General features: G+C 47.4%; 1 protein-coding gene across 1 annotated transcript; it reads right to left on the bottom strand.

Moving 5' to 3' along the window:
- Nucleotides 1-31,975: 31,975 nt before the first annotated feature.
- Nucleotides 31,976-122,079, bottom strand: LOC137381029 (probable G-protein coupled receptor 139). Its single transcript, XM_068053422.1, has 2 exons — nt 121,941-122,079; nt 31,976-32,967 (listed from the first exon to the last, which is right to left on the bottom strand). The coding sequence occupies exons 1-2, from the start codon at nt 122,077-122,079 to the stop codon at nt 31,976-31,978; spliced, it is 1,131 nt and encodes a 376-aa protein (XP_067909523.1).
- Nucleotides 122,080-141,797: the final 19,718 nt, after the last annotated feature.

Raw genomic sequence — 141,797 nt, 5'->3', positions numbered from 1 at the left:
TATTAATTGAATCCCCCACTCTGGGAAAAAGCTTCTTGCTATCCATCCTGTCTGAACCTCTCATGTTTTTGTACACCTCAATCACGTCCCCCCTCAACCTCCGTCTTTCTAATGAAAATAATCCTAATCTACTCAACCTCTCTTCATAGCCAGCGCCCTCCATACCAGGCAACATCCTGGTGAACCTCCTCTGCACCCTCTCCAAATCTTTGCATCCTTTGGTAATGTGGCGGCAAGAACTGCACGCAATATTCCAAATGTGGCCGAACCGAAGTCCTATACAACTGTAACATGACCTGCCATCTCTTGTACTCAATACCCCGTCCGATGAAGGAAAGCATGCCGCATGCCTTCTTGACCACTCTATTGACCTGCGTTGCCACCTTCAGGGAACAATGGAACTGAACACCCAAGTTCATTCTGTGCATCAATTTTCCCCAGGACTTTTCCATTTACTGGATAATTCACTCTTGAATGGGATCTTCCAAAATGCATCACCTCGCATTTGCCCTGATTGAACTACATCTGCCATTTCTCTGCCCACCTCTCCAGTCTATCTATATTCTGCTGTATTCTCTGACAGTCCCCTTCACTATCTGCTACTCCACCAATCTTAGTGTCGTCTGCAAACTTGCTAATCAGACCACCTATACTTTCCTCCAAAACATTTATGTATATCACAAACAACAGTGGTCCCAGCACGGATCCCTGAGGAACACCACTGGTCACACGTCTCCATTTTGAGAAACTCCCTTCCACTGCTACTCTCTGTCTCCTGTTCCCCAGCCAGTTCTTTATCCATCTGGCTAGTACACTTTGGATCCCATGCGCCTAGACTTTCTCATCAGCCCACCATGGGGAACCTTATCAAACGCCTTACTGAAGTCCATGTATATGACATCTACAGCCCTTCCCTCATCAATCAACTTTGCCACTTCCTCAAAGAATTCTATTCAGACATGACCTTCCCTGCATAAAACCGTGTTGCCTTTCACTGACAAGCCCATTTTCTTCCAAATGGGAACAGATCCTATCCCTCAGTATCTTTAGGTTCAGTAGATTTGTTGGGAATTTAGAATAGTGGGAATGGAGGTTAAGGCAGTTGTATGTTCCTCCTTCAGAATGTGGGAGGTAAGGGTCGCAAAGAGTGTCCCTGCTAACTGCATCTGCGGGAAATGCACCCAACTCCAGCTCCACGAGAACCGCGTTAGGTAACTGGAGCTGGAGCTGGATGAACTTCGGATCATTCGGGAGGCGGTTATTGAGAGGAGCTATGGGGAGTAAGTCACACCTCAGGTAAAAGAAGTAGATAGATGGGTTACCGTCAGGAGAAGGAGAGGGAATCAGCAGGCAGTGCAGCGATCCCCTGTGGCCGTTTCCCTCAACAACAGTTATACTGTTATGGAAACTGTTGCGGGGGACGACTTACAGGGGTAAACAATGGGGTACAGGTCTCTGGCACATAGTCTGTCCCTGTTGCTCAGAAGGGAAGGGGGACGAGGAGCAGAGCATTTGTCATAGGGGACTACATAGTTAGGGGAACAGATAGGAGGTTCTGTGGGAGCGAGAGAGGCTCACGGTTGGTGTGTTGCCTCCCAGGTGCCAGGGTTTGTGATGTCTCGGATAATGTTTTTGGGATCCTTAAGGGGGAGTGGGGGCAGCCCCAAGTCGTCGTCCACATAGGCACCAACGACATAGGTAGGAAGAGAGATGGGGATTTAAGGCAGAAATTCAGGGAGCTCGGGTGGAAGCTTCGAGCGAGAACAAACAGAGTTGTTATCTCTGGGTTGTTGCCCGTGCCAGGTGCTAGCGAAGCGAGGAATAGGGAGAGAGAGGAGTTGAGCACGTGGCTGCAGGGATGGTGGAGGAGGGAAGGTTTTGGTTTCCTGGATAATTGGGGCTCTTTCTGCGGTAGGAGGGACCTCTGCAAACAGGATGGTCTTCACCTGAACCAGAGGGGTACCAATATCCCGGGGGGGGGGGGAGATTTGCTAGTGCTCTTCGGGGGGTGGGGGTGGGGGTTAAACTAATTCAGCAGGGGAATGGGAACCTAAATTGTAGTTCCACTGTCCAGGATGTTGAGAGTAGTGAGGTCAGGGATAAGGTTACAAGGACGCAAGAGGGCATTGGCAAGCAAGAACTTGGTTTAACGTATGTCTACTTCAACGCCAGGAGCATCCGGAATAAGGTGGGTGAGCTTGCAGCATGGGTTGGTACCTGGGATCTCGATGTAGTGGCCATTTCGCAGACATGGGTAGAGCAGGGGCAGGAATGAATATTGCAGGTCCCGGGATTTAGATGTTTCAGTGAGAACAGAGAAGATGGTAAAAGAGCGGGGGGGGGGGGGGGGCGGGTGGCATTGTTAATCAAGGAGAGTATTACAGCGGCAGAAAGGACGTTTGAGGACTCGTCTGCTGAGGTAGTTTGGGCCGAGGTTAGAAATAGGAGAGGAGAGGTCACCCTGTTGGGAGTCTTCTGTAGACCTCCAAATAGTTCCTGAGATGTAGAGGAAAGGATAGCGAAGATGACTCTCGACATGGGCGAGAGTAACAGGGTAGTTGTTATGGGGGACTTCAACTTTCCAAATACTGACTGGAAATACTATAGTTCGAGTACTTTAGATGGGTCAGTTGTTGTCCAGTGTGTGCAGGAGGGTTTTCTGACACAGTAAGTGGACAGGCCAACCAGGGGCGATGCCACATTGGATTTGGTACTGGGTAATGAACCCGGCCAGGTGTTAGATTTAGATGTAGGTGAGCACTTTGGTGATCGTGATCACAATTCGGTTAGGTTTACCTGAGCGATGGACAGGGACGGGTATTTTCCGCAGGGAAAGAATTATAGCTGGGGGAAAGGAAATTATGATGCGATTAGGCGAGAGTTAGGATGCGGAGGATGGGAAAGGAAACTGCAGGGGATGGGCACAATAGAAATGTGGAGCTTATTCAATGAGCAGCTACTGCGTGACCTTGATAAGTCTGTACCTGTCAGGCAGGGAGGAAGTTGTCGAGCGAGGGAGCCGTGGTTTATGAAAGAAGTTGAAGCGCTTGTCAAGAGGAAGAAGAAGGCTAATGTTCGGCTGAGACGTGAAGGCTCAGTTAGGGCGCTTGAGAGTTACAAGCGAGCCAGGAAGGATCTAAAGGGAGAGCTAAGAAGAGCAAGAAGAGGACACGAGAAGTCATTGGCGGATAGGATCAAGGAAAACCCGAAGGCTTTCTCTAGGTATATCAGGAATAAAAGAATGACTAGAGTCAGATTCGGGTCAATCAAGATTAGTAGTGGGAAGTTGTGTGTGGAATCAGAGGAGATAGGGGAAGCGTTAAATGAATATTTTTCGTCAGTATTTACAGTAGAGAAAGAAAATGTTGTCGAGGAGAATACTGAGATTCAGACTGCTAGGGATTGATGTTCACAAGGAGGAGGTGTCAGCAAATTTGGAAAGTGTGAAAATAGATTAAGTCCCCTGGGCCAGATGGGATTTATCCTAGGATTCTCTGGGAATCCAGGGAGGAGATTGCAGAGCCTTTGTCCTTGATCTTTATGTCGTCATTGTCGACAGGAATTGTGCTGGAAGACTGGAGGATAGCAAATGTTGTCCCCTTGTTCAAGAAGGGGAGTAGAGACAGCCCTGCTAATTATAGACTTATGAGCCTTACTTCGGTTGTGGGTAAAATGTTGGAAAAGGTTAAACGAAACAGGATTTATAATCATCTTGAAAAGAATAAGTTCATTAGCGATAGTAAGCACGGTTTTGTGAAGGGTAGGTCATGCCTCACAAACCTTGTTGAGCTTTTCGAGAAGGTGACCAAACAGGTGGATGAGGGTAAAGCAGTGGATATGGTATATATGGATTTCAGTAAGGCGTTTGATAATGTTCCCCACGGTAGGCTATTGCAGAAAATACGGAAGTATGGGGTTGAAGGTGATTTAGAGCTTTGGATCAGATATTGGCTAGCTGAAAGAAGACAGAGGGTGGTGGTTGATGGCAAATGTTCATCCTGGAGTTTAGTTACTAGTGGTTTACCGCAAGGATCTGTTTTGGGGCCACTGCTGTTTGACATTTTTATAAATGACCTGGAAGAGGGTGCAGAAGGGTGGGTTGGTAAATTTGCGGATGACACTCAGGTCGGTGGAGTTGTGGATAGTGCCGAAGGATGTTGTAGGGTACAGAGGGACATAGATAGGCTGCAGAGCTGGGCTGAGAGATGGCAAATGGAGTTTAATGCGGAAAAGTGCGAGGTGATTCACTTTGGAAGGAGTTACAGGAATGCAGAGTACTGGGCTCATGGGAAGATTCTTGGTAGTGTAGATGAACAGAGAGATCTTGGTGTCCAGGTGCATAAATCACTGTAAGTTGCTACCCAGGTTAATAGGGCTGTTAAGAAGGCATATGGTTTGTTAGCTTTTATTAGTTGGGGGATCGAGTTTCGGAGTCACGAGGTCATGCTGCAGCTGTACAAAACTCTGGTGAGACCGCACCTGGAGTATTGCGTGCAGTTCTGGTCACCGCATTATAGGAAGGATGTGGAAGCTTTGGAAAGGGTGTAGAGGAGATTCACACGGATGTTGCCTGGTATGGAGGGAAGGTCTTACGAGGAAAGGCTGAGGGACTTGAGGTTGTTTTCGTTGGAGAGAAGGAGGAGGAGAGGTGACTTAACAGAGACATATAATATAATCAGAGGGTTAGAAACGGTAGATAGTGAGAGTATTTTTCCTTGGATGGTGATGGCAAACACGAGGGGACATCGCTTTAAGTTGAGGGGTGACAGATATTGGACAGATGTTAGAGGTAGTTTCTTAACTCAGATAGTAGTAGGGGCGTGGAACCCCCTGCCTGCAACAGTAGCAGACTCGCCAACTTTAAGGACATTGAAGTGGTCATTGGATAGACATTTGGATGAAAATGGATTAGTGCAGGTCAGATGGTTTCACAGGTCGGCGCAACATCGAGGGCCGAAGGGCCTGTACTGCGCTGTAATGTTCTAATCTGATCTAATCTAATCTTCTCCAGCAGCTTCCCTTCCACTGACGTCAGGCTCACCGGTCTATAATTACCTGGATTATCCCTGCTACCCTTCTTAAACAAGGGGCAACATTAGCAATTCGCCAGTCCTCCGGGACCTCACCCGTGTTTAAGGATGCAGCAAATATATCTGTTCAGGCCCCAGCTATTTCCTCTCTCGCTTCCCTCAGAAACCTGGGATAGATCCCATCCGGACATGGGGACTTGTCCACCTTAATGCCTTTTAGAATGCCCAACACTTCCTCCCTCCTTATGCCGACTTGACCTAGAGTAATCAAACATCTGTTCCTAACCTCAACATCCGACATGTCCCTCTCTTCGGTGAATCCCGATGCAAAGTACTCGTTTAGAATCTCACCCATTTTCTCTGACTCCACGCATAACTTTCCTCCTTAGTCCTTGAGTGGGCCAATCCTTTCTCTAGTTACCCTCTTGCTCCTTATATATGAATAAAAGGCTTTGGGATTTTCCATAACCCTGTTTGCTAAAGATATTTCATGACCCCTTTTAGCCCTCTTAATTCCTCGTTTCAGATTGATCCTACATTCCCGATATTCTTTCAAAGCTTCGTCTTTCTTCAGCCGCCTGGACCTTATGTATGCTTCCTTTTTCCTCTTAGCTGGTCTCACAATTGCACTTGTCATCCATGGTACCCTAATCTTGCCATTTCTATCCCTCATTTTCACAGGAACATGTCTCGCCTGCACGCTAATCAACCTCTCTTTAAAAGCCTCCCACATATCGCATGTGGATTTACCTTCAAACAGCTGCTCCCAATCTACATTCCCCAGCTCCTGCCGAATTTTGGTGTAGTTGGCCTTCCCCCAATTTAGCACTCTTCCTTTCGGACCACTCTCGTCATTGTCCATGAGTATTCTAAAACTTACGGAATTGTGATCAGTATTCCCAAAGTAGTCCCCTACTGAAACTTCAACCACCTGGCCGGGCTCATTCCCCAACACAAGCTCCAGTATGGCCCCTTCCCGAGTTGTACTCTTTACATACTGCTCCAGAAAGCCTCCTGGATGCTCCTTACAAATTCTGCTCCATCTCGACCTCGAACACTGAGTGAATCCCAGTCATTGTTGGGAAAATTAAAATCTCCTATCACCACCACCTATTTGCTCCTGCATCTTTCCATAATCTGTTTACATATTTGTACCTCTATCTCACGCTCACTGTCGGGAGGCCTGCAGTGCAGCCCCAACATTGTTACCCCACCCTTCCTATTTCTGAGTTCTGCCCATATTGCCTCACTGCTCGAGTCGTCCATAGTGCCCTCCTTCAGCACAACTGTGATATCCTCTTTGACCAGTAATGCAACTCCTCCACCCCTTTTACCTCCCGCTCTATCCCGCCTGAAGCATCGATATCCTGAGATATTTAGTTGCCAATCATGCCCTTCCCTCAACCAAGTCTCAGTAATAGCAATAACATCATACTCCCAGGTACGAATCCAAGCCCTAACTTCATCTGCCTTACCTAATACTCTTCTTGCATTAAAACAAATGCACCTCAGACCACCAGTCCCTTTGCGTTCATCATCTACTCCCTGTCTACTCTTCCCCTTAGTCATGCTGACTTCATTATCTAGTTCCTTCCAGGCTTTAGTTACGACCTCCTTACTGTCCATTGACCTCCTCATTTGGTTCCCATCCCCCTGCCACATTAGCTTAAACCCTCCCCAACAGCGTTCGCAAAAGCACGCCCAAGGACATTGGTTCCAGTCCGGCCCAGCTGTAGACCATCCAATTTGTAATAGTCCCACCTCCCCCAGAACCGGTCCCAATGTCCAAAAAATCTGAACCCCTCGTTCCTGCACCATCTCTCAAGCCACGCATTCATCCTGACTATTCTTTCATTTCTACCCTGACCAGCACGTGGCTTTGGTAGCAATCCTGAGATGACTACCTCGGAGGTCCTACTTTTTAACTTGGTTCCTCCCTACCTAAATTCTGCTTGTAGGACCTCATCCCGTTTTTTACCTAAATCATTGGTGCCTATGTGCACAACGACAACTGGATGTTCACCCTAATCCTTCAGAATGTTCTGCAGCCGATCTGAGACATCGCTGACCCGTGCACCTGGGAGGCAACATACCATCCGGGAGTCTCGTTTGCAACCACAGAACCGCCTATCTACTCCCTTTACAATCGAATCCCCGATAACTATAGCCCTTACACTCTTCTTCCCGCCCTTCCGAACAGCAGAGCCAACCACTGTGCCATGAACCTGGCTACTGCTGCCTTCCCCTGGTGAGCCTTCACCCTCATCAGTATCCAAAACGGTATACTTGTTTTGGCGGGAGATGACCACAGGGGAATCCTGCACTGCCTTTCTGCTCTTTCTCTGCCTTTTGGTCACCCATTCCCTTTCTCCCTCAGCAATCCTAATCTGCGGTGTGACCAATTCACTAAACGTGCTATCCACGACCTCCTCAGTATCGCGGATGCTCCAAAGTGAGTCCACCCGCAGCTCCAGAGCCGTCATGCGGTCTAAAAAGAGCTGCAGCTGGACACACTTCCTGCACGTGAAGGAGTCAGGGACATCAGCTGTGTCCCTGAGCTCCCACATTGAGCAAGAGGATCATAACACGGGTCTGAGATATCCTACCATTTTTAATCTTAAGCTTAACTTAGGTAAATGAACCAGGAACGAAATGTTTTTACCAATCACACGATAAAAAAAAGAGAAATAGAAATCGCCAAACCTTATCGACAAACCACCGAGCCCTTTTATTGATTAGAGGAAGAGGGCGGGTGGGAGACACTACAGGTGTCGTGACTCGGGTTCAGAAACGGCCCAAATATATAGGGTTTTACTTACCCAGCAGCCCCCTGCTCTCCGCCAAAAACAAAAGGAAGTTAAGTTTAAGCTGAAACTGACTTTCCCAGCTGATCACTCGCTCGGGTTTTACTTACCCAGCAGCCCCCTGGTCCGCCGAAAACAAAAGGCAATTAAGTTTACTTTGCAACTGCCCTTCCCAGCTGATCACTCGCTCGCACTCTCTGCTCCCGAATAAGTTGCTGCAATGAAAGGTAAGTTATTTTAAACGGCCCAAATATAGATGGTTTTACTTATCCAGCAGCCCCCTGGTCTCCATCGAAAACAAAAGGCAATTAAGTTTAAGCTGAAACTGACCAACCCAGCTGATCACTCGCTCGCACTCTCTGCTCCCGAATAAGCTGCTGCAATGAAAGGTAAGTTATTTTAAACAGCCCAAATATATAGGGTTTTACTTACCCAGCAGCTCCCTGGTCCGCCGAAACCAAAAGGCAATTAAGTTTAAGCTGAAACTGACCTTCCCAGCTGATCACTCGCTCGCACTCTCTGCTCCCGAATAAGCTGCTGCAATAAAAAAAAACATGGGATAGATCCCATCCGGACCTGGGGACTTGTCCACCTTAATGCCTTTTAGAATACCCAACACTTCCTCCCTCCTTATGCCGACTTGACCGAGAGTAATCAAACATCTGTCCCCAACCTCAACATCCATCATGTCCCTCTCCTCGGTGAATACCGATGCAAAATGCTCGTTTAGAATCTCACCCATTCTCTCCGACTCCACGCATAACTTTCCTCCTTTGTTCTTGAGTGGGCCAATCCTTTCTCTAGTTACCCTCTTGCTCCTTATATATGAATAAAAGGCTTTGTGATTTTCCTTAACCCTGTTTGATAAAGATATTTCATGACCCCTTTTAGCCCTCTTCATTCCTCGTTTCAGATTGGTCCTACATTCCAGATATTCTTTCAAAGCTTCGTCTTTCTTCAGCCGCCTGGACCTTATGTATGCTTCCTTTTTCCTCTTAGCTAGTCTCACAATTTCACCTGTCATCCATGGTTCCCTAATCTTGCCATTTCTATTCCTCATTTTCACAGGAACATGTCTCTCCAGCACGCTAATCAACCTCTCCTTAAATGTCTCCCACATCTCACATGTGGATGTACGTTCAAACAGCTGCTCCCAATCTACATTCCCCAGCTCCTGCCGAATTTTAGTCTAGTTGGTCTCCCCCCAATTTAGCACTCTTCCTTTCGGACCACTCTTTTGTTTGTCCATGAGTATTTTAAAATTACGGAATCATGATCACTATTCCCAAAGTAGATCCTACTGAAACTTCAACCAACTGGCCGGGCTCATTCCACAACACCAGGTCCAGTTTGGCCCTTCCCGAGTTGGACTATTTACATACTGCTCTAGAAAACCCTCCTGGATGCTCCTTGCAAATTCTGCTCCATCTGTTCCTCTAACACTGAGTGAATCCCAGTCAATGTTGGGAACATTAAAATCCCCTAACACCACCAAGTTGTTGCTCCTACATCTTTCCATAATCTGTTTACTTATTTGTGCCTCTATCTCACGCTCGATGTTGGGAGGCCTGTAGTACAGCCCCAACATTGTTACCGCACCCTTCCTATTTCTGAGTTCTGTCCTGTTTCTTTCCTGCTGTGTGATTGCGACTCAGTGCCATTCCAGCTGGTATTAATGGAGGTCTGGGTTGAATTGTTTCTTTCCTGGTGTGTGAGTGGGAGTTAAATCCAATCCAGCTGATATTAATAGAGGCCTGCATTGAATTGGCTCTTTCCTGGTGTGTGAGTTCGGTTCAGTACCACTCGAGCTGCTGTTAATAGAGGCCTGGAATGAACTGTCTCAACCCCGGTGCGTGAGTGGGACTCCGTACCACTCCAAATATTATTAATAGAGCTCTGGATTGAATTGGCTCTTTCCTGGTGTGTGAGAGTGTCTCAGTGCCATTCCAGCTGTATTAATAGAGGTCTGGGTTGAATTGTCTCTTTCCTGGTGTGTGAGTGGGAGTTAAATCCAATCCAGCTGATATTAATAGAGGCCTGGATTGAATTGGCTCTTTCCTGTTGTGTGAGTGGTGCTCAGTACCACTCCAGCTGGTGTGAATCGAGGCCTGGATTGAATTGTCTCTTCCCTGGTGTGTGAGTGGGGCTCAGTACCACTCCAGCTGGTATTAATAGAGGTCTGGATTGAATTGGCTCTTTCCTGTTGTGTGAGTGGTGCTCAGTACCACTCCAGCTGGTATTACTAGAGGCCTGGATTGAATTGTCTCTTCACTGGTGCGTGAGTGAGATTCCGTACCATTCCAGCTGGTATTAATAGAAGCCTGGATTGAATTGGCTCTTTCCTGGTGTTTGAGTGGGACTCAGTACCGCACCAGCTGTTATTAATAGGGGCCTGGATTGAATTGGTTCTTTCCTGGTGTGTGAGTGGGACTCAGTACCACTCCAGCTTGTATTACTAGAGGCCTGGATTGAATTGTCCCTACACAGGTGTGTGAGTGGGACTCAGTACCACTCCAGCTGCTGTTAGTAGACGCCAGGATTGAATTGTCTCTTCCCTGGTATGTGAGTGGGAGTTAAATCCAATCCAGCTGATATTAATAGAGGCCTGCATTGAATTGGCTATTTCCTAGTGTGTGAGTGGGAGCTCATTCCAATCCAGCTGGGATGAATATAGGTCTGCATTGAATTGGCTCTTTCCTGGTGAGTGAGTTGGGTTCAATACAACTCCACTTGGTATTAATAGAGGCTTGGAATGAATTGGATTTTTCTGATGTGTGAGTGGGACTCAGTACCACACCAAATGATATTAATAGAGACCGATATCGAATTGGCTCTTTCCTGGTGTGTGACTGGTAGTTAATGCCACTCCAGCTGGAGTTAATAGATGACTGGATTGAATTGGTTCTTTCCTGGTGAGTGAGTGGGGCTCAGTACCACTCTGGCTGGTGTTAATAGAGGCCTGGAATGAATTGGCCCTACCCCGGTGCGTGAGTGGGACTCAGTGCCAATCCAAATATTATTAATAGAGCTCTGGATTGAATTGGCTCTTTCCTGGTGAGTGAGTGGGAGTTGATTCCAATCCAGCTGGTTTTAAATCGAGGTCTGCATTGAATTGGCTCTTTCCTGGTGAATGAGTTGGGTTCAGTACAACTCCATTTGGTATTAATAGAGGCTTGGAATGAATTGCACCTTTTCTGATGGGTGAGTGGGACTCAGTACCACACCAAATGATATTAATAGAGACCTGAATTGAATTGGCTCTTTCCTGGTGTGTGAGTGGTAGTTAATCCCACTCCAACTGGAGTTAACAGATGGCTGGATTGAATTGGCTCTTTCCTGGTGAGTGAGTGGGGCTCAGTACCACTCTAGCTGGTGTTAATAGAGGCCTGGAATGAACTGTCTCTACCCCGGTGCGTGAGTGGGACTCAGTACCACTCCAAATATTATTATAGGGCTCTGGATTGTATTGGCTCTTTCCTGGTGTGTGAGTGTGTCTCAGTCCCACTTCAGCTGCTATTAATCGAGGTCTGGATTGAATTGGCTCTTTACTGGTGTGTGAGTGGGGTTCAGTACCACTCCAGCTGGTATTATAGACTCCTGGATTGAATTGGCTCCTTCCTGTTGTGCAAGTGGTGCTCAGTACCACTCCAACTGGTATTCATAGAGGCCTGGATTGAATTGTTTCTTCACAGGTGTGTGAGTGGGAATCAGTACCACTCCAGCTGCTGTTGGTAGAGGCCAGGATTGAATTATCTCTTCCCTGGTGTGTGAGTGGGAGTTAATTCCAATCCAGCTGGTATTAATAGAAGCCTGCATTGAATTGGCTCTTTCCTGGTGAGTGAGTTGGGTTCAGTCCAACTCCATTTGGTATTAATAGAGGCTTGGAATGAATTGGCTATTTTCTGATGTGTGAGTGGGACTCAGTACCTGTGGGAGCATTTTTGCTGAGCTTTTGCTTCTGTAACTGTTATGTGAGTATGTAGATTAATATAATCCGAGTGAATATTCGTATTCATATATATTCTCATGTGAGTTGAAAGTATCGCTACATATTGGTGCAAAATGGAGTAGTGGACTGAGGCATTGTGGGACATATTAGTTCGATCGCAGTTTGAGCCTGGTACAGCAGAGCACAGCCAACGAGAGTGGCCCCTCTTATCAGTGTAACTGCACCCTCAGGAATCCAGGCCCAATTAAAAGTGACGGTTGGAAGACTCAAGGATAATTGATGGGGCCTGTGATCATCAATTGGTGATCAGGGGCTTGCATAAGCTGATCACGTTGCCACATGATGCCGAATCAGTAATCTAATTGGTACTATGTGTAATGTATGTAATCAATAACCGTTCTGATTGGATTGTGTCCAGCGGGGATGGGCTGAGTAACTGTATATCCGTTGTGGATTTCCTTTGTTCTGTGGAGATGCACTGGACCGCCTTTAGGGAAGGTGTGCGCCCCATGATATCATGCAAGAAAGTGTTTATTCTCAAAGTCTGAATGCGGAGAATTTGTTCAACAATTTGGCATAATCTGGATTTCTCCAACAGTACCACACCAAATGATATTAATCGAGACCTGAATTGAATTGGCTCTTTCCTGGTGTGTGTGTGGTCGTTAATTCCACTACAGCTGGAGTTAATAGATGCCTGGATTGAATAGGCTCTTTCCTGGTGAGTGACTGGAGCTCAGTATCACTCCAAATGTTGTTAATCGAGGCCTGGATTGAATTGCCTCTATCCTGGTTTGTGAATGGGACTCAGCCCCACTCCAACTGGTAAAATAGAGGTCTGGATTGAATTGGCTCTTTCCTGGTGTGTGACTGGGACTCAGTACCGCACGAGCTGGTATTAATAGAGGCCTGGATTGAATTGACTCTTTCCTGGGGTGTGAGCGGGACTCAGTACCACACCAGCTGGTATTAATAGAGGCCTCGGTTGAATTAGCTCTTTCCTGTTGTGTGAGTGGTGCTCAGTACCACCCCAGCTAGTATTATTAGAGGCCTGGATTGAATTGTCTCTAAACAGGTGTGTGAGTGGGACTCAGTACCACTCCAGCTGCTGTTAGTAGAGGCCAGGATTGAATTGTCTCTTCCCTGGTGTATGAGTGGGAGTTAAATCCAATCCAGCTGATATTAATCGAGGCCTGCATTGAATTGGCTCTTACCTGGTGAGTGAGTTGGGTTCAGTACATCTCCATTTGTTATTAATAGAGGCTTGGAATGAATTGGATCTTTTCTGATGGGTGAGTGGGACTCAGTGCCACACCAAATGATATTAATAGAGACCTGAATTGAATAGGCTCTTTCCTGGTGTGTGACTGGTAGTTAATGCCACTCCAGCTGGAGTTAATAGATGACTGGATTGAATTGGCTCTTTCCTGGTGAGTGAGTGGGGCTCAGTACCACTCTAGCTGGTGTTAATAGAGGCCTGGAATGAACCGTCTCTGCCCCGGTGCGTGAGTGGGACTCAGTACCACTCCAGCTGGTATTACTAGTGGCCTGGATTGAATTGTCTCTTCACAGGTGTGTGAGGGGAACTCAGCACCACTCCAGCTGCTGTTAGTAGAGGCCAGGATTGAATTGTCTCTTCCCTGGTGTGTGAGTGGGAGATAATTCCAATCCAGCTGGCATTAATATAGGTCTGCATTGAATTGTCTCTTTCCTGGTGAGTGAGTTGTGTTCAGTACAACTCCATTTGGTATTAATAGAGGCTTGGAATGAATTGGATCTGTTCTGATGTGTGAGTGGGACTCAGTTTCGCTCCAGCTGTTAGTAAAAGATGCCTGGATAGAGCTTGCGGTATCCTGGTGTGTGGGTGGGACTCATGATCACTCCTGCTGATATTAATAGTTGTCTGGATTGAATTGTCTGGTTACTGGTGCGTGAGTGGGGCTCAGTACCACTCCTGCTGGTCTTAATATAGGCCTGGATTGAATTGTCTCTTTCCTGGTGTGTGAGTGGGTCTCAGTAGCACTCCAGCTGTTAGTAACAGAGTCCTGGATAGAAGTGGCTCTATCCTGGTGTATGGGTAGGACTCATTCTCTCTCCTGCTGGTACTAATAGATGTCCTGTTTGAATTGGCAAATTTCCGAATGTGTGAGTGGGACACAGTGCAACTGCAGCTGGTATTAATGGAGGCATGGATTGAAGTGGCTCTTGGTGTGTGAGGTTGACACAGTCCAACTCCTCCTGGCATTAATGGAGGCATGGATTGAATTGGCTCTTTCCTGGTGTGTAAATGGGGCTCAGTACCACTCCAGCTGGTAATAATAGAGGCCTGAATTGTATTGGCTCTTTCCTAATGTGTGAGTGGGACTCAGTACCACTCCAGCTTGTATTAATGGAGGTCTGGATTGAATTGGCTCTTTCCCGTTGTGTTAGTAGGGCTCATTACCACTCCAGCTGGTACGAAAAGAGGCCTGGATTGAGTTGGCTCTTTCCTGGTGTGTCAGTGGGACTCAGTGCCACTCCAGCTGGTATTAATGGAGGCCTGGATTGAATTGGCTCTTTCCTGGTGTTAGGGGGCTCGGTACCACTCCAGCAGGTAGTAATAGCGGCCTGGATAGAATTGACTCTTTTCTTGTGTGTACGCGGGACTCAATGCCACTCCAGCTCATAGTAATAGAGGCCTGGATTGAATTGACTCCTTCCTGGTGTGTGAGTGGGGCTCAGTATCGCTCCAGCTGGTATGAATAGATTTCGGGACTGAATTGGCTTTTTCCTGGTGTTTGAAGTTGACACAGTCCCACTCCAACTGGTCTTAATAGAGACCTGGATTGAATTGGCTCTTTCCTGGTGTGTGTACAGTGCTCTGTACCACTCCAGCTGTCATTAAGAGCGGCCTGGAATGGATTGGCTCTTTCCTGGTGTGTGAGTGAGACTCAATGCCTCTCCAGCAGGTATTAATAGAGGCCTGTATTGAATTGTCTATTTCCTGGTGTGTGACTGGAACTCAGTACCACTCCAGCTGGTATTCATGGGGGCATAGAACTAATTGGCTCTTTACTGGTGTGTGATTGGGAGTTAATTCCACTCCTGCTGGTATTAATAGAGGCTTGGATTTAATTGGCTCTTTCCTGGTCTGTGACTGGGAGAGAGTACCACTCCAGCTAGTATTTTAGAGGCCTGTATTGAATTGGCTCGCTCTTCGTGTATGAGTGGGTCTCACTACAACTCCAACAGGTGTTCATGGAGACCTGGATTGTATTGGCTCTTTCCTGGTTTGTGATTGGGAGTTAATTCCTCTCCTGCTGCTATTAATAGAGGCCTGGATACAATCGGCTCTTTTCTGGTGTATCAATTGGACACAGTAACATGCTAGCTGGTATTAATGGAGGTTTGGATTGAATTGGCTCTTTTCTGGTTTGTGAGTCGGAGTTAATTACACCCCAGCTAGTATTAATAGCGGCCTGGATTCAATTGGCTCCTTCCTGTGTTTGAGTGGGCCTCAGTACAACTCCAGCTGTTATTAATAGAGGCCTGGATTGAATTGGCACTTTCCTGCAGTGTGAGCGCGGCTCAGTACCACGCCCGCTGTTATTAATAGAGGCCTGGAATGGATTGGTTCTTTTCTGGTGTGTGAGTGGGACTCAGTGTCACTCCAGCTGTTTGTAATATATGCCTGGATAGAAGTGGCACTATCCTGGTGTGTGGCCGGGACTCATGATCACTCCTGCTAGTATTAATATAGGCCTGTATTGAATTGTCTCTTTCGTGGTGTGTGAGAGGGAGTCAGTATCACCCCAGCTTTTAGTAATAGAGGCTTGGATCGAATTGGCAATTACCTGTTGTGAGGGTGAGGCTCGTTCCCACTCCAGCTGGTATTGATATTGTCCTGGATTTAATTGGCTCTTTACTGGTCTGTGACTGGGAGAGAGTACCACTCCAGCTAGTATTTTAGAGGCCTGTATTGAATTGGCTCTTTCTTCGTGTTTGAGTGGGTCTCAGTGTCACTCCAGCTGTTTTTAGGGCAGACCTGAATTTAATTGTCTCTTTACTGATGCCTGAGTGGGTGTTAATTCCACTCCAGCTGGAGTTAATAGATGCCTGGATTGAATTGGCTTTTTCCTGGTGAGTGAGTGGGGCTCAGTACCACTCCAGCTGGTATTAATGGCTGCCTGGATCGAACTGTCTCTTTCCTGGTGTGAGTGGCATCAATGACCCGCAGCTGGTAATAATAGATGCCTGGTTTGAATTGGCTCTTTCCTGGTGTGTGAGTGGGACTCAGGCCAACTCCAGCTTGTATTAATAGAGGTCTGGATTGAACTGACTATTTCCTGGTGTCTGAGTGGGACTCAGTCCCACTCCAGCTGGTATTAATAGAGGCAAGAATTGAATTGGATCTTTACTGGTGTATGAGTGGGACTGAGTCCCGCGCCAGCTGGTATTAATAGTGGCCTGGATTGAATTGGCTCTTCACTGGTGTGTGAGTGGTGCTCAGTACCACTCCAGCTGGTATTAATAGTGGCCTGGATTGAATTGGCTCCTTCCTGGTGTGTGAGTGGGACTGAGTCCCGCGCCAGCTGGTATTAATAGAGGCAAGAATTGAATTGGATCTTTACTGGTGTATGAGTGGGACTGAGTCCCGCGCCAGCTGGTATTAATAGTGGCCTGGATTGAATTGGCTCTTTCCTGGTGTGTGAGTGGGACTCAGTCCCACTCCAGCTGGTATCCATAGAGACCTGGATTGAATTGGAGGCTTCGCGGTGTGTGAATCGGAATCAGTACCACTCCAGCTGGTATAAATAGAGGCCTTGATTGATTTGGAACCTTTCTGGTGTGTGAGTGGGGCTCAGTTCCACTTCAGATCGTAGTAAGAAAACCCTTGAATGAATTGGCTTATCCCGGTGCGTGAGCGGAGATGAGCACCACTCTGGCTGGAATTAATAAAGGCCTGGATTGAATTGGCTCTTTCCTGGTGTATGGATGGGACTGAGTTCCGCGCCAGCTGGTATTAATCTTGGCCTGGATTGAATTGGCTCTTTACTGGTGTGTGAGTGGTGCTCAGTACCACTCCAGCTGGTATTAATAGAGAACTGGATTGAATTGACTCCTTCCTGGTTTGTGATTGCGACACAGTTCAATCCACCTGATATTAATAGTGGCGTCGATTGAATTGGCTCCTTCCTGGTGTGTGAGTGGGAGTTAACGCCACTCCAGATGTTATTTTTAGAAAACTGGATTTAATTGTCTCTTTCCCGGTGTGTGAGTGGGAATCAGTGCCGCTCAGCTTGTATTAATAGATGTCTGGATTGAATTATCTCTGTACTGGTGTGTGAGTGGGACTCAGCATCACTCCACCTTGTTTTAACAAAGGGCACTTCGAATTGTCCCTTGCACTGCGGCCATTTTAAATGCCATTCCATGCGTCTGTTTGTTGTCACCTGCACTGCGGCCATTTTAAGCGACATGTGCTGCTGCCATTTTAATTGATATGAACTGTGGTCTGTTTGAATTGGGAGCAGTCCATGGGGATTAGTTTCAATGTTTTCAGTCCAGTGCAGTGAATATGACATGTTATAAATGAGAATAAAGACTCATAAAGGATAATAAATCGTAGACAATCATAAAGGATTACAACGATTTGCAAAGTGTGAGGAAGAATTATAAACAGTATTTAAAGGTAATAAAGGTCAGTAAATGTATATAAATGATTCTGAAGGATTATCAATAATTAGAACGAATCTTTTTATTAGAAAGGAATTATAAAAGAGTCAGAAAGATTCAGGCACCACCCCCACTCCCCGTCATCGTGGAAACAGACCCCGCCCCATTCTCCATCACCCAGGAAACAGGCCCCGCCACCACTCTCCGCCACCTGGAAACAGACCCCGCTCACTCCCCGTCACCCTGGAAACAGACCACGCCCCACTCACTGTCACCCTGGAAACAGATACCGCCCCCACTCCCCGTCATCCTGGAAAGAGACCCCGTCCCCACTCCCCATCAGCCTGGAAGCAGACCCGGCCACCACTCCCCTTAACCCTGGAAACAGACTCCGCCCCCTCTCCCCATCACCCTGGAATCAGACCCCGCCCCCAGACCACTTCACCTTGTAAACAGTCCACGCCACCACTCTCCATCTCTCTGGAAACAGACCCCGCCTCCACTCCTCTTGTTACTCTGGAAAAAGACCCCGCCCCCACTGCCCCGTCATCCTTGGCAACGGACTCCGCCCCCAACTCCTCCGTCATCGTGGAAACAGACCACGCCCCAACATCCTGTCACCCTGTAAACAGATCCCGCCCAAACTCCTCTGTCACCCTCGTAACAGACACCATACCCACTTCCTTTCACCCTGGTAACAGAGCACGCCCCCACATCCCGTCACCCTGGAAACAGACCCCGCCCCCACTCCCCATCACCCTGGAAATAGACCCCTACCCGACAGCCCGTCGCCCTGGAAACAGACCCCGCCCCCACTCCCCATCACCCTGGAAACAGACCCCGCTCCCACATCCCGTCCGCCTGGACATAAACACCGCCCCCACTCCCCATCACCCAGGAAACTGGCTCTGACTCCACTCCTCCGTCACCCTGGAAACAGACCCCGTACTCACTCCTCCATCGCACGGGTAAGAGCCCACGCCCCCACTTCTCCGTCGCCCTGGAAACAGACCTTGCCCCCACTCTCTGTCACTGTTGAAGCAGATACCGCCCCCACTCTCCCTCACACTGGAAAACAGACCCCGCCCCCACTCCCCGTCACACTGAAATCTGACCCCGCCCCCACTCCCCGTCATCCTGGAAATTGACCACGCCCACACTCCTCCATCACCCTGGAAGCCGTCCCCATCCCCACACCCCGTCACCTTGGAAACAGACCCCACTCCCACACTTCACCACCATGCAAAAAGACTCCGCCCCATTCCGTCAATGGCGAAACAAACCCCTCCCCCATTCCCCTTCAGCCTGGTAACAGACCCCACCCCCACTCCCCAGCACGCTGGTAGCAGAACCCGACCCCACTCCTCGTCACCCTGGAAACAGAACCCACCCCCACACGCCGTCACCTTGGAAACAGACCCCACCGCCAATTTTTGTCACCCTGGAAACAGAACCTGCCCCCACTCCCAGTCAGCCTTGGAAACAGACCCCGCCCCCACTCCCCGTCACCCTTGAAAACAGACATCACCTCCACTCCTCCGTCACCCTTGGCAACGGGCCCTGCCTCCCATACTCCGTCACCCTGGAAACAGTCCCCGACCTAACTCCCTGTCACCCTGGAAACAGAACCCGCCAAAACTCCTCTGTCTCTCGGGAACCAGACCCCGCCCCCATCCCCCTAACCCTGGTAACAGCCCTCGCCCCCACACCCCGTCACCCTGGAAACAGACCCCGCCCCCACTCACCAACACCCTGGTAACAGACCCCGACCCCACTCCCCGTCACCCTGGTAACAAACCTCGCCCTCACTCCCCGACACCCTGTAAACAGACCCCGCACCAACTCGCTGTCACCCTGAAAACAGACCCCGCCCCCATTCTGTCACTGGAGTAGCAGACACCGCCCCCAATCTCCGTTACTGGAGAAACGGACCCAGTCCCCACGGTCACTCGCCCTAGAAAGAGACCACGCCCCTACTCCCCGTCAGCCTGGAAACGGGCCCCGCCGCCACACCCCGTCACCCTGGAAGCAGAACCCGCCCCCACTCTCCGTCACCCTGGGAACTGACAACGCCCCCACTCTCCATCACACTGGAAACTGACCACTTCCCCACTCCCCATCACCCTGGAAGCAGAACCCACCCCCACTCTACGTCACTCTGGAAACAGACCCCGCTCCCAAACCTGCATCACCCTGGAAGCAAACCCAGCGCCCCATTTCCATCACCCTTGAAACAGACGCTGTCCCCACTCCCGTCACCTTTGGAAACAGACACCGCCTCCACGCCCCATCACCATGGTAACAGACCACGCCCCGACACCCCGTCACCATGGAAACAGATCCTGCTCACATTCTGACACTGGAGAAACAAATCCCGCCCCCATTGCCCTTCACACTGGTAAAAGTCCCCGCCCCCACTCCCCGTCACCCTGGTAACAGACGCCACCCCCACTCCGCATCTCCCTGGAAACAGACCCCGCCCCACTCCCCGTCACCCAGGAAACAGACCCCGCCCCAATCTGTCACTGGATAAACAAACCTCGCACCCACACCCCTTCACCCTGGTAACAGTCCCCGCCCCCACTACACGTCACCATGGTAACAGAACCCGGCCCCACTCCCAGTCACCCTGGGAACCGACCCCACCCGCACTCGCCGTCACCCTGGAAACAGACCCCGCCCACACTCCCCATCAGCCAGGAAACAGACCCCGCCCCCGTACCGTCACAGGAGAAACAGACCCCGCCCACACTCTCCATCAATGTAGAAACAGACACCGACCTCACTCCCCGTCACCCTGGAATGTGACCCCGCCCCCACTCCCCGTCACACTGGAAACTGGACCTGCCACAACTCCTCTGTCTCCCTGGAACCAGACCCCAACCCACACCCATCTCCTTGGAAACAGACACCGGCACGATTCTCCATCACCCTGGAAACTGACCACGCCCCCACACTCCATCACCCTGGACACAGACCCCGCCCCTACTCTCCATCACCCTGGAAACAGACCCCGCCCCCACTGCATCTCTGGAGAAACAGAGCCCGCCCCCACTCTCCGTCACCATAAAAACAAATCCCGCCCCCATTCCCCTTCACCCTGGTAACAGACACCACCCACACTCCCCGTCACCCTGGAAACAGACCCCGCCCCCACTCCCCATCACCATGGAAACAGACCCCACCACAACGCCCTGCCACCTTGGAAACAGACCCCAAACCCACACTGCGTTCCATAGAAACAGGCCACGCCCCAATTCCATCAATGGAGAAACAAACCCCGCCCCCATTCCCCTTCACCCTGTTAACAGACACCGCCCCCACTCCCCGTCACGCTGGTAACTGACTGCACCCCCACACCCCGTCACACTGGAAACAGACCCCGCCCCCATTCCATCAGGAGAAACAGACCCCACCCCCACTCTCCGGCACTGCAGAAACAGACGGCGCCCCCACTCCCCGTCACCCTGGAAACTGACTGCATCCCCACACCCCGTCATCTTGGAAACAGACCCCGCCCCACTCTCCATCACCCTGGAAACAGACCCCGCCCCCACTCCTGCGTCAACCTGGAAACAGACGCCGCCCCCACTCCCCATCACCTTGGAAACTGGCCCCGCCCCCACTCCTCCATCACCCTGGAAACAGACCCCAGCCCCACGCCTCGTCACCTTGGAAACAGTCCCCGCCCCCACACTCCGTCACCATAGAAACAGACCACGCCCCCTTTCCGTCACTAGAGGAACAAACTCACCACATTCCCCTTCACGCTGTTAACAGACCCCCGCCCCCACTCCCCGTCACGCTGGTAACAGAGCCTGACACCACTCCTCGTCACCCTGGTAACATACCCCGCCTCCACTCCCCGTCACACTGGAAACAGACCCCGCCCCCACTCCCCGTAACCCAGGAGACAGACCTCGCCCCCATTCCATCACAGGAGAAGCAGACCCCGTGCCAACTCTCCGTCACTGCAGAAACAGACGCCGCCCCCAGTCCCCGTCACCCTGGAAACTGACCCCATCCCCACACCCCGTCACCTTGGAAACAGACCCGGCCGCCCCTCTCCATCACCCTGGAAACAGACCCCGCCTCCACTCCCCATCACCCTGGAAACTGGTCCCGCCCCATTCCTCCGTCACCCTGGAAACAGATCCCACCCACACACCCCGTCACATTGTCAAAAGACGCCGCCGCCATTTTTAGTCACCCTGGAAACAGACCCCGCCCCCACTCTCCGTCACACTTGGAAACTGACCACGCCCCCACTCCCCATCACCCATGGAAACAGACATCACCTGCAACCTCCATCACCCTTGGCCACGGACCCCGCCCCCTCTATTCCATCACCCTGGAAACAGTCCCCGACTTAACTCGCTGTCACCCTGGAAACAGATCCCGCCTCAACTCTTCTGTCACGAGGAAATCAGACCCCACCCCCACTGCCTTTCACACTGGTAACAGATCTCGCGCCCACACCCCGTCACCCTGGAAACAGACACCGACCCCACTCCCCGTCACCCTGGTAGCAGGAGCCAACACGATACTCGTCACCCTGGTAACAGACATCGCCTCCACTCCCCGTCATCCTGGAAACAGACCCCGCCCACATTCCGTCACTGGAGAAACAGACCCCGCCCCCACTCTCCGTCACTGGAGAAACGGTCCCCGCCCACACTGTCCCTCACCCTGGAAAGAGACACCGCCCCTACTCCACGTGAGCCTGTAAACTGGCCCCGCCGCCACACTCCATCACACTGGAAACTGTCCCCGCCTCCACTCCCTGTCACCCTGGAAACAGGCCCCGCCCCTACTCCACCGTCACTCTGGAAAATGACCCAGCCCCCAGTCCCCATCATCTTGGAAACAGATCCTACCCCCACTCTCCATCACCCTGGAAACAGACCCTGCCCCCACTCTCCGTCACCCTGGACACAGACAATGCCCCCACTCCCCGTCACCCTGGAAACAGGCCCCGCCCCTACTCCCCAGCACACTGGAAACTGACCACGCCCCCACTCCCCGTCACCCTGGAGACTGGACTCGCCCCCACTCCACTGTCACTCTGGAAACAGACCCCGCCCCCAGACACATCACTTTGGAAACAGACACCGCCCCCACTCTCGGTCACCCTGGAAACAGACCCCGCCCCCACTCTCCATGTCCCTGGAAACCAACCACGCCCCCACTCCCCGTCACCCTTGAAGCAGACCCCACCCCTACTCTACGTCACCCTGGAAACAGACCCCGCCCCCACTCACCAACACCCTGGTAACAGACCCCGACCCCACTCCCCGTCACCCTGGTAACAAACCTCGCCCTCACTCCCCGACACCCTGTAAACAGACCCCGCACCAACTCGCTGTCACCCTGAAAACAGACCCCGCCCCCATTCTGTCACTGGAGTAGCAGACACCGCCCCCAATCTCCGTTACTGGAGAAACGGACCCAGTCCCCACGGTCACTCGCCCTAGAAAGAGACCACGCCCCTACTCCCCGTCAGCCTGGAAACGGGCCCCGCCGCCACACCCCGTCACCCTGGAAGCAGAACCCGCCCCCACTCTCCGTCACCCTGGGAACTGACAACGCCCCCACTCTCCATCACACTGGAAACTGACCACTTCCCCACTCCCCATCACCCTGGAAGCAGAACCCACCCCCACTCTACGTCACTCTGGAAACAGACCCCGCTCCCAAACCTGCATCACCCTGGAAGCAAACCCAGCGCCCCATTTCCATCACCCTTGAAACAGACGCTGTCCCCACTCCCGTCACCTTTGGAAACAGACACCGCCTCCACGCCCCATCACCATGGTAACAGACCACGCCCCGACACCCCGTCACCATGGAAACAGATCCTGCTCACATTCTGACACTGGAGAAACAAATCCCGCCCCCATTGCCCTTCACACTGGTAAAAGTCCCCGCCCCCACTCCCCGTCACCCTGGTAACAGACGCCACCCCCACTCCGCATCTCCCTGGAAACAGACCCCGCCCCACTCCCCGTCACCCAGGAAACAGACCCCGCCCCAATCTGTCACTGGATAAACAAACCTCGCACCCACACCCCTTCACCCTGGTAACAGTCCCCGCCCCCACTACACGTCACCATGGTAACAGAACCCGGCCCCACTCCCAGTCACCCTGGGAACCGACCCCACCCGCACTCGCCGTCACCCTGGAAACAGACCCCGCCCACACTCCCCATCAGCCAGGAAACAGACCCCGCCCCCGTACCGTCACAGGAGAAACAGACCCCGCCCACACTCTCCATCAATGTAGAAACAGACACCGACCTCACTCCCCGTCACCCTGGAATGTGACCCCGCCCCCACTCCATCAGGAGAAACAGACCCCACCCCCACTCTCCGGCACTGCAGAAACAGACGGCGCCCCCACTCCCCGTCACCCTGGAAACTGACTGCATCCCCACACCCCGTCATCTTGGAAACAGACCCCGCCCCACTCTCCATCACCCTGGAAACAGACCCCGCCCCCACTCCTGCGTCAACCTGGAAACAGACGCCGCCCCCACTCCCCATCACCCTGGAAACTGGCCCCGCCCCCACTCCTCCATCACCCTGGAAACAGACCCCAGCCCCACGCCTCGTCACCTTGGAAACAGTCCCCGCCCCCACACTCCGTCACCATAGAAACAGACCACGCCCCCTTTCCGTCACTAGAGGAACAAACTCACCACATTCCCCTTCACGCTGTTAACAGACCCCCGCCCCCACTCCCCGTCACGCTGGTAACAGAGCCTGACACCACTCCTCGTCACCCTGGTAACATACCCCGCCTCCACTCCCCGTCACACTGGAAACAGACCCCGCCCCCACTCCCCGTAACCCAGGAGACAGACCTCGCCCCCATTCCATCACAGGAGAAGCAGACCCCGTGCCAACTCTCCGTCACTGCAGAAACAGACGCCGCCCCCAGTCCCCGTCACCCTGGAAACTGACCCCATCCCCACACCCCGTCACCTTGGAAACAGACCCGGCCGCCCCTCTCCATCACCCTGGAAACAGACCCCGCCTCCACTCCCCATCACCCTGGAAACTGGTCCCGCCCCATTCCTCCGTCACCCTGGAAACAGATCCCACCCACACACCCCGTCACATTGTCAAAAGACGCCGCCGCCATTTTTAGTCACCCTGGAAACAGACCCCGCCCCCACTCTCCGTCACACTTGGAAACTGACCACGCCCCCACTCCCCATCACCCATGGAAACAGACATCACCTGCAACCTCCATCACCCTTGGCCACGGACCCCGCCCCCTCTATTCCATCACCCTGGAAACAGTCCCCGACTTAACTCGCTGTCACCCTGGAAACAGATCCCGCCTCAACTCTTCTGTCACGAGGAAATCAGACCCCACCCCCACTGCCTTTCACACTGGTAACAGATCTCGCGCCCACACCCCGTCACCCTGGAAACAGACACCGACCCCACTCCCCGTCACCCTGGTAGCAGGAGCCAACACGATACTCGTCACCCTGGTAACAGACATCGCCTCCACTCCCCGTCATCCTGGAAACAGACCCCGCCCACATTCCGTCACTGGAGAAACAGACCCCGCCCCCACTCTCCGTCACTGGAGAAACGGTCCCCGCCCACACTGTCCCTCACCCTGGAAAGAGACACCGCCCCTACTCCACGTGAGCCTGTAAACTGGCCCCGCCGCCACACTCCATCACACTGGAAACTGTCCCCGCCTCCACTCCCTGTCACCCTGGAAACAGGCCCCGCCCCTACTCCACCGTCACTCTGGAAAATGACCCAGCCCCCAGTCCCCATCATCTTGGAAACAGATCCTACCCCCACTCTCCATCACCCTGGAAACAGACCCTGCCCCCACTCTCCGTCACCCTGGACACAGACAATGCCCCCACTCCCCGTCACCCTGGAAACAGGCCCCGCCCCTACTCCCCAGCACACTGGAAACTGACCACGCCCCCACTCCCCGTCACCCTGGAGACTGGACTCGCCCCCACTCCACTGTCACTCTGGAAACAGACCCCGCCCCCAGACACATCACTTTGGAAACAGACACCGCCCCCACTCTCGGTCACCCTGGAAACAGACCCCGCCCCCACTCTCCATGTCCCTGGAAACCAACCACGCCCCCACTCCCCGTCACCCTTGAAGCAGACCCCACCCCTACTCTACGTCACCCTGGAAACAGACCCCGCCCCCACTCACCAACACCCTGGTAACAGACCCCGACCCCACTCCCCGTCACCCTGGTAACAAACCTCGCCCTCACTCCCCGACACCCTGTAAACAGACCCCGCACCAACTCGCTGTCACCCTGAAAACAGACCCCGCCCCCATTCTGTCACTGGAGTAGCAGACACCGCCCCCAATCTCCGTTACTGGAGAAACGGACCCAGTCCCCACGGTCACTCGCCCTAGAAAGAGACCACGCCCCTACTCCCCGTCAGCCTGGAAACGGGCCCCGCCGCCACACCCCGTCACCCTGGAAGCAGAACCCGCCCCCACTCTCCGTCACCCTGGGAACTGACAACGCCCCCACTCTCCATCACACTGGAAACTGACCACTTCCCCACTCCCCATCACCCTGGAAGCAGAACCCACCCCCACTCTACGTCACTCTGGAAACAGACCCCGCTCCCAAACCTGCATCACCCTGGAAGCAAACCCAGCGCCCCATTTCCATCACCCTTGAAACAGACGCTGTCCCCACTCCCGTCACCTTTGGAAACAGACACCGCCTCCACGCCCCATCACCATGGTAACAGACCACGCCCCGACACCCCGTCACCATGGAAACAGATCCTGCTCACATTCTGACACTGGAGAAACAAATCCCGCCCCCATTGCCCTTCACACTGGTAAAAGTCCCCGCCCCCACTCCCCGTCACCCTGGTAACAGACGCCACCCCCACTCCGCATCTCCCTGGAAACAGACCCCGCCCCACTCCCCGTCACCCAGGAAACAGACCCCGCCCCAATCTGTCACTGGATAAACAAACCTCGCACCCACACCCCTTCACCCTGGTAACAGTCCCCGCCCCCACTACACGTCACCATGGTAACAGAACCCGGCCCCACTCCCAGTCACCCTGGGAACCGACCCCACCCGCACTCGCCGTCACCCTGGAAACAGACCCCGCCCACACTCCCCATCAGCCAGGAAACAGACCCCGCCCCCGTACCGTCACAGGAGAAACAGACCCCGCCCACACTCTCCATCAATGTAGAAACAGACACCGACCTCACTCCCCGTCACCCTGGAATGTGACCCCGCCCCCACTCCCCGTCACACTGGAAACTGGACCTGCCACAACTCCTCTGTCTCCCTGGAACCAGACCCCAACCCACACCCATCTCCTTGGAAACAGACACCGGCACGATTCTCCATCACCCTGGAAACTGACCACGCCCCCACACTCCATCACCCTGGACACAGACCCCGCCCCTACTCTCCATCACCCTGGAAACAGACCCCGCCCCCACTGCATCTCTGGAGAAACAGAGCTCGCCCCCACTCTCCGTCACCATAAAAACAAATCCCGCCCCCATTCCCCTTCACCCTGGTAACAGACACCACCCACACTCCCCGTCACCCTGGAAACAGACCCCGCCCCCACTCCCCATCACCATGGAAACAGACCCCACCACAACGCCCTGCCACCTTGGAAACAGACCCCAAACCCACACTGCGTTCCATAGAAACAGGCCACGCCCCAATTCCATCAATGGAGAAACAAACCCCGCCCCCATTCCCCTTCACCCTGTTAACAGACACCGCCCCCACTCCCCGTCACGCTGGTAACTGACTGCACCCCCACACCCCGTCACACTGGAAACAGACCCCGCCCCCATTCCATCAGGAGAAACAGACCCCACCCCCACTCTCCGGCACTGCAGAAACAGACGGCGCCCCCACTCCCCGTCACCCTGGAAACTGACTGCATCCTCACACCCCGTCATCTTGGAAACAGACCCCGCCCCACTCTCCATCACCCTGGAAACAGACCCCGCCCCCACTCCTGCGTCAACCTGGAAACAGACGCCGCCCCCACTCCCCATCACCCTGGAAACTGGCCCCGCCCCCACTCCTCCATCACCCTGGAAACAGACCCCAGCCCCACGCCTCGTCACCTTGGAAACAGTCCCCGCCCCCACACTCCGTCACCATAGAAACAGACCACGCCCCCTTTCCGTCACTAGAGGAACAAACTCACCACATTCCCCTTCACGCTGTTAACAGACCCCCGCCCCCACTCCCCGTCACGCTGGTAACAGAGCCTGACACCACTCCTCGTCACCCTGGTAACATACCCCGCCTCCACTCCCCGTCACACTGGAAACAGACCCCGCCCCCACTCCCCGTAACCCAGGAGACAGACCTCGCCCCCATTCCATCACAGGAGAAGCAGACCCCGTGCCAACTCTCCGTCACTGCAGAAACAGACGCCGCCCCCAGTCCCCGTCACCCTGGAAACTGACCCCATCCCCACACCCCGTCACCTTGGAAACAGACCCGGCCGCCCCTCTCCATCACCCTGGAAACAGACCCCGCCTCCACTCCCCATCACCCTGGAAACTGGTCCCGCCCCATTCCTCCGTCACCCTGGAAACAGATCCCACCCACACACCCCGTCACATTGTCAAAAGACGCCGCCGCCATTTTTAGTCACCCTGGAAACAGACCCCGCCCCCACTCTCCGTCACACTTGGAAACTGACCACGCCCCCACTCCCCATCACCCATGGAAACAGACATCACCTGCAACCTCCATCACCCTTGGCCACGGACCCCGCCCCCTCTATTCCATCACCCTGGAAACAGTCCCCGACTTAACTCGCTGTCACCCTGGAAACAGATCCCGCCTCAACTCTTCTGTCACGAGGAAATCAGACCCCACCCCCACTGCCTTTCACACTGGTAACAGATCTCGCGCCCACACCCCGTCACCCTGGAAACAGACACCGACCCCACTCCCCGTCACCCTGGTAGCAGGAGCCAACACGATACTCGTCACCCTGGTAACAGACATCGCCTCCACTCCCCGTCATCCTGGAAACAGACCCCGCCCACATTCCGTCACTGGAGAAACAGACCCCGCCCCCACTCTCCGTCACTGGAGAAACGGTCCCCGCCCACACTGTCCCTCACCCTGGAAAGAGACACCGCCCCTACTCCACGTGAGCCTGTAAACTGGCCCCGCCGCCACACTCCATCACACTGGAAACTGTCCCCGCCTCCACTCCCTGTCACCCTGGAAACAGGCCCCGCCCCTACTCCACCGTCACTCTGGAAAATGACCCAGCCCCCAGTCCCCATCATCTTGGAAACAGATCCTACCCCCACTCTCCATCACCCTGGAAACAGACCCTGCCCCCACTCTCCGTCACCCTGGACACAGACAATGCCCCCACTCCCCGTCACCCTGGAAACAGGCCCCGCCCCTACTCCCCAGCACACTGGAAACTGACCACGCCCCCACTCCCCGTCACCCTGGAGACTGGACTCGCCCCCACTCCACTGTCACTCTGGAAACAGACCCCGCCCCCAGACACATCACTTTGGAAACAGACACCGCCCCCACTCTCGGTCACCCTGGAAACAGACCCCGCCCCCACTCTCCATGTCCCTGGAAACCAACCACGCCCCCACTCCCCGTCACCCTTGAAGCAGACCCCACCCCTACTCTACGTCACCCTGGAAACAGACCCCGCCTCCACTCCTTCATCACCCTGGAAACAAACGCCGCCCCCATTTCCGTCACGCTTGAAACAGACCCCGCCCCCACTCCTCCGCCACACTGGAAACAGGCCACGCCCCCACTCCTCCATCACCAGTGAAACAGATCCCATCCCACTCCTCCGTTACTACGGAAACAGACCCCCCCTTCACTCCCCGTCACCCTTGGAAACAGACACCGCCCCCACACCCCATCACCACAGAAACAGACCCCGCCCCCACACCCAGTCACCCTGGCAACAGACCCCGCCCCCATGCCCGTCGCCCAGGAACCAAACCCCGCCCCCATTCAATCACTGGAGAAACAAACCCAGCCGCATTCCCCTTCACCCTGGTAACAGACCACGACCGCACTCCCCATCACCCTGGTAACAGACCCCAAACCCACTCCCCGTCACCCTGGTAACAGATACCGCCCCCTCTCTCCATCACTGCAGAAACAGACACCGCCCCCACCCACGATCACCGTGGAAACAGACCCGGCCCCCACTCACCATCACCCTGGAAACAGAGCCCGCCCCCACTCTCCATCACCCTGGAGACAGACCCTCTCGCCACTCCCCGTCACCCATGGAAACAGGCATCGCCTCCACTCCTCCGTCACCCTTGGCAAAGGACCACGCCCCCACTCCTCCGTCACCCTGGAAACAGACCCGGACCTAGTTCCCTGTCACCCTGGAAGCAGAACCTAGCCAAACTCCTCCGTTACTGGGGATTCAGACCCAGCCCCCACTTCCCTTCGCCCTGGTTACACACCCCGCCCCCACACCCAGTCACCCTGGCAACAGACCCCGCCCCCATGCCCGTCACCCAGGAACCAAACCCCGCCCCCATTCAATCACTGGAGAAACAAACCCAGCCGCATTCCCCTTCACCCTGGTAACAGACCACGACCGCACTCCCCATCACCCTGGTAACAGACCCCAAACCCACTCCCCGTCACCCTGGTAACAGATACCGCCCCCTCTCTCCATCACTGCAGAAACAGACACCGCCCCCACCCACCATCACCGTGGAAACAGACCCGGCCCCCACTCACCATCACCCTGGAAACAGAGCCCGCCCCCACTCTCCATCACCCTGGAGACAGACCCTCTCGCCACTCCCCGTCACCCATGGAAACAGGCATCGCCTCCACTCCTCCGTCACCTTTGGCAAAGGACCACGCCCCCACTCCTCCGTCACCCTGGAAACAGACCCGGACCTAGTTCCCTGTCACCCTGGAAGCAGAACCTAGCCAAACTCCTCCGTTACTGGGGATTCAGACCCAGCCCCCACTTCCCTTCGCCCTGGTTACACACCCCGCCACCACTCCCCGTCACCCTGGAAATAGACACCGCCACCGCTCTCCATCACCTTGGAAACTGATCCCGCCCCCACTCTACATCACCCATGGAAACAGGCATCACCTCCAATTCTCCATCACCCTTGGCAAAGGACTCCGCCTCCACTCCTCCGTCACCGTGGAAACAGACCCGGACCTAATTCCCTGTCACCCTGGAAACAGAAACCGTCCAAAATCCTCCATCAATGAGGAATCTGACCCCGCCCCCACACGCCTTCACCCTGCTAATAGACCCCGCCCCCACACCCAGTCACCCTGGCAACAGACCCCGCCCCCATGCCCGTCACCCAGGAACTAAACCCCGCCCACATTCAATCACTGGAGAAACAAACCCAGCCCCATTCCCCTTCACCCTGGTAACAGACCCCGACCCCACTCCCCGTCACCCTGGTAACAGACCCCAAGCCCACTCCCTGTCACCCTGGTAACAGACCCCGCCCCCTCTCTCCGTCACTGCAGAAACAGACCACGCTGCCACTCTCCCTCACCCTGCTAAATGAACCCGCCGGCACTCCCCGTCACGCTGGAAACTGGCCCCACAATACTCCACCGTCACCCTGGAAACAGACCCCACCCCCACTCGTCGTCAACCTAGAAACTGACTGCGTCCCCACTCCCCAATCACCCAGGAAACAGACCCCACCCCAACTCCCAGCCACTCTGGAAACAGACCCCGCCGCCCTCCTCCATCACCGGGGAAACAGACCCCGCCCTCGCACTTTCCCCATGTAGAGAGGCCCCTCCCCCGCTCTGTCTCCGTAGTCTCAGTCCCCGCCTCTGCTCTGTCTACACGGTGACAGGCCCCACCTCCGCACTGTCTCCATGATGACAGGCCCCGCTCCTGCTCTGTCTCCACGGTGACAGGCCCCTCCCCCACTCTGTGTCCGTCGTCTGAGTCCCCGCCTCGGCTCTGTCTCCATGGTAACAGACCCGCCCCGGGTCTGTCTCCATGGTGACAGGCCCCGCCCCCACTGTGTCTCCGTGGTGACAGGCCCCACCCCGCTGTTTCTCCATGGAGGTAGGCCCCGCCCCAGCTCTGTCTCAATGTTGAAAGGCCCCGCGCCCGCTGTGTCTCTGTGGAGACATGCCCCGCCCCCGCTCTGTCTCAGTGGTGACAGGCCCCGCCCCCACTCTGAGTCAATTTTGACAGGTCCCGGGCCCGCTCTGTCTTCATGGTGACTGGTCCCACCCCCGCTCTGTCTCAGTGTTGACAGTTCCCGCCCCCGCTATGTCTCCGTGGTGACAGGCCCCGCCCCCACCGTGTCTCCGTCATGCTGGTCCCGCGCCTGCTTTGTCTCCATGGTGACAGACTCCGCCTCCGCTCTGTCTCCGTGGTGACAGTCCCCTCCCCCGCTCTGTTTTCCATGTTGACAGGCCCAGCCCCCGCTCTGTCTCCGTGGTGACAGGCCCCGCCCCCGTTCTTTTTTCCATGCTGACAGACCCCGCTCCTGGACTGTTACCGTGGTGACAGACCCCGCTTCCGCTCTGTCTCCATGGTAACAGGCCCCGCCCCCGCTCTGTCTCCATGGTAACAGCCCCCCCCCCTCTGATCATTGATTGAATTTAACAATTGTGTAAAGGGATATTTCAACACATTCTTCACCAGTTCTCTGAACTGAGTCTGGGTCACGGCGTAAATTGCAGTGTTTGTGCAGCAACTCAGGAGCTGCAGCATGAAGCCCAATTCCAGCAGAAAATCAGGGAGATAAACAGATTCATATCCCAAGTTCAACATCCGCCTCCACATAGAATACATCATTAACAGGGCCCACAACAGGATGAAATTCCCCGAGATAACTAACAGTAAAATGATAGATTTCCTTCGACTCTCCATCTCTGGGTCTCTGCGACTCTCCCCACTGCTGTGAGCCCGGAGTCTCCTGCGTCCTCTGCTGCTCACTAAAATGTGCCTGACAGTGAGAGCATTGAGCAGCAGAATCAGCACAAATGGGATCGCTGGGGTTAGAATGTTGTGGAGGAGCTCGATTGTTCCCCAGACACGAGATTCCAGAACACCCATTGTTACATCACAAAACCAGGGGAAGTTCCACAGCCCATACCAACCTGTGAGCATAAAATACCAGAAGATGTTCTTTAAACAGCTCAGCACAGTCACTGTTCCCACAACCACAGCCGACGTTGTCTTACTGCAATATTTACTTTTCAGCTTCTGGCAACAAATGGCCACAAATCGATCAAAGGTGAAAGTGACGGTGAACCAGACAGAACAGTCTGTGACTGTGTAAAGCAGGATGGCGTGGATATTACACACGGGGATGGACCACAGGAACAGAAACTGTTCCCAATAAACAATAGAAATGTGTCTCAATATCAGGTCCAGGATTATGACCAGTAGATCCGCCGCTGACATGGCCACCAGGTAGCGAGTGACACATTTGGAGAGACCGCACTTTCCCCGAGACAGGATCCCAATCGTCAGCAAGTTAACTGTGAGGAAGGGGAAAAACATGGAAGTTATATATCAGGCTGGAGCAAAGTTATCAGTTTTATTGAGGACTTATGGATATTTCTAAACGTATTCCTGTATCCAGTGATGCATTAAAATGCTTGGACCTGAATGAACAAATGGGAATACCTGTGAAACGGTGGAAGACAGGAGAGATTAAATAATAAAAGGATGATACTGAAATTGTTAAACTGAATGTTGATCATAATCCTCCCCCTCCCTCATTACCCCATCTGGTTTAAAGACTTTTCCATCTCTAATCACTCCTAGATCTGATGAAGGGTCACCGACCTGAAACATTAAACTCTGTTTCTCCCTCAAAAAGTCCTGCCAGACCTTTTGAGTATTGCCAGCATTTTCTTTTCTTATTTCAGATTTCTAGCATCTGCAGCACTGTTGTCTGGTAAAGAGAGTTAAATGTTGAACTGACTGAGAGACTCTGTCTGAATGCCTGTGGTGTGATTTGTGTGTGTGAGTGTGTATGTATATGCGTTTATATGCCTGGCTAAGTGATGGGGTGTGACCTGTGTGTGTGTGAGTGTGTGTGTGAGAGAGGTAGAGCGTGTGTGTGTGTGTGAGAGAGAGAGCATGTGTGTGTGTATGTGTGTGAGAGAGGGTGTGTATGTGAGAGAGAGGGCGTGCACGTGTGTGTGTGTGAGAGAGGGTGTGTCGGAGACAGTGTGTGTGTGTTTGTGGGGTGCATGTGTGTGTGTGTAAGAGAGAGAGAGTGTGCTTGTATGTGTGTCTGCTTGAGAGCATGGGGATGCGTGAGAGAGAGTGTCAGTGTGTGTATGACAGAGAGGGCGAAAGCGTGTGTGCGTATTTGAGAGAGTGTGTGTGAGCAAGAGTGTGTGCGTGAGAGAGAGCGTAGTCGTATCTGAGAGAGATTGTGTGTGTGTGAGAGAGAATGTGTGTGTGTGTGACCGTGTGTGTGTGTGTGCGTGTGTGAGAGTGCGTGTGAGCGAGACAGCGTCTGTGTGTATGTGAGAGAGAGTGAGTGTGTGAGTGCGTCGGCGAGTGAGCGTTTGTGTGCATGGGTGTCAAAGTGTGTGTGTGTGTGAGAGAGTGAGAGAGCGGGTGTGTATGTTTGATTGTACGTCTGACAGAGTGTGTGTGTGTATTTGTATGTTTGTGTGCGAGTGAGTGTGTGTGTGTGAGAGAGAGAGCGTGCGTACGTGTGTGTGTGAAGAAGAGAGAGAACGTTTATATGTGTGTGTCTGAGAGAGTGTGTGTGTGAGAGAGAGAAAGAGTGTGTGTGTGTGTGTCTGAGAGAACGTGTGTATGTACGTATCTGACAGTGCGTGTGTCTGTGTGTCTGTTTGAGAGAGACAGTGTGTGTGCGTGTGGGTGAGAGAGACAGAGAGTGTGTGTGTGTGAGAGAGAGAGGTAGAGTGTGTGTGTGTATGCGTCTGTTTGAGAGAGAGTGTGCGTGTGTGTGTGACAGAGAGAGAGAGTCTGTGTGTGTGTGTGTGGCTGAGAGAGAGAGTGTGCGTGTGTGTATGTCTCTGTGTGTGGGAGAGAGTGTGTGTGTGTGTGTGTGTGTGTATGAGAGAGTGAGAGGGAGAGAGGTCGTGCGTGTGGAGTGTGTGTGTGTGAGAGAGAGTGTGTGTGTTTATGTCTGTGAGACTGTGTGCGTGGGTGTGTGAGAGAAAGCATGCAAGTGTGTGTATGTGTGTGTGAGAGAGTGTGTGTATGTGTGTCTTCTTAAAATGAGCGCGTGTGTGAGAGAGAGAGCGAGAGAGTATGTGCATGTGTTTCTGTTTGAGAGAGAGTGTGTGCGAGAGTGAGAGAGAGAGAAAGCGTGTGTATGTATGTCTGTTTGTGAGACCGTGTACATGTGTGTGAGTGTGTGTGTGCGTGTGTGTGGCTGAGAGAGAGAGAGAGAGTGTGTGTGTGTGTGTCAGTGAGGGGGAGAGCGTGTGAGTGTGTGAAAGAGAGAGAGCGTGTGTGTGTGTGTGCGCATGTGTGAGAGTGTGCGTGAGCGAGACAGTGTCTGTGTGTGTGAGAGACAGTGTGTGTGTGTGAGAGAGAGAGTGTGTGTGTGAGTGCGTCGGAGAGTGAGCGTTTGTGTGTATGTGTGTCAGAGTGTGTGTGTGTGTGTCAGATTGAAAGTGTGTGTGTGTGTGTTTGTGTGTTTGAGAGTGAGCGTGTGTGTGTAAGACAGATTGTGTGTGTGTCTCAGAGCATGTGTGCGTGTGTGTGTGTGTGTGAGAAAGCGTGTGAGAGAGCGTGTGTGTGTGTGTAAAAGAGTATACGTGTGAGAGAGAGAGAGTGTGTGTCTGTGTGTGCGTGAGAGAGCGCGTCCGTGTCTGAGAGAGAGTGGGTGTATGTGAGAGAAAGAGAGTGTGTGTGTGTGTGAGAGAGAGAGAGAGAGAGAGAAAAGAGCGTGTGTGTGTGTGAGAGAGAGAGAGACAGAGTGTGTGTGTGTTGGAGAGTGTGTGTGTGTTTGATAGCGAGTGCACATGTGTGGCTGAGAGAGTGTACGTATGTGTGTGTGTCAGATTGAAAGTGTGTGTGTGTGTGTTTGTGTGTTTGAGAGAGACCGTGTGTGTGTAAGACAGATTGTGTATGTGTCTGAGAGCATGTGTACGTGTGTGTGTGTGTGTGAGAGAAAGCGTGTGAGAGAGCGTGTGTGTGTGTGTGAAAGAGTGTACGTGTGAGAGAGAGAGAGTGTGTGTCTGTGTGTGCGTGAGAGAGCATGTGCGTGTCTGAGAGAGAGTGGGTGTATGTGAGAGAAAGAGAGTGTGTGTGTGTGTGTGTGTGTGTGTGTGTGTGTGTGTGTGTGTGTGTGTGTGTGTGTGTGAGAGATAGAGAGAGACAGAGTGTGTGTGTTGGAGAGTGTGTGTGTGTTTGAGAGAGAGTGTACGTGTGTGTCTGAGAGAGCGTACATATGTGTGTGTACGTGTGTGTAAGATAGATAGTGTGTGTGTGTGTGTGACAGATCATGTGTGTGCATGCGTGAGAGAGTGTATCTATGTGTGAGAGAGAGTGTGTGTATGTGTGTGTGTGTTTGAGAGAGAGAGCGTGTGTGTGTGTGAGAGAGTGTGTGTGTAAGAGAGATTGTGTGTGTGTGAAAGAGCATGTGTACGTGTGTGTGTGAGAGAGAGAGAGAGCGTGTGAAAGAGCGTGTGTGTGTGTGTGTGAAAGAGTGTGCATGTGAGAGAGAGAGAGCGTGTCTATGTATGTGTGAGAGAAAGTCTGTGTGTGTAAGAGAGATAGCGTGTGTGTAGGAGCGAGCATGTGCACGTGTGTGTTTTGTGTGTAAGAGAGAGAGCGTGTGTGTGTGAGAGAGCGTGTGTGTATCTGAGAGAGACTGTGTGTGTGAGTGCATCTGAGAGAGAGCGTTTGTGTCAGAGAGCGCGTGTGTGTGTGCTTGTGTGAGAGAGAGCATGTGTGTGTGTGTGTGTGATAGATACTGTGTGTGTGGGAGAGAGAGAAAGCATGTGTGTGCCACTGTGTGAGCATGTGTCTGTGTGAGAGAGAGAGTGTGTGTCTGTGTGTGCGTGAGAGAGAAGAGAGCATGTGTGTGTGTGTGAGAGAGAGAGACAGAGTGTATGTGTGTGTTGGAGTGTGTGTGTGTGTGTTTGAGAGAGAGTGTACGTGTGTGTCTCAGAGAGTATGCGTATGTCTGTGTACGTGTGTGTGTGGAAGAGAGATAGTATGCGTGTGTTTGAGAGAGAGAGCGTGTGTGTGTGTGTGTGTGTGTGTGTGTGTGTGTGTGTGTGTGTGTGTGTGTGTGTGTGTGTGAGAGAGAGTGTGTGTCTGTGAAAGAGAGAGAGAGTGTGGGTGTGTGTGTCTGAGATAGAGAGCGAGTATGTGTGAGATAGAGTCTGTGTGTGTGTTTGAGAGAGAGAGTGTGTGTGTGTTTGTGTGAGAGAGAGCTTTAGTGTGTGTAAGCGTGTGTGAGAGAGAGAGAGCGTGTTTGTGTGTGAGAGACAGGGTGTGTATGTGAGACAGTGCGTGTGTGTCTGGGAGAGAGAGCGTGAGTTTGTGTGTCTGAGAGAGAGAGTGTGTGTGTGTTTTTATGTGTGTGTGAGAGAGAGAGATATAAAGAGCCCGTGTGTGTGTCGCAGAGAGAGAGAGCTTGTGTGTGTGCGTGTGTGCACGTGAGAGAAAGACAGCGTGTGTATGTCTGAGAGAGAATATGTGTGAGTGGGTCTGAGAGTGAGCGTGAGTGTGAGAGAGAGAGGGTGATTGTCTGTGTGTGTATGTGTGTGTGAGAGAGAGTGTGTGTGTGAGTGAGAGAGAGAGCGTGTGTGTGTGTCTGAGAGTGGTTGTGTGTGTGAGAGAGAACATGTATGTGTTAGAGAGGGAGAGTGTGTTAAGGAGAGAGCGTGCGTGTGTGTGTGTGAGAGAGAGAGAGACAGAGTAAGAGCCCGTGTGTGTGTCAGAAAGAAAGAGCTTGTGTGTGTGTGTGTGCGCGCGTGGGCGCATGAGAGAAAGGCAGCGTGTGTGTGTCTGAGAGAGACTGTGTGCCTGCGGCTGAGAATGAGCGTGAGTGTGAGAGAGCGTGTGTGTGTGCGTGTGAGAGAGAGAGAGTGTGAATGTCTGTGTGTGTATGTGTGTGTGTGAGAGAGTGTGTGTGTGAGTGACAGAGAAAGCGTGTGTGCGTGTGTGTGCGCGTCTGAGAGTGATTATGTATGTGTGTGGGAGAACATGTGTGTGTTAGAGAGAGAGTGTGTGCTAAAGAGAAAGCGTGTGCGTGCGTGCATGTGTGTATGAGAGAGAGAGAGTATGTGTCTGTGTCTCTCTGAGCGAGAGAGAGAGAGCATGCGTGTGCGTGTGGGAGAGAGAGAGGGCGTGTGTGTGTGTGAGAGAGAGCATGTGAGTGCATGTGTGTGAGAGTGTATGTGTGTGTGAGAGAGTGTGTGTATGTGTGTGTGTTTGAGAGAGAGAGCGCGTGTGTGAGAGAGAGTGTATAAGGGAGATTGTGTGTGTGTGATTGAGCATGTGTACAAGTGCGTGTGTGTGAAAGAGTGTGCGTGTGAGAGAGAGAGAGCGTGTGTATGTATGTGTGAGAGAGAGTGTGTGTGTAAGAGAGATAGCGTGTGTGTAGGAGCGAGCGAGTGCACGTGTGTGTTTGTGTGTGTAAGAGAGAGAGCGTGTGTGTATCTGAGAGAGACTGTATGTGTGAGTGCGTCTGAGAGTGAGCGTTTGTGTGAGAGACAGCGTGTGTGTGCGTGTGAGACAGAGAGAGCATGTGTGTGCGTGTGTGAGAGTGTGTGTATGTGAGTCCTGTGAGGAAGAAAGACAAGTTTGGTAAGCTTGGATAACACAGGATATTGTGAACCTAGTCAAAAAGAAAAAGGAAGCATTTGTAAGGGCTGGAAAACAAAGAACAGACGAAGCACCTGAGGAATATAAAGACAGTAGGAAGGAACTTAAGCAAGGAGTTAGGAGGGCTAAAAGGGGTCATGAAAAGTCATTGGCAAACAGGATTAAGGAAATTCCAAGGCTTTTTATACATATATATAGAGCAAGAGGGCAACCAGGGAAAGGGTTGGCCCAATCAAGGACAGAAATTGGAATCTATGTGTGGAGCCAGAGGAAAAGGGTGAGGTGCTAAATGAGTACTTTGCATCAGTATTCACCAAAGAGAAGGACTTGGTTGATGATGATCCTAGAGAAGGGAGTGCAGATAGTCTCAGTCATCTCATTATCAATAAGGAGGATGTGTTGGGTGTCTTGCAAAGCATAATTATTTTTTATTTAGAGATACAGCACTGAAACAGGCCCTTCGACCCACCGAGTCTGTGCCGACCAACAACCACCCATTTATACTAACCCTACAGTAATTCCATATTCCCGATCACCTACCTACAAGAAGGGCAATTTACAACAGCCAATTTACCTATCATCTGCAAGTATTTGGATGAGGGAGAAAACCGGAGCACCCGTCGAAAACCCACACAGACACAGGGAGAACTTGCAAACTCCACACAGTCAGTACCCAGAATCGATCCTGGGTCCCTGGAGCTGAAAGGCTGCGGTGCTAACCAGTGCGCCACTGTGCCGCCCATTAAGGTAGATAAGTCCTCAGGGCCAGATGGGATCTACCCTAGAATACTGAGGGAGGCATGGGATGAAATTGCTGGAGACTTGACAGAAATCTTTGCATGCTCATTGGCTACAGGTGAGGTCTCAGAGGACTGGAGAATAGCCAATGTTGTTCATTTGTTTGAGAAGGGTGGCAAGGATAATCCAGGAAATTATAGGCCAGAGAGCCTTACGTCAGTGGCAGAGAAACTATTAGAAAGGATTATTCGGGACAGGATTTACTCCCATTTGGAAACAAACGAACTTATTAGCAAGAGACAGTATGGTTTTGTGAAGGGGAGGTCGTGTCTTACTAATTTGTTTGAGTTTTTTGAGGAAGTGACGAAGATGATTGATGAAGGAAGGGCAGTGGATGTTATCTATATGGACTTCAGTAAAGCCTTTGACAAGGTCCCGCATGGCAGACAAAAAGGTACAAAAGGTGAAGTCACACGGGACCAGAGGTGAGCTGACAAGATGGATACAGAACTGGCTTGGTCTTCGAAGACAGAGGGTATCAGTGGGTGGGTGTTTTCCTGAATGGAGGGATGTGACTAGTGGTGCTGCGCAGGGATCACTGCTGGGACCTTTGCTGTTTGTAGTATATATAAATGATTTGGAGGAAAATGTAGCTGGTCTAATTAGTAAGCTTGCGGACGATACAAGGGTTGGTGGAGATGCGGATAATGAGAAGGATTGTCAGAGAATACAGCAGGATATAGATTGGTTGGAGACTTGGGCGGAGAAATGGCAGATGGCTTTTAATCCGGACAAATGTGAGGTAATGCATTTTAGAAGGTCTAATGCAGGTGGGAGGTATACAGGAAATGGCCGAACGCTTAGGAGTATTGACAGGCTAGAGAGATCTGGGCGTACAGGTCCACAGGTCACTGAAAGTGGCAACGCAGGTGGATAAGGTAGTCAAGAAGCCATACGGCATGCTTGCCAGCATCGTTCGAGGCATAGAGGATAAAAGTTGGCAAGTCATGTTGCAGCTGTACAGAACCTTAGTTAGGCCACACTTGGAATATTGCGAGCAATTCTGGTCGCCACACTCCCAGAATGACGTGGAGGCTTTGGAGAGGGTACAGAGGAGGTTTACCAGGTTGTTGCCTGGTCTGGAGGGCATTAGCTATGAGTAGAGGTTGGAAAAACTCGGATTGTTTTCACTGGAACGATGGAAGTGGAGGGGCGACATGATAGAGGTTTACAAAGTTATGAGCGGCATGGACAGAGTGGATAGTCGGAACCTTTTTCCCAGGGTGGAAGAGTCAGTTGCTAGGGGTCATAGGTTTAAGGTGCGAGGGGCAAAGTTTAGAGGGGATGTGCGAGGCAAGTCTTTCACACAGACGGTCATGAGTTCCCTAAACTTGCTGCCAGTGGAGGTGGTAGGAGCAGACACGATAGCGACGTTTAAGAGACATCTTGACAAATACATGAATAGGAAGGGAATAGAGGGATATGGGCCCCGGAAGTGCAGAAGGTGTTAGTTTAGGCAGGCATCAAGATTGGTGCAGGCTTGGAGGGCCGAATGGCCCGTTCCTCTGCTGCACTGTTCTTTGTTCTTTGTTCTTTGTGAGAGAGACTGTGTGTGTGAGCGTGACTGAGAGTGAGCGTGTGTGTGAGTGTGAGTGTGTGTGTGTGGGGGGGGAGAGAGAAAAGCATGTGTGTGCCAGTGTTTGAGAGTGTGCCTGTGTGAGAGCAAGAGATTGTGTGTCTGTGTGTGCGTGAGAGAGCGTTTGCGTGTCTGAGAGAGAGTGGGTGTATGTGAGAGAAAGAGAGTGTGTGTATGTGTGTGAGAGAGAGAAAGAGCAAGTGTGAGAGAGAGAGAGAGAGAGAGAGAGAGAGAGAGAGAGAGAGAGAGAGAGAGAGAGGGAGACAGAGTGTGTGTGCGTTGGAGAGAGTGTGTATGTTTGAGAGAAAGTGTACGTGTTTGTCTGAGAGAGTATACGTATGTCTGTGCACGTGTGTGTGTAAGAGAGATAGTATGTGTGTGTGTGTGTTTGAGAAAGAGAGCGTGTGTGTGTGTATGTCTGAGAGACAGAGCATGTGTATGTATGTGAGTGTGAGCGAGAGAGGTGTTTGTGTGTGGATGTGTGACAGTGTGTGTGTCTGTGAAAGAGAGAGAGAGCGTGGGTGTGTGTGTCTGAGATAGAGAGCATGTGTGTGTGTGAGAGAGAGTCTGTGTGTGTGTGTGTGTGTGTGTGAGAGAGAGTGTGTTTGTGTGAGAGAGAGCTTTTGTGTGTGTAAGTGTGTGTGTGTGAGAGAGGAAGCGTGTGTCTGAGTGAGAGGGTGTGTTTGTGAGAGAGTGTGTGAGTGTCTGAGAGAGCGAGGGTTTGTGTGTCTGAGAGAGCGAGCGTGTGTGTGTGTTTGTGTGTGTGTGTGTGTGTGTGTGTGTGTGTGTGTGTGTGTGTGTGTGTGAGTGTGTGTGTGTGTGAGAGAGAGACAGAGAGAGACAGAGAAAGAGTCCGTGTGTGTGTCGGAGAGAAGAGAGTGTCTGTGTGTGCATGTGTGCATGTGAGACAAAGAGAGCTTGTGTGTGTCTCAGAGAGACTGCGTGCCTGAGTGTGTCTGAGAGTGAGCGTGTGTGAAAGAGAGAGCGTGTGTGTCTGCGTGTGAGAGAGAGTGGGATTGTCTGTGTGTGTATGTGTGTGTTTGTGAGAGTGTGTGTGTCAGTGAGAGCGAGAGCGTGTGTGTGTGTGTGTGTCTGAGAGTGATTGTGTATGTGTGTGAAAGAACATGTGTTCGTTAGAGAGAGAGTGTGTGTTAAAGAGAGAGAGTGTGCGTGCGCGCATGTGTGTATGAGAGAGAGAGAGAGCCTGTGTGTGTTAGAGTGAGAGAGAGAGAGAGAGTATGTGTGTGTGTCTCTGTGCTAAAGAGAGCGAGCATTTGTGTGCAGGTGAGAGAGAGAGAGACAGAGCGTGTGTGTGTGTGTGTGTGTGTGTGTGTGTGTGTGTGTGTGTGTGTGTGTGTGTGTGTGTGTGTGTGTGTGTGTCTGGGTGTGTTTGTATGTATATGCACTCCTCCTTGGGTCTGTGTGTGTTTGTGTGTGTGTATGTGCATGGAAATTCTGTGTATGTGTGTGTGTGTGTCTGGGTGTGTGTGTGTGTGTCTGGGTGTGTTTGTATGGATATGGCACTCTTCCTGGGCTCTGGGTGTGTGTGTGTGTGTGTTTCAATCTGTGCATTTGAGTTTCTGTGTGTATGTGGGTGTCAGGCCTGAGTTGTGCATTGTATCTTCCTTTATCTGTGTGCGTCTGTGTATTTGTGTGTGTATGTGTGTGTGTTTGTCTGTGTGTTTGCACATGCCTGCGTGTGTGTTTGTATCAGGGCCTGGGTTGTGCTGTGTGTCTGTTCACCTAAAGAGATAAGGCTGTACAACAGGACTTGATCACATAGTCACAAAATGATGAGAGCTTCAGAATAAGTGATAGAATATGTCCTGATCACACACCCATGTGATTATAAGACCCCCTAATCAAAAGGTCAATATCCAGCCGATATGGGCTGAGTAACTGTATTTAAACTGTGTAATTTCATCTGTTCAGCGGAGAGGTACCCGGACTGTCCAGAGGCCTGTTCCCCACCGGTGTAAAGCAACAAATTCTTTGACGGTTGAATCGGATCTTGGTGTCGACTGATTAATTTAGTAACTCTACCCCAACAGCTTAGGTTGTGATGTGTGTGTGTGTTAAACAGGGTTAAAGAAAATCCCAAAGCCTTTTATTCATATATAAGCAGAAAGAGGGTAACTAGAGAAAGGATTGGCCCACTAAAGGACAAAGGAGGAATGTTATGCTTGGACTCAGAGAAAATGGGTGCGATTCTAAACGAGTACTTTGCATCGGTATTCACCGAGGAGAGTGACATGACGGATGTTGAGGTTAGGAACAGATGTTTGATTACACTAGGTCAAGTCGGCATAAGGAGGGAGGAAGTGTTGGGTATTCTAAAGGGCATTAAGGTGGACAAGTCCCCAGGTCCGGATGGGATCTATCCCAGGTTACTGACGGAAGCGAGAGAGGAAATAGCTGGGGCCTTAACAGATATCTTTGCAGCATCCTTAAACACGGGTGAGGTCCCGGAGGACTGGAGAATTGTTAATGTTGTCCCCTTGTTTAAGAAGGGTAGCAGGGATAATCCAGGTAATTATAGTTCGGTGAGCCTGACGTCAGTGGTAGGGAAGCTGCTGGAGAAGATACTGAGGGATAGGATCTATTCCCATTTGGAAGAAAATGGGCTTATCAGTGATAGGCAACATGGTTTTGTGCAGGGAAGGTCATGTCTTACCAACTTAATAGAATTCTTTGAGGAAGTGACAAAGTTGATTGATGAGGCAAGGGCTGTCGATGTCATATATATGGACTTCAGTAAGGCGTTTGATAAGGTTCCCCATGGCAGGCTGATGGAGAAAGTGAAGGCGCATGGGATCCAAGGTGCACTAGCTAGATGGATAAAGAACTGGCTGGGCAACAGGAGACAGAGAGTAGCAGTAGAAGGGAGTTTCTCAAAATGGAGACGTGTGACCAGTGGTGTTCCACAGGGATCCGTGCTGGGACCACTGTTGTTTGTGATATACATTAATGATTTGGAGGAAAGTATAGGTGGACTGATTAGCAAGTTTGCAGACGACACTAAGATTGGTGGAGTAGCAGATAGTGAAGAGGACTGTCAGAGAATACAGCAGAATATAGATAGATTGGAGAGTTGGGCAGAGAAATGGCAGATGGAGTTCAATCAGGGCAAATGCGAGGTGATGCATTTTGGAAGATCCAATTCAAGAGTGAACTATACAGTAATTTTCCTGGGGAAATTTGATGTCCAGAGAGATTTGGGTGTTCAGGTCCACTGTTCCCTGAAGGTGGCAACGCAGGTCAATAGAGTGGTCAAGAAGGCATACGGCATGCTTTCCTTCATCGGACGTGGTATTGAGTACAAGAGTTGGCAGGTCATGTTACAGTTGTATAGGACTTTGGTTCGGCCACATTTGGAATACTGCGTACAGTTCTGGTCGCCACATTACCAAAAGGATTTGGATGCTTTGGAGAGGGTGCAGAGGAGGTTCACCAGGATGTTGCCTGGTATGGAGGGCGCTGGCTATGAAGAGAGGTTGAGTAGATTAGGATTATTTTCATTAGAAAGACGGAGGTTGAGGGGGGACCTGATTGAGGTGTACAAAATCATGAGAGGTATAGACAGGGTGGATCGCAAGAGGGTTTTTCCCAGAGTGGGGGATTCAATTACCAGAGGACACGAGTTCAAAGTGAAAGAGGAAAAGTTTAGGGGGGATATGCGTGGAAAGTTCTTTACGCAGAGGGTGGTGGGTGCCTGGAACGCGTTGCCAGCGGAGGTGGCAGATGCGGGCACGATGGCGTCTTTTAAGATGTATCTAGACAGATACATGAATGGGCAGGAAGAAAAGAGATACAGAACCTTAGAAAATAGGCGACATGTTTGGAGAGAGGATCTGGATCGGCGCAGGCTTGGAGGGCCGAAGGGCCTGTTCCTGTGCTGTAATTATCTTTGTTCTTTGTTCTTTGTTCTTTGTTTGTGTGTGTGTGTTGTGTCTTTGTATTTGTCTGAGTAATTGTGTTGTGATGGTTGTTTGCATATGCATCTCAGGGCCTGGGATATGGTGTGCATGTGCATTTATCTGTGTGTGTCGGGGCATGTTTGTGTGTATATGGCCTGAGCCCTGTGTGTGTGCGCATGCTTTCATGAGACTGTGTGTGTGTGTGTATGTGTGTGTGTGTGTGTGTGTGAGTGTATGGCTCAGTGCCTGGGGTGAGATATGTGTTCTGCGTTATGTATGTGTGTATGTGTGCATGTGTGTGTCAGCATGTTTGTGTTTGTGTGTCTCAGGGCTGGCTTGTGGTTTGTTTCTTTGTGTATCTGTGTGTGTGCGTGTGCGTGTGTGTGTGACTGAATTTGACTGGTTCAGTGCCTGTGGTGTGATCTGTGATCATGTGTGTGTGTGTGACTGAATATGACTGGTTCAGTGCCTGTGGTATGATCTGTGATCGTGTGTGTTTGTGTTTGTGTGTGTGTGTGTGTGTGTGTGTGTGTGTGTGTGTGTGTGTAAGTGTGTGTAAGTGTGTGTGTTTGTGTGACTGAATTTGACTGGTTCAGTGCCTGTGCTGTGATTTGTATTCATGTGTGTGTGTGTGTGTGTGTGTCTAGATCAGTGCCTGTGCTGTGATTTGTTGTCTAGCTCAGTGCCTGTGCTGTGATCTGTGACTGTAGCTCAGTGTCTTGTTTGTGATCTGTGTGTCTGTGTGTGTCTAACTCAGTGTCTGGGTTGTGATCTGTGTGTGCGTGTGTGTCTAGCTCAGTGCCTAGTTCCGTGATCGGTGTGTATGTGTGTGTCTAGCTCAGTGCCTGGGTTGTGATCTGTGTGTGTTTCCGAGTGTGCCTGTCTGTGTGTGTCTGAGTGTGCCTGGCTCAGGATCGTGGGTGAGATCGGTGTCTGTGTGTGTGTGTGCATATATTTGTGTGTGTTGGTGTAGGTGTGTCTGTGTGTGTCTGTGTGTTTACTTATCTGTGCGAGTGTGTGTGTGTGTATATCTCAGGACCTGGCTTGTGCTGTGCGCTCTGTGTGTGCGCGTGTGTATATGCGCACGTGTGTGTGTGTTTTTGAGTGTGTGTCTCAGGGCTGGGTTGCGCTGTGTGCATTTCTGTGGGGATGTGCTTGCATGTCCTTGTATCTGTATGTGTGTGTGTGTGTGTATATATATATATATCGGGGCCAGGGCAGTGGTGTGTGTGTGTGTTTGTGTGTGTGTGTGTGTGTGTACATATATCTCAGGGCCTGGGCTGTGGTGTGTGTGTGAGTGTGTGTGTACATATGTATACCTTAGGGCTGTGGTGTGTGTGTGTGCGTGCGTATATATATATATATATATATATATATATATATATATATATATATCAGGGCCTGGGCTGTGGTGTGTGTGTGTGAGTGTGTGTGTACATCTGTATCCCTCAGGGCCTGGGCTGTGCTGTGTGTGTGTGTGTGAAAAGATATATATCTCAGGGCCTGGGATTTATTGTGTGTGTGTATATATATATATCGCAGGACTGGGCTGTGGTATGTGTCTGTGTGTGTGTGTATATATCTCAGGGCCTCATATATAAATATATATACATATATTTACTTCAGGGCCTGTGTGTGTGTGTGTGTGTGAATGTGTATATTTATATCTCAGAGCCTGGGCTGTGGTGTGTGTGTGTGTGTGTGTGTGTGTGTGTGTGTGTGTGTGTTTGTGTGTGTGTGTGTGTGTGTGTGTGTGTGTATCTCAGGGCCTGGTCTGTGGTGTGTTTGTCTGTATATGTATCTCAGGGCCTGGGCTGGGGCGTGTGTGTCTGTCTGTGTAAAAGCTGGATAGGGAGACTTACCAGGGACACTGATTACAGCAAGGATGGGACAGTAAATGCATTTAATAATCTTCAGTGCGAGATAAATCCGATAGTCTAATGATAACCGGTTATAATTTTCAGAAAGACAGTCAACCTCTCAGATGAAACTCCTGCCCATTGTTGCAACGTTCCAATCTATTGTTGTCAGATTCTGATCCATTGTTGTAACATTCCAATCTATTTTTCTCAGATTCTGATCTATCCTATCTTTCTCTCTCTCTCTGGAGCTGTTGATCCCTATTGGTGCTGGGGCTGATGTTCCCACTGACACTATGTGATAACATATTGAAAGGACTCTCTTATTAATCGAAGAAGGAAACCCTCCAGTAAGACAATTACGGCCCATGCAGACTGACGTTAATTACAGTCACTGAACAAACAGGTTCAGTTTACACGTTTCAATCCAACTCTTTTTGTACCACAATAAAGTGGAACATTTGCCAGTCTTGATGGATGTATAAGGATTACTGAGGGAAGAAATGGTGGAAATAGTAGAGCACTGGCCAGAATATTTCAATTTTCCTTGGATATGGGAGTGATGGCTGAGGAAAGGAGGGTTACAAGTGTTTAGAAAAAAGAGAGATGGGGTAAACCCTGTACTGTCCAGTCAATCTGACGTCAGTGGTGGCGGAGTTTCACAACCCAGGACAGAATATCTGTTGCTTGGAAAAACATAGCACAATAAATTTCAAGCAGCACGGATATGCTAATGTAAATCATGCCTGGCAAAGTTTAACAAGAACTTATCCCAAGGTACTTCACAGCAACATTATGCAACAAAATATACTACAGAACTACAAATGGAGATATTAGGTTAGGTGACGAACAGCTTTGTCAAAGAGGCAGGTTTCAAAGGAGTGTCTGAAAGGATAAAAGCGAGGTGGCGAGGTGGAGCTGTGTAGGAAGGATATTCCAGAGCTTTGGGCCGATACAACTGCAGGTGTGGTCACACATATGGGTTAATTAATATCAGGGATGCACAAGACGACAGAATTGGAGGAGCAGAGATATATCTGCGATTTGTGGGGCTGGATCAGATTAAGAGATAGGGAGGGGTGACTCCACGGAGGGATGTGAAAACATGTTTGAGAATTTGAATACCAAGACATTGCTTGACTGTGAGCTGATGTAGGTCAGTGATCGGGGAATGGGACTTGCTGTGAGTTAAGACACAGGCAGCAGAGTTTTAGATGACCTCAAATTTACAGATAGTAGAATGTGGGAGAATGAGTTGGAATAGTCTAGTCTACAGGTAATGAAAGCATGAATGAGAGCTTAAGCAGCAGATGAGTTGAGAAAGGGGTGCAGATGGGCGATGTTATTGAGGTAGAAACAGGTGGTTATAGTGATGGCACGAATATAAGGTTGGAAGATCATTTTGTGGTCGAATGCCACAGAATCACAGAATTGTTACAGCACAGAAGGTGGCCATTCAGTCTATCGTGTCTGCGCTGGCTCTCCAAAAGTGCAATTCATCTATTGTCACTCCCCTGCCTTCTCCCTGTAACTCTGTACAATCTTCCTTTTCAGATAGCCATCCAATTGCCTCCTGAATGCGTCGATTGAATCTGCCTCCACCACACTCTCAGGCAATGCATTCCAGACCTTAACCACTCACTGTGTGAAGAAGTTTTCCTCATGTCACTTTTGCTTCTTTTACCAATTACTTTAATTCTTTGTCCTCTCGTTTCGATCCTTTCAGGAATGGGAACAGTTTTCTCTATCCACTCTCTCCAGACACCTCATAATTTTGAATACCTTTTTCAAATCTCCTCTCAGCCTTCTCTTCTCGAAGGAAAATGTTCCAACTTCTCCGGCCTATCTTCATAACTGATATTCTTCATCCCTGGAACCATTCTTGTGAATGCATTTTCACACTCTCCAATGTCTTCACGTTACCTAAAGTATTGTGCCCAGAACTAGACGTAGTACTGCAGCTGAGGCCGAACTAGTGTCTTATACAAGTTCAAAATATCCTCCATACTCTTGTATTCCATGCTGCTGTTAACAAAGCCCAGGATGCTGTATGGTTTAGTAACCGCGCTCTCAACCTGTCGTGCTACCTTCAATGACCTATGCACATATACACCCAGGTCTCTTTGCTCCTGCACCCCCTTTAGAATTGTAACCTTTATTCGATTATTTCTCTCCATGTTCTTCCTTCGAAATGAAACACTTCACATTTCTCCACATTGAACTTCATCTGTCACCTGTCTGCCAATGTCACCAACTAGTCTATGTCCTTCTGAAGTTTTACACTATCTTCCTCACAGTTAACAATGCTTCCAAGTTTTGTATCATCTGCAAACTTTGAAATTGTGCCCTGTACACCGAGGTCTAGGTCATTAATATATATCAGGAAGAGAAAGGGTCCCAACACTGATCCCTGGGGACCTCCACTACAAATCTTAAATAAAAAAACAAAACGTGCTGGAAATACTCAGCAGATCTGGCAGCATCTGTGGAGACAGAAGCAGAATTAATGTTTCAGGTCTGTGACTTTTCACCAGAACTGGAAAAGGTTAGAAATGTAATAAGTTTTAAGCAAATAAAGCAGGGATGGAGCTAAATGGAGCAAAAGGGGTGTTGATAAGACAGAGGGCCAGAGAGATTAACTGACCAGGAGTTCATGGGGCAAAGGCAAAGCATTAGTGCAGAGCAGTTGTTAAATGATAGAATAATGAACAGTCCGAGCTAAAAGCACCAACATAAAAATACCAGTTTATGTCTGGCACATGGTAAACAAAAACTGATAAAACAGATGTGCTATGTAATTATTGAGCTCAGTGTTCAGTCCGGAAGGCTGCAGAGTGATAGGACACTGAGGTGCTGTTCCTCGAGCTTGCGTTGATGTTCACTGGAACACCGCAGCAGGTCAAAAACAGATTGGGTGTCCACTATGTGGAACGCCTCCGCTCAGTCCAAAAGCATGATCTCGAGTTTCCACTCGCTTGTCATTTCAACACCCTCCATCCCCCACCCCCGCTCTCATGCCCATATTTCTGTCCTTGTGTTTACACCCTCCACTCCCGCTTTCCTTGCTTAAAACCTATTACATTTCTAACCCTGGCCAGTTCTGATGTAAGGTCACAGACCTGGAACATTAGCTCTGTTTCTCTCTCCACAGACACCGCTGAGTATTTCCATCACTTCCTAATTTTATTTCAGATTTCCAGCATCTGCAGTATTTTGTTTTTATTCCACTACAAACTTTTCACCTGCCCGAAAAGCATCCATTAATCACTAACCTCTGTTTCCTGTCACTCAACCAGTTTAGTTTCATGTTGCGACTGTCCTTTTTATTCGATGAGCTATCACTTTGCCCACAAGTCTGCTGTGTGACACTTTATCAAATGCTTTTTGGAATTCCATTTACACCACATCAACAGCATTGTCCTCATCAAGCTTCCTTTTCACCTCTTCAAAAAACTCCAGCAAGTTTGTTAAACACCATTTTCCCTTAACAAATCCGTGCTTGTTTTCCTTAATGAACCCACATTTGGACGTGCGCCCATTCATTTTGTCGCGAATATGACACCAAGGTTGCAAAAAGACTGTCTGAATCTCAGACTGTTAACAGGGAGAGGGATGGAATCAATTACAAGGGAACAGAGTTGGAGTGGGGAGTGAAAACAATGGCTTCAATCTTCCCAATATTTAACTGGAGGAAATTTCTGCTCATCCAGTACTGGATGTCGGATAAGGAGTCTGATAATTTAACAACAGTGAAGGAGTGGAGAGAGGTGGTGGTGAGGTAAACCTGATGGAGTTCTTTGATAAAACAAGGGAGAGGGTTGATGAGGGTGGTGTGATTGAAGTTATATATATGGACTTTCAAAAGGTGTTTGACCAAGTGTCATTCAATAGACAGGTTAGGAAAATTGAACCCTACGCAGTTCTACGATAAAACAATGGAGACGGTTGCTGAGGGAAGGAATGGTGGAAATAGCAGAGGCACTGGTCAGAATCTTCCAATCCTCCTTGGATATGGGAGTCATGACAGAGGATTGGAGGGCTGTAGATGTTACTCCCTGTTACAAAAGGAGAGATTGGTTAAATCCTGTAACTACTGACCAGTCAGTCTAATGTCTGTGGTTGGAAATTTCTAGATGCCAGAACCCAGCAGCAAAATATATCTTTCTTGGAAAAACATGGAATAATAAATGACAAACAGCACGGATAGGTTAATGGAAAATCATGTCTGATAATCTTGATCAAGTTCGTTGATGACATAACTGTGAGAGTTGATGACGATAACGTGTTTTGTGTTATTTGTACAGACTTTCAAAAGACCTGTGATCAAAAGTCAGTTTATAGACTTGTTATGAAAAATGGAAGACATGGATTAATGTGACAGTGATGGTGTGGATATGACACTGACTCAGGGACAGAAAGCAGAGAGAAGTGGTGAACGGTCATTGTTCAGACTGGAGGAGGGGGACTATACAGTGCTGTTTCTCAGGGGTCCGTATTAGAACCAGTGCTGTTCCGAACATATAGATAGATATATAAATGACACCAACGTATACGTAAAAAAAAAAAACATAATTTCAACTCTTGCAGATGACATGAAACTCATAGCTAACGGTGGGTAAATGCAGACCAGAGAATTATCCAACCTCACAGACGTTTTTTTAAAAAATTTATTTATTCTGGATTCTGATCCATCACAAATGTATTTGTCACTCTAATTTAATTGTGTGTGATTCTCATGTGAGTGTGTGCATGAATGTGTAGCGTATAATTTTATTATTTTATATAGATCCAGCTTAGATTGTTAAGTATAATAAACTCACCTCTTGTTTAAACTCAAGCAAACCTGTTCTATTGGTTCTTTCACGATCACAACAAGATAAAAGGTAAAATACACATTTTAAATTGCACGTCCAATGCAAAAAAGGAATAAATCTTCTTGTGGTAAAATAAAAAATAAGACAAGAGTGGGGCCTGGGACCCCTCCTCACCTGGCTGTAACAGAAATCTGGATGTTCCAGTGATCATAACGCAACAACAAATGAAAATTTGGAAGTGGGAAAAACAATTGATCCTGAGAAAAAAATTAAAATGTCAATCCAGGTTTTATTGTGGTTTTCACTGCTGGAACACTGAAATGTCCCCATTCGAAGACAGAGCATACGAACATATGAACATATGAATTAGGAGCAGGTGTAGGCCACTCGGCCCCTCAAGCCTGCTCTGCCATTCAATAAGATCATGACTAATTTGATTGAAACCTCAACTCCACATTACCACCTACCCTCGATAATCTTTCACCCCCTTGCTGATCAAGAATCTATCTATCTCTGCCTTACAAGTAATTAAAGACTCTCTTCCACTTCCTTTTGAGGAAGAGAATTTCAAAGGCTCACGACTCTCAGAGAAAATAATTCTCCTCATCTCTGTTTTAAATGGGCGACCCCTCTTTTTTAAATAGTGACCCCTAATTCTAGATACACCTAGATACACACATCTTTCCACATGCACCCTGTCAAGACTGCTCATGATCTTAGATGCTCAAATCAAGTCACCGCTTACCCTTCTAAATTCCAATGGATATAAGCCTAGCCTGTCCAATATTTCCTCTTAGGACAGCCTACCCATTCCAGCTATTAGTCTGGTAAACATTTTTGACTTGCATCCAATGCAGTTACATCCTTCCTTAAATAGGGAGACCAGTACTATACACAGTACTCCAGATGTGGTCTCACCAAAGCTCTCTATAGCTGAAGCATAACATCCCTACTTTTGGATTCAATTACTCTTGTGATAAACGATAACATTCCATTAGCTTTCCTAATTACTTTCTGAACATGCATACTAACCTTTGGTGATGCATGCACAAGGACACCCAGATCCCACTGCATCTCAGAGCTCTGCAATCTCTCACCATTTGATTTTTTTATAATTCCTACCAAAATGGACAATTTCACACTTTCCCACATTACACTCCATTTGCCAGGTCTTTACGCACTCATTTAACCTACCTATATTTATTTACAGCCTCCTTATGTCCCCTTCACAAGTTACTTTCTTACTCATCTTTGTGCCATCAGCAAATTTAGCAACCATGCCTTCAGTCCCTTCATCCAAGTCATTTATATAAATTGTAAAATGTTGAAGTCCCAGTGGCACACTCGTCACATCTTGCCAACCAGAAAAGGGCCCATTTATGCCTACTCTCTGTTTTCTGTTAGCTAACCAATATTTTATCCATGCCAACATGTTACCCCGTTCACCATGAGCTTTTATTTTCACAAAACCTTTGATGTGGCACTTTATCAATTGCATCCTGGAAATCGATGTACAGGACATCCACCTTTCTCCACAGCATATGGTACCACTTCAAAGAACTCCAATACATTGATTAAACATGATTTCCCTTTTATAAAACCATTTTGATTCTGCCTGATTACGTTGATTTTTTCTAAGTGCCGCCTACACCGTCTTTAATAATAGCTTCTAACATTTTCCCTAAAACAGTTGTGATGCTAACTTGCTTGTAGTTTCCTGTTTTATGTTTCCCTCCCTTTCTGACTAAAGGAGTTACATTCCCAAAAAAGGAGTTGCAGACAGAGTGAAGTAACTTGTGACAGGTTAAAAGCCCTGCCTGTTGAAAAGTTGAGAAATGTAGCTGGACAGTTCGGGATTACTCTCCATCCAAAAGCCAGCAAACCCGAAATCTTATGACTCTTGGCCAATCATTTTTTATTTGAAGCTGAAAACTTAAACAGAGTTAGACATCCCCTCCAGTCCAGGCAGCATTCTGGTAAATCTCCTCTGCAGCCTCTCTAAAACTTCAACATCCTTCCTATAATGAGGCGACCAGAACTGAACACAATATTCCAAGTGTGGTCGAACCAGGGCTTCATAGAGCTGCAGCATAACCTCGAGGCTCTTAAACTCAATCCCCCTGTTAATGAAAGCCAACACACCATACACCTTCTTACCCACCCTATCAACTTGGGTGGCAACTTTGAGCGATCTATGGACATGGACCCCAAGATCCCTCTGTTCCTCCACACTACCAAGAATCTTATCGTTAAGCCTGTATTCTGCATTCAAATTCGACCTTCCAAAATGAATCACTTCACACTTTTCCAGGTTGAACTCCATCTGCCACTTCTCAGCCCAACTCTGCATCCTGTCAATGTCCCGTTGCAACCTACAACAGCATTCCACACGATAAACAACTCCAGCAATCTTCGTGTCGTCTGCAAACTTGGTAACCCAGCCTTTCACTTCCTCATCCAAGTCATTTATAAAAATCAGAAAGAGCAGAGGTGCGAGAACAGATCCCTGCGAAACACCACTTGTCACCGAGCTCCATGATGAATACTTTCCATCTACTACCACCCTCTGACTTCTATGGGCCAGACAATTTTGTATCCAGACAGCCAACTCTCCCTGTATCCCATGCCTCCTTACTTTCTGAACGAGCCTACCATGGGGAACCTTATCAAACGCCTTGCTAAAATCCATATACACCACATCCACTGCTCTTCCTTCATCAATGTGTTTAGTCACATCTTCAAATAATTCATTATGGCGTGTGAGGCATGACCTGCCACTCACAAAGCCATGCTGACTGTCTCTAATCAAACCATGCTTTTCCCATTAATCATAAATCCTGTCTCTCAGAATCCTCTACAATAATTTGCCCACTACCGACGTAAGACTGACTGGTCTATAATTCCCAGGTTTGTTCCTATTCCCTTTCTTGAACAAGGGAATAACGTTCGCCACCCTCCAATTATCCGGTACTACTCCAGTGGACAGTGAGGATGCAAAGATCATCGCCAAAGGCGCAGCAATCTCTTCGCTCGCTTCCCACAAAATACTTGGGTATATCCCGTCTGACCCTGGGGACTTATCTGTCCTCATATCTTTCAAAATTTCCATCACATCCTCCCTCTTAACCTCAATCTGTTCGAGCATATCAGCCTGTTTCACAATGTCCTCACAAACGACCAGGTCCCTCTCAGTGGTGAATACTGAAGCAAAGTATTCATTTAGGACCTCCCCTACCTCCTCCGACTCCAGGCACAAGATCCCTCCACTATCCCTGATCGGCCCTACCCACACTCTGGTCATCCTCTTGTTCCTCACATACATGTAGAACGCCTTGGGATTTTCCTTAATTCTACGTGCCAAGACTTTTTCATGTCCCCTTCCAGCACTCCTAAATCCATTTTTCAGTTCCTTCCTGGCTACCTTGTAACACTCTAGAGCCCTGTCTGATCCTTGCTTCCTCAACCTTAAGTAAGCTTCCTTTTTCCTCTTGCCTAGCTGTTCCACATCTCTTGTCAACCAAGGTTCCTTCAGCCTACCATCCCTTCCTTGCCTCATCGGGAGAAACCTATCCAGCAGTCGCAGCAAGTGCTCCCTAAACAACCTCCACATTTCTGTCGTGCATTTCCCTGAGAACATCTGTCCCCAATTATGCTCCCCAGTTCCTGCCTAATAGCATTTTAATTCCCCCTCCCCCAATTAAATATTTTCCCATCCCGTCTGCTCCTGTCCCTCTCCATGACTATAGTAAAGGAGGGAGTTGTGATCACTATCACCGAAATGCTCTCCCACCGAGAGATCTGCCACCTGGCTTGGTTCATTGCCAAGCACCAAGTCCAACATAGCCTCCCCTCTAGTCGGCGTATCTACATATTGAGTCAGGAAAACTTCCTGGACACACCTGACAAAAACTGCTCCATCCAAACTATTTGCACTAAGGAGGTTCCAATTAATATTAGGGAAGTTGAAGTCACCCATGACAACAACTCTGTTACTTCTGCACCTTTCCAAAATCTGCCTCCCAATCTGTTCCTCCGTGTCTCTGTTGCTATTGGGGGGTCTATAGAACACTCCCAACAAAGTCACTGCTCCTTTCCTGTTTCTGACTTCCACCCATAATGACTCAGTAGACAAACCCTCCTCGATGACCTCCCTTTCTGCAGCTGTGATACTATCCCTGATTAGCAATGCCACTCCCCGACCTCTTTTCCCTCCCTCCCTATTCCTTTTGAAACATCGAAACCCCGGAACATCCAACATCCATTTCTGCCCCTGTGATATCCACGTCTCCGTAATGGCCACGACATCATAGCTCCAAGTACTGATCCATGCTCTAAGTTCATCACCCTTATTCCTGACACTTCTTGCGTTAAAATAGACACACTTCAACCCGCCATATTGGCTGCAACTTTGTCGTGTCTTTGTAGAGCTAAGCAGCTTCCGAACATTGAGACATCGTAGCAGGAGCAGTCCATTCAGCCCATCGAGGCTGCTCCACCATTCAATATGACCATGGCTGATCATCCATTTCAATGCATTTTTCACACATAATCTCCATATCCGCTTTTGTCATTTGCAGTTAGAAATCTGTCAATCTATACTTTAAACATATCAAACGTCTGAGATTCCACATCCGTCTGGGATGCAGAATTCCAAAGATTCAGAAACCTCTGAGTCAAGAAATTTCTTCTCAGCTCTGTCTGAAGTGGCTTGCCCCTTATTTTGAAATTGTATCCATTAGTTCTAGACTCCACAACCAGGGGAAATATCGTACACGCATTTACGCTGTTTATCTCTTTAATTATTTCGTGGGTTTCAATGAGATCCCGACACATTCTTTGACACTCTAGAGAATACAGGCCCAGTTTCCCCAATCTCTCTTCATAGGACAGTCCCCCCATCCCGGGAACAAGTCTGGTGAGCCTTCCTTGCACTCCCTCTATGGCAATAATATCCTTCCTAAGGTAAGGGGACCCAAAGCGCACACAATGTTCCAGATGTGGTCTAAGCAATGTTCTATACACAGACACTACTCCTGTACTCAAATCATCTCGCGATAATGGCTAACAGACCATTAGCCTTCCTAAGAGCTTGCTGCACCTGCATGTTAGATTTCAGTGATTTACTGATACCCGGGTCCGTTTGTACATCTACACTTTCTATTTTTTTACTATTTAAGAAATACTCTGCACATCCGTTCCTCCGACCAAAGTGGATAACCTCATATTTGCCCATATTATATTCCATCTGCCATGTTCTTGCCCAGTCACTATGTCTGTCCAAATCCCCTTGAAGACGCTTTGCATCTTCCTCACAACATCCATTCCCACCTAGTTTTGTGTCATCTGCAAACTTGGAAACATTACATTTGGTCCCCACATCCAAATTATTGACATATATTGTTAACAGCTGGGGCCCAAGTACTGATCCTTGTGGTACCCCACCAGTCACAGCATGCCAAAGTGAGAATGACCCTTTCTTCCTGCTCTCTGTTTTCTGCCTGTTAACCAATCTTTAATCCATGCCAGTATATAACCACCATGTGCTTTAATGTTGCTAACCAGCCTCCTGTGGGGGACTTTATCAAAAGCCTTCTGAAAATCCAAGTATAGCACGTCCACCCCTTTATCAATTCTGTAAGTAACATCCTCAATAAAAACTCCAGAAGGTTCGTCAAACATGATTTCTTATTCATAAATCCATGTTTACGATGCCCAAACATATCTTTATTGTGCAACTGTCCATTTATCACATCCTTTAGAACAGAGTCCCAGCATTTTCCCAACGACTAATGTACGAAAGCTGGTCTATAATTCCCTGTTTTCTCTCTCCCTCCCTTGTTTAATAGTGGGGTGACATTTGCTGCCTTCCAATCTGCAGGAACCGCTCCAGAATCTATAGAATTTTTGAAGATGGTCTCCAATGCAGCTACAATCTCCATAGCTACCTCTGCCCACACCCTGGGATGCAGAATATCAGATCCTGGCGCCTCATCAAACTTCAGCCAGATTAATTTCTCCAATACAACATTCCTCCCAATATTAATTTCCTTCACTTCCTCATTCTCCCTAGTCCCATGGATCTCTAATTCTGGAAATTTCCTGATATCTTCCTCAATGAGGACAGACAAAAAGCAATAATTTAGCTTCACTGCCATTTCTCCATTCCCCATTATAAATTCCCCTGACTCTGCCCGTATTGGAACCACATTTGTCTTCGCCAAACGTTTCATTTTTAGGTAGCTATAGAAAATTTAAAGTTAGTTTTTGTGTTTACTGTTGACCAGTGGTTACAAACACTCAAATTACAGCCCACTTATCTGAACCTCAGAGTGGTGATCCATCTCAAGGAGTTCAAAATCTCGCTCCCCCTCCCATTAAAACCCACAAAGACGGACAAAAGATTCAAAGAACAGGCAGGTTGCAATTCTGGCTGAAGAATTTTCCGTTGCACACAAGGCCTGAAGCCCAAAGTGAAACCATTCCCTCGCCACCCCAAAGACCCGAGAATAAAAAGTGGGAGGGTGATCGGAGCCCGAACAGCCTTGGGCAAGGAGGAAAAGCTGGACACACAGGGGCTCATCCTCAGGCCAAATAGGACGGTACTGAGAGCAGGAGTAACGGGCGAAGACCTGCGTGTTTCCATTATAAAAAGGCAGGTCACCATCGAGCTGAATGATGGAAGTGACATGGAAAACCTGCAGGATTAATCAGGGTCCACCAGATCAGTGCAAGAAAAAGGGCCCTGATGGAAAGCACAACAGATCAGGCTGTGACTCTAATTGCGGCAGTGAGACCCAGTAAACCTACCACAGAGAGTGCGGGAAAAATAAACAAAATCCTTGAGAGCTACCAGGAATTTGTATCCTAAGGAAAAGTGACCCCATACCCCTTGAGTGAGGCAAGTAAACCAATCGTCATACTCAAGAATGCAAAGCTCCCAATCCCTTCTGCTGGGAAAAATAAAGCGCAGTGAATGCTAGAGCGTTAGTGAATGGTATTGGAAGACAGTATATTTCCATACCCTTATATCCAGTGCACTTTCAGTATTACCCATTTTAATGATACTTTACCATGGGGATTGTTCCAAGTTTACCGGTTGATGGGTCGTACTGCTCCTGGGTAATGATCGGACTGGGGAAAAGGTGGCAACTTCCCCAGTAGTTCTAGAGAGACCAAAAGAGGTCAGGGAGACAGAGCAGTTACAGGGGAAGGTCTCTGACATTCTACCTGATTGTGTGGAGACTCGATCCATGGCCAAACAATTCCCTGAACTGACACTGCAGTTGGATGACCCTACTGTCTGGTTGTCTGACACCTTCTTTGGGAAGTTAGAGGACCCAAAGGATGTGTTAAACAGTTCTTCCTTATTTGAGGCTCAACAACACGACTCAGTTTTACAAAATAGCACAGTCTGTCCAAACCAAAACTGAAGCAGAGGGAGTTGCAGAATGTTACTATTTAAAGAATGAAGTGCTGATGAGGAATTAGTGACCGCTTCACAGACCTGCGGATGAAGAGTGATTCACCAGATAGTGGTGCCGCTGAGGTCCCTTAAATAAATATTAAGAATGGCCCACGAGCTTAGAATGCCTGGACATGTCGGTGTATGAAAAATTGTAGCCCACATAAGACAGCATCTGGACTAGCCACTACTCCACAAAGATGTGGTGGAGTTCTGTAAAACTGACCACATGTGCCAGGTTGTTGGGAAGCCCCAACCTGCAATAAAACCTGCATCCCTAATTCCCATACGAGCTTTTGGGGAACCCTTCAGCAGAGTGATGGTGGATTTTGTGGGACTCCTGCTGAAAACAAAACGGGATTACCAGTATCTTCTCACCATTATGGATGTGGTGACCCGATTCCCAGAGGCCATCCGCCTGAAGAACTATTTCTGCCAAGGCAGTGGTGAAGGGACTAACCCAGTGCTTTACCAGATATGGGCTGCCTGCTGAGATCCAGTCGGACCAGGGCACACATTTCACGTCCAGTATTTTTGAAAAGGTCATGGGTAATCTGGAGCACCGCAGCCTCACAGCTCCAGCGACCCGCGTTCGATTCTGGGTACTGCCTGTGCGAAGTTTGCAAGTTCTCCCTGTGACCGCATGGGTTTTCACCGGGTGCTCCGGTTTCCTCCCACAGCCAAAGACTTGCAGGCTGATAGGTAAATTGGCCATTGTAAATTGCCCCTAATATAGGTTGGTGGTAGGGGAGTTGAGGGATGGTGGGGATGTGGTAGGAATTTAGGATTAATGTAGGATTAGGAGAAATGGGTGGTTGATGGTCGGCACAGACTGGGTGGGCCGAAGGGCCTGTTTCAATGCTGTATCTCTAAATGAATAAAATAAGTAAATAGATAAAGTCCTCAGCCAACCATCCACAGTCACAAGGGGCTTTGGAGCGGTACCACCAGACCCTAAAGACAATGATCAGGCCATACTGCGATGAGCAACCCAATGACTGGGACAAAGGGCTGGGATTTTTTCTGTTGGTTACCAATGACTTAGCCAATGATTCCACTGGCGTTAGTCTCTTTGTCGAAGTTTATGGACACGAGGTGAGAGGTCCTCTTAAACTAATGAAGGAGAAGTTTTTGGGACACAGGGATGAGTCTTCCATTTCAGACTACGTTTCCATGCTCTGGGAGAGGCGCACGGGAGCCTGTGCAATGGCTCAGTAAGACCTAAACATCTCCCAGGCAGCTATGAAAAGGTAATCAGGCAAAAATGCCAGGGTTAGAACATTTCAGCACAGAGACAATATATTGTTACTACTCCCAATGCAGGGTGAACCCCTTAAAGCCCAGTTCAGTGCTCCATATCGAGTGGCAGAAGGAATAGTCAGGTAAATTATTTAATTGACACCTCAGATCAAAGAAAAAAAAGTAAATGCTGTGGAGGGGACAGACAAGTACATATCTGTCAGACTGTCAGGAGGGAAAGATTGAAAAGGACAGCGAGGACAAGTTAGAGGAGGGCCAGTAGCTGTCCCAACTGGAACCCCCTATTCTCCGATTAGCCAACCCTGAATTGTTAGATAAATCTGACCCGATGCTCTCCTCCTGAGATACAGGTCAAAGGGGCACCCTAAAAAGGCTGCTAACAGCATTTACAGAAACGTGCAAGGACAAGGAAAGGTCCCAAAAAGGCATGTCAATGGTGAGGGAGATGCCTCACCTAGTTGAAGTGCCGCCAAAGGGTGCAGCGAAAGCTGGAAAGACACCAGCGATCGGTAATGTCCCAGAAGACATAGGGTAGATCAAAAAAATGATTCTCCCCATAGTAAAGGAAATGTGAAGGGAAAATACCCGAAAGTAAACAGCACTTGTGTACCCCACCAGAAAGCTAAAAGTAAGGTCAGTGTGGATCTGTCCACTGAACAACGCAATGATCAGTTCCCAAACCCAAAACTAATCAAACCCAACAATTTCAAAGCAGAACTCAGCAAGAACAAAGGCCCAGAGAAAATCTCGGATACCTCACAGGGGCTAAAAAAACAATTTATTGCACACTGTCGGTTTAGGGAGAAAGATTATCAAGGTGCAGGAACCTGAGTAGTTAAAACTTCATTAGAGGAGAGAAAAGGGAAACAAGCAATCGGTGATGCATTGTCCAGGATCGAACCCGAAAAATAACCATCCCAGACAAAGAACAAAGAACAGTACAGCACAGGAACAGGCAATTCGACCCTACAAGCCTTCGCCGATATTGATGCCTGCCGAAACTAACACCTTCTGTACTTCCGGGGCCCATATCCCTCTATTCCGTTCCTATTCATATATTTGTCAAGATGTCTCTGAAACGTCGCTATCGTATCTGCTTCCACCACCTCCCATGGCAGCAGGTTCCAGGCACTCAACACCCTCTGTGTAAAAAACCTGCCTCGCACATCCCCTTTAAACTTTGCCCCTCGCTCCTTAAACCTATGTCCCCTAATAACTGACTCTTCCACCCTGGGAAAAAGCTTCTGACTATCCACTCTGTCCATGCCGCTCATAACGTTGTAAACCTCTATCATGTCGCCCCTCCACCTCCGTCCTTCCAGTGAAAACAATCCCAGTTTTTCCAACCTCTCCTCATAGCTAATGCCCTCCAGACCAGGCAACATCCTGGTAAACCTCCTCTGTACCCTCTCCAAAGCCTCCACGTCCTTCTGGTAGTGTGGCGACCAGAATTGCACGCAATATTCTCAGTGTGGCCGAAGTAAGGTTTTGTACAGCTGCAACAAGACTTGCCAATTTTTATACTCCATGCCCCGACCGATGAAGGCAAGTATGCCGTATGCCTTCTTGACTACCTTATCCTCCTGCGTTGCCACTTTCAGTGACCTGTGGACCTGTGCGCCCAGATCTCTCTGCCTGTCAATTCTCCCAAGGGTTCTGCCATTTACTGTATACCTCCCACCTGCATTAGTCCTTCCAAAATGCATTACCTCACATTTGTCCGGATTAAACTCCATCTGCCATTTCTCTGCCCAGATCTCCAACCGATCTATATCCTGCCGTATCCTCTGACAATCCTCATCATTATCCGCAACTCCACCAACCTTTGTGTCGTCCACAAACTTAATAATCAGACCAGCTACATTTTCCTCCAAATCATTTATATATACTACAAACAGCGAAGGTCCCAGCACTGATCCCTGTGGAACACCACTAGTCACATCCCTCCATTCAGCAAAACACCCACCCACTGTTACCCTCTGTCTTCTGTGACTGAGCCAGTTCTGTATCCATCTTGCCAGCTCACCTCTGATCCCGTGTGACTTCACCTTTTGCACCAGTCTGCCATGCGGGACCTTGTCAAAGGCTTTACTAAAGTCCATATAAACAACATCCACCACCCTTCCCTCATCCATCATCTTCGTCACTTCCTCAAAAAACTCAATGAAATTGGTAAGACACGATCTCCCCTTCACAAAACCATGCTGTCTCTCGCTAATAAATTCTTTTGTTTCCAGATGGGAGTAAATCCTGTCCCAAGGAATCCTCTCTAATAGTTTCCCTACCACTGATGTAAGGCTCACCGGACTATAATTTCCTGGATTATCCTTGCCACCCTTCTTAAACAAAGGAACAACATTGGCTATTCTCCAGTCCTCTGGGACCTCACCTGTAGCCAATGAGAATGCAAAGGTTTCTGTCAAGCCCCCAGCAATTTTTTCCCTTGCCTCCCTCAGTATTCTAGGGTGGATCCCATCAGGCCCTGGGGACTTTTCAACCTTAATGCTTTGCAAGACACCCAACACCTCCTCCTTTTTGATAATGAGGTGACTGAGACTATCTGCACTCCCTTCCCTTGGCTCATCATCCACCAAGTCCTTCTCTTTGGTGAATACTGATGCAAAGTACTCATTTAGTACCTCGCCCATTTCCTCTGGCTCCACGCATAGATTCCCATCTCTGTCCTTGAGTGGTCCAACCCTTTCCCTGGTTACCCTCTTGCTCTTTAGATACGTTATAAAACGCCTTGGGACTTTCCTTAATCCTGTTTGCCAATGACTTTTCAGGACCCATTTTAGCCCTCCCAACTCCTTGCTTAAGTTCCTTCCTACTGTCTTTGTATTCCTCAAGTGCTTCATCTGTTCCTAGCCTTCCAGACATACAAATTCTTCCTTTTTCTTTTTGACTGGGCTCACAATATCCCCTGTTATCCAAGCTTCCCGAAACTTGCTATTCTTGTCTTTCTTCCTCACAGGAACATGCTGGTCCTGGATTCTAATCAGCTGACGTTTGAAAACGCCAAAGATATCAAATCAGTACAGCTGTAACAGACGATGTCAGCTGTAGCAATTCTAAGATTAATGTGTGAATTTGAGAAGTGATTATTGAGAATGCATGTGAGTTTCTTTCTTTTTTTCCCACAATTCTGAAATGAAATGTTCCTATTATCACATTTCTTTCCATGTGTTGGGACGGTGTCAGGATGACACGATATGCCAAATTAGGAATTTTAATTCATCGAATGGAAACTTACACTAAACTTTTAATTAAAAAAATCCAACAGTTAACCTTGAAAAAGCTGGCAGCCAAGATGACCACTGCAATTGCCATCTGAAACAACGTTTCACATTCCAAGGCCTACAGCAGGTGGCACATGTCTGATGAGCCTGGACCTATATCATTGGCTTGCTATAGTGATTGAATTACCAAAGATTACATTCATTAACAGGGCAAACAAGGCTATCCTGACACATTGACTTTGAAAGAGCAAACTCCTCCAAGTATAAATACTGGTAACCTGAGCCCTGGGGAGATAGAAGTTTCCAACCTTGAATCTCATTAGAAGGATCCAGAGAATACACTGAGGCAGTCATGAGACCTTCTGTCCATCTCTGGAAAGCGGGGAGTTTCCCCTGGGCAAAGACAGACATGCCAGCGATTCAAATTGTGAAGATGCAGAAGGGCTGTGACCCCCTCTCTCTCTCTCCGTCTCTCTCTCCACCTAACATCACAAGTTTGAAAACGACATGCAACTGTGGGCGCCTCAAGCCTACAGATTGCTACAGACAGAGACACCAAGGGGAGAAAGCCACCTACAAGTCTGCCTCAAAGAAATCCCTGAGCCATGTGGACCAGCCACAAACCGCACTTAGACAACCAAAAGACTTCCAGAAGATAACTTCAGCTGGAAGAACACGGAATTGTCCAACAAGACAAAATGAGTTTTAAAAAAAATATTCTGGACTCAAATCCAACCACAAATTTACTTCTCACTCTGTAATCCATGTGTGTGTGTGTGTGATTCTCGTGTGAGTGTGTACGTAACTATGTGTTCTATTTTTATTACTTTATTTAGATCGAGTTTACATTGTTAAGTATAATAAACTCATCTCTTTCATGTTTAAACTCAAGAGATCTTGTCCAATCGGTTTCTTCACCGTCATACCAAAGGTAAAATGCAAAACACTCACTGAGACGTTAAGCATATTCACTGTTTATAAAGGTCAAATATTGTTACAGTCAAATAAAGAAGAGCAACTGTGACCCCTCCTCACCTGGCCATAAAAATTAGCCGGGCTGGGGATTGAGAGAATATGTGGATGAACTCAGCTCAGCATTAAATAGATACCAGAGGTTGTAAACTTCCTGGTTCAGCCTGAGACAACGGCCAGCGAGGGAGATGCAGATCATGGACAGGGAATGGAGTTTGTGACAGAAACGGAAGACAATGGCTTCAGTCTTCTCACGATTTAAATGACAAGAACGCTAAATCAGTGAAATATGGTTTATGAATCTAACAGTTGGATACAGAGACTTACCAGGGACACCAATAGTAGCGAGGTTGGGGTAGTAAATAAACTGAATCATCTTCAGAGCATAAGCAATCCACAATTCTAATGTTATCCAATAATAATCTGCAGTAAGATAATCAAACCAATAGGACATTGGTTGTTACATTCATTGTTGTTACATTCCAGTCTAGTTTTCTCAGATTCTGATCCATTGTTGTAACATTCCAATCTATTGTTCTCCGATTCTGATCCATTGTTGTAACATTCCAATCTAGTGTTCTCAGATTCTGATCCATTGTTGTAACATTCCAATCTAGTGTTCTCAGATTCTGACCCATTGTTGTAACATTCCAATCTATTGTTCAGATTCTGATATCTCCTCTCCCTCTCTCTGCATCCGAGGATCCCTTTTAGTGCCGGAGCTGATGCTCCCGCTGACACTTTCGGAAAACACATTGAAAGGAGTCCTGTATTAATAGAAGAGGGAATCCCTCCAGTGACACCATTAGGGTCCAGGGAGACTGACATTAATTACAGTCACTGAACAAACAGGTTCAGTTAACCCCTTTCCATTCAACACTTTTTGCACTACAATAAAGTAGAACATTTACCCAGTCTGGATGGGAATTATGAGAGTTACTGAGGGAAGGAATGGTGGAAAATGACAGAGGCACTGGACAGAATATTTCAGTCCTCCTTGGATATGGGAGTGATGCCAGAGGTCTGGAGGATTGTCAACGTTACACCCTGTTTAAAAAGGAGAGGTTGGGTAAACCCTGTAAGTATCAGTCTAATGTTGGTGGTTGGAAACTTCTAGAGGTCATAACCCAGCACAAAAATATATCTTGCTAGTAAAACACGGGTGAATAAATGACAAACAGCACGGATAGGTTAATGGAATATCATTCCTGATAATCCTGATCAAGTTCGTTGAGGACTTTCGTGAGTGAGTGTTTCATGCAATATAATCATAGAAAGTTTAAGCTACAGAAAGAGGCCACTTGGCCCATTGTGTCTGCACCGGCCAAAAAATGATACACCTATTCCAATGCCACCTTCCAGCATTTGATCCACAGCCCTGCAGATAATGACACTTGAGGTGAAAATCCAGATTACCTTTCACTGAGTGGAGGGATTCTGCTTCAACTATCCTTTCAGGCAGTAAGTTCTGGACCCTCACTATAAACAGGGGATGCAGTACTGAACCCTGTGGAACGCCACTGTAAACAGTCCTCCAGTCAGTAAAATACCCGTCAACAACCACCCTTTAATAAAAACAAGAAATGCTGGAAATACTCAGCAGGTCCGGCAGCATCTGTGGTGAGAGAAGCAGAGTTAACGTTATAGGTCAGTGACCCTTCATCACTGACCTGAAACGTTAACTCCGCTTCACTCTCCACAGATGCTGCCAGACCTGCCGAGTATTCCCATCATTTCGTGTTTTTACTTCAGATTTCCAGCTTCCACAGCATTTTGCTTTTATTATAACAATTACCCTTTGTTTCCTGCCCCAGAGCCAATTTTGCATTTTTAGGTGAACAATTTTCTCCTCAACTTCCCGCTAATCCTTCTACCAAGCACTTTAAGTAACTTCCCCCAGTCACTGATCTCTCTGCTCAGGTGAATAGACTCTTCACCTCCACTCTATCCAGGTCCCACAAAATTATATCCATTTCAATCAGATCTCCCTTCAATCTTCTCTGTTCCAAGTAAAACAACCCCAGCCTGTCTAATCTTTCTTCATAGCTGCATTTTTCCACTCCTGGCAAATATCCTTGTAAATCTCCTCTGGACCCTCTCCAGTGCAATTACATGCTTTGTGTAATGAACTGACCTGAGCTGCACACAGTACTCAGGTTGTGGCCTAACCAATGATGTATACAGTTCCAGCATAACCTCCCTGCTCTTGCATTCTATACCTCAGCTAATACAGGAAAGGATTCCATATGCCTTCTTAACCACCTTATCGACCTGACCTGCTACCTTGAGGACATCAGTGGACATTGACTCCAAAGTCCCTCACTTCCTCTATACTTCTCAGTATTTTCCGATTGACCATCTATCCCTTTGCCTTGTTTGACCTCCTCAATTGCATCGCCTCATACTTAACCAGGTTGAATTCCATTTGACATTTTTCTGCCATCAATATTTTCCTGCAGCTGACAGCTATCCTCCTCGCAATCTACCACACGGCTAATCTGTGCACCATCTGCACATATCTTGATCATGCCCCCTACATTTACGTTCAAATCGTTAATATATGCAACAAAAAGCAGGGGATCCAGTACTGAGCCCTGTGGAACGTCACTGGAAATAGACCTCAAGTCAGTAAAACACCCGTCAACAATCACCCTTTGTTTCCTGCCACTGAGCCAATTTTGTATGCAGCTTGCTGCATTTCCCTGGATTCCATGGGATTTTATTTTTTTTAACTAGTATGCCACATGGGACCTTGACAAAAGCCTTGCCAAAATTCACGGAGACCATATCATCTATCATCCTTGCTGGTTCGTCGAAAAATTCAATCAAGTTGGTCAAACAATATCTTCCCTGATCAAATCCATGCTGACTGTCCTTGATTGACATGAGCCTTTCTAAGTGACAGTTTATCCTGTCTCTCAGAATAGATTCCAATACATTGCCCACTACTGAGGTTACACTGACTGGTCTGCAATCATTCGGTCTATCCCTTGCTCCCTTTATAAAGAGGTACAATGTTAACAGTTCACCAGTCCTCTGGCACCACACCTGTATCCAGTGAGGACTGGGAAATGATGGCCCAGACCCTCTGCTATTTCCTCTCTCACTTCTTTTGACAGCCTAGGATACATTTCATCTGGCCCTGGTGATTTATCAACTTTCAAGGATGCGAATCCCATTAATACTTCCTCTCTCCCTATGTATATCACATCCAATAATTCACACTTCTCCTCCTTAACCACAATATCTGCATCGTCCCCCTCTTTTGTTAAGACAGATACAAAGTATTCATTAAAGAACAAGAACAAAGAACAAAGAAAATTACAGCACAGGAACAGGCCCTTCGGCCCTCCAAGCCTGCGCCAATCCAAATCCACTATTTAAACATGTCGCCTATTTTCTAAGGGTCTGTATCTCTTTGCTTCCTGCCCATTCATGTATCTGTCTAGATACATCTTAAAAGACGCTATCGTGCCCGCGTCTACCACCTCCACTGGCAACGCGTTCCAGGCACCCACGACCCTCTGCATAAAGAACTTTCCACTCATATACCCCCTAAACTTTTCCCCTCTCACTGTGAACTCGTGACCCTGAGTAATTGAATCCTCCACTCTGGGAAAAAGCTTCTTGCTATCCACCCTGTCTATACCTCTCAGGTCCCCCCTCAACCTCCATCTTTCTAATGAAAATAATCCTAATCTGCTCAACCTCTTAAGAACCATACCAACATCTTCTGCCCCTGCTCATGTGTATCCACTTATGTATATAGATTTTCAAAAGGCCTGTGATCAAATGACATTTCATAGACTTGTTATGACATGGATTAATGTGACAGTGATAGTTTGGATATGGCACTGACTCAAGGACAGAAAGCAGAGAGAAGTGATGAACAGTCATTGTTCAGACTGGAGGTGGAGGGGAGTACACGGTACTGCTTCTCAGGGTTCGATGCACTCCGCATGATATCAAGAAACGACTGAAGGCACTGGATATTGCAAAGGCTATGGGCCCTGACAATATTCCGGAAATAGTACTGATTACCTGTGGTCCAGATCTTCCGTTGCCCCATCAAGCTGATCCAGTACGGCTACAACATTGGCATCTACCCAGCAATGTGAAAAAGTGCCCAGGTATGTCCTGTACATAAAAAGCAGGACAAGTGCAACCCTGCCAGTTACCGCCCCATCAGCCTCCTCTCAATCATCAGTAAAGTGATGGAAGGTGTCATCAATAATGCTATCAAACAGCACTTGCTTCGCAACAACATGCTCAGTGACGTTCAGTTTGGGTTCCGCCAGGGCCACTCAGCTCTTGACCTCATAACAGCCTTGGTTCAAACATGGACAAAGGAGCTGAACTCAAGAGGTGAGGTATGAGTGACTGCCCTGACATCAAGGCAGCATTTGACTGAGTGTGGCATCAAGGAGTCCGAGCAAAAATGGAGTCAGTGGGAATCAGGGGGAAACTGTCTGCTGGTTGGAGTAATACCTAGCGCAAAGGAACATGGTTGTGGTTGTTGCAAGTCAATCAGCTCATCTCCAGGACATCACTTCAGGAGTTCCTCAGGGTTGTTTCCCAGGCCCAACCATCTTCAGCTGCTTCATCAATGACTTTCTTTCAATCATAAGGTCTGAAGTGGGGATGTTCACTGATGATTGCACAGTTTTCAGCACCATTCGTGACTCCTCAAATACTGAAGCAGTCCGTGCAAAAATGCAGCAAGACTTGGACAATATCAAGGCATGGGCTGATAATTGGCAAGTATCATTCGCACTGCACTGGTGCCAGGCAATGACCATCTCCGACAAGAGAGAATCTAATCCTCTCCCTTGACATTCAATGACATTGCCATCGCTGAATCTCCCACTATCAACATCCTAGGGGCTACCATTAACCAGAAACTGAACTGGAGTAGCCATATAAATACCATGGCTAAAAGAGCAGATCATAGGCGAGGAATCCTGAGGCAAGTAACTCAACTCCTGACTCCCCAATGCCAGTCCACCAAATACAAGGCATAAGTCAGGAGTGTGATGGAATACTCTCTGCTTCTCTGGATGGGTGCAGCTCCAACAACACTCAATAAGCTCGGCACCATCCAGGACAAAGCAACACATGATTGGCACCCCATCCACAAGATTCACTCCCTGCACCACCAACGCAAAGTGGCAGCAGTGTGTACCATCTACAAGATGCACTGCAACAACGCACAAGGGCTCCTTCGACAGCACCCTCCAAACACACAACCTCTACCACATAGAAGGACAAGGGCAGCAGATGCATGGAAACGCCACCACCTGCAAGTTACCCTCCAAGCGACACACCTATACTGATTTTAAACTATCTTGCAGTTCCTTCACTGTCGCTGGGTCAAAATACTGGAACTTCCTTCCTAACAGCACTGTGGGAGTACCTACACCACGTGGACTGCAGTGGTTCAAGAAGGCAGCTCACCACCAACTTCGCAAGGGCAGTTAGGGATTGGCAATAAATGCTGGCCTAGCCAGCGATGTCCACATCCCATGAATGAATAAAGAAAAGATGCCAGAGAACTGGATGGCTCTAAATGTTACAGCCTGTTTCGAAAAGGGCAGGTTGGATATGGCTTGTAACTATCAGTCTAATGTTGATTCTTGGAAAATTCTAGAGGCCATAACCCAGCACAAAAATATTTCTTGTTTGTAAAATCATGTCTTACTAAATGGCTGGCAGCACGGATAGCTTCATGGAAAATCATTTCTGATAATCTTGACATTATTGAGAGTGTTAACGAGGATAGCGTGTTTCGTGTTACAGAGTCATAGAAAATTTATAATTTTAGAGTTACAGCACTGAAACAGGCCCTTTGGCCCACCGAGTCTGTGCCGACCAACAATCACCCAATTGATCCCGGAGGACTGGAGGATTGCTAATATTGTCCCCTTCTTTACGAATGGTAGCAGGGATAATCCAGGTAATTATAGGCCGGTGAGCCTGACGTCAGTGGTAGGGAAGCTGCTGGAGAATATACTGAGGGATAGGATCTATTCCCATTTGGAAGAAAATTGGCTTATCAGTGATAGGCAACATGGTTTTGTGCAGGGAAGGTCATGTCTTCCCAACTTAATAGAATTCTTTGAGGAAGTGACAAAGTTGATTGATGAGGGAAGGGCAGTAGATGTCATATACATGGACTTCAGTAAAGCGTTTGATAAGGTTCCCCATGGTAGGTTGATGGAGAAAGTGAAGTCGCATGGGGTCCAGGGTGTACTAGCTAGATGGATAAAGAACTGGCTGGGCAACAGGAGACAGAGAGTAGCAATGGAAGGGAGTTTCTCAAAATGGAGACGTGTGACCAGTGGTGTTCCACAGGGATCCGTGCTGGGACCACTGTTGTTTGTGATATACATAAATGATTTGGAGGAAAGTATAGGTGGACTGATTAGCAAATTTGCAGACGACACAAAGATTGGTGGAGTAGCAGATAGTGAAGGCGACTGTCAGAGAATACAGCAGAATATAGATAGATTGGAGATTTGGCAGAGAAATGGCAGATGGAGTTCAATCTGGGCAAATGCGAGGTGATGCATTTTGGAAGATCCAATTCAAGAGTGAACTATACAGTAAATGGAAAAGTCCTGGGGAAAATTGATGTACGGAGAGATTTGGGTGTTCAGGTCCATTGTTCCCTGAAGGTGGCAATGCAGGTCAATCGAGTGGTCAAGAAGGCAGACGGCATGCTTTCCTTCATCGGACGGGGTATTGAGTACAAGAGATCACTTGCAAGACTTTGGCTGTGGGAGGTTCCGGAACACCCGGCGAAAACTTGCAAACTCCACACAGGCAGTACCCAAAATCTACCCAATGTCGCTGGAGCTGCGAGGCTGCGGTGCTAACCACTGCGCCACTGCGCCGCTAAACTCACAGCACAGAAAGAAGCCACTTGGCCTATCGTGTCTGTGCCAGCCGAAAAGTTGTCCATCGATTCTAATCCCACCTACCAGCATTTGATCCATAGCCCTGCAGATTATTACACTTGATGTGCACATCCAGACTCCTTTTGAATGAGTTGAGGGTTTCTGCCTCAACCAGCCTTTCAGGAAGTGAGTTCCAGACCCTCACTAAAAGCAGGGGACCCAGTACGGAGCCCTGTGGAACACAACTGGAAACAGTCCTCCAGTCAATACCCGTCAACAATTACCCTTTGTTTCCTGTCACTGAGGCAATTTTGCATTTCTGGGTGAACATGTTTTTCCTGATCTCCCTTCTGATATTTCTACCAATCACTTTAAATCTAAGGCCCCCTAGCCACTGACCTTCCTGTTAAGGTGAATAGACCCTTCATCTCCACTCTTTCCAGGCCCCACAAAATTTTGTTCATTTCAATCAGATCTCCCTTCAGCCTTCTCTGTTCCATGGAGAACAACCCCAGACTATCCAATCTTTCCTCACAGCTGCATTTTTCCAGTCCTGGCAACATCCTCGTAAATCTCCTCTGTACCCTCTCTAGTACAATTACTTCTTTCTGCAATATGGTTACCAGAACTGCACAAAGTATTCAAGTTGTGGCCTAACCAATGATTTATACAGTTCCAGCATAACCTCCCAGCTCTTACATTCTATACCTCGGCTAAAAAGGGAACTGATTCCATGTGCCTTCGTATCTGCCTTATTGACCTGTTCTGCTATCTTCAGGGATCTGTGGGCATTCACTCCAAAGTCCCTTACTTCCTCTACATTTCTCAGTATTGTCCTCGTAATCGTGTATTCCTTTGCTTGTTTGAGCTCCCCAATTGCATCACCTCACACTTATCCAGGTCTAATCCCATTTTCCTGCCCATCTGACCAGACCGTCAATATATTCCTGCAGCCGACAGCTATCCTTCTCGCTATCTACCACATGGCCAATCTTTGTGTTGTCTGCAAAAGTCTTGATCAAACCCCTACATTTACGTCTAAATCTTTAATATAGACCAAAAAAAGCTAACGGACCCAATACTGAGCCCTGAGGTTGAGAGAGATTTGATCGAGGTGTACAAGATTATGATCGGAATGGATAAGATATGAAGGAAAACCTGTTCCTATTAACTGATGAAACAGGCACTAGGGGACACAATAGAAGGTTTTGAGTAACAGATGCAGTGGGAATATGAGGAAGAACGTTTTTACACAGTGGATGTTAATGTGCTGGAACTCACTGCCCATGAGGGTGGTGGAAGCCGAGACAATCAATGATTTGAAAAGGATACTGGATGTGCACCTGAAGGAAATGAACTTGCAGAGATATGGGGAATGAGTGGGGAGTGGGAATGACTGGACTGTTCCACAGGGAGCTGGCACTGAGGGGCCGAATGGCTTCATTCTGTGTTGTGAATGACACTGTGACCCCACCACTCTCCGTGACTCTGTGTTGGATATGGCACCCGCTCCTGCCTGGAAAGATCCAGATACATAGACGTTCAATGAAGCTGTGACCTTAACAGCCACTGAAAGCTCAGTCCTCACCCTGGTTTGAGGCTCCAGGTCCTGTTACAAGAGATGACACAGCTCTGTGACCACCTCCTTATTGAATCAGAGTCACCTCACACATTGCTCCTGGGTTAGGTGCAGGTAGGAGAAGTGCTCTTGGAAAGCCCAGGGTGGGTAGGGCAGAAACCCCTTCTCCTCCATCTTTACAGGTATTCCCCTCGCTGCAGCCTCTGCTCCATTTGTTAGTCATGTTACAGAGCCAGAGACAATGAAACTTTTGTCCCCATACCTTGTCCTGAGTTGGGTCACCAAATCCTCTGTCTTCTCTGAATGTCTGCAGCAGCTCACAACACAAATTCCAGTAAACCATCCACAGCACATCCACTAACTTTACAATAGCAGAAGTAAATCGAAAGCCGATCACCTGCAAGTTGGATGCCTGGTCCTTTTAAATAACAACAGAGCCGTTTCCTCGTGCTGCAGAATGCATGTTCAGCTGAGAGTGAGTAACACAGGTGATCAGTGGACATGCACAGACCAAATTTCAAATATTTACATCGAAGCTACTGGAACGCTCTGCTCAGCATGAAACACCACTAGAGAGAAGCCACAAGTGGTCAGCGGTGCATCCCACACCATTTTAAGACTTCGAGGATTCATAGCCTTAGCAACAGTGGCTCTGCAGAGCCCAGAATTGCAGCCACGGAGAGATACAGAGGGAGAGGAAAATCACTTTTAAAAGTGAATTGGATATATACTCTAGAGAATACAATATGCCGGAATATTAGAAACGAACAGCAGAATGGGAATAATTAGAGGGGTGGGGTCATGGAGAGATCGAAAAACAAGAATAAAAATATTACAATTGTGGTGCTACTGAACCAAGATCCAATGTAGGTCCGTGAGCACTGGGTTAATGGGTGATCAGAATTTGGTGTGAGTTAGGTTACAGGCAGCAGTGTTTGCGATAGGCTGTAGTTTATGTAGGTTTGTAACTGAGGGTCTTGTCATGGTAGCATTAGGATAGTCGAGTCTGGAGTTAATGAAGAGATAGATGGTGGTTTTAGGAGCAGATGTCCTAAGAGAGAGGAAAAGGTGCTGGTAGACAGGCCTGATGATGGACAGGATATGGTATTGGATTCGGTTTAGTGTCAAAGAGATCAGTAAGGAAGTGAACTGTCAGTTTCAGCCTCATATATATTTTTTTAGAGATTAGAGATACAGCACTGAAACAGGCCCTTCGGCCCACCAAGTCTGTGCCGGACATCAACCACCCATTTATACTAATCCTACACTAATCCCATATCCCTACCAAACATCCCCACCTGTCCCTATATTTCCCTACCACCTACCTATACTAGTGACAATTTATAATGGCCAATTTACCTATCAACCTGCAAGTCTTTTGGCTTGTGGGAGGAAACCGGAGCACCCGGACAAAACCCACGCAGACACAGGGAGAACTTGCAAACTCCACACAGGCTAACCACTGCGGTGCTAACCACTGCGCCACTGTGCCAGATTATTGGATGGAGAAAAGAGTTTATGTTGGGGACTGAAAACAGTGGCTTCAAACTCCCCAGTACTTTAATAACAAGGCGAGTGATGCATTGTATGGTGGTTTATGCATGTAAAGTTGGATAGAGAGACTTACCAGGGACTTCAACAGCAGAAAAGCTGTAACAGTAAATTAAACGAACAGTAATACAGTTAGCAGTGGTTTATAGACCTAATAGCCGGAGGTAGGGACTTACCACCATCACCAACAACAGCGAGGAGGATAGTAAACGTACTGAATCATCTGAAGGGCACAATGGACACACAATTCTAATATTAGCCAATCAGTAAGCTCGTCAAACCAATCGGATAAACTCTTGTCCATTGTTGTAACATTCCAATTTATTGTGCTCAGATTCCGAACCATTGTTGTAACATTCCAATCTATTGTTCTCAGATTCTGATCTATCTTCTCTTTCTCTCTCAATTTCTTTCTGAAGCTGCTGATGCCTGTTGGTGCCGGCGGAAATGCTCCCACTGACACCATGGGATAACACATTGAAAGAAATCCCTTATTAGTAGAAAAGGGAAACTGTCCAGTGACACAATTAGGGTCCATGGAGACTGACATTAATCACAGTCACTGAACAAACAGATTCAATTAACCCCTTTCAATCCAACACGTTTTGTACCAAAATAAAGTAGAACATTTACCCAGTCTACCTGGGATGTATGCACATTGCTGAGGGAAGGAATGGTGGAAATAGCAGAGATACTGTCTAGATTCTTCCAGTATTCATTGGATATGGGAGTGGTGTCAGAGACTGGAGGGTTGTAAATGTTACACCCTGTTTAAAAAAAGGAGAGCTTGAGTAAACCCTGTATTTACAGTGTTCTATCGTCGCTGGTGGGGAAATTTCCAGAGTTCACAACCCAGTTGTTTGCAAAACAAACATGGGACAATCAATGGCAAACAGCACGGATATGCTAATGACAAATCATGACTGGCAAACCTCAACAACAACATCAACAACTTATACAGTGCCTTTAATGTCATAAAATATCCCAAGGTGCTTCACATGAGCATTATAAAACAACGTGTGACACGAGACACAACAGGAGCTATGAGGTGAGATTACCATCAGCTTGGTCAAATAGGAAGGTTTTCAGTAGTGTCTGAAGGGAAGGAGGTGAGGCAGCGAGGCAGTGACAGTGGTGATGTCACTGAACGAGTAAACCGGAGGCTCAGGCTAATGCCCTGTGTTCAAATCCCACCATGGCAGCTGGTGTGAATTAAAATTCAATTAATTATTAAGTTCAATTAATTAATAAAAGTCTGGAATTGAAAGCTAGTCTCAGCCATGGCGCCATGAAACTATCATCGATTTTTGTAAAATACCATCTTGTTAGGAGTTAGACATAGCTCTTGGGTTTAAAGGGATCAAAGGATAACGGGCGCAAGTCGGAACAGGTTACTGATTTGGATTATCAGCCATGACCAGAATGAATGGCGGAGCAGGATCGATGGGCCAAATGGCCTACTCCTGCTCCCATTTTCTATGATGTTCATTAATCTCCTTTAGGGAAGGAAATATGCCATCCTTATCTGATCTGGCCGACATGTGACTCCAGACCAACAGCAACGTGGTCGACACTTAACTGTCCTCTGAAATGGCCGAACATGTCACTCAGTTATCAAAGGAAATTAGGGATGGGAACAAATGCTAACCTTCCCACTGACGCCCACATCCAATGAAAGAAAATAACAGGAATAGTGAAGTCTAAAGGCAACAAATACATGAATGAGGTTTTAGCAGCAGATGAGCTGAGACAGCGATGAAATCAGGTACTGTAACTGAGGTTGAAATAGACAGTTGCAATGATATTCTGCAAATGAGTTTGGAAGCTCATTTTGTGGTCAAATGTGACACCAAGGTTGCAAACAGACTGTCTGAAGCTCAGACTGTTACCAGGGAGAGGGATGGAATCAATAGCAAGGGAACAGAGTTGGAGTGGGGACTGAAAACAATGGCTTCAGTCTTCCCAATACTTAATTGGAGAATATTTCTGCTCATCCAGTACTGGATGTTGGATAAGCAGTCTGATAATTTAACAGCAGTGGAGGAGTGGAGAAAGGTGGTGTTGAGGTTAACTTGATGGAGTTCATTGACTGGTTAGGAAAACTGACGTGGGTGTCCTGCACAGTGTGCTGGATGTGAACGGCAGTGCAGCTCACACCATTTTATGGATCCAAACTTCCACAGCACCAGTGGAGCTGGAGAGAGGAAATGTGTGGTCAGGAAGAGAGACAGAGGGAAAGAAACTCACTTTAAAAAGGCAAACAGAAAAAGACTTTAAGATGAACAAGTTTCAGGAATACAGGAAATGGACAGGGAATTGGGATAAGCAGAGGGGTGAGGCCGTAGAGGGATTTGAGCACATGAGTGAGAATATTACAATTGAGGTGTTACTGGACCAAGAGCCAAGATAGGTCAGTGAGCACATGGATGTTTAGTGAACAGAATTTGGTGTCAATTAGAAAATGGCTGCAGCGTTTTGGATGATCACAAGGTTACAGAGAGTAGGATGTGGGAGACCAGCCAGGAGTGCATTAGAATAGTGAATGCTCCAGGTTACAGAGAAGTGTTCCAGACAAAATGGACAATTTCACCTTTTCCCACATTATACTCCATTTGCTTGAACTTTGCCCAGTCACTTAATCTATCTATATCCCTTTGTAGCCTCCTTATGACCTCTTCACAACTTACCTTATTACGTATCTTTGAGTCATTAGCAAATTTAGCAAACATTCCTTTGGTCCATTCATCAAAATCCTTCATATAAATTGTAAAAAGTTGAGGCCCCAGCACTGATCCCTCTGCACACCACATGTTACATCTTGCCAACCAGAAACGGGCCCATTGACTCCTGCTCTCTGCTTCCTGTTCGCGAGCCAGTCTTCGATCCATGCCAATATATTACACCCTACACCATGAGTTTTTACTTTCCGTAATGACTTTTGATGTGGCACCTTATCAAATGTCTTCTGGAAATCTAAGTACAATATATCCACCGGTTCCCCTTTATCCACAGCACATGTTACTTCTTCAAAGAACTCCAATAAATTGGTTAAACATGATTTATCTTTCACAGAACCAGGTTGACTTTGCGGCGATCACCTTGAATTTTTCAACATGCCCTGCTATAGTGTCTTTAATAATAGCTTCGAGCATCTGATCCGTAGCCAGAAAATATTTCACACCTGTCACAGGTCGTATGTCTACTATGTCTATTCTGATTATGTGCTGTATTTGAACTGTCACTCCTAAATAAACTGCTGGTGACCCTTCGACATCCTTTTGGTTATTCTGTGACCCTGGATCAGATCTTACAGTGGTGTAGGAGAGGGAATAGAGTTCATGTCAAAGTCCCATCTCCCTTTTATATGATCCTGCATAATGGACAGGGACTACTGGGAAGTAATGTGCGCAAAGGCTTTCAGTCGTAATTGATTATCACTAAATGTGGGTATGTATTATAGAAAATTAAAACATACCCCTACTCTGGTGTCTAGTGCACCCTCAATATTCATGATTAAAATATCAGAGGACAGTGAACCAGACACCTCTGATGACCCTGAGATGCAGGCGATTCTCGAGTCGGTGCTCAGTGTATTCACAACTCATAAAGATGACTGTGGAATCATGAGCAGAGCCGAAGAATTTGACTGACCATTGCATGCTCCATGAAGCAGTATTCTTCCCGAGCTGAGATTATATCATATATTCCAGACACTATTAGGTCATTGTTACACCAGGGTATAGTTCACAAAGACACATTCACTACTAACTGCCGATTTGGCCAGTTAGGAAACAGGATGGCAGCTGGTGACTGACTATTGACCATCACAAACTCAACTCAGTCACCCCTGTGTGAACCCAGTTGCAATAGAGACACCTATCCTACTCTCCCGGATTCCCAGCAGCAGGGCTGTCTTCTCCACCCTGGATATCTCTCATGGTTTTTGGAGTATCCCAGTAAAACTAGAGAAACAATTTAAATTCACATTCAACTTCTGAGGACCAGGGATATCCCTGGACATGTCTGTCACAAGGGGTTCGACAACAACCCCAATATTTTACACAAACGTATTGCCGGGGCCCTTATGAGCTTTTCACAGTCTTCCTACTTGTTGCAAGATGTCGATGATCTCCTCCTCATCACCAAAGACCGTGTCCACATATTTAACCCTTTTACAGGAACTACAGCAGCTGCGTTGGGAGCTGGACTAAAAGACCATCCACGTAAGGCCCAGCTGGTGCAAGATCATGTCACCATTCTAGGTGTCCAGCCTGGATCATCCAGCATCAGCCCAGACCAACATCAGGCGAGACCATCCTGTGCCTACCCCTGTCCACCTCAAAGACTGCCCTGTGTCCTATCCTCAGGCTGGTGAGATATCAGTGGACCCTCATCCAGTGTCTAACCCTGTCCACCTCAAAGACTGCCCTGTACCCTATCCTCAGACTGGTGGGGTATCAGCGGACCCTCATACAGTGTTTATCCCTGCCAACATCAAAGACTGTTTTGTGTCATAGCCTCAGGCTGGTGGGGTATCAGCGGACCCTCATCCAGTGTCTACCCCTGTCCACCTCAAAGACTGCCCTTTGTCCTATTCTCAGGCTGGTGGGGTATCAGTAGACACTCATCCAGTGTTTACCCCTGTCCACCTCAAAGACCGCCCTGTGCCCTATCTACAGGCTGGTGGGGTATCAGTGGACCCTCATCCAGTGTGTGTACCCCGGTCCACCTCAAAGACTGCCCTGTGTCCTATCCTCAGGCTGGTGGGGTAACAGTGAACCCTCATCCAGTGTCTACCCCTGTCCACCTCAAAGACTGCCCAGTGTCCTATCCTCAGGCTGGTGGAGGTAACAGTGGACACTCATCCACTGTCTACCCCTGTCCACTTCAAAGACTGCCCTGTGTCCTATCCTCAGGCTGGTGGAGTAACAGTGAACCCTCATCCAGTGTCTACCCCTGTCCACCTCAAAGACCACCCTGTGTCCTAGCCTCCGGCTGGTGGAATATTAGTGGACACTCATCCAGTGTGTGTACCGCTGTCCACCTCAAAGACTGCCCTGTGTCCTGTACTCAGGATGGTGGGGTATCAGTGAATCCTCATCCAGTGTCTAACCCTGTCCACCTCAAAGACTGCCCTGTACCCTATCCTCAGACTGGTGGGGTATCAGTGGATCCTCATCCAGTGTCTAACCCTGTCCACCTCAAAGACTGCCCTGTACCCTATCCTCAGACTGGTGGGGTATCAGCGGACCCTCATCCAGTGTCTACCCCTGTCCACTTGAAAGACTGCCCTGTGTCCTATCCTCAGGCTGGTGGGGTATCAGCGGACCCTCATCCAGTGTCTACCCCTGTCCACTTGAAAGACTGCCCTGTGTCCTATCCTCAGGCTGATGGTGCATCAGTGGACCCTCATCCAGTGCCTACCCCTGTCCACCTCAAAGACAACCCTGTGTCCTATCCTCCGGCTGGTGGAATATTAGTGGACACTCATCCAGTGTGTGTACCGCTGTCCACCTCAAAGACTGCCCTGTGTCCTGTCCTCAGGCTGGTGGGGTATCAGTGGATCCTCATCCAGTGTCTAACCCTGTCCACCTCAAAGACTGCCCTGTACCCTATCCTCAGACTGGTGGGGTATCAGTGGATCCTCATCCAGTATCTAACCCTGTCCACCTCAAAGACTGCCCTGTACCCTATCCTCAGACTGGTGGGGTATCAGCGGACCCTCATCCAGTGTCTACCCCTGTCCACTTGAAAGACTGCCCTGTGTCCTATCCTCAGGCTGGTGGGGTATCAGCGGACCCTCATCCAGTGTCTACCCCTGTCCACTTGAAAGACTGCCCTGTGTCCTATCCTCAGGCTGATGGTGCATCAGTGGACCCTCATCCAGTGCCTACCCCTGTCCAACTCAAAGACTGCCCTGTGTCCTATCATCAGGCTGGTGGGCTATCAGCGGACCCTCATCCACTGTTTACCACTGACAACATCAAATACTGTTTTGTGTCATAGCCTCAGGCTGGTGGGGTATCAGCGGACACTCACCCAGTGTCTACCCCGGTCCACATCAAAAACTGCCCTGTGTCCTATCCTCAGACAGGTGGGGTAACAGTGAACCCTCATCCAGTGTCTACCCCTGTCCACTTCAAAGACTGCCCTGTGTCCTATCCTCTGGCTGGTGGGGTATCCGTGGTCCCTCATCCAGTGCCTACCCCTGTCCACCACAAAGACTGCCCAGTGTCCTATCCTCAGGCTGGTGGGGTATCAGCGGACCCTCATCCAGTGTCCACCCCTGTCCACCAGAAAGACTGCCCTGTGTCCTATCCTCAGGCTGGTGGGGTATCAGTGGACCCTCATCCCTCGATTTGCAGAGACTGTGACTCCTTTTTATGAACTAACTAATGGTGATGATGACCAGGTTTAACCCGGTTGGACTGAAGAGAGCACAGAAGCAGTAATACAAATGAAGAAAGCTGTCGCCCAGGCAACGTGTTTAATCTCACCTAATCCTGACATGACTTTCAACATGGAGGTGGGGGACACAGTGAAAAGCATGGCTGCGGTCGTATGTGGAGAAAACCAGGGGAACGTACTCCCCATTGTGAATGACTACAGAATTGTGAGTGGGACTGAACTGATTTACTCTGTTTGTGAAGGACATTTGGAAACCATGTTCTGGGGCATCAAACATTTCAATTACATCACGGGTCTCAACAGGCTGATACTGCCCATTCCATTATAAACTTTCCCAGTATAGGAAAGCAGTAGAAATAGTATTTCCCTGTCAGCGAGTCGTAGAGACATAGTCATTTCAGCACAGAATGAGGCCATTCGGCCCATCGAGTCCATGCCAGCTCTTTGTCGAAAAATCCAGTCAGTCTCATTCCCCAGCTCTGTCTCCATATTCCTGCAAGTTTAATTCCCTCAAGTGTTCAACCAACAGCTTTCTGAAATCATTCACCATCTCTGCCTCCACCAATGTCGTAGGCAGTGATTTCCAGGCCATTGTCACTCGCTGTGTGAAGGAAATTGTTCCTAACATCCCCCTGTATCTCTTGCCCATAACCTTAACTCTAGTCCTTGTACCATTAACTAACGGGAACAACTTTTCCTATCTAACTTATCCAAACATGTCTTCATCTTGTATATCTCTTTCAAATCTCCCCTCAACTCTTTTACTCCAAGGAAAACAATCCCAGCTATTCCAGACTTACCTTGTAGATAAAATCCTCCATCCCTGGATTCATTCCGGTAAATCTCCTCGACATCCTGTCATGGACCCTCACATCCTTCCTAAAGTGTGGTGAACAGAACTGGATGCAGTCATACAGTTGGGGCTTAACCAGAGCTTTATAAACGTTCAGCATAACTTTCCTTCTTCTGTACTCATTACCTCTGTTATTGAAGCCGAATTTCCCATATGCTTTGCTGACTACTCTCTCAATAAGTCCTGCCACCTTCATAGATCTATGTACATGAACCCCATGTCCCTCTGTCTCTGAACACTCTTTCGAACTGTGTCATTTATTGTATATTGCCTCTCCGTGTTACTTCTTCCAACATTCATCACCTCAGATTGTCTGCATTAAATTCCATCTGCCTCTTCTCTGCCCATTCTGCGAGCCAAACATAGCCATAAAAATCAGAAAGTAACAGTCTTTGAGCAAGTGAAAGGAGGGAAGGGGGAAGAAGAACGAGAAGGAAGGACTGTGACGGAACGGAGAGCGGGAGATTAAATGACAGACTGTTACATTCCTAGCGTTTACCAGTTTTGAAGAAAGGTCACTGACCTGAAACATTAACTCTGTTTCTCTCCACACAGATGCTGCCAGACCTGGTGAGTATTTCCGGCACTTTCTGTTCTCATTTCAGAGTTCCAGCATCTGCAGTATTTTGCTTTTATTTTAGTGTTTAATTCACTGTCACTTCTTTTCCAGGAATGCTTGCCTTGAAGAATTTCTTCTCTTCTCTTCCGGCGTTTCGGGCCTTGGCAGCTGAAGGCACGGCCACCAATGGCAGGGTAATTAAACTTGGAGATGCTCAAGAGGCCAGAATTAGATAAGTGCAGATGTCTCGGAGGGTTGTGGGACTGGAGGACATTACAGAGGTAGGGAGGGGTGAGGCAATGAGGGATTTGTAAAGAAGGCTGAGAGTTTGAAAATTGCAGTGTTGCTGACAAGGAGCCAATGTAGGTCAGTGAGTACAGGGGGTGATGGGTGAACAGAACTTGCTGTGAGTTAGGACATGGGAATCAATGTTTTAGATCACCTCAAGTTTATGGAGGGTAGAATGTGGGAGACCAGCCTGGAGTGTGTTGTAATAGTCAGATCTACAGATAACACAGGCAAGGGGGAGTGTTTCTTCAGCAGAAGAGCTGAGGCAGGGATGAAGTTGTGTAATGATACGGAGATGGAAATAGGCTGAATTAGTGAGAGCGTGAATATTCAGTCGAAAGCTGTTTGCAGGGTCAGCTATGACACCAGGTTGTGAACAGTTTGGTTGCCAAGGAGAGGGATGGAGTCCGTAGCTAGGAAACTTTTGATGTGGGGCTTGGAAACACTGGCTTCTGTCTTCCTAATATTTAATTGGCATGGTAAATGTGTGAGGTGATACATGGTGGGAAGATTTTATTTATATCATTCGTTCATGGGATGTTGCTCATACCTAATTGCCCTTGAGAAGGTGATGGTGAGCTGAATGTGGATTAATGAGGAGAGATAATACAAGATAAATGGCACAACATTAAAGATGGTGAGAATAGCAGAGAGACTTGCTGTTTTTGCGTGCAATTTTGAAGTTAGCTGGACAGGTTAACAGACATTTAACAAAGCAATTCCATTCCGAGGCTTTAGTTATAGTTACACACAATATAATAGTCAGGATGTTATGTTAAACCAATAGAAGACTAGTTCGGCTCCACCTGGAACACTACACTTAAGAAAGTACATGAAAGCATTGGATAGGGGACAGAACAGTTTGACAGGAACTTCTGCAGGGATGAGAGATTACAGTTATGTAGCTGGGATTCTTCTCTTTAGCGCAGGGAAATATAAACAGAGATCCAATAGAGATATGGGACAGAAAGCAGAGAGTAGTGGAGAATGGTTATTGTTCAGTCTGGAGGGAAGTACACAGTGGGTTTCCGCAGGGTCACTGTTGGGATCACTCTTACTGCATGTTAATGCAATGGGCTTGTGTACAGAGGGGATTATGTCAACATTTTCAGATGGCAGGAAACTCAGAAATGTTAGCAAACAGTGAGAAGGAGAGTAACAGACTTCAGGACAGAGATTGACTGGTGAAATGGGAAGGAACATGGCAGATGTAATTTAACACAGCGAAGTGTGAAGTGAGACATTTGGGTAGGATGTATGAGGAGAAACAATATAAACTAAATGGTACCATTATAAAGTGGGTGCAGGATTAGAGAGACCTGGGGTGTACACACACAGAGCTTTGAAGTAAGCATGTAGTGTTCTTGGTGTTAGAGAGAGATACACAGAGTAATAAAACTCAGGAGGAAATGCTGATTTTTATAGATCACTGGTGAGGTCCCAACTGGAGAATTGTGTCCAATTCTGATCACCACACTTTGGTAAGGATGTCAAGGGCTTAGTGAAGATACAGAGGTGATTTACTAGAATGGTACCAGGGATATGGGAATTCAGTTACGTGGAGAGATTGGAAAATCTGGGATTGTTCTCTTTAGAGCAGTGAAGGGGAAGGGGAAATGTAATATAGAATTCAAAATCATTAAGGGTTTTGATAGAGTAACTAATGTGAAACTGTTTCCAGTGTCAGAAAGTTCAGTATTGAGAAGAAACAGATTGAAGGCAATTGACAAAGAACCAGAGGTAAAATGAGGAGAATTTTCTTACACAGCGAGTTATTGGGATCTGGAATTCACTGCCTGAAAACATGGTGGAAGCAGATTCAACGATATCTTTCAAAATGGACATTTAACAAATACTTGAAAGGGGGGAAATGAACTGCAGGAGTCTCGGGAACGAGGACGGGAGAGGTACAAATTAGAAAGCACTTTGGAAGGGAAAGCACTGACACAATAGGCCAAATAGCCTCCTTCTGTGCTGCACCAATTTCTGATTCGATGAGCAAGCGACATAGAGTGAAGAGAGAGGGAAAGAGACAGAGAGAGAGAGAGACAGCGAGAGCGAGAGAGAGGACGTGAAGCAGCGAAAGAGCGAGAAAATCCTGTTTTAATTGCTTTTTGGGCAGAGGGGTCATGTTTTGCCCGAGCCCATTCCTGTTGAGTTAGGTGACACAAACCTCCTGCTGCCTGCTCATTTCCATCAATTCTACGTACTTCCCTGCTGTCTGTCTGCACGCTTAACAGGGGCTGAACAGTGTGAGCGTCTGTCTCGTGTTTCAGCCAGGATTCAGCTCTTAAAGGCAGTCTGTCCCTCTTAAAGGGAAGTTGCACTGAGTCACAGGAGGCCGCTGCTGCTGACTGTGAATTTTGCAATTGGAGACAAAGTAAATGGAATACTAGGACAGGGAGAGGGTTCTGCCATTCACTGATGTGGTGCTGGAGGCCTTAGCCATGAGGGTGACAGGAGGAGAGAGACCATGTTTACGTGGGAAGGGCTGGAGAAACGCCCTCCGAAGGGAATGGTAGCAAGTGGCCAGGGAGGTCATCGCAAGAATTCTAGCCCCGAGGACCTGACAGCAGAGCCAGAAGAAGTTTAATGAGTTCACAAGGGTGGCCAATGTCAGTGAATTCATCTCTACATGGCATCTCCTACCCCCAACACCACGAACCACTCACACTGCTCAATGTAATACACCCCCACCACGCACCTATCAGCAGTCCCGAACACTCAGGACCCACACCTAACATTCACATACTCCACCTCATCCTCACACACCTTCCACTGATACCAGCCTCACACCCACATCTCACTGCCTAGACATACCTCCAACTATCCAGCTATGGCAGTTACATCACCCAAACACAGTGCAACACAATCACTGATATTCTGTCCTCTCTCTTTTCGGACACTGTAGCCCATCATCACAGGGAGCAGCAGTGAACCGGCGGGGACCATCATGGCTTCATCCCCTGAGCCTGAGGGAGAGGATTGTTCTCCACATCATGGGAGTGGCTGTGACAGAGCTCGTAGAATCCCGCATCACCGGGAGCATTCAGGATAATGCTATGTTCCCGCCTTATGTCCCTTCTTAACTCCTACATCCAGCTGTCTGGAATGATGTACAAGCTGCAGACAGTCATATATTCATAAAGTCAGAGAGTCATTTAGAAGCAGAATGAGGCCATTCGGCTCATCGTGTCCATGCCGGTTCTTCACGTTGGTGTCTAGTGGGTTCCACACCCCCCGCTCGATCCCCGTAGCTCTGAAAGTCTATATCTCTCAGGTGGTCAAACAATATCCTCTTGAAGTTATTTGTTTTTGTCTCCTCTTCCACCACCCTTGTGGGCAGTGAGTTCCAGATCATTTACACCAACTGTGTAAAAAAAGTTCTTCCTCATACTCCCCCTTCATCTTCTGAGCAAAACCTTCAATTTGTGTCCCCTGGTCTTTGTATCATTTTTAACAGGAACAGTATTTCCTTGTCTAACTTAACTAAGTAAGAGTAACAGCCTGAGTAATCGGGAACAGAGAGTAGCGGTGAACAGTTATTTTTCAGATTGGAGGCAGGTTTATAGTGGGGTTCCCCAGGGGTCGGTGATTGGGCCACTGTTTTTCTTGATCTATATTAATGACCTGTACTTTGGTCGACAGGGTTTTTGCAGAAGACAGAAAACTTGGCATTACTCTGAACAGAGAGGAGGATAGTGACAGACTTCAAGAGGACAGAGAAAGGCAGGTGGAATGGGCGGACACGTGGCAGATGAAATTGAATGTGGAGACGTGTGAAATATTTCATTTGGTAGCAGGACCGCGAAGAAGCAATAGGAAATAAAGGATCCAATTCAAAAGGGTAGCTGGAGCAGAGAGACTTGGGAGTATATGTGATCATATCGTTGGAGGTGGCAGTGCAGGTTTAGAAAGAAGTTAGAAAGGCATGCAAAACCCTGGGTTTTATAAATGGAGACAGAGAGTACAATAGCAAGGAAGTTATGAAAGGATCTTTATAAAACACTGCCTCAATCTAAGCTGGAGTATTTTGTCCAGTCCTGGGCACCACAGTTCAGGAAGGTTGTGAAGGCATTAGAAATGGTGCAGCAAAGATTTACGGGAATGGTTCCAGTGATGAGGAATTCTGTTATATGGATAGATTGGAAAAGCTGGTGCTGTTCTCCTTGAAGAAAGGGTGAAGAAGAGATTTGAAAAAGTGTTCAAGATTATGAGGGGTCTGGACAGGATGCGTAGGGAGAAACAGTTCCTATTGGCGGATGGATGAAGACCAGAAGACACTATTTTACATCGATTGGTAAAAAATGCTAAAGGCCACATAAAGATAACCACAGTGAATGGTTAGAATCTGGAATCAACTGCCTGAGAGTGTGGTGGAGGCAAATTCATACGTAATTTTCAAAAGAGAATTGGATAATTATCTGCAGATAAAAAAATGCAGGTCTGTGGGAAAAGGCAGGGGAGTGGGACGAGCTGAGTGACTTTCACAGAGATCCAGCACGGGCATAAAGGGGCAAATGACCTTCAGCGCTGTAATAATCCTTTGATACTGCGACTCACCACGTACTCTAAAGAGTGTGCAGGAGCAGAGAAACCTTTGGTGGATTAATCTGTGAAGGTAACAAGACATATTGAGAATGGTCAGCAAAGCATATGGGATTTGGGTTTAAAACAGAGGCATTGGGTACAAAGGCAGGGACGATTTGCTGAACATTCATAAAACGGGCGGCACAGTGGCGCACTGGTTAGCACCGCAGCCTCACAGCTCCAGCGACCGTGTTCAATTCTGGGTACTGCCTGTGTGCAGTTTGCAAGTTCTCCCTGTGACTGTGTGGGTTTTTGCCGGGTACTCCGGTTTCCTCTTACCATCAAAGTCTTGCAGGTTGATAGGTAAATTGGCCGTTATAAATTTCCCCCAGTATTGGTCGGGGAATATAGGGACAGGTGAGGATGTGGTAAGAATATGGGATTAGTGTAGGATTAGTATAAATGGATGGTTGATGGTCGGCACAGACTCGGTGGGCCGAAGGGCCTGTTTCAGTGCTGTATCTCTAAATAAATAAACTGCGCTTCGGCTCCAATTGCAATATAGCGTACAGTTCTGATAACCACACATTGGGAAGTGTGCGAGTGTCCTTGAGAGGGTACAGAGGAGTTTTACCAGAATGGTTATGGAATGGGGGAGAGGAGTTAATTACAAGGTTAGTTTTGAAAATGAGCCTCTGTTCCCCTTCGAACAAAGGAGATTGAGGGATGACTTAATCGAGGTGCATTAGGTTATGACAGACTTAAATAAGTTAGACAAGGAAGACTGTCCCTATTAACTAATAGTACAAGGACTAGAGACACAGATTGCAGGTTTTGGCAAGAAATTTAGGAGGAATATCAGGAATTTTTTTTTTTTGTTTTAGGCAGCGAGTGGTAATGAGCTGGAACTCACTACCCATAATGGTGGTGGAAGTGGAGATGATCAATGATTTCCAGAAGAAACTGGATGGACAGTTGAAGGAAATAAACTTGCAGGAACACGGGGATTGAGTGGGGGAATGGGACTGACAAGATTCCTCTCCAGAGAGACAGCATGGTCTCAATCTGTACCATAAATGACTCCATGATTGCAGCACCAGTCACAGTGACAGTAGTGTGTACCATCTACAAGATGACAAGCAGCAACTCAGCAAACCTCCTTAGACTGCACCTTCCAAACCCCTGGAAGAAAAAGGGCAGCGAGAACACCATCAGCTGCAATTCCCCTCCAAGTCACGCACCATTCTGACTTGGGAACGATATCGCCGTTCCTTCACTGTTGCTGGGTCAAAATCCTGTAACTCCCTTCCTAATAGCACTGTGGGTGTACTTCTCTCACATGGACTGCAGTGGTTCAGAAGTCAGCTTACCAACACCTTCCCAAGGGTAATTAGGGATGGGGAATGAATGCTGGCCTGGCCAGCGACGCCCACATCGCAAGATGAATACAAAATGCTGCAGCCAGTGGGGTAGCACTGTATAGGAGCACGAGGCAAGTCTGGGTCGACGTCATTCAGGAAATATCCTCCCTGCTTCCGATCCTCCTCCTCCTGAGGTGGTCTCCTGACTCCTGGTGCAAATGCCTGTGTCCTCATGATGGTGATGATATGTAAGGTGCAGCGGAACACCATGAACTTGGACACCTGCTTCAGTGTGTACTGGAGGACTCCCCCGAGCGGTTCAGACGTCAGAAGCATTGCTTCATCACATCGATGGATTGTTCCACCATGTTCCTTGTGGCTGTCAGTAGGAGGTGGAGTTAGGGGCGTACAATGATGAGCCATGTATGGGAAGGGGGGGGCGGGGTATCGATTGTCTGGGAGGAGCCACATTCTGATTTTCCATGAAGGCCTGAAGACGTAGGGAGCGTCTGACTGCTTCAGGATAAAGGTATGGTGGCTGCTGCCAGGGTAATGGGCATTCACCAACATGATGCACTGGGGATGCTCACACACCAACTGTGCATTCATTGAGTAAGAGTTCTTTCAGTTCCTGTACCTCTCCCCGTTGACATGGGGGCCGCGCAGAGCCACCTACACCATCAGGAATCCCGCTATCCTGACAAAGCCACGGGATCTCTCTTCCTGCTTCTTCCTGCTGAGGGAGCAGACAGTATAATTCACCACACCTGACATAGATGGCCTTCGTCACCTAGCAGATACATCAATGGACAACTCAGAGAGAGATAATCATACTTCACCCGTTCCTGCCTGGAAAGATCCAGATGCATAGAAGTTCTTTCAAACTGTGAACTTAACATCCACTGACAACTCCGGCCTTACCTTGGTGTTAGGCTTCCTGTCGTGTTACAGGAGGTGACACAGTTCTGTGACCACCTCCTTATTGAATCAAAGTCACCTCACACACTGCTCCTGGGTTCGGTGTAGCTAGGAAAATTGTCCTTGGAAAACCTGGTGTGGGTAGTGCAGAGCCCCCTCCTCCTCCCTCTTTACAGAGATTCCACTCTCTGCAGCCTCTGTTCCATTTGTTGATCATGTTGCAGACCCAGAGACACTGTAGCTGCAGTCCCTATACCTCGGTCAGAGTTGGAGCACCAAATTCCGCTGTCCTTTCTGCATGTCTGCAGCAGCTCACAACACAACCTGCAGAAATCCATCCACAGCACCTCTACTAACTATACAAGAGCAGAAGTAAGTCAAACTCCTCTCACCTGTCATTTGGATGCCTGGTCCTCTAAAATAACAGGAGAGGGGCTTCTTCGTGCTGCTGAATGTCTGTTCAGCTGACAGTGACTAACACAGGCAGACAGCGGACATGCAAAGACCAAGTTTCAAAGACGGACATCAAAGCTGCTGAAATGGCTGAATGATGACACTTCAAACCCCTCCTCACACTAACAGCACATACAGGGAAACCAAGGCTACAGCCGTGCCCTGCATGGGGCCCTTTGCTGACCACACTAGTGTCCTGTCCAACATGGGACACTGTGCTGGCCACAATAGAGCCCTGCCCAGCATGGGGCACTGTGTTGACCACACGCGAGGCCTGCCCGGCATGGGGTCCTATCCTGGCCACACTAGAGCCCTGACCAGCATAGGGTACTGTACTGAGCACGCTTGATTCCTGCCCAGCATGGGGCACTGTACTGACCATACTTGATTCCTGCCCAGCATAGGGCACTGTACTGACCATACTTGATTCCTGCCCAGCATGGGGCACTGTACTGACCATATTTGATTCCTGCCCAGCATGGGGCACTGTGCTGACCGCAATAGAGCCCTGTTCAGCATGGAACACTGTGCGGACCACACTAGAGCCCTGCACAGCATGGAGCACTGTGCAGTCTACACTAACGCACTTTCCAGTATGGGGCACTGTGCAGTCTACACTAACGCACTTTCCAGTATGGGGCACTGTATTAACCACACTGGAGCCCTTTTCAGCATGGGACACTGTGAAGACTACACTAGTGCCTTGTCCAGCATGGGGCACTGTGCTGACCACACTAGAGTCCTGCCCATTATGGGGCACTTTGCTGACCACACTAGAGCCCTGACCGGCATTGGGACCCTATCCTGGCCACACTACAGCCCTGTCTAGGAGTGGGCACTGTACTGACCACACTGGTGCCCTGTCCAACATGGGGCACTGTGCTGACCACAATAGAGCCCAACCCAGCATGGGGCACTGTGCTGACCACAATAGAGCCCTACCCAACATGGGGCACTGTGTTTACCACACTACTGCCCTGTCCATATAGGGGCACTGTGCAGACGACACTATAATCCTGTCCAGTATGGGGCACTGTACTGACCACACTACAGCCCTGCCCAGCATAGGGCACTGTGCTGACCACACTAGAGCCCTGCCCAGCATGGGGCACTGTGCTGACCACACTGAAGCCCTGTCCAGTATGGGGCACTGCGCTGACCACACGACAGCCCTGTCCAGTATGGGGCACTGTGCAGTCTACACTAACGCACTTTCCAGTATGGGGCACTGTATTAACCACACTGGAGCCCTTTTCAGCATGGGACACTGTGAAGACTACACTAGTGCCTTGTCCAGCATGGGGCACTGTGCTGACCACACTAGAGCCCTGACCGGCATTGGGACCCTATCTTGGCCACACTACAACCCTGTCCATCATGGGGCACTGTGCTGACCACACTAGAGCCCTGTCTAGCAGTGGGCACTGTACTGACCACACTGGTGCCCTGTCCAACATGGGGCACTGTGCTGACCATCATAGAGCCCAACCCAGCATGGGGCACTGTGCTGACCACAATAGAGCCCTACCCAGCATGGGGCACTGTGTTTACCACACTACTGCCCTGTCCATATAGGGGCACTGTGCAGAAGACACTATAATCCTGTCCAGTATGGGGCACTGTAGTGACCACACTACAGCCCTGCCCAGCATAGGGCACTGTGCTGACCACACTAGAGCCCTGCCAAGCATGGGGCACTGTGCTGACCACACTGAAGCCCTGTCCAGTATGGGGCACTGTGCTGACCACACTACAGGCCTGTCCATTATGGGGCACTGTGCAGACGACACTGGAGCACTTTCCAGTATGGGGCACTGCATTGACCACGCTGGAGCCCTGTTCAGCATGGGGCACCGTGCCTATCACACTAGAGTCCTGCCCGGCATCTGGCACTGTGATGACCACACTAGAGTCCTGCCCAGCATCAGGCACTGTGCTGACCACCCTGGAGCCCTTTTCAGCATGGGGCACTGTGCAGACGAAACTAGTGCCCTGTCCAGCATGGGGCACTGTGCTGGCCACACTAGAGCCCTGTCCAGCATGGGGCGCTGTGCTGACCACAATAGACCCCTGTCCAGCATGGGGCACTGTATTGACCACGCTAGAGCCCTGCCCAGCATGGGGCACTGTGATAACCATACTAGACTACTGCCCATCATTGGGCCCTGTGCAGACGACACTCTAGCCCTGTCCAGCATGGGGCCCTGTGCAGAAGACACTGTAGCCCTGTCCAGTATGTAGCACTGTGCTGACCACACTAGAGTCCTGCCCGGCATGGGGCCCTGTGCAGACTACACTGTAGCCCTGTCCAGCATGGGGCACTGTGCTGACCACACTACAATCCTGTCCAGGTTGGGGCACTGTGCAGAAGGCACTAAAGCCCTGTCCAGTATGGGGCACTGTATTGATCACGCTAGAGCCCTGTCCGGAATGGGGCACTGTGCAAATGACACTGGAGCCCTGTCCAGCATGGGGCTCTGTGCTGACCACACTAGAGCCCTGTGCAGCATGGGACACTGTGCTGACCACACCAGAGACCTGTTCTGCATGGGGAACTGTGACGACGACACTAGTGCCTTGTCCAATATGGGGCACTGTGCTGACCACACTCCAGCCCTGTCCAGCATGGGGCACTGTGCTGACCACACTGGTGTGGCTGTGTGATTCACATCATTTTATGGATCCAAATTTCTTTAATGATGGCACCAATGGGTCCGCAGAGTGACAACCAGAGCCGGCGGAGATAGAGAAGGAAAGCAACTCACTTAAATGGGGAAACGGTAAAGACTCAAAAGCATTAGCTCTGCAATAATATGGGAAATGGACAGGGGAATGGGAATAATTGGTGGCTGAGGCCATGAAGGGATTCAAACACAAGTATTAGAATATTAAAAGTAACGTGCTGTCAGACCGGGAGCCAATGTAGATCAGTGAGCACAAATGGGTGATGGGTGATCGGGATTTGCTGTAAATTAGGACACAGGCAGCAGAGTTCTGAGTGGGCTGTGGTTTATGGAGCTTTATAACTGGCAGGGTGACCAGGATTGAACTGGAATAGTGAAATATGGTTCAACAAAGGTACGGATGAGGGCTTATGCATCAAATGGGCTGAGGCAGAGATGGAGATGGAGGATATAATGTCGGTGTTATTTGTGTCAAGGAAACACGATATGTCAATGAGGAATCTTAATGAATTGGTTGGAAACTTACATTAAACTTTTATTGTAAAAAATCCTGCAGTTAACCTTTAAAAAACTAGCAGCCAAGATGGCCACTGCAATTTGCATCTGAAACACCTTTTCATATTCCAACGTCTGCAACAGGAGACATATGTCTGATGAGCCTGGACCCAAAATAATGGCTTGCTCTTGAGACTGAATTACCTAAGGTTGCACTCATGATCACGACATTCAAGGTGATCCTGACATATTGACTTTGAAAGAACAACCCCTCTAAGTGTAAATACTGGCATGCTGAGTCCTGGGGAGACGAAAATTCCGAACCTTGAATTTCAGTGAAAATGTGTTTAAGCTCGAAGATGACACGAAAATTGGTGGTGTCGGAAATAGTGAGGAGGAAAGCCTTAGATTACAGGGTACAGACGGGCTGGTAAATTGGGCAGAGCAGTGACAAATGGAATTTAATCCTGAGAAGTGTGAGATGATGCACTTTGGAAGGACTAACAAGGCAAGGGAATATACAATAGATAATAGGAAACTAGGAAGTACAGAGGGTCAGAGGGACCTTGGTGTACTTCAACATAGATCACTGAAGGCTGCAGCACAGGCGGTTAATTTGGTTAGGAAGGCTTCTCTGATATTTGCCTTTATTAGTCGAGGCATAGAATATAAGAACAGGGAGCAAATGATGGAGCTGTATAAAACGCTAGTTAGGTCACAGCTGGAGTACTGTGTACAGTTCTGGTCGCCACACTATAGGAAGAATGTGATTGTACTGGAGAGGGTGCAGAGGAGATTCACCAGGATGTTGCCTGGGCTGGAGCATTTCAGTTATGAAGAGAGACTGAAAAGGCTAAGGTTGTTTTCCTTAGAGCGGAGAAGGCTGAGGGGTCCTGATAGAAGTATACAAAATTATGAGGGGCATTGATAGGGTAGATAGGTAGAATTTTTTATCCGTTAGCGGAGGGGGTCACTAACCAGGGGGTATAGATTTAAGGTAAGAGGCAGGAGGTTTAGAGGGAATTTGAAGAAAACAAATTTCAGTCAGAGGGTGGTTGGAATCTGGAACAGAACAATTTAGGAAGTATTTAGATGAGCACTTGAAACGCCATAGATACGGGCCACGTGCTGGAAAATGGGATTAGAATAGATAGGTGCCTGATGGCCAGCACAGTCACGGTGGACCGACAGGCCTGTTTCAGTGTTGTATGACTTTATTACTCTCTGACTCTTTTATACTACAGTGCCTGTACATGCCGGTATATGAAAGACCAAAGCCCACATAAGATTGGGGCACACATTGTTTCACCACATGAATATTAAAAGTTAAACATTGCAAGTTCCTGACTAGAAAGACATTTGAGTAGTATCAGACAAGGTGGAGACAAAGGGAGCCAGTACCTGTGTCAATGCACAGAAAGAGACCTGGTAAAACAAGTCGGTCACGTGACCACCTGCTGGCCGGCTCGAGGAGTTTTAAACTGGAAATACAGATTTTGAACTCAGAACACTGTGTGCTGCTTGACCGAGAACATCTCCTCTCCTGTCTGCCTGCCTTCACCTTTTCCCACGGAACTGAATCTCATAAAAACACGTGAAACACAAAGAGAGAAAGGGTTCCTCCATGAACAGGGTTTTCCGAAGACTACTGGACCCGAACGAAACGCAAGACCATATCTTCTTTCAAGGAATACAGTGATTTGGAGAAACAGTAACAAGATATTGCCTCAAACTGTTCTACTTATCTTTTCCTCGGATCTTTTCCGTTCCTATTTGCATGTTTATATTGTGTGCGCATGCTAGAGTGGGCACGTCTTATATTCGTAGGTGTGAACCATATTAGAGTGTAAATTCAAGGTTCAATAAATGTCATTCTTTCTTCTTTAAAACAAAACAATCCTGTTTGTGTTCATTTCTTTGCCTTATAATCGGAAAGTTGTGAACAAGGATTCACAAAGGTGGAGCTCAAAACACAGCATGTTTAAAATTAAACTCTTACAGTAACACCAGGTAATGACAGCAAAAGACCCCTAGCCACATTTCTCTGCTGGTCGTAAAAGGAAATTGGCTGCTGTGCTTCCCACATTACCGGAGTTACACGTTAAAAAGCACTCACTGGTCGTAAATGGCTTTGATACATGCAGTGGTCATGAAAGGAGCTACATCAATGGAAATCCTTTCTTTTATTTTCAATGCCAGAATGCAGGAAAATAGCTAAGTGACAGAAAGCAGAGCAGTGGAGAATGGTTGTTGTTCATCTGGAGTGAAGTACGCAGTGGGGTTCCCCAGAGTCACTGTTGCTCTATGCTCTTGATGTATAATGTCAAAGTTTTCAGATGGCAGGAAACTCATAAATGTTAATAAACAGTGAGGAGGAGAGTAACAGACTTCAGGAGGACAGAGACTGACTGGTGAAATGGGCAGGCAATGGCAGATGTAATTTAACACAGTGAAGTGTGACGTGATATAGTTTTGCAGGAAATGTAAGGGAAGGCAATGTAAACAAAAGGATTAAATGAGGAGACAAGAATAGAGCGACTTGTTGTGTATTCACACATATCTTTGAAGGTTGCACGAACGTTGACAAGTTTATTCACTGATATTCAAACTTTTAACAGATGCAGAGAAAAAAATACTTTTGAGAACCAGGCTGATTATAATAGGTCCAGAGGGAGTGAAAAAGCAAACAAGAAAAGCAAAGAGAGAGCATGAAAAGAGACTAGCAGCTAGCATTAAAGGAAATTGCAATGTTTTATGCAGACATATAAATAGTAAAAGGGACGTTAAAGGAGGAATAGTGCCGATTCGGGACCAGAAATGGGATTTACACATGGAGTCATAGGGCATAGCTGAGGTGCTAAATAAATACGTTGCATCTGTGTTTAACAAGGAAGAAGATATGAAACCCTTTCCTTTATTAGCCGAGGTATAGAATATAAGAGCAGGGAGGTTTTACTGGAACTGTATAAATCAATAGGCCACAACTTGAGTACTGTGTGCAGTTCTGGTCACCTCATTACAGAAAGGACGTAATTGCACTAGAGAGGGTACAGAGGAGATTCGGAACAAATGCAGCTGTGAGGAAAGATTGGATAGGTTGGGGTTGTTCTCCTTGGAACAGAGAAGGCAGTGGGGAGATCAGATTCAAATGTACTAAAGTGTGAGGGGCCTGGATAGAGTGGCGGTGAAGGGTCTATTCAATTACCAGAGGGATCAGTGACGAGGGGGCATAGATTTAAAGTGCTTGGTAGAAAGTCTATAGGGGAGCTGAGGACTTTATTCTCTCCCAGAGGGTGGTTGCGGTCTGGAGCTCAGTGATCAAGAGGGTAGTTGAGGCAGAAACCACAACTCATTCCAAACGGGCTTGGATATGCACCTCAAGTGCCGCAATCTATCAAATGCTGGAAGGTGGGATGAGTATGGGTGGATCTCTCCCATGTCGCATAGACACGATGGGCGAAATAGTCTCTTTATGTGTCATAACCTTTCAATGATTCTAAGATGTAACCGAGGCAATTATGAAACAGGAGGCAAGTCAGGCACTGGAGGGAATTAAAATTGATAAAGAAGAAGTACTAAATAGGTTGTCTGTACTTAAAGTGGATAAAGCACCAAGAACAGATAACATGCATCCAAGGATACTGAGGGAAGTGAGGGTGCAAATCGCAGAGGCACTGGCCATCATTTTTCAATCTTCCTTAGACTCGTGGGTGATGACAGAGGACTGGAGAAATGCAAACGTTACACCCTTGTTCACCAAATGGTGTAAAGATAAGCCCAGCAATTACAGACCAGTCAGTTTAGCTTCGGTGGTGCGAAAACTTCTAGAAAAATAAATAATTCGGGGCAAAGTCAGCAGTGACATGCACAAATGCGAATTAATTTTGGAAAGCCAGCACGGATTACTTAAGGGAAAATCATGTTTAACTAACTTGATGGAGGTTTTTGAGGAGGTAACAGAGAGAGTTGATGGGGTGCTGTTGATGGGGTGCACATGGACTTTCATTCATTTTTTATTTTTTCATGGGACGTGGGCTTCGCTGGCCAGGCCAGCTTTTATTGCCTATCCCTAATTGCCCTTGCGAAGGTGGTGGTGAGCTGCCTTCTTGAACCGCTGCAGGCCATGTGGGGTAGGTACAACCACAGTGCTGTAAGGAAGGGATTTCCGGGATTTTGACCCAGTGACAGTGAAGGAACGCCGATATAGTTCGAATTCAGGATGGTGTGTGACTTGGACGGGAACGTGCAGGTGTTGGTGTTCCCATGTATGTGCTGCCCTTGTCCTTCCAGTTGGTAGAGGTCGCGGGTTTGGAAGGTGCTGTCTAAGGAGCCTTGGTGCATTGCTGTAGTGCATCTTGTAGATGGTACACACTGCTGCCACTGTGCGTCGGTGGTGGAGGGAGTGAATGTTTGTAGATGGTGTGCCAATCAGGCGGGCTGCTTTGTCCTGGATGGTGTCGAGCTTCTTGAGTGGTGTTGGAGCTGCAACCATCCAGGCAAGTGGAGAGTATTCCATCACACTCTTGACCTGTGCCTTGTAGATGCTCGACAGGCTTTGGGGAGTCAGGAGGTGAGTTACTCGTCTCAGGATTCCTAGTCTCTGACCTGCTCTTGTAGCCACGGTATTTATATGGCTACTCCTGTTCAGTTTCTGGTCAATGGCAATCCCTAGGATGTTGATAGTAGGGGATTCAGCGATGGTAATGCCGTTGAATGTCAAGGGGAGATGGTGCGATTATCTCTTGTTGCAGACTTCCAACAACCACTACTATCTTCTTTTGTGCTCGGTATGACTCCAGCCAGAGGATGGTTTTCCCCCTGATTCACATTGGCCTCAGTTTTGCTAGGGCTCCTTGATGCCATACTCGGTCAAATGCTGCCTTGATGTCAAGCGCAGTCACTCTCTCCTCACCTCTTGAGTTCAGCTCTTTTGTCCATGTTTGAACAAAGGCTGTAATGAGGTCAGGAGCTGAGTGGCCCTGGCGGAACCAAACTGAGCGTCACTGAGCAGGTTGTTGGTATGCAAGTGCCAATTGATGGCACTGTTGATGACAACTTCCATCACTTTACTGATGATTGAAAGTAGGCTAGTTGGCTGGGTTGGATTTCTCCTGCTTTTTGTGGACAGGACACACCTGGGCAATTTTCCACATTGCAGGGTAGATGCCAGTATTGTAGCTGTACTGGAATAGCTTGGCTAGGGGCGCAGCAAGTTCTGGAGCAGAGTTCTTCAGTGCTATTGCCGGAATATTGTCAGAGCCCATAGCTTTTGCAGTATCCAGTGCCTTCAGTCGTTTTTTAATATCACGTGGAGTGAATCGAATTGGCTGAAGTCTGGAATCAGTGATGGTGGGGACTTCAGGAGGAGGCCGAGATGGATCATCAACTCGGCACTTCTGGCTGAAGATTGTTACAAATGCTTCATCCTTATCTTTCGTATTGATTTGATGGGCTTCCCCATCATTGAGGATGGGAATATTTGTGGAGCCACCTCCTCCAGTTAGTTGTTTAATTGTCCACCACCATTCTCGGCTGGATGTGGCAGGACTGCAGAGCTTGGATCTGATCCGTTAGTTATGGAATCGCTTAGCTCTGTCTATCGCATGCTGCTTACGCAGTTTGGTATGCAAGTAGTCCTGGTTTGTAGCTTCACCAGGTTTACACCTTATTTTGAGGTATGCCTGGTGCTGCTCCTGGCATGCCCTCCTGCACTCTTCATTGAACCAGGGTTGGTCTCCTGGCTTGATGGTAATGGTAGAGTGGGGGATATGCCGGGCCATGAGGTTACAGATTGTGGTTGGGTACAATTCTGCTGCTGATGATGGCCCACAGCGCCTCAGGGATGCCCACTTTTGCTCTGCTGGATCTGTTCGAAATCTAACCCATTAAGCACGGTGATAGTGCCACACAACACGATCGACGGTATGCTCAATGTGAAGGCGGGACTTGCTCTCCATAAGGACTGTGCGGTGGTCACTCCTACCAATACTGTCATGGACAGATGCATCTGTGGCAGGCAGATTGGTGAGGACGAGGTCGAGTATATTCTTCCCTTGTGTTGCAAGGGAACTACCTGCCGCAGACCCAGTCTCGCAGCCATGTCCTTTAGGACGCGGCCAGCTCGGTCAGTAGTGGTGCTACCGAGCCACTCTTGGTGATAGACATTGAAGTCTCCCACCCAGAGTACATTTTGTGCCCTTGCCACCCTCAGTGCTTCCTCCAAATGGTGTTCAACGTAGAGGAGTACTGAGTCATCAGCTGAGGGAGGGCGGTAGGTGGTAATCAGTAGGAGGTTACCTTGCCCATGTTCGACCTGATGCCATGAGACTTCATGAGGTCCAGAGACGATGTTGAGGACTCCCAGGGCAACTCCCTCCCTACTGTATACCACTGTGCCACCACCTCTGCTGGGTCCTCCCTGCCGGTGTGACAGGACATACCCATGGATGATGATGGCACTCTGTGGGACATTGTCTATAAGGTATGATTCCGTGAGTGTGACTATGTCAGGCTGTTGCTTGACTAGTCTTTGAGACAGCTCTCCAAACTTTGGCACAAGCCCCCAGATGTTAGAAAGGAGGAGTTTGCAGGGTCGACAGGGCTGGGTTTTCCGTTGTTGTTTCCGGTGCCTAGGGTGATGCCGGGTGGTCCGTCCGGTTTCATTCCTTTTTGTAGACTTTGTGGCGGTTAAGTACAACTGAGTGGCTTGCTAGGCCATTTCAGAGGGCATGTAAGAGTAACCACATTGCTGTGGGTCTGGAGTCACATGTCGGCCAGACCATGTAAGGACAGCAGATTTCCTTCCCTGAAGGTCATTAGTGAACCAGATAGGTTTTTAGAACAATCAACAATGATTTCATGGCCATCATTAGTCTAGTTTTAATTTCAGATTTATTAATTAAATTCAAATTCCACCTTCTGCTGTGATGGGATTCGAACCCTTGTCTCCAGAGGAATACCCTGGGTCTCTGGGTTAGTAGTCCAGTGATAATAACACTACGCCACCGCCTACAGTCTATTCAGTTTCAATTGAACCATTACTTCAATCTTGGAATTCAGAGTATAATCTCAATATTTGCCGCTGATACCAAACCTGGAGGTGTGGTAAACAGTGAGTTTGATATAAACTGCCTGCAACAGGATAGAGATAGGCTAGCAGAATGGAAAGAGAAGTGGCAGATCGAATTTAATACAGAGGAGTGTGAGGTGATGCATTGTGGCAACAGCAATAGTGTGAGGCGATGCAGACAGAATGGCACAGTTCTAAAGAGTGTGCAGGAACAGTAGGACCTGTGTGTATATGTGCAGAGGTCTTTGAAGGTGGCAGGACATATTGAAAGAAAGACTACAAAGCATATGAGATATTGAGCTTCTTAAATAGAGGCACAGAGTACAAAAGCAGGAAGTTATGCTGAAAATGTATGCAGCTCTGGTTAGGCCCCAAGTGGACTATTGTGTCCAGCTCCGGTCATCGTATTTTAGGAAGGATGTGATGGTCCTTGCAAGCGTGCAGAGGAGATTGACCTGAATAGTTCCAGTGATGGGGTTTTTGCTACAATACTAGGTTGGAAAAGCTTGGGGTGTTCTCCCTGGAGTAATTGAGATTGAGGGAAGATTTACTCGAAGTGCACAAGATTATGACAGAATCACAGAGAATCACAGAGCTGTTACAGCACATACGGAGCCCATTCAGCCCATTGCATCTACACCGGTTCTCCGAGTGAGTAATTCACTTAGCGCCATTTTCCCAACTTTTCCCCATAATCCTTAACATTCTGCCTTTTCAGGTCACTATATAATTCACTTTCGAATGCGTCAAGTCAAGCCAATCGCACTCTCTGACAGTGCATTCCCGATTCTAACCATTCACGGTGTGAAAATGTTTTCCCCGTGTTGGCATTGCTATTTTTTAAACCAAGTATATAGAGTTCTGCAGAAGGGTCATTGACCTGAAACGTTACCTCTGCTTCACTCTCCACAGATGCTGCCAGACCTGCTGAGTATTTCCAGCATTTCTTGCTTTTATTTCGGATTTCCAGCATCCGCAGTGTATTGTTTTTATATTAAATCTATGCCCATCTGTTCTTGATCCTTTGACGAGTTTATCCCTACCTATTCTGTCCACCCATCATGATTTTGAAAGGTTTAGATAAGATATAGACAAGGAAAAACTGTTCCCATTAACTGATGAAACACAGACCAGGGAACACAGATGGAAGGTTTTGGGTAAGAGATGCAGGGAGAATATGAGGAAGAACTTTTTTACACAGTGGATGGTAATGAGCTGGAACTCACTGCCCATGAGGGGGTGGAGGCCGAGATAATCTATGATTTAGGAACACAGGGCCATAAGAGCTGGAGTAGGCCATTCAGCCCATCCAACCGGACCTGCTATTCAATATGATCGTGGCTGATCTTCCACTTCATTGCCTTTTCCCCACTCTAACCTCATATCCTCTTATCTCATTGATATTTAGAAATATGTCAATCTCTGCTTTAAACATACACAATCACTGAGCTTCCACAGCCCTCTGGGGTAGAGAATTCCAAAGATTCACAACCGTCTGAGTAAAGAAATTTCTCCTCATCTCAGTCCCACGTGGCTTCCCACTTATTTTGAAATTGTGTTCCTTGGTACTGGACTCCACAACCAGAGGAAACATCTTAGCTGCAACTGCCCTGTCTATTTCTTTGAGTATTTTGAGATCAGCTCACATTCTTCGAAACGTTGGAGAATAAAAGCCCAGTTTCCCCAATCTCTCTTCATAGGACAGTCCTGCTATCCCGGAGCAAGTCTGGTGAACATTCTTTGCACTCCCTCTATGGCAATAATATCCTTCCAAAAGTAAGGGGACCAAAACTGCACACAGTACTCCAGGTGCAGTCTAACCAAGGTTCTGTGCAATTGATGTAAGACTTCACTACTCCTGAATTCAAATCATCTTGTGATAAATGCTAACATACCATTTACCTTCAGAATTGCTTGCTGCACCTGCATGTTCGCTTTCAGTGACTTACAGTGACCTTCAGTGCCGAGGACACTCAGGCCCCTTTGTACAATTACACTTTCCAATCTCCTACCATTTAAGGAATACTCTGCACATCCATTCCTCCTACCAAAGTGGATCACCTCACATTTTTCCAGATGATATTCCATCTGACATGTTCTTGCCCACTCACTATGTCTGACCGAGTCCCCTTGAAGCCGCATTGTATCTTTCTCACAATGAACATTCTCACCTAGTTTCGTGTCATAAGTGAACTTGGAAATATTACATTTGGTCCCCACATCATTGATATATATTATAAACAGCCGAGGGCCAAGCACTGATCCCTGCTTTACCCCGCTAGTCGCTGCCTGCTAACGCGAGAATGACCCATTTATTCCTACAGCCTGTTAACCAATCGTTAATCCATGCCAGTATATTACGTTGTATCCCATGTGCTTTAATTTTGCGAACGAACCTTCTTTTTTTTAGATTAGATTAGAGATACAGCTCTGAAACAGGCCCTTCGGCCCACCGAGTCTGTGCCGAACATAAACCACCCATTTATACTAATCCTACACTAATCTCATATTCCGACCGAACATTCCCACCTGTCCCGATATTTCCCTCCTGTCCCTATATTTCCTATACTACCTGACAATTTATAATGTCCAATTTACCTATCAACCTGCAAGTCTTTTGGCTTGGGAGGAAACCGGAGCACCCGGAGAAAACCCACGCAGACACAGGGAGAACTTGCAAACTCCACACAGGCAGTACCCGGAATCGACCCCGGGTCCCTGGAACTGTGAGGCTGCGGTGCTAACCACTGCGCCACTGTGCCGCCCTCGCACATCCCCTCTAAACTTTGCCCCTCGAACCTTAAACCTATGTCCCCTTGTAACTGACTCTTACGCCCTGGGAAAAAGCTGTGGGAGACTTTATCAAAAAGCTTCTGAAAATACAAGTAACCACGTCCACCAACTCCCCTTTATCAATTCTGTTGGTAAGATCCTCAAAATCTCCAACAGGTTCGTCAAACATGATTTCACATTCATAAATCCATGTTAACTATGTCCAATCAGATCATTATTATACAAGTGTCCAAATTATCATATCATTTATAATAGATTACAGCATTTTTCCAATGACTGATGTAAGGCTAACAGATCTGTAATTCCCTGTTTCCTCTCTCAAAGAACAAAGAGCAGTACAGCACAAAAACAGGCCATTCAGCCCTCCATGCCTTCGCCGTTCTTGATGCCTGCCAAAACTAACACCTTCAGCACTTACAGGGCCCGTATCCCTCTATTCCCTTCCTATTCATGTATTTGTCAAGATGTCTCTTAAAAGTCGCTATCGTATCTGCTTCCACCACCTCCACCGATAGCATGTTCCAGGCAATCACCACCCTCTGTGTAAAAAAACCTGCCTCGCACATCCCCTCTAAACTTTGCCCCTCGAACCTTAAACCTATGTCCCCTTGCAACTGACTCTTACACCCTGGGAAAAAGCTTCTGACTATCCACTCTGTCCATGCCGCTCATAACTTTGTTAACATCTATCAATACGCCCCTCCACCTCCGTCCTTCCAGTGAAAACAATCCGAGTTTTTCCAACCTCTCCTCATAGCTACTACTCTCCAGACCAGGCAACATCCTGATAAACATCCTCTGTACCCTCTCCAAAGCCTCCAGGTCCTTCTGGTAGTGTGGCGACCAGAATTGCACGCAATATCCTAAGTGTGGCCTAACTAAGGTTCTGTACAGCTGCAACATGACTTGCCAATTTTTATACTCCATGCCCCGACCGATGAAGGTAAGCATGCCGTATGCCTTCTTGATTACCTTATCCACCTGCGTTGCCACTTGCAGTGACCTGTGGACCTGTACGCCCAGATCTCTCTGCCTGTCAATACTCCTAAGGGTTCTGCCATTTACTGTATACCTCCCACCTGCATTACACCTTCCAAAATGCGTTACCTCACATTTGTCCGGATTAAACTCCATCTGCCATTTCTCCGCCCAAGTCTGCAACCGATCTATATCCTGCTGTATCCGTTGACAACCCTCATCATTATCCGCAACTCCACCAACCTTTGTGTCATCCGCAAACTTACGAATCAGACCAACTACATTTTCCTCCAAATCATTTATATATACTACAAACAGCAAATGACCCAACACTGATCCCTGCGGAACACCACTAGTCACATTCCTCCATTCAGAAAAACACCCATCCACTGATACCCTCTGTGTTCTATGACCAAGCCAGTTCTGTATCCAGTTCTCTCCCTCCCTTTTTAATTAGTGGGGTCACATTTGCTACCTTTCAATTTGCAGAAACCGGTCCAGAATCCAAGCAATTTTTGAAGATGATCAGCAATACATCCACTATCTCCATAGCTATCTCGTCAACTCTCTGAGATGTAGAATATCAGGTCCTGGGTACTTGTCAACCTTCAGCCCCATTAATTACTCCAATACGCGCTTCTTACAAACACAAATTTCCTTCAATTCCTCATCCTCCCAATCCCTTTGATCTCTAATTCTGGAAGATTTGTTATTTATTCCTCAGTGAAGACAGACACAATGTAATCTTTTAGGTTCTCTGCCGTTTCTCTATTCCACATTATAAATTCTCATGACTCTGCCTGGATTGGATCCACATTTGTCTTAGACCAACGTTTCATTTTTACGTACCTGTAGAAGCTTTTACAGTCCGTTTTTTTTCCAGCAAACATTCATATTCTATTCTCCCTTTCTTTATCAGTTTCTTCACCCTCCTTTGCTGTGTTATAAAATCCTCCCAATCCTCAGGTTTACTGCGATTATATTGGCGTTTTCTTTTATTCTTATACATTCCTTAACTTCCTTTGTTGCCCACAGTTGACTGCCTTTACTTTTCGGGTTTATTTGCCTTGAGGAAATATATAGATGCTGTAAGATATGTAATATTTGTTTCAAGACTATCCATTGCCGAAGTGCTGAAATGCCTTTTAATATAATTTTCCAATCCATCGAGGCCAATTTGCCCCTCATACTTCCATAATTTCATGTGTTCAAATTTAACACTCTGGCAGAAGATCAAACCACTTCACTTTGAAACATAATGTTAAATTCTATCATATTATGATCATTCATCCCCAAAGATTATTTTACAATAATAATATTAATTAGCCCTACCTCATTACATAATACTAGATCTAAATTAGGCTGTTTTCTAGTCGGTTCCTCAAGATATTGCTCTTGGAAACTATCCCTAACACAGTCCGGAAACACGTCATCCATACAATTTGTTCTCATTATGTTTACCCAGTTTATATGAAGATTTAACTCACCCGTGATTACTGTATTGCCCATGCTACATGATACCCTAATTTCCTGATTAATGCCATGCCCGACACTCCAACTACAGTTTGGTGGCCCAAATAGATCTCCTACCAGTGTTTTCTGCCCCTTGTTGTTTCTTAGATACACCCAAACAGATTCCATACTTTGCTCTTCAGACCTGTGATCCTCCCTTACTAACGTACTGGTCCTATCCGTTATTATGAGCGCCAGACCAGCTCATTTCCCTTTTTGCCAGTTTTAGAATTAGAACATTACAGCGCAGTACAGGCCCTTCGACCCTCGATGTTGCGCCGACCTGTGAAACCATCTGACCTACACTATTCCATTTTCATCCATATGTCTATCCAATGACCACTTAAATGCCCTTAAAGTTCGCGAATCTACTACTGCTGCAGGCAGGGCGTTCCACGCCCTTACTACTCTCTGAGTAAAGAAACTACCTCTCACATCTGTCCTATATCTATCACCCCTCAAGTTGAAGCTATGTCCCCGCGTGTTTGCCATCACCATCCGAGGGAAAAGACCCCCACTATCCACCCTATCTAACCCTCTGATTACCTTATATGTCTCTATTAAGTCACCTCTCCTCCTCCTTCTCTCCACCGAAAACAACCTCAAGTCCCTCAGCCTTTCCTCGTAAGACCTTCCCTCCATACCAGGCAACATCCTAGTAAATCTCCTCTGCAGCCTTTCCATAGCTTCCACATCCTTCCGATAATGCGGTGACCAGAACTGCACGCAATTCTCCAGGTGTGGTCTCACCAGAGTTTTGTACAGCTGCAGCATGACCTCGTGGCTCCGAAACTCGATTCCCCTACTAATAAAAGCTAACACACCATATGCCTTCTTAACAGCCCTATTAACCTGGGTAGCAACCTTCAGGGATTTATGCACCTGGACACCAAGATCTCTCTGTTCATCTACACTACCAATAATCTTCCCATTAGCCCAGTACTCTGCATTCCTGTTACTCCTTCCAAAGTGAATCACCTCACACCTTTCCGCATTAAACTCCATTTGCCATCTCTCAGCCCAGCTCTGCAGCCTATCTATGCCCCTCTGTAACCAACAACATCCTTCGGCACTATCCACAACTCCACCGACCTTAGTGTCACCTGCAAATTTACTACCTCACCCTTCTGCACCCTCTTCCAGGTCATTTATAAAAATGACAAACAGCAGTGGCCCCAAAACAGATCCTTGCGGTAAACCACTAGTAACTAAACTCCAGGATGAACATTTGCCATCAACCACCATCCTCTGTCTTCTTTCAGCTAGCCAATTTCTGATCCAAAGCTCTAAATCACCTTCAACCCCATACTTCCGTATTTTCTGCAATAGCCTACCGTGGGGAACCTTATCAAACGCGTTACTGAAATCCATATCCATCACATCCACTGCTTTACCCTCATCCACCTGTTTGGTCACCTTCTCGAAAAACTCAATAAGGTTTGTGAGGCACGACCTACCCGTCACATTACCGTGCTGACTATCTCTAATGAACTTATTCTTTTTAAGATGGTTATAAATCCTTTCTCTTATAACCTTTTCCAACATTTTACCAACAACCGAAGTAAGGCTCACAGGTCGATAATTACCAGGGCTGTCTCTACTCCCCTTCTTGAACAAGGGGACAACATTTGCTATCCTCCTGTCTCCCAGCACTATTCATGTCGACAATGAGGACATAAAGATCAAGGACAAAGGCTCTGCAATCTCCTCCCTAGCTTCCCAGAGAATCCTAGGATAAATCCCATCTGGCCCAGGGGACTTATCTATTTTCACACTTTCCAAAATTGCTAACACCTCCTCCTTGTGAACCTCAATCCCATCTAGCCTAGTAGCCTGAATCTCAGTATTCTCCTCAACAACATTTTCTTTCTCTACTGTAAATACTGACGCAAAATATTCATTTAACACTTCCCCTATCTCCTCTGATTCCACACACAACTTCCCACTACTATCCTCGATTGGCCCTAATATAACTCTAGTCATTCTTTTATCCCTGATATACCTATAGAAAGCCTTAGGGTTTTCCCTGATCCTATCCACCAATGACTTCTCGTGTCCTCTCCTTGCTCTTCTTAGCTCTCCCTTTAGATCCTTCCTGGCTAGCTTGCAGCTCTCAAGCGCTCTAACTGAGCCTTCACGTCTCATCCTAACATAAGCCTTCTTCTTCCTCTTGACAAGCACTTCAACTTCTTTAGTAAACAGTCCTTCCGAAATGTCGAGTATGCTTGCAAATTCAGTTCTCAGTCTTGGTTATACTGTCCCAACGTTTCATTGAACATTACATTGAACATATTATTACAATTCGATCAGAAACAATTAACTCTATTTGTTCCTTTGAGTCATCTACCTTGTTGGGAATGCTGTGTGCATTCAGATAAAGTGCCCTTAACCTTGACTTCTTGACATTTTGCATGTTAAGCCTAATTGATGCTCACTTCTGTTTCATCTGCCTTCTAATGTCACTTGCTACTTTTCTGCCACCTGTTACCAGCTTTACTTCCTTCCAATTTGATCCTTCCGCCCAATTTCAAAAGGAAACTGGATCGGTGCTTGAAGGAAGTGAACTTTCTGGGCTGTGGGGATTGAGTGTGGGAGTGGGACTGACTGAATTGCTCCACAGAGAACCGGCATGGTCTCAATGGGCCGGACTCTAATGGGTGCCTCAGCTGTTCCTGCGTGGAAATACCAAATACATAGAATTTCAATGAAACCGTAACCTTATCAGCCACTTAACAGCTCTGTCCTGACCCTTGTGTGAGGCTCCAGGTCCTGTTGCAAGAGATGACACAGCTCTGTGACAACCTTCTTATTGAATCAGAGACACATCACACACTGCTCCTGGATTAGGTGTAGGTCGGAAAAGTGCTCTTGGAAAACCCGGGGTGGGTAGGGCAGAGTCCCCTCCTCCTCCCTCTTTACAGAGCTTCCCCTCTCTGCAGCCTCTGCTCCACTTGTTGGTCATGTTACTGACCCAGAGACAGTGTAACTACAGTCCCCATACCTCGTCCAGAGTTGGGTCACCAAATCCTCTGTCCTCCCTGAATGTCTGCAGAAGCTCAGAACACAAAACCATCCACAACGCCTCCACTAAATTTACAACAGCAGAAGTGAGTCAAAAGCCCCTCACCTGTAAGTGTATTCCTGTTCCTTTTATATAACACTAAAGAGGGTTACTCGTGCTGCTGAATATATGTTCAGCTGAGAGTGACTAACACAGGTGGTCACTCGACATGAACAGACCAAGTTTCAAAGACCTGTATCAAAGCTTCTGGAAGGACTATTTGACATCACATTCCACAACCTCTCATGGCACTAGAGCACACAATGTACACCAGGGCTAGAGCTCTGCACAGCATGGGACAAGGCGCAGGCAACGCCAGAAGTGGGTGGCAGCTCAGCTCACATCCATTTACGGATCCAGGCCTGCATAGTGTTTGTAGCAGTGGTGCTGTAGAACCGAACATCACCACCAGGGTGAGATACAGAGGGAAAGAAGTTCACTTTCATAGAGGACGTGGAAATAGACTTGAGAGCAAAATATTTGCTGGAATATGGGAATGTGCAGGGGAATGGGACTAATTGGAATGGTGAGGCCATGGAGGGATTCAAACACAAGTATGAGAATGTAAAATGTAAGGTGCTGTCAAACCGGGAGAACATGTCGATCAGTGAGCACAGGGGTGATGGGTGATCGCGATTTGGTGTGAGTTAGGATACAGGCAGCAGAGTTCTGGATGAGTTGTGGTTAACGAAGGGTTATAAGTGGGAGGGTAACCAGGATAGAATTGGAATACTCAAGTGTGGATTTAACAAAGGCATGGATGAGCATTTATGCAGCAGATGGGCTGAGGCAGAGGTGGAAAGGGATGATATTGAAGAGGTGATAGCACGTAGGGTTGGTGATAGAGAGAATATGGAGATGAACTCAGCTCAGGTACTAATAGAGCTCAGAGGCTGTAAACTGTTTGGTTCAGCCTCAGACATTGGGCAGGGTGGGGTAAGTGGTTCACAGATAGGGGAAGGAGTTTGTGAAGGAGAGCAATGACACTGGCTTCACTCTTCCGAAAATTTACATAACAGACCAGTATTTCAGTGAAACAGGGTTTACAGTCATCCTAGCTGAAAATTTAGTCTTACCATAGGCACAAACAGCCACAAAATCGAGAGGTTAAATTGCAAGAACAATAATACAATTAGCAATGGTTTATAGAGCTAATAGCTGGAGGAAGAGACTTGCCAGGAATAACAGCAGCAAAAAGGAGGACACAGTAAATTACAAGAACAGTAATGTTACTAAATATATTTTATAGAAATGATAGCAGCATAGAGACACTTACCACGGACACCAACAATAGGCAGAATGGGATAGTAAATGTATTGAATAATCTCAAGTGCATATGGGATCCGATAGAGTAAGGTCAGACGATCATAATATGTGGAAAGAAAGTAAAGATCCGAGGAGAAGCTCCTGCCCATTGTTGTAACATTGCAATCTATTTCTCTCAGATTCTTACCTATCCTATCCCACTCTCTGGAGCTGCTGATCTGTTAGTGATGGGGATGATGCTTCCACTGACACTATGGAAAACATTGAAAGGAGTCCTGTATTAATAGATGATGGAAACCCTCCAGTGACACAATTAGGGTCCATGGTGACTGACATTAATTGCAGTCGCTGAATAAAGAGGTTCAGTTAACACCTTTCAATCCACCACTTTTTGTACAAGAATAAACAAGACAATTTACCCAGTCTGGATGAGATGTGTGAGGGATGCTGAAGAAGAAAAAAGTTGGAAATGGCAGAGGCATGGCCAGAATATTCCAGTCCTCCTTGAATGTGGGAGTCAAGGCAGAGGATCGCAGGGTTGTAAATTTTGCAACCTGTTTTAAATAAGGAGAGACGGAGTAAATCCTGTATTTACTGACCAGTCAGTCTAACGTCACTGATGGCGACATTTCTAGAGTCCACATCCCAGGAGAAAAGTATTCGTTGCTTGAAAAAGAGGGATAATAAATGGCATGCAGCTAAGATATGGTGAAATCAGCCATTTCTGGTAAATTCCAACAACATCAATTTATATTTATATAGTGCCTGTAATAAGTGCCTCAGTATATAGTGCCTCAGTAAGAACAGAGAAGATGGTAAAAGAGGAGGGGGTGTGGCATTGTTAATCAAGGAGAGTATTACAGCAGCAGAAAGGACGTTTGAGGACTCGTCTACTGAGGTAGTTTGGGCCGAGGTTAGAAATAGGAGAGGAGAGGTCACCCTGTTGCGAGTCTTCTATAGACCTCCGAATAGTTCCAGAGATGTAAAGGAATGGATAGCGAAGATGATTCTCGACAGGGGCGAGAGTAACAGGGTAGTTGTTATGGGGGACTTTAACTTTCCAAATATTGACTGGAAATACTATAGTTCGAGTACTTTAGATGGGTCAGTTTTTGTCCAGTGTGTTCAGGAGGGTTTTCTGACACAGTATGTAGACAGGCCAACCAGGGGCGATGCCACATTGGATTTGGTACTGGGTAATGAACCCGGCCAGGTGTTAGATTTAGATGTAGGTGAGCACTTTGGTGATAGTGATCACAATTCGGTTAGGTTTATCTTAGCGATGGACAGGGACAGGTATATACCGCAGGGAAAGAATTGTAGCTGCGGGAAAGGAAATTATGATGCGATTAGGCAAGATTTAGGATGCGTAGGATGGGGAAGGAAACTGCAGGGGATGGGCACAATCGAAATGACCTTGAGAAGACTTTCCACATGGAGGTGGGGGACACAGAGAAAAACCTGGCTGCCGAATTATGTAGAGAAAACGAGGAAAAAATACCCTCCATTGTAATGACTCCAGAATTGAGAGTGGGACTGAGCTGATTTACTCTGTTTGTGAAGGACATTTGTTAACCACGTTCTGCGGCATCAAACATTTCACTAACATCATGGTCTTCAACAAAGTGATACTGCCCAGTCCGTTATAAACTTTCCCAGTATAGGAAAGCAGTAGTAATAGTATTCCCTGTCAGAGAGTGGTAGAAACATAGTCATATCAGCACAGAGTGAGGCCATTCGGCCCATCGAGTCCATGCCAGCTCTTTGCAGATAAATCCAGTCAGTCTCATTCCCCAGCTCTGTCTCTATTTTCCTGCAAGTTTATTTCCCTCAATTATCCATCCAATATCATTTTGAAACCTTTCAGCATCTCTGCTTCCACCACCCTCGTAGGCAGTGTGTTCCATGCCATTCCCACTCGCTGTGTAAAAAAAAAGTTGTTCCTCTCATCCCCCTATATCTCTTACCCACAACCTTAACTCTAGTCCTTGTACCATTAGGTAATGGGAACATCTTTTCCTGTCTAACTTATCCAAGCATGTCATCATCATGTATACCTCTATCAAATCGCCCCTCAATTTCCTTTACGACAAGGAAAACAATCCCAGCTTTTCCAGACTAACCTTGCAGATAAAATCCTCCATCTCTGGAACTATTCTGGTAAATCTCCTCTACACCCTGTCAAGGACCCTCACATCCTTCCTAAAGTGTGGTAAACCGAACTGGATGCAGTGCTCCAGTTGGGTTCTAACCAGAGCTTTATAAAGGTTCAACATAACTTTCCTTCTTCTGTCCTCACTACCTCTATTTATGAACCCAAGATCCCATATGCTTTACTGACGACTCTCTCAATATGTCCTGCCACCTTCAAGGATTTATGTACATGATCCCCATGTCCCTCTGTCTCTGCACACTCTTTCGCACGATGCCATTAATTGTATATTGCCTCTCCCTGTTAGTTCTGATAAAATGCATCTCCTCACACTTGTCTTTATTAAATTCAATTTGCCTCTTGTCTGCCCATTCTGCTAGCCTATCTACTTCCTGTTACATCGATTGATAACAACCTCACTGTCCGCCCCGCCTCCAAGTTTGGTATCATTAGCAAATGTTTAGATGTTTCTCTGTTTTCCATTATCCAAATCATTTATACATATCAGAATAAAATCGTATTCCCAGCACTGACCCTTGGGGAACACCACTGTCTAACTTCCTCCAGTCTGAAAAACAACTATTTACCACAACTCACTGTTTTCTGTCATTAAGCTAGTTTTTCATCCAAGCTGACATTGAACTTCCTATTCCATGAACACCAATTAACTGTCCAATTCTCACAAACAGACTGTGAAAGAAACTACAAATTCTGCTTAAAATTAAGTGAAATGCTAAATGTAAAATTAACAAATTGTTGGAAAGAGATCGACTCTTAGATCTCTTAAAATTCAGTCACTCATTAACTTTGCTGTAGTTAGTACTCTGTACAAGCAGTACTCGCTAAAACTGGACTCTGTGCAACCTACTGGATTTAGGGTTTAGCGAGAGAATTCCAGAGTTTAGGGATGAGAGTTTCAGAACAACTCGGCAGGTCTGGCAGCCTCTGTGTAGAAAGAAACAGAATTAATGTTTCAGATCTGTGACCCTTCATCAGAACTGGTAAACGGTAGAAATGTAACGGTCTTTGAGCAAGTGAAAGAGGGGAAGGGGGAAGAAGAACAAGAAGGAAGGACTGTGATGAGACGGAGAGGGAGAGATTAAATGACAGACTGTTACATTTCTAACGTTTACCAGTTCTGATGAAGTGTCACAGATCTGAAAAGTTAACTCTGTTTCTCTCTACACAGATGCTGCCAGGCTTGCTGAGTATATCCGGTACATTCTGTTCTCATTCAGTGCTCCAGCATCCACAGTATTTTGCTTTAATTTTTGTGTTTAATTCACTGCCACTTCTCTTCCAGGAATGCCTACCTTGAAGAGGATCTGCTCTTCTCTTCCAGAGCTTAGGGCCTCGGCAGCTAAAGGTACGGCCAGCAATGGTAGAGCAATTAAACTCAGCGATGCTCAAGAAGCCAGAATTAGATGAGTGCAGATATCTCGGAGGATGCAGGTCTGGATGTGATTACAGAGATATGGAGGGGTGATACCATGAGGGATTTGAAAAGAAGACTGAGAGTTTTAAAATTGATGTGTTGCTGACCAGGATCCAATGCAGGTCAGTGAGTACAGGGGGTGATGGATGAACAGGACTTGGTGTGATTTCGGACATGGGCAGCAGTGTTTTGCATCACCTCAAGTTTATGGAGGGTAGAATGTGGGAGTCCAGCCAGGAGTGTGTTACAATAGCCATGCTAACAGGTAGCACAGGCAAGGGGGAGTGTTCCTGCAGCAGACGAGCTGAGAGAGGGGCAAAGCTGGGTGATGATACCGAGGTGAAAATAGGCTGTTTTAGTGATGGTGTGAATATTTAGCAGGAAACTCGTCGAAGGGTCAACTATGACAGCAGGTTGTGAACAGTTTGGTTTAGACTCAGACAGTTGCCAAGGACAGTCTGTAGCTGGGGAATGTTTGATGTGGGTTTGAAAACATTGGCTTCAGTCTTCTTAATATTTAATTGGCATGGCAACTGTGTGAGGATATACATTGTGGGGAGATTTTATTTATATCATTCATTCATGGGATGCGGGTGTCGCTGGCTGGGCCAGCATTTATTGCCCATCCCTAATTGCCCTTGAGAAGGTGATGGTGAGCTGCATGTGGATGAATGAGGAGAGACAAAGCAAGCGAAATGGCACAACTGTAAAGGTGGTAAGAATAACAGAGAGACCTGTTTGCATTCTTTGAAGTTAGCTGGACAGGTAAGCAAACAGTTAATAAAGCAAATAGATTCCTAGGCTTTATTAATGGAGATACAGAGTAGAATAGTCAGGATGTTATATTAAACCTATAGAAAAGACTAGTCCGGCTGCACCTGGAGTATTGTGTCCAATACTGGGAACAACACTTTAGGAAGGACATTAACCCATTGGAGAGGGGACAGAAGAGTTTTACTGGAACATTTCCAGGGATGAGGGATTACAGCTATGTAGCTGGGATTGTTCACCTTGGAGCAGGGAAATTTAAAAAGGGATCTGATAGAGATGTTTAACATTATGAATGGTTTCGATAAATTAAATAAAGTGAAACTGTTTCCAATCTGTGAGGGGCCGTGAACCAGAGGGCACAGATTTATGGTGATTGGAAAAAAAAGCAAAGGTGACACGAGGATTTTTCTATACAATGGGTGTTTGGGATTTGCAATGTATTGTCTGATAGGCTGAAGGATACAGATTCAATAGTAGATTCAAAAAGGAAATTGAATAAATATCTTAAGGAGAAAAAATGAAGGATCTGGGAAAGACCCAGGGGGTGTGACTGGCTGGAAGCTCTTCAAAAGGGCCAGCACTGACTTGATGGACCAAAGGCCTCCTTCAGTGTAATGTTATTCTACAATTCTATGGTTGTTCCTACCTGTACTTTCCCAATATCCCTATCCTTTCTACAGGCGTTTGATAAAATACCACATAACAGCCATGTTACCAAATTAGAAACACATGGGATTAAAGGACCCAAATCAGCCGTGGCTCAGTTTGTAGCTCTCTCCCCTTGCAGTCACAAGCTTCGAGGATCAAGTGTCACTGCAGGACTTGATCACAATCATCAAGGCTGACACTGCAGTGCAGTACTGAGGGAGTGTTACACTGTCAGAGGTGCTGTCTTTTGAATGAAATCTTAAACCAAGGCCCCGCCTGCCCTTTCAGGTGGATGTTAAATATCCCATTGCACTATGCTGTTGATGGGCACAGGGAACTCCTGCACTACCTGCCTACCCCTACTAGTCCATCTGGTGGTCACCTATCCCTTTTCTGCCTGTGCAGCCATTAACTGCAGGGTGAACATCTCATTAAACGTGTTATGCACGACGTCCTCAGCATCGCAGATGCTCCACAGTGAATCCACCCACAGCTCCAGCTCCGTAATGCGGTAGCCAGTAGCTGCAGATGGATACACGTCCTGCGCACATAGTCGTCAGGGACACTGGAAGCATGCCTGATTTTCCACATAGCGCAGGAAGAGCATATCATGGGGCTGAGCTCTCCTGCCATGACTTACCCTTAGGTTAATTAGCGACTCCCTTAATTTAAAAAAACTAACTATACTGGGTGCCTTGATCTAACGACTCCAATCTAAGGTCCTTTAAAAAACACTTTAGTAGTGCTCACCTTATCACCAGAGATTTTTTTCAACAAAAAAGAACTTCATTTTTTTACAGATATTTAAATTGATTGACAGCAGCTACATTACATTTCCTACATTACAGGAGTGACCAGGGTTTAATAAGTACTCATTGGTTGTAAATCGCTTTGGAACCTGCAGCGGTCATGAAAGGCATTACATAAATGGAAGCCCTTTTTGATTTTCAATGCTAGCATGCATTGCCTAAATGACACAAAACAGAGAATAGTGGAGAATGATTATTGTTCAGTCTGGAGGGAAGTACACAGTGGGGTTCCCCACGGTCACTGTTGCGATCACTGTTGCTGTAAATTCATCCAATGGACTTTTGTACAGAAGGGGTAATGCCAAAGTTTTCAGATGGTAGGACACTGAGAAATGTTAATAAATAGTGAGCATGAGAGTAACAGACTTCAGGAGGACACAGACTGACCGATGAAATGGGCAGGGACATGGCAGATGTAATTTAACAGAGTGCAGTGTGAAGTGAGACATTTGGGTAGGAAGTATGAGGAGAAGCAATATAAACTAAATGGTGCCATTATAAAGTGGGTGCAGGATTAGAGAGACCTGGGCTGTGCACACACAGATCATTGAAGGTAACATGTAGTGTGAGAGAGAGGCACAGAGTAAAAAAAACTCAGGAGGAAATGCTGATTTTTATAGATCTTTGGTTAGGTCCTAGCTAGAGAAGTGTGTCCAATTCTGATCACTACACTTTGGTAAGGATGTCAAGGACTTAGTGAAGATACAGAGGTGATTTACTAGAATGGTAGCAGGGATCTGGGAATTCAGTTACGTGGAGAGAACGGAAAATCTGTGATTGCTGTCTTTAGAGCAGTGAAGTGAAAGAGGAGGTTTAATACAGAATTCAAAATCATGGAGGGTTTTGATAGGGTAATTGATATGAAAGTGTTTCCAGTCTCAGAATGTTCAGTATTAGGAAGACAAAGATTGAACGTAATTGACAAAGAACCAGAGATGAAATGTGGCGAATTTTCTTTCACAGCGAGTTGTTGGGATCTGGAATTCACTGCCCGAAAACATGGTGGAAACAGATTCAATAATATCTTTCACAAGGGAATTCAAAGGGAAGTCTGGGAAAAGCGGAGAGGAGAGGAACTAATCAAATAGCTCTTTCCAAGAAACAGAGCTGACACAATGGTCGAATAGCCTTCTTCTGTGTTGCATCAATCTCTGATTCTATTAGCAAGGGACAGAGAGTTAAGAGAGAGAGTGAGCATGTGTGTAAGAGGGAAAGGGAAATAGAAAGAGCGAGGAAATCGAGTTTGCTTCACTTTTTCGGTGGAGGGATTGTGCTTCGTGATCTGCTCTTGCCCGTTCCTGTTGAGGAAGGTAACAAACAAACTTCATGCTGCCTCCTCATTTCTACGAATTCCATGTAATGCCCAGGGTGACCCGCGGTGCTGTCCGTCTGCAGCGGCCTAACGTTTTCTGAGGATCGTTCGTGCTTCATCCAGCATTCAGCTCTTAAAGACAGTTTGTCCCCCTTAACGGAAAGCTGCACTGAATCACAGGAGGCTGCTGCAGACTGTGAATGCTGCAATTGGAGACAAGGTAAATGGAATACTAGGACAGAGAGAGGGCTCTGCGGTTCACGGATGTGGTGCTGCAGTCCTTAGTCATGGAGGGCGACAGGAGGAGAGAGGCCATGATTCCGTGGGGTGGGGTGGAGCCCCCAAGGAACGCCCTGTGAAGGGAATTGGAGCAGGTGGGCAAGGAGCTCAATGCAAGAAGGTTGGCCCCGAGCACCTGGCAATAGTGACTGAAGAATTTTAATGAGCTCACACGGGTGGTCATGTCAGTGAACTCATCTCCACATGGCAAATCCTACCCCCAACACCACCAACCTCTCACACTGCTCAATGACCCACACCCCGATCACTCACCCAGCAGCAGTCCCGAACACTCAGGACCCACACCTAACATTCACATACTCCACCTCACCCTCACACACCTCCCACTGATACCAGCCTCACACCCACCTCTCACTGCCTCCACATACCTGCAGCTGTTCAGCTATGGCAGGCACATCACCCAAACACTGTGCAACAAAATCACTGGCATTCTGCCCTCTCTCTTAGAGGGCAAGGTGGCCGATAAACACAGGGAGCAGCAGTGAACCGACGGGGTCCATGCATACCTTCACCCCTTGAGCCTGAGGGATGAGATGGTTCTCCACATCATGGGACCGGCTGTGACCAAGCCTGTACAATAGGCTGTACAATTCGGCATTACCGAAAGCATTCAGAATGATGTAATCTTCCTGCCTTCTGTCCCTTCTTAACTCCAACCTCTCCCTCATCCTGCTGTCTGAAATGTTGCACAAGCTGCAGATGTTGGGACCATGGACCTCCTACTTTCCATCCCATCCCCAATCCCTCACCTCAACCCTCCACTTCTGAGTTTATACTTTTCGATGACAACCCACAACTGCCAGCTTCCCAGTCACAACAGCTCCAGGAGACAGAGACAGAGAGCAGCAGCACAGCACTGATGGTGAATCCCTATCACTTGGTCTGATATTCACAGCCACCAGATCAAATACTTACACTGTGTGTACCTTGGAGTCTGGTATAGAGTTGGAATCTGCAGGTGCTGAGTCACCGAGCACGAGTGAGCTGCAGCCAGGCCACGGGGAAAGATAGTTAATGTGTCAGCTCACCGGAGGGCGTGGTCACAAACGAGGTATAATACACAGGACTCAGATGTGAACATTGCTGGAGCAGAATACAGGAGAATGCTGTTGGACATGTACACTGAGATACTTTGTCCATTGACAGACCTGTCAGACAATCTGTTGTCACTGTCAAGGGACATGGAGGAGACCGGCTCCAAAGTGGTGCAGGGCATTGCACAGAGCTTGAAGTCACTTCTTTCCCTGGGAAGTGGTCACTAACTCCATGACAGCACCAGTGGACCCAGCTGTGATGCAGTGTCTGGTGACCATTTTCTCAGCTTCCACTTCAGCATAGGTGGCAGACACCCAATGACTCAGTGCTGCAGTGGAAGCTCAGACTGAGGTCATGAGGTCCATGCTTGCTGCCATGCAGGATCAGACTGCTGTCATCATGGCTGTGGATCTCAGTGTTCAAAGGAGTTTGCAGGATCTCATAGCAGTCCAACAATCTGTGATCCAGTAGATTACTAGGATTACTGAGGTGTCGCCCCGTGGGAGTGACAGTGTCTCCGTGGAGCATGAACCTGCTGTCCTCTCTCAGGATGACAGCATTTATTCTCCCTTCACTGCCACTCCACCAGTGTCCTTTCTGTTACCCATCAGCCAGCCCAGGCTGCTGCTGCCCATGTCGAGGTGGTGCAGTCCGAATCCGAGTCCTCAAGGCGCACAGCTGCTCAAGGGTGTCCTGCAAGGCCTACTCCAGTCTCCCCAGTGAAAGTGAGCAGCCTTCCACCAGCCATGCTGCAGCCACTGAGGAAACACTGTGTGGGAGCACTAGGCAAGTCGAGGGAACCCACAAGGCAGGTACTAAATAAATATACAAGGGTGAATAGTTCAGTTTTGTTTATATAATTGGATGTGTTGTTGGATAAAGATGTTAAGGAAAAGGTTTTTTTTGGTGGTTTTTTATTGCAGGATGGTGACCAAGGGGACGCTGTGATGGGGCGTCTCAGATGGGTGTAATGGTGGATAATGGGGGATCCACGGTGGTAAATTGAAGCTGACCTATGGGAACCGCAATCTTTGCAGGGACTCTCCTACAGCCTGTCTGGGTGAAAGGCATTCAGGAAATATCCTCCCTGCCTCCTCCTCCTCCTCCTCCTCCTCCTGAGGTTGCCTCCGGATTCCTGGTGCCAATGCCTGTGTCCTCATGATGGTGATGATATGAAGGGTGCATCAAAACACCATGAACTTGGACACCTGCTCCAGTGAGTACTAGAGGACTCCCCCCGAGCGATTCTGACATCGGAAGCATTGCTTCATCACACTGGATGGGCTGTGCTTTATAGAGGTTTATAAATGGGAGACTGACCAGGATAGAATTGTAATAGTCAAGTGTGGATTTAACAATGACAGGGATGATGGTTTATGCAGCAGATTGGCAGAGGCAGAGGTGGAGATGGGTGATATTACAGAGGTGGTTGTCGGCAGGTGTGGTGATGGAGAGAATATGGAGATGAACCCAGCTCAGGTTTAAAATACTACAGAGGTTGTAAACCATCTGGTGCAGTCTCAGTCATTGGCCAGTGAGGGGTATGGGTTCACAAATAGGGGATGGAGTTTCCTATGGAGACCAATGTCACTGGCTTCAGTCTTCGAAAAAAAATAAGTTCCAGATCAGTATTTCAGTGAAACAGGGATTACATATCTCATACCGTCCAAAGGACTGTCACTGACCTCATCTCCTCGGGAGATCTTCCCTCTACAGCTTCCAACCTCATAGTCCCGCAACCCCGGACAGCCCGCTTCTATCTCCTTCCCAAAATCCACAAACGGGACTGTCCCGGCAGACCCATTGTGTCAGCCTGCTCCTGCCCAACTGAACTTATTTCTTCCTATCTAGACTCTATCTTTTCTCCGCTGGTCCAGTCTCTTCCCACCTACATCCGTGACTCTTCTGACGCCCTACGTCATTTTGACAATTTCCAGTTTCCTGGTCCCAACCGCCTCCTCTTCACTATGGACGTCCAATCGCTCTACACCTCCATCCCCCACCAGGATGGTTTGAGGGCTCTCCGCTTCTTCCTGGAACAGAGGCCCAACCAGTCCCCATCCACCACCACCCTCCTCCGCCTGGCTGAACTTGTTCTCACATTGAACAACTTCTCCTTCAACTCCACGCACTTCCTTCAAGTAAAAGGTGTCGCTATGGGTACCCGCATGGGTCCTAGTTATGCCTGTCTTTTTGTGGGATATGTCGAGCATTCTTTGTTCCAGTCCTACTCAGGCCCCCTCCCCCAACTCTTTTTCCGGTACATTGATGACTGTATCGGTGCCGTTTCCTGCTCCCGCCCCGAACTCGAAAACTTTATCAACTTTGCTTCCAATTTCCACCCTTCTCTCACCTTTACATGGTCCATCTCTGACACTTCCCTTCCCTTCCTCGACTTCTCTGTCTCCATCTCTGGGGATAGGTTGTCTACCAATATCCATTATAAGCCCACTGACTCCTACAGCTCCCTCGACTACACTGCTTCACACCCTACCTCCTGTAAGGACTCCATTCCATTCTCCCAGTTTCTCCGTCTCCGACGCATCTGCTCTGATGATGCTACCTTCCATGACGGTGCTTCTGATATGACCTCCTTTTTCCTCAACCGAGGATTTCCCCCCACTGTGGTTGACAGGGCCCTCAACCGTGTCCGACCCATTCCCCGCACCTCTACCCTTACCCCTTCCCCTCCCTCCCAGAACCGTGACAGGGTTCCCCTTGTCCTCACTTTTCATCCCACCAGCCTCCATATCCAAAGGATCATCCTCCGCCATTTTCGCCACCTCCAGCGTGATGCCACTGCCAGTCGCATCTTCCCCTCCCTTCCCCTGTCAGCATTCCGAAGGGATCGTTTCCTCCGCGACACCCTGGTCCACTCCTCCATTACCCCCACCACCTCGTCCCCGTCCCAGGGCACCTTCCCTTGCAATCGCAGGAGGTGTAACACCTGCCCATTTACCTCCTCTCTCCTCACTATCCCAGGCCCCAAACACTCCTTTCAGGTGAAGCAGCGATTTACTTGTACTTCTTTCAATGTAGTATACTGTATTCGCTGCTCACAGTGTGGTCTCCTCTACATTGGGGAGACCAAGCGCAGACTGGGTGACCGCTTTGCGGAACATCTCCGCTCAGTCCGCAAGCAGGACCCTGAGCTTCCGGTTGCTTGCCATTTCAACACTCCCCCCTGCTCTCATGCTCACATCTCTGTCCTGGGATTGCTGCAGTGTTCCAGTGAACATCAACGCAAGCTCGAGGAACAGCATCTCATCTACCGATTAGGCACACTACAGCCTGCCGGACTGAACATTGAGTTCAATAATTTCAGAGCATGACAGCCCCCCACTTTACTTTCATTTTTAGTCATTTTTAGTTATTTTTTCTTCCTTTTTCTTGCATTCCTTTTTACATTTTTTGCATTTATTTCATTTCATCTTAGTTTGTTCAGTTTGCTTACCCACTGTTTTTTTCAGGTTGTTTTTCTTCAGATTTGCACTTGCTGATGTTCTATATTCAGTATATTCACACCTAACCTGTACTAATGCTTTGTCTTTCAAAACACCATTAACATATTGTTTGCCTTTGCTCCGTGACCTTTTGGTCAGCTATGTGGCCTGGTCCAATCTGCACCTTCTCCTTTGTTATCTCTTGCCCAACCCCCACCTCACTTGTTTATAATCTGTGACTTTTCTAATATTTGTCAGTTCCGAAGAAGGGTCACTGACCCGAAACGTTAACTCTGCTTCTCTTTCCACAGATGCTGCCAGACCTGCTGAGTGAATCCAGCATTTCTTGTTTTTGTTTCAGATTTCCAGCATCCGCAGTATTTTGCTTTTATTTACATATCTCATGACTGGAACTGGAGTCTGAATGCAGCAGCAACAGAAGCAAATATGAGAGATTAATTTACACGAACCTTAATACAGTTAGCAATGGTTGATAAAGGTAATAGCTGGAGATAGATGTTTATAAGGGATACCAAAAGCAGCGAGGGCAGAGTAAATGACAAGTACATTAATGCAGTTTAGCATGGTTTATAGAATGAAGATTTGGATGTAGAGACTTACCAGGAACACCAACAATAGTGAGGATGGGATAGTAAATGTATTGAATAATCCTCAGTGCACGATAGATCCTAGATTCTAATGGCAGCAGATCATAATATGCAGAAAGACTGTAAAGATGCCAGGATAAACTCCTGCCCATTGTTGCAACATTCCAATCTATTGTTTTCAGATTCTGATCTATCCTCTCCCTCTCTCTGGCGCTGCTGATACCTGCTAGTGCCGGAGGCGATGCTCCCGATGACACTATGGGATAACACTTTGAATAGAGTCCCTTATTAATGGAAGATGAAAGACCTCCAGTGACACAATTAGGGTCCACGTGACTGGCATTAATTATAGTTGCTGAACAAACAAGTTCAATTCGCACCTTTCATTCCAACACCTTTTGCACCACAATAAAGTAAAAAATATACCCCTTCTGGATGGGATGTGTGAGGGTTGCTGAGGGAAGGAATGGTGGAAATAGCACAGGCACTGGCCAGAATCTTCCAATCCTCCTCGGATATGGGAGTGATGACAGAGTACTGGAAGGCTGTAAATGTTACACCCTGTTTAGAAACTGAGAGATGGAGTAAACCCTGTAATTACTGACCAGTCAGACAAGCATCACTACTGGGGAAATTTCTAATGGTCACAACCCAGCAGAAAAATATTAGTTTCTTGGAAAAACATAGGATAACAAACAACAAGCTGCAGGGATCTGGTAATGACAAATCATGTTTGGTAAATTTCAACAACAATTTATATTTATATAGCGCCTTTAACATTATGAAATTTCCCAAGATGCTTCACGTGAGCATTATGAAGCAACGTATTACACTAAGAGACAAAAGGAGATATTAGGTTAAAGCTTGGTCAAAGAAGTATGCATTAATGGGCGTCCTAAAGGATGAAAGCGAGGTGGAGAAATAGAGCGATGAAGGGAGGGTGTTCCAGAACCTGGAGCCTCATTAACTGAAGGTGCAGATGCTCGTGGTGGAGCGATGAAATTCGGGGATGCACAAGAGGCCAGAATTAGAGGAGTGCAAGTAACTGGGTGGGTTCTGGGGCCGGAGGAGCATACAGAGATAGGGAGGGGTGAGGCCATGGAGGGTTCTAAAAACAAGGATGAGAAATTTTAAATCAAGACATTGCTTGACTGGGAGCCAATGTCGGTCAGTGATAGATGAACGGGACTTGGTGTGAGCTAAGGCATGGGTGGCAGAGGTTTGGATGACCTCAAGTTTACAGAGAGTAGAATGTGAGAGATCAGCCAGGAGTGAGTTGGAATAATCACATCTAGAGTGACAAAGGCGTGACTCACAGAATTGTTACAGCACAGGAGGCCATTCAGTCCATCATGTCCGCATCAGCTCTCAGAAAAAGCAATTCACCGAGTGCCATTCCCCCGCCTTCTCCCCCTAACCGTGCACATTCTTCCCTTTCATATAGCAGTCCAATTCCTGTTTGAATGCTTCAATTGAACCTGCCCTCACCACATTCTCAAGCTGTGCATTCCAGACCTTAACCATTCGCTGTATAAAAAAGTGTTCCCTCGTGTCACTTTTGCTTCTCTTACCCATTACTTTAAATCTGTGCCCTCTCGTTCTCGATCCTTTCACGAGCGGGAACTGTTTCTCTCTATCTACTCTGTCCAGACTCTTCATGATTTTGAACACCTCGATCAAATCAACTCACCTCTCATCTTCCCTTCTCCAAGGAAAATGATCCTAACTTCTCCAGTCTATCTTCATAACTGAAATTCCTCATGCCTGGAAGCATTCTCATGAATCTTTTCTGTACTTTCCGATGCCCTCACAGCCTTCCTAAGGTCCGCTGCCCAACCTTGGACGCAATATGGCAGCTGAGGCTGAATAAGTATTTTATACAAGTTCATCATAACTTCCTTGCTCTTGTACTCTATGCCCCTATTAATAAAGCCCAGGATACTGTCTGCTTTATTAACTGCTTTCACAACCTCTCCTGCCGCCTTCACTGACTTATACACGTACACACCTCTGCCGCTCTTCTCCTGCACATCCTTTAGAATGGTGCCCTTTATTTTACATAATCTCTCAATATTCTTGCTACCAAAATGAATCACTTCACATTTCTATGCATTGAACTTCACCTGCCACCTGCCTGCCCATTACACCAATTTGTCTAAGTCCTTTTGAAATTCTGCACCATCCTCCTCACAATGCTTCCAAGTTTCGTATCATTTGCAAACTTTGAAATTGTGCCCTGTACACCATGGTCTAGATCAGTAATCTTATTTGGCCTCCTTGTCTCGAGAGACAATGGGTATGCGCCTAGAGCTGGTCAGTGGTTTTTGGAGCAGCGCCTGGAGTGGCTATAAAGGCCAATTCTGGAGTGACAGACTCTTCCACAGGCATTGCAGTTAAAATTGGTGGTCGAGGCTGTTTCACAGTTGGCTCTCTCCTTGCGCCTCTATCTTTTTTCCTGCCAACTGCTAAGTCTCTTCGACTCGCCCGTCTTTAGCCCCGTCTTTATGGTTATCCACCAGCTCTGGCTATCACTGACAACTGACTGCCACCACTTGTGGTCAATGTCACAGGACTTCATGTCGCGTTTGCAGATGTCTTTAAAGTGGAGACACGGACAGGCAGTGGATCTGGTACCAATCACGAGCACGATGTACAATGCATCCTTGGGGATCCTGCCATCTTCCATGCGGCTCACATGGCCAAGCCATTTCAAGCGCCGCTGGCTCAGTAGGGTGTACATTCTGGGGATGTTGGCGGCCTCGAGGACTTCCGCATTGGAGATACAGTCCTGCCACCTGATGCCAAGGATTCCTTGGAGGCAGTGAAGATAGAATGAGTTGAGACGTCGCTCTTCTAATATATATCAGGAAAATCAAGGGTTCCAACACTGATCCCTGAGGACCTGCAGCCTTTCCTCCAGCCCAAAAAACATCCACAATCTACTTTCTTTCCTGTCACTCAGTCAATTCCGTGTCCATGTTGTTACTGTCCTTTTTCGTTCATGAAGTATAAAATTGCTTACAAGTCTGCTATGTGGCGCAGGATCACATGCCTTTTGAAAGTCCATTACACCACATCAACAGCATTGCCCTCATCAAACTTCTCTGTTGCCTCCTCAAAATCTCCAGCACTTCAGTTAAACAAGATTTTCCCTTATGGAATCCATGCTGTTTTCCCTAATTTACACGAATTTGTCCATGTGACTATTAGTTATGTCCCGAATTATTATTACGAGATGTTTCCCCACCACTGAAGTTAAACTGACTGGCCCGGAGTTGATGGGATTATCTTTATACCCATTTTTGAACAAGGTTGCAATATTTGCAATTATCCAGTCCTGCAGCATCACCCCCGAGTCTAAGGAAGACTGACCAATTAAGGCCAGTGCCTCTGAGATTTCCACCCTCACTTCCCTCTTTATCCTTAGATGCATCTCATCTGGCCCTGGTGCTTTATCCACTTTAAGTCCAGTCATCCTATCTAATATGTCCTCTTTATCAATTTTAAACCCTTCTTGTTTCTGAATTACCTGCTCTTTCACCATTGTTGTACCTTCTTCCTTGTGTTATGACCGTTGTGAGGGGAGTGCACTGTGAATTCAGTCCCACTTCTCCACAGGTCACAACATTTTTTTTTCTAATTTTCCCACTTGCTGAAACAGTCAACCAGATACACCATTTCCAACAGAATAGAACACACTTTACTGAATAAAAATATTAACAGTTTATTATAAAGGAAGCTGGTGAAAGGCCAGGAATCCTGCAGTGAGTAACTCACCTCCTAACTCCCCGAAGCCTGTCCACCATCTACAAGGCACAAGTCAGGACTGTGATGGAATACTCTCCACTTGCCTGGATGGGTGCAGCTCCAACAACATTCAAGAAGCTCGACACCATCCAGGACAAAGCAGCCCACTTGATTGGCATACCATCTGCAAACATTGACTCCCTCCACCATCGAAGCACAGTGGCAGCAGTGTGTACCATCTACAAGACGCACTGCAGCAACGCACCAAGGCTCCTTAGACAGCACCTTCCAAACCCGCGACCTCTACCAACTAGAAGGACAATGGGAGCAAATGCATGGGAACATCACCACCTACAAGTTTCCCTCCAAGTCACACACCATCCTGACTTGGAATTATATCGCTGTTCCTTCACTGTCGCTGGGTCAAAATCCTGGAACTCCCTTCCTAACAGTACTGTGGGTGCCTCCCATGGACTGCAGAGGTTCAAGAAGGCAGCTCACCAACACCTTCTCAAGGGCTATGGAGAGATGGGCAATAAATGCTGGCCAGGCCAGCGATGCCTACATGCCAGGATCGAATAAAAAAAGTCTCAACTTGTAATGAAGTAAAACAATATCATACATATCAAATGTTTTTAAATCCAACAATTATTTTTTTAATTCCCCTTCCCACCTTAACCAAACTTCAAAGTCCCTGTTTTACCTGAACCACCTTCGAAAGTTACTTCTTTTACCTTAGCCCGTTCAAACGCACACACAAACAACTACACTTGTTAACGGAAAACAAGATTAAAAAAAAAAGATTTTTCGATCAGAGCTCTCTTACCGAGACAAAACATTTGGGTTAATTAGTTGCTCCTTTTTGAAGGAAACAGCAGATGAGATATGTTGTTCCAAACTAGGATGCTGCCTAACATCTGAGCACACGCAGCCAAGATAGCAGACAACCGTTCTCTTCAGGCGGCATTTAGACTTATTTTTAGCAGGCTTTCTTCAAATACAGGAAACAAGACGACTGGACACCATGGACTTCACAGGGTCTGCTTTGGAATTTCTGAAAAATGAGCTGGGTTGTGGTCTTCTCTTCTTTCTTGACATTTTCTTCATACTTGACTTTATCTCCTTCCAGAAGGTAAAATCACACCCACTGACCAACAACCAGAAAGCTTGTCAGTTTATCTGCCCATCCCAGGTGTTCTTTGCTACAACTGGGGTTGTCCAATCAAAGGAGCTCTTATCACTTTTCTGCCCTCTACCAGGGTTTCAGCTTCATCTCCAACCCGAGCCTTGTGATAACCAGTAACTCTGTTGCCATTCCAGCTCCCTCTCAGTGTCCTCTTGGTGGTTTTATTTTTAATTAAAAAAACGGTCCACCATTTATTCAGCTGAACCATAAATGCCTTCAAAAATATTATTTTACCAAAAAAAGAATCACTTTTGTTACACTTGGTAAGGTCAGACGCAAATTATTCATTTAATACCTCACCTATGCCCACTGCGTCCATGTTCAAATCCTCTTTGTGGCCCGTAACCTGCGCAATTCGTCCATTTGCCACCTTTTTATATGTTTATAGAAAAAATAGGAACTCCATTTAATGTTAGCTGCCAGACTCTTCTCATATTCTATCTTTGCTTCCCTTACTTGCTTTTACACTTCCGCTCTGTCGAGTTCTCAAAAAAAATTCTACCTGGCATCTATCATAAGCACACGTTTTCTTCATTATCTTAATCTCTACCTCACCTCTTTTGTAATTCAGTGAGCTCTGGACTTGTCTACCCTACCTTTCCCCTTCAAAGGAATATACCTTGACTGTGCCCAAACTATCTCTTCTTTGAAGGTAACCCATTGTTCAGCTACTGTTTTTCCTGCCAACCTTTGACTCCTATTTATTTTCCCCAGCTGCATTCTTACCTAGATGAAGTCGGCCTTCCCCACGTTAATTATTCTTACCCTTTATTTTTGTTTGTCCTTTTATGTCGTCAGCCTAAACCTTATGATAATGATCACTATCCTTTAAGTGCTTCCCTACTGCTACTTGATCCACTTGGCCCACCTCATTCCCAAGTACCAGATCCAGCAGCGCCTCTTTACTTGAATGAGTGTGTCAGCAGCAGATGAGCTGAGGCAGGGCTTTAGTCAGGTGATGTTAGCGAGATGGAAATAGGCGATTGTGATGATGTCACTAATATGAGATTAGAAGCCTATTTTGTGGTTCAATGTGACACCAAGGTTGTGAACAGACGACAGTAATCACAGACAGTTACTAGGAAGAAGGAATGAATTGCCAGCGAGGGAAGGGAGCATGGAGCGGGAGGCAAAAACAATGGGCTGAAATTTATTCTCCCCAGCGGTGTGCAAAACGTTGTTGGCCCATATGTGCAGTCTGTGTCTGCTGTGCCAGAGTGATGAAGCAGGCGGCGGCTCATTTTAATACAGTGAGCGGGCCGCCCGCCCCACCCCCAATCACGTGACAGGGACGGCCTCAGCGACACCAGTAGTGCTGTCAGCTGCCTCTGTCCAGACACCAGTGCCATTTTTAAAGGGTAACCAGACCTGCCACAAAAAGGGCAAAGTTTAACCCCGTACACACAACCCTGCCACTGCACTGCAAATAAAATGTTGCCCATTTCCCCCAAAAAACGTACATTGCATAGTTGCCTTCCCACCCCCCTCCAAAGTCTTTACCTGCCGAGTACCCTCGCAACCCAACAACTGTCCAAAGTGTCGAGTTTTCACATTCTTCTCCTGCACTATGAATTCAGAGTTGACCACGCCCGCCACAGCCACCACCACAACCACCACCCTACTACTCCAAAAATCCTACTTACCCCCTTCCCCATCTCTGTGGCGCTAGCTTTCTCTGGATAGAAAAAGCGAGGGATGTGTGAGAAGAAGGGTCACTGACCCGAAACGTTAACTCTGCTTCTCTTTGCACAGATGCTGCCAGACCTGCTGAGTGGTTCCAGCATTTCTTGTTTTTATTACAGATTTCCAGCATCTGCAGTATTTTGCTTTTATTATGAAGGTGTGTGAGTGTCAGCCGCTGCATGGAAGATCCCGGGCTGTCACTATGATCACAGGGAATTGGACTTAAATGAATGCATAATGTTTATTGAAATATTTAAAGGAGGGTACCGCTGCCGAGCCGTTGGGGGGAGGGGGTGGGGAGCCACGAGCCTCTGTTCAGCTGGGACGATCAGGCCCAGCAATCCCGATGTGTGGCTCCATGGAGACCTACATCAGGAGCCCAACAGAATCCATCCCAATGGCTTCAGTCTTCCCAATATTTAATTGGAGGAAATTTCTGCTCATCCAGTATTGGATGTCGGATAAGCAGCCTGATAATTGAACAACGATGGAGGAGTGGAGAGAGGTGGTGGTGAGGTCAACTTGATGGAGATCTTTGATAAAACAATGGAGATAGTTGATGAGGGTGGTGTGATTGAAGTTATGTATATGGACTTTCAAAAGGTGTTTGATCAAGTGACATTCAATAGACACGTTAGGAAAACTGAACCCTTTGGTTTGAAAGGACAGTGATAGTGTGGATATAACATTCACGTGCAGGAAGTGTGTCCAGCTGCAGCTCTTGTTAGACCGCATGACGGCTCTGGAGCTGCGGATGGACTCACTTTGGAGCATCCGCGATGCTGAGGAGGTCGTGGATAGCACATTTATCGAATTGGTCACACCGCAAATTAGGATTGCTGAGGGCGAAAGGGAATGGGTGACCATAAGGCAGAGAAAGAGCAGGAAGGCAGCGCAGGTGTCCCCTGCGGTCATCTCCCTCCACAACAGGTATACCGTTTTGGATACTGTTGGGGGAGATGGCTCACCAGGGGAAGCCAGCAATAGCCAGATTCATGGCACCGTGGCTGGCTCTGCTGTTCAGAAGGGCGGGAAAAAAGTGGAAGGGCTATAGTCATAGGGGATTTGATTGTAAGGAGAGTAGATAGGCGGTTCTGTGGTCGAAAACGAGACACCCGAATGGTATGTTGCCTCCCAGGTGCACGGGTCAGGGATGTCTCAGATCGGCTGCAGAACATTCTGAAGGGGGAGGGTGAACAGCCAGTTGTCGTTGTGCACATAGGCACCAATGATACAGGTAAAAAACGGGATGAGGTCCTACAAGCAGAATTTAGGGAGTTCGGAGCCAAGTTAAAAAGTAGGACCTCAGAGGTAGTAATCTCAGAATTACTACCAGTGCCACGTGATAGTCAGAGTAGAAATGAAAGAATAGTCAGGATGAATGCGTGGCTTGAGAGATGGTGCAGGAGGGAGGGGTTCAGATTTTTGGGACATTGGGACCGGTTCTGGGGGAGGTGGGACTATTACAAATTTGACGGTCTAAACCTTGGCCGGACTGGACCAATTTCCTTGGGGGTGTTTTTGCTAACGCTGTTGGGGAGGGTTTAAACTAATGTGGCAGGGGGATGGGAACAAAATGAGGTCAGTGGAGAGTAAGGATGTAATAACTAAAGCCTGTAACGAACTAGATAATGAAGTCAGCGTGACTAAGGGAAAGAGTAGGCAGGGAGCAGATGATGAAAGCAAAGGGACTGGTGGTCTGAGGTGTATTTGTTTTAATGCTAGAGGTGTAATAGGTAAGGCAGATGAACTTAGGGCTTGGATTTGTACCTGGGAGTGTGATGTTATTGCTATTACTGAGACTTGGTTAAGGGAAGGGCATGATTGGCAACTAAATATCCCAGGATACCGATGCTTCAGGCGGGATAGATGGGGAGGTAAAAGGGGTGGAGGAGTTGCATTACTGGTCAAAGAGGATATCACAGCTGTGCTGAAGGAAGGCACTATGGAGGACTCGAGCTGTGAGGCAATATGGGCAGAACTCAGAAATAGGAAGGGTGCGGTAACAATGTTGCGGCTGTACTCCAGGCCTCCCAACAGCGAGCGTGAGATAGAGGTACAAATATGTAAACAGATTATGGAAAGCTGTAGGAGCAACAGGGTGGTGGTGATAGGAGATTTTAATTTTCCCAACATTGACTGGGATTCACTTAGTGTGAGAGATCTAGATGGAGCAGAATTTGTAGGGAGCATCCAGGAGGGTTTTCGAGAGCAGTATGTAAATAGTCCAACTCGGGAAGGGACAATACTGGACCTGGTGTTGGGGAATAAGCCCGGCCAGGTGGTTGACGTTTCAGTAGGGGACTACTTTGGGAATAGTGATCACAATTCCGTAAATTTTAGAATACTCGTGAACAAAGACGAGATTGGTCCTAAAGGAAGAGTGCTAAATTGGGGGAAGGCCAACTATACCAAAATTCGGCAGGAGCTGGGGAATGTAGATTGGGAGCAGCTGTTTGAAGGGAAATAAACCTTTGATATGTGGGAGGCTTTTAAAGAGATGTTGATTAGCGTGCAGGACAGACATGTTCCTGTGAAAATGAGGGGTAGAAATGGCAAGATTAGGGAACCATGGATGACAGGTGAAATTGTGAGAATAGCTAAGAGGAAAAAGGAAGCATACATAAGGTCTAGGTGACTGAAGAAAGACGAAGCTTTGAAAGAATATCGGGATTGTAGGACCAATCTGAAACGAGGAATAAAGAGGGCTAAAAGGGGTCATGAAATATCTTTAGCAAACAGGGTTAAGGAAAATCCCAAAGTTTTTTATTCATATATATGGAGCAAGAGGGTAACTAGAGAAAGGATTGGCCCACTCAAGGACAAAGGAGGAAATTTATGTGTGGAGTCAGAGAAAATGGGTGAGATTCTAAATGAGTACTTTGCATCGGTATTCACCAAGGAGAGGGACATGACGGATGTTGAGGTTAGGGACAGATGTTTGATTACTCTAGGTCAAGTCGGCATAAGGAGGGAGGAACCGTTGGGTATTCCAAAAGGCATTAAGGTGGACAAGTCCCCAGGTCCGGATGGGACCTATCCCAGGTTACTGTGGGAAGCGAGAGGGGAAATAGTTGGGGCCTTAACAGATATCTTTGCAACATCCTTAAACACGGGTGAGGTCCCGGAGGACTGGAGAATTGCTAATGTTGTCCCCTTGTTTAAGAAGGGTAGCAGGGATAATCCAGGTAACTATAGACCGGTGAGCCTGACGTCAGTGGTAGGGAAGCTGCTGAAGAAGATACTGAGGGATAGGATCTATTTCCCATTTGGAAGAAAATGGGCTTATCAGTGATAGGCAACATGGTTTTGTGCAGGGAAGGTCATGTCTTACCAACTTAATAGAATTCTTTGAGGAAGTGACAAAGTTGATTGATGAGGGAAGGGCTGTAGATGTCGTATACATGGACTTCAGTAAGTCGTTTGATAAGGTTCTCCATGGTAGGCTGATGGAGAAAGTGAAGTCGCATGGGGTCCAAGGTGTACTAGCGAGATGGATAAAGAACTGGCTGGGAAACAGGAGACAGAGAGTAGCAGTGGAAGGGAGTTTCTCAAAATGGAGACGTGTGACCAGTGGTGTTCCACAGGGATCCGTGCTGGGACCACTGTTGTTTGTGATATACATAAATGATTTGGAGGAAAGTATAGGTGGTCTGATTAGCAAGTTTGCAGACGACACTAAGATTGGTGGAGTAGCAGATAGTGAAGGGGACTGTCACAGAATACAGCAGAATATAGATAGACTGGAGAGTTGGGCAGAGAAATGGCAGATGGAGTTCAATCAGGGCAAATGCGAGGTGATGCATTTTGGAAGATCCAATTCAAGAGTGAACTATACAGTAAATGGAAAAGTCCTGGGGAAAATTGATGTGCAGAGAGATTTGGGTGTTCAGGTCCATTGTTCCCTGAAGGTGGCAACGCAGGTCAATAGAGTGGTCAAGAAGGCATACGGCATGCTTTCCTTCATCGGAGGGGGTATTGAGTACAAGAGTTGGCAGGTCATGTTACAGTTGTATAGGACTTTGGTTCGGCCACATTTGGAATACTGCGTGCAGTTTTGGTCGCCACATTACCAAAAGGATGTGGATGCTTTGGAGAGGGTGCAGAGGAGGTTCACCAGGATGTTGCCTGGTATGGAGGGCGCTAGCTATGAAGAGAGGTTGAGTAGATTAGGATTATTTTCATTAGAAAGACGGAGGTTGAGGGGGGACCTGATTGAGGTGTACAAAATCATGAGAGGAAGAGACAGGGTGGACAGCAAGAAGCTTTTTCCCAGAGTGGGGAATTCAATTACAAGGGGACACAAGTTCAAAGTGAAAGGGGAAAAGTTTAGGGGGGATATGCGTGGAAAGTTCTTTACGCAGAGGCTGGTGGGTGCATGGAACGCATTGCCAACGGAGGTGGTAGACGCGGGCACGATAGCGTCTTTTAAGATGTATCTAGACAGATACATGAATGGGCAGGAAGTCAAGTGATACAGACCCTTCGAAAATAGGCGACAGGTTTAGATAGAGGATTTGGAGCGGCGTAGGCTTGGAGGGCCGAAGGGCCTGTTCCTGTGCTTTAATTTTCTTTGTTCTTTGTTCTTTGGCTAAGGATCAGTAAACAGAGAGAAGTGATGAAAGGTTGTTGTTCGGACTCGATGTGGAGCAGAGCCCCCTCCTCCTCCCACTTTGCAGAGTTTCCCCTCTCTAGCCTCTGCTCCATTTGTAGGTCATGTTTTAGACCCAAAGACACTGTAACTACAGACCCCATACCTCGTCCAGAGTTGGGTCACCAAATCCTCTGTCCTCCATGAATGTGTGCAGAAGCTCACAACACAACCTTCAGAAAACCATCCACAGCACCTCCACTAACTTTACAATAACAGATGGAAGTCAAAAGCACCTGACATGTAAGCTGAGTACAAAAATACACGCATATGAACTAGGAGCAGAAGTTGGCCATTCGACCCCGCGAGTCTGCACCGCCATTCAATAATGTCATAGCTGATCGGCTTGTGTTTCGAAATCCACACCTCCATCTAACCTTAATAATCTTTCATTCCCTGGCCTGACAAGAATCTATCTATCTCCACCTTAAAAATATTCAATGACCCCGTCTCCACCACCTTCTGTGGCAGAGACTTCCAAAGTCACACAACCCTCTGAGAGAAAAATGTTCTCCTCCTCTCTGTCCTAAATGAGCTACCCCTAATTTCAAAACAGTGTCCCCTAGTCCTGGACTCACCCACAAGAGGAAACATCCTTTCCTCATTCACCATGTCAAGACCTTTCAGGTTCTTATAAACTTCAGTCAAATCTCCCCTCACTATTGTAAATTCCAGTGAAAACAAGACCGTCCGTCCAACGTTTGCGCAGAAGACAACCTGCTCATTCCTAGTATCAATCTAGTAAACCACATTTGAACCGCCTCCAAAGCATTCACATTCTGCATTAAATAAGGAGAGCAAAACTACAGACAGTATTTCAGATGTGGTCTCACCAATGCCTTGTATAACTGAAGCATCACATGCTGACTTTTATTTTCTATTCCTCTTGTAATAAAGGATAGCATTCCATTAGCCTTCTTTGTTACTTGCTATACCTACCTGCTAACTATTTGTGACTCATGCACGACAGAACCTAGATCCCTCAGCACCTCGGAATGTTGCAGTCCTCCTGCCAAATTGAAGAACTTCACATTTTCCCACATTATACTCCATCTGTCAGATTTTTGCCCACTCACTCAACCTATCTATATTGGACTACAACCTCCTTATGTACTCTTCACAACATACTTTCCAACCTATCTTTGAGTCATCTGCAAGTTTAGCTAACATGCCATCGCTTCCCTCAGCTGAGTCTTTCATATAAATTGTAAAAAGTTGAGGCCCCAGCACAGACCCATGATGAACTCCACTTGTAACATCATCCCAATCTGAAAAGGACCCATTCATGCATACACTCTCCTTTCGGCAACCGGCCAATAAATCTTTGATCCATGCTACTATGTTACCCACAACACCATGAGCTCCTACTGTGCACAATAACCTTTTATTTGGCACCTTGACTGATGCATTCTGGAAATTCAAGCGCAGTATGTCAAAGGACTCCCCTTTACCCATATCACATGTTACTCCTTCAAAGAACTCCAATAAATTGGTTAAAGGTGACTTCCCTTTCACAAAACAATGCTGTCTATTCGCGATTACCTTGAGTTTTTCTAAGTGCCCAGCGAAAGCCTCCTTAATGATCGATTCAAACATCTTCCCCACGAGAGATGTCAAGCTAACTGGCCTATAGTTACCGGTTTTCTGCATCCCCCTCTTCTTGAATAGAGGGGTTATATTGATTACTTTCCAGTCTGATGGAACATTTCTAAAATTAGTGATCTTTGTAAAATTACGCACCAACGCATCTACTACCTCATTAGCCACCTATTTTAAGACTCTAGAATGAAGCCCGACAGGACTCGGGGACTTGTCAGCCCGCAACTCCATAAGTTTGCGCAGTAAAGCTTCCCCTGATGATTGTATTTTCACCAAGTTCCTCTCTTTCTTCTACCTCATGATTTCCAGCTATTACTGGAATGTTTCTTGTACCCTCTATAGTGAAGACAGAAACAAAATATTTGTTCATTGCAACCGCTGTTTGCTTATTATCCACTATTAACTCCGCATTCTCACTGTCCAGAGGACCAACGCTCTCTTCACTTACGCTTTTCCTTTTTAAATACCTGCAGAAACTCTTGCTATCCATTTTTACATTTCTAGCTAGCTTCCTCTCATAGTCTAATGTCTTTCTCCTTATTAACCCTTTCGTCATTGTCTGCTGTTCTTTGTATTCTGACCGATCATCTGAACCGCCGCTCATCTTTGCACAATTATCTGCCCTTTCCGTAAGTGTGATGCTTTCCTTAATGTCTTTAGTAAACGCTGGTGGGGCCTCCCCCTTTATAGTAGGAATATACTTATTATCGAGTATTCTGAAATATCCCCTTAAATGTATGCCACTTCTTCTCTATTGATCTATCTCCAAGACTAGTAACTTGGTTCACTTCAGCGAGCTCAGCTTTCATGTCCAAATAGTTGCCCTTATTCAAGTTTAAAATACTATTCTTAGATCCACTGTTTTCTCTTTCAAACTGGATGTAAAATTCAGTCATAATGTGGTCGCTGCTACCTGGAGGTGCCTTTACGCTGAGGTTATTAATTAATCCTGTCACGTTACATTATATGAAGTCAAATATAACCTTATCGGTGGTTGTTTCCGGAACGTGATGCTCGAAGAAACTATCTCGAAAACATTCTATGAACTCTTCATCCAGGCTACTGTTCCCAATCTGATTTTTCCAGTTTATATGTAGATTAAAATCACCCATAATTATTGCCGTACCTCTATCACAAGTAAACAATATTTCTTCTTGTATACTAAGTCCTACATTGTGATTACTGTGAGGAGGTCTGCAGACCACTGATGCTGGGGATTTCTTTCTCCTGGTATTCCTCATCTCCGCCCAAATCGATTCTACATTCTGATCTCCTGAACCAAGGTCATCTCGAACTATTGCACCAATGCCACCCTTGATTAACAGTGCTACCCCGCCATATTTACATAGCTTCCCACTCTTCTTGAATGTCACATACTCCTCAATATTCAGGACCAGGATGCCTGGTTCTTTTAAAAAATACTAGAGAGGATTCCTCGTGCTTCTGAATGAATACTAGGTTGTGAGTGACTAACACACGCGATCAGTGGACCAAGTTTCAAAGACGTGCATATTAACTGCTGGAAAGGGACATTAACATTACTTCAAGCCCCTCCTCAGACTAACAGCAAATGCACAGTACACCAGGCTAGATCTGGGCTGGCCACAATAGAAGTGGCCGGCTGTTCTATTCACATCATTTTATAGATCCATGTTTCTGTATCATTGGCACCAATGGCACCTTAGAGTAAAAATCACAGACGGAGGAGACGGAGGAGACAGGGAGGGGAAAGCAACTCATTTTAAAAAGGAAATTGAAAAAAGACTCAAAAGCATAAGATTTACAAGAATATGTGAAATCGAGAGTGGAATGGGACTAATTGAAGTGATGAGGCCATGGAGAGATTCAAACATAAATAATGAGAATATTAATACTAAGGTGTTGCCAGACCGGGAGACAGCGTAGATCAGTGAGCACAGGGGTGATGGGTGATGGGTGATCGGGATTTGGTGCGAGTTAGGATACACGCAGCAGAGTTCTTGATGGGCTGTGGTTTATGGAGGTTTATAACTGGGACGGTGACCAGAATAGAATTGGAATAGTCAAGTGTGGATTTAACAAAGGCACAGATGAGGGTTTATGGACTGAGGCAGTGGTGGAGACGGGAGATATTACAGAGGTGGCATTAGGCAGGGTTGGTGATGGAGAGAACATGGAGATGAACTCCGCTCAGTGTCAACAGGATGCCAGAGGTTGCAAACAGTCTATTTCAGCCCCAGACATTGGCTAGCGAGGGGAATGCAAAGAGTGGATAGGGAATGGAGTTTGTGACAGTGACTGACGAAAATAGCTTCCGTCTTCCCACGATTAACATGACAACAACATTAAATCAGTAAAATATGGTTTATAGTTCTAAAATTTAGATACAGAGACTCACCAGGGACACCAATAATAGCGGAGATGGGATAATAAATCGTTTGAATCATCTTCAGTGCATAATAGATCCGATCATCTAATGTTCGCCAAAAATAATCTGCAGTAACGAGGCCAAACCAAGAGGAGAAACTCCTGCTTCCCATGGTTGCAACATTCCAATCTATTGTTCTCAGATTCTGACCCCTTGCTGTAACATTCCAATCAAATGTTCTCAAATTCTGACCCATTATTGTAACATTCCAATCTATTGTTCTCAGATTCTGATCCATTGTTGTAACAATCCAATCTATTGTTCTCAGATGCTGATCTATCCTCTCTCTCGCTGGGGCTGTTGATCCTTGATAGCGCCAGGTTAATGCTGCTGTTGACACTTTGGGATAACAGATTGAAAGGAGTCCTGTATTAATGGAAGAGCGAAACCCTCCAGCGACACAATTAGGGGCCATGGTGACTGACATTAATTGCAGTCACCGAACAAACAGGTTCAGTTAATCCCTTTCAATCCAACTCTTTATGTGCCACAATAAAGGAGACCATTTACCCTGACTGAATAGGATTTGCGAGGCATGCTGCGGGAAGGAATGTTGGAAATAGAGGAGGCACTGGACAGAATGTTCAAATCATCCTTGGATATGGGCATGATTCCAGATATGGGAGGGTTGTAAATGTTACACCCTGTTTAAAAAAGGAGAAATGGAGCAAGCCGTGTAATTACTGACCAGTCAGTCTAAAGTCGCTGGTGGGAAATTTCTAGAGTTCACAACCCAGGACGAAAGCATTCGTTGCTTGAAAAAAGAACACGGGACAAAAAATGGACGGCAGCAGTGATATGGTAATGACAAATCATATCTGGCAAAGCTCAACAGCAACAACTTGTATTTCTTGGTCAAAGCAGAAGGTCTTAAGTAGGGTCTTAAGGGAGAAACGTGAGGCATAGAGGCAGTGACAGTGGTATAGTGGCAGTGTCACTGAACTAGTAATCCAGAGGTCCAGACTAATGCCCTGCGTTCATTTCCCACATAGCAGCTGGTAGGGATTAAAATTAAATCAATTAATAATTTCAATTTATTAATAAAAATCTGGAAACGAAAGTTAGTCTAAGTAATGTTGCCATGAATCTATCATCGATTGTTGGGAAAAAAACGATCTGATCTACTGATGTCCTTTCGGGAAGGAAATCAGCTGTCATTACCTGATCTGGCCTACATGTGACTCCAGACCCTCAACAATGAGGTTGACTCTTAACTGCCCTGTGAAATGTCCTAGCAAGTCACTCATTTGTCGAGGGCAATTTGAGATGGGAACAAATGCAGGCCTTGCCAGCGATGCCCATATCCCGCACACGAATAAAACAAAGAGGTGTAGGGAGGGAATTCCAGAGCTTTGGGCCCAGGCAGCTGAAGACATGGCTGGCAGCAGTGCAATGATGAAAATCAAGCATACACAAGAGACCAGGATTAGTGGAGTGAAGATGTTTTGGAGAGTTGTGGGGCTGGTGAAGATTACATAGATAAGGAGGGGTGAGCACATCGAGGGAGTTGGAAACACGGTTGAGAATTTTAAAATCAAGATATTGCTTGACTGGCAGCCGATGTATGTCAGTGATCGGGGAACGGGACTTGCTGTGAGTTTACAGAAGAGCAGCAGAGTTTTGATGACCTCAAGTTTACAGAGAGTAGAATGTGTGAGACAGGCCAGGGGTGTTTTTAAATTTGGAACAGAAAGCTAGTCTCAGTCATGGAGCCATTAAACTATCATCGTTTTTTGATAAAAACCAGCTGATTCACTAACGTCCTTTAGGGAAAGAAATCTGCCATCCTTTCCTGGTCTGACCTACGTGTGACTCCAGACTCACAGCAATGTCATTGACTCTTAACTTCCCTCTGTAAGGGCCTAGAAAGTTACTCGATTGAGGCATTTAAAAGAAGGCTGAGAGTTTTAAAATTGAGGTGTTGCTGACCAGGATCCAATGTTAGTCAGTGTGTATAGGGAGTGATGGGTGAGCAGGAATTGCTTTGAGTTAGGACATGGGCAGCAGTGTTTCGGATCACCTCAAGTTTATGGAGGTTAGAATGTGGGAGGCCAGCCAGGAGTGTGTTGGAATACTCAAGTCTACAGGTAACACAGGCAAGGGGGAGGGTTTCATCAGCAGAGGAGCTGAGACAGGGATGAAGTCGTCCGATGTTAAGGGGGTGGAAATAGGCAGTTTTATTGATAGCGTGAATATTTGGTAGGAAGCTCATCGCAGCGACAACTATGACACCAGGTTGTGAACACTTTGGTTTAGTCTCAGACAGTTGCCAAGGAGAGGGATGGCGTCTGTAGCTAGGAAATGTTTGATGTGGGGTTTGAAAACACTGGCTTTAGTCTCCCTAATATTTAATTGGCCTGGCAGATGTGTGAGGCGATACATTGTGGGAGGATTTGATGATATCATTTACTCATGGGTTGTGCGTGTCGCTGGCTGGGCCAGCAGTTATTGCCCACCGCTAATTGCCCTTGAGAAGGTGATAGTGAGCTGCAGGTAGATGAAATAGGAGAGATAATACAAGCTCAATGGCATAAATTTAAAGGTGGTGAGAATAACAGAGAGACCTGGAGGGGTCGTACAACGAGGCAATATGGGTGCAGCTCAGGAATAGGAAGGGTGCAGTCATGATTTTGAGGGTTTTCTACAGGCCACCCAACAGCCAGCGGGAGATAGAGGAGCAGATATGTAGACATATTTTGGAAAGATGTAAAAGATAACAGGGTTGCAGTGGTGGGTGATTTTAACTTCCCCTATATTGATTGGGACTCACTTAATGCGAGGGGCTTGGATGCGGCAGAATTTGTAAGGAGCATCCAGGAGGGCTTCTTGAAACAATATGTAGATAGTTCAACTAGGGATGGGGCCGTACTGGACCTGGTATTGGGGAATAAGCCCGGCCAGGTGGTCGACGTTTCAGTAGGGGAGCATTTCGGGAACAGTGACCATAATTCCATAAGTTTAAAGGTACTTTTGGATAAGGATAATAGTAGTCCTCAGGTGAAGGTGCTAAATTGGGGGAAGGCTAATTATAACAATATTAGGCAGGAACTGAAGAATTTAGATTGGGGGCGGCTGTTTGAGGGTAAATCAACATCTGACATGTGGGAGTCTTTCAAACGTCAGTTGATTAGAATCCTGAACCGGCATGTTCCTGTGAGGAAGAAGAATAAGTTTGGCAAGTTTCGGGAAGCTTGCATAATGAGCGATATTGTGAGCCCAGTCAAAAAGAAAAAGGAAGCATTCATAAAGGCTAGAAGGCTAGGAACAGATGAATCCCTTGAGGAATATAAAGACAGTAGGAAGGAACTTAAGCAAGGAGTCAGAAGGGCTAAAAGGGGTCATGAAAAGTCATTGGCAAACAGCATTAAGGAAAATCCCAAGACATTTTTATACGTATATAAAGAGCAAGAGGGTAACTAGGGAAAGGGTTGGCCCACTCAAGGACAGAGATGGGAAACCATGTGTGGAGCCAGAGGAAATGGGCGAGGTACTAAATGAGTACTTTGCATCAGTATTCACCAAAGAGAAGGACTTGGTGGATGATGAGCCTCGGGAAGGGAGTGTAAATAGTCTCAGTCATCTCATTATCAAAAAAGAAGAGATGTTGGGTGTCTTTAAAAGCATTAAGGTAAATAAGACCCCAGGAGCTGATGGGATCTACCCCAGAATACTGAGGGAGGCAAGGGAAGAAATTTCTGGGGACTTGACAGAAATCTTTGCATCCTCATTGGCTACAGGTGAGGTCGCAGAGGACTTCAGAATAGACAATCTTGTTCCTTTGTTTAAGAAGGGTAGCAAGGATAATCCAGGAAATTATAGGCCGGTGAGCCTTACCTCAGTGGTAGGAAAATTATTAGAGAGGATTATTCGGGACAGGATTTACTCCCATTTGGAAACAAACTATCATTTTAGCGAGAGGCAGCATGGTTTTGTGAAGGGGAGGTCGTGTCTCACGAACTTGATTGAGGACTTTGAGGAAGTGACGAAGTTGATTGATGAAGAAAGGGCAGTAGATGTTATCTATGTGGACTTCAGTAAAGTCTTTGACAAGGTCCCGCATGGCAGACTGGTACAAAAGGCGAAGTCACACGGGATCAGAGGTGAGCTGGCAAGATGGATACACAACTGGCTCAGTCACAGAAGACAGATGGTAGCAGTGGAAGGGTGCTTTTCTGAATGGAGGGATGCAACTAGTGGCGTACCGCAAGGATCAGTGCTGGGATCTTTGCTGTTTGTAGTGTATATATAAATGATTTGGAGGACAATGTAGCTGGTCTGATTAGTAAGTTTGTGGATGCCACAAAGGTTGGTGGAGCTGTGGATTGTGATGAGGATTGTCAGAGGATACAGCAGGATATATATCGGTTGGCGAGTTGGGCGGTGAAATGGCAGATGGATTTTCATCCGGACAAATGTGAGATAATGCATTTTAGAAGGTCTAATGAAGGTGGGAGGTATCCAGTAAATGGCAGAACCCTTCGGAGTATTGACAGGCAGAAAGAGCTGGGCGTACAGGTCCACAGTTCACAGGTGGATAAGGTCGTCAAGAAGGCATACGGCATGCTTGCCTTCATTGGTCGGAGCATACAGTATAAAA

This window comes from Heterodontus francisci, chromosome 21 (assembly GCF_036365525.1).
Source record: "Heterodontus francisci isolate sHetFra1 chromosome 21, sHetFra1.hap1, whole genome shotgun sequence".
Classification (NCBI taxonomy): Eukaryota; Metazoa; Chordata; class Chondrichthyes; order Heterodontiformes; family Heterodontidae; genus Heterodontus; species Heterodontus francisci.
Note: the sequence above shows the minus strand (reverse complement) of the source record. Positions and strands in the feature narration are given on the sequence as shown.

What these genes read in the sequence shown, in the direction of transcription:
- LOC137381029 (XM_068053422.1), bottom strand. Translation starts at nt 122,079, where the DNA reads ATGGGCAGGAGTTTATCCTGGCATCTTTACAGTCTTTCTGCATATTAT. An exon ending in CACTATTGTTGGTGTTCCTG is followed by an intron (nt 32,968 to 121,940) that starts GTAAGTCTCTAC and finishes CCTTCCTCACAG; the next exon opens with TTAACTTGCTGACGATTGGG.